At 37.5% G+C, this 115,955-nt stretch overlaps 2 protein-coding genes across 2 annotated transcripts; one reads left to right on the top strand and one right to left on the bottom strand.

Moving 5' to 3' along the window:
* Positions 1-3,215: 3,215 nt before the first annotated feature.
* Positions 3,216-76,322, top strand: LOC140227109 (uncharacterized). Its single transcript, XM_072307540.1, has 4 exons — positions 3,216-3,319; positions 58,773-61,095; positions 74,693-74,768; positions 76,146-76,322. The coding sequence occupies exons 1-4, from the start codon at positions 3,265-3,267 to the stop codon at positions 76,320-76,322; spliced, it is 2,631 nt and encodes an 876-aa protein (XP_072163641.1). The 5' UTR covers positions 3,216-3,264.
* A 16,796-nt stretch (positions 76,323-93,118) lies between these two features.
* LOC140227110 (derlin-2-like) lies at positions 93,119-108,452 on the bottom strand. Its single transcript, XM_072307542.1, has 7 exons — positions 108,322-108,452; positions 104,678-104,811; positions 104,017-104,082; positions 103,203-103,370; positions 101,488-101,683; positions 96,182-96,272; positions 93,119-95,190 (listed from the first exon to the last, which is right to left on the bottom strand). The coding sequence occupies exons 2-7, from the start codon at positions 104,768-104,770 to the stop codon at positions 95,040-95,042; spliced, it is 765 nt and encodes a 254-aa protein (XP_072163643.1). The 5' UTR covers positions 104,771-104,811; positions 108,322-108,452; the 3' UTR covers positions 93,119-95,039.
* Positions 108,453-115,955: the final 7,503 nt, after the last annotated feature.

Below are 115,955 nucleotides of genomic sequence, written 5' to 3' on the forward strand. Positions count from 1 at the left end.
ATTGCCTGGCAGCGTTTCAAGTGAATTACTAAAAAGCGTGAACTATAATAGTCTTTGGCAAATTGGAAATAATTCATTTGCCCGCATCCATTGTGTAACATGTTTTAACTCTTTGTTGATAATTTGTAAAAGAATTTCGGGTTCTCTGAGGAAATAAGCAAGAATGCGGAGTCATCGGCAAATAAAATAAAAGAGAGCGTAGCAGAAAATCTATGAATATCATTAATATAATAATAGATAAAGGGGGCTAATAAACTACCTTGCGGTACACCACAATGAAGATCACGCATCGCAGATATACACTATTATCGATATAGAGACAAACTATTGCCTGTTCTCTACTTAGGTAACTCCTGAATCACTCAAAGTCCTTTCCGCGGAAGACGTAATGCTGTAACTTATAGAGCAATATTTCGTGATTATTTGTGTCATAGGCCTTGGAGAATTCAAGAAATATACCAGTCATATGTGAAAAAAAAATGCTGAGGTTGTTACCTTTTCTATAAATGCAAGTAAAGCATGGGTAATATTATTATGTTTACGTCGAAATCCAAACTGAAAATCAACCAAAGAACCAGAATGATTAAAACATTATTGTTCGGAAATAGCTTACTTTATTTTACAATATCGATTGCTTAAACTTATGTAAGTATGATAGATAATATAGTGTGAACGCCATGTGTGTGAATGTTAAGTCATGTGCACAATATTGTTTGTCTGTAGGTGTGTTTGTAAGTATTTCGTGAGAATGATATGTCTCTGTTTTCCGCATCGTGATATTCATACATCACCATAGTTATAGAAATGAGACAAATGCATTCAAAGCATGAAATAATTTACTATCCGATAATTTTCGATGTAAGCCAATGTGAAAATATGACGTGATATTGGTAGGAAATAAATCTCCATCTTTATACGCAGAAGCATGTCAGAGAAAATTAATTTGTTTTGTTATAGATTGGCTGTTTCCATATTTATGATATTTTGTTGCTAGGATAATGATAAAAATGTGTGTTACTTAATTTAATGTATCTAGTTGAGGAAAAGAATATTGACAATATTCTACACGTTGGCTCATTGTACAGTAGATGGTACTTGCGGTTAAGATATCTATTCAGATTCTATAGTTCAAAATAAGAGGTTGATGAGAATATCATTAATATTCGTTTTCCCGTGAACATGAAGTGTATGGAATTAATGAATTAATGAATGAATTAAAGTTAATTCTTAAGAAAAATAATTAACAACACATAGCATCATTCTCATTCCGGATTAGGAGTCATACTTAGGACGAAAAGACGATATCTGTAGCATGGTTAGGGACCCGCGGCATCAACAACTCGGCATTATAACGAATGTATACTCGAACCAAAGGAATCGTAGACATAGACAGAGTTGTTGAGGGTCACATACCGTACAGGCTTTGCTTTTCAGTGGGACCCTCCATTTCCATTCTCATCATTGTACTATGGGGGTGTATACCTTATCAAAAAAAAAAAAATTAAATGCAATTATGTTGTTACTCATGATCACACGTATTTTGTTCATTTACGTTTTTGAAATCATTACAAATATGTTCTGTTAATGCAATGTATATAATTTTCCCTGTCTATTTAATGGAAATGAAAAATAAAGTTGAATTGAATTGAATTGAATAGACATAGGAAAGTAAACAGTGTTTATCAAAGTTTCTTTTACGAAAAAGGAGAACAGTGGTTTTAGAACATTACATGAAACAGTATTTTTGTAGTGTAAAGAATCGTTGTGTCATATAGTCAGGCATTTGTGTGTGTGTGTTTGTGGCACTACAATTCCCATGTGGCGTTCTTTTTAAAATAATCTAATTTATTCGATTTTTGTTTTATTAGAGTTTGATCAATTTGTGTTTGTGACATAGAGTGATAAATCTTCATATTGCTTTGAGTAGTTTGAACCTCTATTTCTCCTCTCTCTTCTGAATCAGAGCGCCCATTCTTTTACTCAGAGAAGCATATATTAATATACGTATGCAAATACTTTTTATTCCACAATTTTAACCAAAAATGAAAACAGTCCAAATATTTTTCTTTCTTTTTGCTGAGGTAACTTGGAAATTGTACAAGTTGTGTTTTTTTTTTCAAGTTCCCTTCATATTCCTTGCAATTTAGGCCAAATATTTCAATTTGGAGTAACTTCACGAATGTCAAAATATCAGTTGTATATTATTTTTGGTATGTATATAAGGGATATATGTGCAAGTATGTATACGTACATGTTTTCATAATGTTTGATTTCATGTGCGTATTTTGCACTCTTACTTTATCATGTTAACTCCAATATGCATTTTCACCTGCTTGTACAAATTATTATTTTCACTTTGTAATAAGTTTGTATTATTCTGGACATGGAGAATAAATGAAATGAAATGAAATAAATGTCCCAGTGAAACCAAAAACAAAAAGAAACAAGGGAAGAAAAGAAGAAATGAAGGAAGAAAAGCTAAGATTTGATTTGCTCGTGGCTCCACGTACTTACCAAACAAATCAACAAATAAACAAACAAACAACATAATGGATATTCAAACCATACAAGGCAGCTTCAACATCATCATGCTCACAACTGTTTTTTTTTTTTTTTTTTTTTTTTATTTGTGTGTGTGTGTTTCTGGGTGGGTATGGGTCTCTGGTGAGAGTGAGTCTGCGTTTATGAGTGTTCTTAACTTTCACATTTTTTTTTAATAACCAGTGTATATTATACAAATATTTAGTTTCAAAATTCATGCTGACAACTGGAAACAATCCTGTATTCCTAAGCTTTACTTCATGCAGATGTTGACCCACCAACTCAATTCTGATTGGCTAGTTCTGATGAAATATAGGTTATCGAAGGATGTAAGGACGCGATATGCTTCTCCATTTTCTACTTTCCCCTCCTCCTACTCGTCGTCATGGTGCATGCAGCCACTTTTATACAGGAACAGGTTGCACGCACTGTACCCTGGTATGATAGGCATTATCATTCATACGTTTAGCACACTCCTGACGCGGCCGACATGCGTTTGCTCGAAGTGACGGCATACAATATTTAGCACACCCGGAACTACCCACGTTAAAAACACCGAGTTTGCTCCATTCATTCCTGTACTGCAGAAGCCGAGCGGACCTCTCCCCCGACAGTCGCCCGTGCCGTGCTCGTCTAGTCTCGGGCTCATAAACCAAGGACAGGTGACAGGCGTCGCGAGCTGCCCCCTACTCAGCAGATTTCGGCCCCGATTTTGGTCGAAAAATGGCGCAGCCGGGGTCATCAGAAGAGCAGACATTAAAAGCTGAGCAAGCTACAAGTGAGTACTTCGATTTTTTGGGCACTTTACAGTATATCACTCTATACTTTAACAAGAATACAGATTTTTGGATTTGTTTTGCTGTGTTGAAGATGTGATTTGTGTTTGCGCGATTGAGCCGCCCCTATCCGTATCACGCGGCTCCTTCCGTGATCTGTCATGCAGTGAGGTGGGGATCTTTATTCCCCAAAGTGGGTCATATTTCTTTGTTCATACGTCAAGAACTTATCGAATGACAGCTCCCCGTCGCTCTCTGCGGGGGAAATGCAATACCCAGAAGAGAGGGAGAGGTTTATTTCTCGGCCAGAGATCCTTCAAACCCACCAGAGCAGAACACATTTGTAAGAGAAGAAGGGGGATAGAATTTTGTTTCAATCCTGTTTTCTAACTGCAGTGCACAGTGACATTAGCCATTTGATTTCAGCACTGATCTGGGTAAAAACAAGATGAAGGGGGGACATGAGGACAAGCTATTTTTACCAAGCATGTTAGGGGTTAAGGGTCCTTGTGCTCTATCCTAAGCTGAAGAAGTGTTTTGTAGGTCTTCATGATGTTATGACAGAGGAGTTGTCCTGAAAATCTATTGTACATATTCAGACTGCTGCCTTGATCGTGGTAAGCAGGCAAGACAAGCAAGTGTCTGTATATCACCTGTGCCACATATCAGAGAAATGTGAACAGTCAGTTGGCTTGAGAGAGCAGGAAGAGGGCAGGGACGACATGCTGTGAGTTTTTAACCTTGACCTAACATGCAAATCACAAACCTCCATTACTATTCTTTTGGGGGATATAGAAAAAAATAATCTGTGTGCCTCCCTTTTCAAGTAAGAGGAAATGTTGAATATGATGATCTGCATCCTATGGCACATATCTGCCCCTGTTTATCCTACTATGAGGTGACACTTACAAATGTGGAGAAAATGCAATCGGTTTATGATATAAAATTTATCAATTCTATTCAGGAGAGGCAAGATCAGTGTCAACAACTGAGTGAGGTCCTTTTGGTAACCATTTCTCTATCAAGGGTTGCATTTATAGTAGTCATAAAGCTTGCCAAGTGGACTTGAATAGCACAAGTAGACACTAATTTGTAAAGTCAAAATGCTATTGTGCCGTAGGTACTCCTGTAACCATAATGTAGCCTATTTGTACAAGCCATCGGTAACACAGAAGTACTTTCTTATCAAAGTGTAATAACAAGTCTTTAGTAAGAGCCTCTATCTTTGTTATTTTGCTGTTACCAGTTTGATTGTAGAACTTTAGTTTGTTGACAAATTTATCATGGAATACTACAAATATGGTGTTCCGTACTAATAAATTTCAAAAGTATATATTTGGTTTAGTTCAGACAGAAAAATCTATATTAAACTCAAGTGAAACTTAAATTTTGTTAAAGAAACCCAACCCACACTCAGTTACAGTGACAATATACAAAGAGCCTCCAGTCACATAATACTATGCAAGTTGATATTATTTCAAAACGCAGACTGTTTACAAAGTGGTAGGCACATTCAGAGAGAGACAAGACTTCACCATCAATACAAGATGTGAGAAAAAAAAAATTATCACAGAACTATACTAGAGCTCTAATACTAGAGCTCTGCTAAACTTAGCAGGACTTGAATGCTAGTACTGCCAATGTGTATTTCACAAGATAGGGTATGAGAATGACTGATTTAGCTCTTGGACTTCCTTTTCTCTTCCCTCCCTGGCATTTTCTCTACAAGTTTTGCTGACTCTCATCTGCTGAATCCACAGAGCGTGAGTTTCAGAAGAGGGGGGAAAAATGTTGAGGGCAGAAAGAAGAAATCTGTTAACATATGACCCTGTGCATTATCATTCAGTTTTCGTAGTGTCTCTGAATACTTGCTGCTTCTGGGTCGGAATGGGCCCCCAAGACATGGCAGGGGGCGGGATAATGGATATCTCATTCCCTGAAAGCACAAATTCTTCATGGTGACCTCCCCTTTTGTTCTAGAGTCAGGGGGCATTTTAACCTCCTGGTGTGTGTGTGTGTGTGGGGGGGGGGGGTAGGGGGATGGGGTGGGTATGGCATGTCTCAGAGGGGAGGGGCAAAGATACATAGGTTAAGGGTTTGTCGGAATGGTAAGTTGATGTGAACTTGTGCACACCCTCCTTTAATTGGTTCAAGTTTTTGCATTTTCTTTTCTTCTCAAAAGGATTGTACTCTCAGAAAAAAGGCTAAACAGTGACTCCTTTCTGATTGAATAGAGTGTTCCTTGTTTTTACATTGTCTACTAAATCAACTCCTTGCCTGCATGGATAGAGATTGGCCATTCAGAGAAAGCAGAAATGATATGTACACTTGTACATCTAATAATAATCCTAAAGGTTTACAGAGTATGTCCTGCCAAAGTTTGGTACCTAATCATTGGTTGATATGGATGCAAATGTTGGTATTCCTGGGTATCGTCATTATATCATAAGCAGAGCTATATTTGTATTTATACAATTTTCCAATAAATTTGTCATGAAGTACCAAGACATGGCCACGAAATTATAATTAAACAGAAATGCCAGGAAATTAATCAACTGCTCTTTGTTATTGTACAAAATCTCCTCGAGGTTGATACACTTAGAATAATGCTGCTTACTGCATTATTGCAATATACCTTTAAGCCATGCAGAGTCAGCCATCTCTAACCAGATGAGCACAACATGTTACAAAGTTCATACCTCAGGGGAGAACATTACCTGGATGCTATGCTACTGCCATGAACTCACTCGCAGTTTTTAAAGGTGAAGACAGTGAAACAGAGAGGGGGTAAAATCTGGTCTTGTAACAATGGGCATGGCCTGCAGGCAGAAGAACAGAGGGAGTGACAGGCATTTTCCAGGAGAGGAAAGGATATGATTATTGAACACTTTGCCCTTTTCAACATCTTTCTTGAATCAACATCCATATAAAGTATGTGCTGCCAGTGTGAGAGTCTAGACAGAGAAGTCTGATGATTATGTGATAACGTTATCCCTTCTGAAGTTTACATTCCTCTCTACCCCCACTCTTGGTCTGGCGTGTCTTTACCCTTCTCCCACCCCTTCCCTTTCCAAGTGAAGAAGTTGAGGAGAGAAATGTAGGGTACAGCAAACCAGCTGTGATGGCACCCCAGGCTGATCATAATTTGAGCTGTTTTTCGACTTGACCTTTTCCTTGAGACACGACCCCAGCGAGATTTCACCCTTGCCATACCAGGGGGCCCAGGCTCCTGTCAAGGACACGCCTCAAATAACTACCAAAAGAGAAGAAAAAGGAGGGATATCCTCAAATAAAGGAAAGGGCAAAAAGCAGGTTTTCTGAGTACAAAAAGTTTAGTAATAAAGTTGCATCCTCCTCAAGGCTCCAAAATGAGCGACTTTCAATCAGTATCATCTTGTTGAGCAAACATTTCCTGTTTTGGTTAGTAAGGAGATAGCTATAAGATGAATCCATGTCAGTGATAATAGCCTGTAATGGTTTTCAGTCTGGTAGTCCCTGAAGAGACTGAAGTGTAATGTTCATCATGTAGGCCAGTGCATCGGCTACATACTGGTTGGCTATGAACAGTTCCAGATTAGATTATATGGTACATTATCCAATTATTCCATAGAATCTGTGTGTATGTTTAAAGTTGCAGACATTATTATTGATCACAGGATGTGTGCTTTAGAGGGAAATTTCACTCCTTATAAAAGTTGACTTTACTGAACAAGATTTCAGCTGTTGTTTCAACTCTTTGCCTCAGTGCCCCTCTGGTCGTGATGCGGTTCCAGTTGGTTAATGAGTGCAGAAATTGCTAGTGTAACAAACCAGTGTGACCAAGAAACTTACTTTTACATTGAAATTATGAACACCAATTTAAGAAGCCATAAATGAAATTGTAAGTCCAATATCAGTAGGTGAAACTCTGTGCTCTGCATTAGCCAGATTTTTAATTCCTTGAATCATGTGAGACATTGTATCATAATCTAATTAAATAGTAAGCTTAAGAGAAACCACAAAAAGAAATGGAACAAAAAGAGAATTACATGCTAGGGAAAGAATCTGCATTATGATAAACTGACAGCTACAATAAGATGAAATGAGGTAATGTGAAGAGGCCATATACTCCTAACTGAAAGGATCTCATCAGTAAGTGATTGAAAGCAAATGAACATGTGCCAGGCTTCAGGTTATTTTAGTTTAAAGTCAATCTGACAGCAGGATGTGGCAAAACTTCTTAAATGCTCTTTTCAACTGAAAGCTTTATATTCTTTTGATTTGATCGAAATGAGCAGTAAAGTTTACTTCTATAATTGTAAAAGGAATGATAATGGAAATGTTTTGTCTGAAGAGGTAGCATTTTGTCATTTGAGAAGAACCAATTAATTTCAGTCCACTTGATATTTCCATCCCAAGTAAAATGTTGGTTTCACTCCCTGCCTTTAACTTATCATTTATGGTGATGTCTAGAGAAATCATGTTTAAGTGACATCCTTACCCTTATTCCCCATACAAGGCAGGATATTATAAATATGTTTCTTCCACTTCCCTGAATTGGTATTCTGGCAAGGCCAGTAGGGTCTTATGCTTTTAAAACATTGTTTTTCTCATCATTAGTCATTTCATTTGCCTGATAAGGAGTTTTAGTTGCCCTGCGAAAGCATTCGAGTGCTTTTATTTTTAGCACCCTGTAAGGTGTTTGTTATGTTTACAAGGAGATCAATTTCAGTCAGTGTCAATCACATGACCTGGACCAACTCTGTATACCGGTACTTGCTTGTGACATCATCTCATATCCATGCAGTGTAAAGGTTACAGGCTAATTGGACTTGACCAGCTCAGAGACATAATTTTTTATTTTATTTGTTATTTTTTTTTTTGCTAACAGAATATCATACATGTATTTGAAAACACATTACCTTTAAAGGGCTGCAGTCTCAGGAAATGTTTTGTGTATAAACATGTTTTAAGTGAGTCATGCTAACATGTGATGATGAGAACATTTCTTGCCATGCATGTTTTGCCGCTGATGTTAAAGTAAACAGAATATCGAAAATGACAGATATGATAATGTGGAAGTGATGATGGTGTTGATGTGGGGCTCATATGAAGTTGATTTTTTAGACAAATCTGATTCTTGTAATCCCAACCATGCTATGAAGAGGGCAATGAAAGTCTTTTCACCATCCTGTCAGCACCAGTGAAAATAAATGGTAGAGGGTGGACTGATAGTCCAGGCAGATGGACAGAGAAAGAGATGGATAGATAGATAGGTAGATAGATAGATAGATAGATATATGGATTGATTGATAGATAGCTAGATGAATAGATAGATAGATAGATAGATAGATAGATAGATAGATAGATAGATAGATAGATAGAGAGATTGAGAGAGAGGAAGAGAGAAACAATGAAAGCTGAAGTAGATGCAGGCTGCAAAGAAGTGCTGCTTTCCACATTTCACCTTACCGATGGGACATTGCTGATGACAAATTGAAAATAGTACTGTGGACTGACATCATAGGGGAAATCCCCAGGCATGACTGCTTTTTTGGCAGCAAGTGAAATGTGTAACTTTCCTTAAAGGGATAGTGTTCCTCTTTATATCCAAAAGATATGGCAAAATATCCAGGGGCCTCTCTGTTTTAAGCAATATGATTTGCCACACATATAATCTCATTGCATGTCAACTGAGCATAAATATTTTTGTTTCAAAATGTGCTAAAAATAATGAACATTGTGCTCAGATTGGGTCTGCTGCTGTGCATTTGCTCAAATCTCACTTATAAATCATCACAAGCCTGTTGCGTGTAATAAGAAATGGCCGAGTGTCTTTGTGATATTCTCCTTCATTGTGGTAGCTTTTGCATAGTAGATTTTGAATGGAGTCACTGCATTGCAAGTGAACTAACTCTACCACCTCCCTCTGAAATCTTTTGGCTCGCTCATTAACGAAAACCACACAGATTTCTTGCGGGATCCAACAATTTCTGGGAAAAGCAGGAAATGTCTAACCCTCCAGCTTGAAATGGAACTAATGCTATCATGTTTCTAACTTAAGCTTTGTATGTCATTGGTTTTCTATATCTAGAAACATGGCAGCACTGTTCTACTTGCTTCCTTTTAACTGAAAGATTTCATCTTTGTCAGCTTATAGCAATGCTAGTTTCCTTTTTAATTCCAGTTACAGATAACAGAAAAAGAAGAAAAATGAATGTGATGACAATTTTTTTATTTTTGTTCTCATTGTTTAGCCCAGATCAATACTAATGCTATTCTTGCAACATTTATCAATACAAAATCATGTATCTGATATCAAAATAGATGTGAAGACTGGCACTTACATGAGTAATTTTTTTTTCTTGTGTAGTGTGTGTATACACTTGTTCTGAATTGCCCAAAGTGACTGAAGAAACAGATCTAATGCACTATGCCCCTTTCTTCTTTTGTGTGTGTTGTTGAATGAGGGGAAAATGTTACGAATGGTAGACTGGTAAGGTTGTAAGCTCTGAGATTTACTCATAACCAATGAACAGCCTTTATGCTCAGTATTATTATTGTTATGATAATTATTCTTGCATGGTGTTTCCACTTGTTCAAACATTATGAGTTAAGTAGTATCATAGCCTATTTGAAGGTTAGAGAAGAGATGAAAGAAATTGAACCAAAAAAGAAAAGAAAAAAGGGACTATAGAATTGTTGTAAGGGGAAATCAGCTGTGAAGGCCAAGGACACAGAACGCCACCAAGGGTGAAGAGCAAAACAGGCATTTTGGCAGACAATAGCTGTGTCTAGTCAAGTCACAACTGGTATCACACAGGTCGGGTCAAGGTTAACCCCACAGTTCCTGTTCAAGCCCACGAAGTGTGTGTGTGTGTGTGTGTGTGTGTGTATATTTATGGTTCAAAATTAATGATTCAGGAACATTTACCCTTGCTCAGTTGTAAAAGTTGTACAGCCCATGTCTGCAGGTCCAAATTTTGGAAAACAACTGCTACCACCAATATAAAAAGAATGAAAAAAGTATATACTTCTGAAAACATATGATACTTATTGTCTCTTCTGTGATCACATAGAAAAATATATGACTGATGATGTTTTCTTGAAGAGTAACCCTAATTTTATTTGAATGCAGAATGACTGAATAGTAACTGTCCAGAAATCTGTACGAATGTTTAGATTTCCTTGTAACATTAATATCATTTCTTTCAAAGTTGTCAAAACTTGTGGGATTTATAATCAATTTCTATTTTTATCAGGACTAAATTTGGCATATTTGTTAGTTACTTCCAGTCATATAATTTTCTCCATCCACTATATCCACATTCAAAATGCTTTCCACAGTCAGAGATTGAGAGTAAAGCATAGTTCCTCAGAAAAGTTCACTTTTGTTTTAATGTTATTATAGGTATTTACCTGAAACCTTGTTATAGGTAATAAAGGTTGAAACATTCTCTTGTTCCATTTCTCAATGACCATCCCTTTTACCATGAATTAGAATGAAAAGACAGAACAATGAAGTTGAATTGGCAAAAAATTCATGCAGTGTGAACTCCTATGAAATTTTCCTAAATCTAACAATAAAATCTTGAAAAAAACTTGAACTTTTGTTGTGTGTCATGTGGGTTTCCCTTCTTCCGCTGTGAAACATACCATGATTTTGTTCAAAAACACAATTTTTTGGCATGAAGTTTTTGTGAATGGGAGCCAACGGCCTTAATTCGCAGCATGAAATTTCGCGAGTTGCCTCGAACATTCAATGCATATAGTGTAAACAAGATCTTTAGCTTGCATTGTAATTTCGTGAAACCCGGCTCTCGCGAAATTCGCAAAATTAAAATGCAAGTGAACATTCCTTGTTATACAGTATTTAAAACATGGAGTGGTGAGGTCTGAGTACACCCAGAGAGAGAGAGAGAGAGAAGGGGGGCGGGGGGGGGGGGGGGGTGGGGGAGGGAGAGGGAGTCTCTCTGGGAACAAACGCTCTCTGGAGTATTTCCCCCTTAACAAAAGGAATGTGATTTTCACAAATATAATCAGAACTGGGACAAACACGGTTGCATGGTAGGGACAAGGATGTCCAGTCATCCGTGGATCACAGACCAGGGCTAACAAAGGGTGCTGGAGTCAGGGGGTTGGATTGGGGAGGCTGCTGTCAGGTCACACCCTTCTTCATTGACTTTTGTGACATTTTCCCAAGGAGTGACTCCCATTCTCTCTTTCACGGCAGATTTTATTTGTTTTTCTTTGTAAAATATTTGTTTACCATTTGTAAATTTTAATCACTGCAGTTTCTTTCTAAAATCAAAGAAACGGGAGGGGATACATGGCAGGGTGCTCCTTAACTTTATTTTACCACTTGCCCAGTCGGGCAAGCAAATTTTCAAATTTGCTGCAAAACACTTGCCCGAATATTGATTTTACTTGCCCGAAAAGAAAGTCCAAAATATAGGGAAATAATACAGAAAATCATGTGTAACTCAAGGGCTTAATAAATCACAATCATTTGAATAAACAGCACACAATGATTCGCATGCAGACCGCTTAAAACACAATGGAGTAACAAAGGTGGGGTGATTAAAAGCCATTATCATTGGGCTTCTGTATGGTGGACTTTGTGGGTTTGTTGGGGGAAATAATCATGAAGGTGAAAAAAAGGTGGCTTCAAAACTTTTTACTTGCCCGATTCGGGCAAGCATTTGTCCTCATTGTTCAAAAACACTTGCCCAATTTTGACTTTCACTTGCCCTGGGCAATTTGGCAAGTGCTTATGTAGCACCCTGTATGGCTGCAGTTACAATTGAGGTACCTAGAATGGTATTATATATTAATATGCTGGTGTCTATTATGAAATTTAATGTCATACAGCTAGGCAAAATTTGCAATGTAATTCTTTACTAAAGGTTTACCATGTAGGAAGCCATAAGCTTGCTTTAGTGTTTTCTGGTGTGAAATGTAGGATTTCCTGTCTTGGTGCGGTGTGTTAACCCATTGAAAACGGACTGATTTTGCAACAACACGCATTTCCCGTAGACAACTGCCCGAGTATACTTGGGACTCGTCCTCAACAGGTTAATGTAGTATTTGATCAAAGAAGTGCAAATAGGTTTTTAAGAGTTTGTGACTTTGGATGTCCATGTGAGACTTATAACCTACTTTTTAAGTCATGGTACACTTGTCCTTTCAGACAACAAGGGTAAGATCTACTCTCCATCACAAATCAGTCACTTTCTAAAGCTGAAAGAAAAAACTTAAAGAGAACAAGCAAAAGTTTTTAATGTTACATAACAAAACATGGATAAACGCTTTCCATTACAAAGTTATCTGTGTTGTATAATGTGATATATGTTTCAAATTATGTAAGTATTTAAGAAGCATGCACAGCAAATGTATTTTTTGAAGTGTACTGGTAGGGCTCTCCAAGTTATGTTGTGATGATGATGTGTATGTTCATATAAGTTTGTGTTTGTGTGTTTTACCTGTCTAGGGTATACATGTGCACACTGTTGAGAAAAAAAAAAATAAGAGTAGGATAATCTTGTTGGTCCAAAGTCTCCAAAGTAAATGAGTATCTAAATATAGGACAATACAAATCTGCTAAGCTTGTTTCTCATCTGGGTGAATTTGAAAATCAGTTAAGATATTGGTAATTTTGTGTTAAAAAAATTGGGCTACTATAACAAGACACTCACTTCTATACAGATATCTTGAGTGGCCCTTGGCAGTTTGTTAGCATTTGCTGATTTTATTGCATATTGAAATGAATAGTAAGATGAAATATATATTTGCTTTGAGAAGTATGCATGTCTGTGCATGAATTATTAGTGATCAAAGCATATCATCATAATGATGAAAGCCCATCACATTATGCACTGATTTAAACCATGGACAAATTCCAAGTTTGAGTAACAGTTGGTGTATTTGTAAGAGATTTGTTGCATTTGCTTGTGAATGATCTAAAGTTTAGATCAAGATACAACTTGGGCCTTGTACAGGGTGCAGGAGGATCATGGAACTGAGATCATCATCGTAGAGAGCATGGAGCAATGTAGCATGCACTTTGCTGGCAGTTTGAATCAGTACAATTGTATGAAAATAATAAAAGATATCTGGCATATTTTCAGTGTTTTTCACCTTTGTGTCAGTCCGTAAAATATGCATAACTCATTTTTTTAAATCAAACATATTATTATTATTATTATTATTACTATTATTATTGTCATTATTATTATTATTATTATTATTATTATTATTATTATTATTATTATTATTATTATTATTATTATTATTATTATTATTATCATTATTATTATTATTATTGTCATTATCATTTTTGTTATTATTATTTTTTTTATTATTATTATTATCAAAAGTAGTAGTAGAAGTAGTATGATTATAGATATTATATTTCTTGTCATTATCATTATCATGCACTTAGAGGTACTCTACATTGTATGACAAGAACACAGTATTTCAATATAAAGTCTGCATACTAGAGGGTGATAGATGTATGAATGTGATTATGGAGAAAGATGTGTTTTCATATTTTTATTCATTTATTTTTTATTTTTTTTCAGCAGATCTGTAGAGTGAACTAGCAGATTTAACAGAGGTAGGATAGTACAAAAGATGTTCATTATCGTGGTAGTAACTGAAAGAATAAAGATTGTCTGTTGTCTCACAAAGCGAGGTTGGATGTCTGTGAATTTAAAGGCCATTTTAGTAAGTTTGCAGTATCAAGGTGAAATATGATGGAGTTACACACATAGATGTGAGTACCAGTATTCTGAAGAGAACATGATGAGAAGAAATGAGAATGAGATGAGAAGAAATATGAAGAAGTTGCACAGATAGATCCAAGTATTCTGAAGACAACGTGATGAGAAGGATTTAGGGATGTAGTGCGCAATGAGCGATTAATCTTTGTCATCACAGGGTTTGATGGATAACCTGTTGTTCCCAGATCATCCAGTGCCAGTGGGTCTGGGTGCGACCCAACCCCCTCTTCTGTTTGCCCTAGCCCCTGCCCCCTAGTTACTCAGTAACCAGAGGTCATAAAACTACAGCAACACATCCCCCTTTCTTTGATTAAAGGGTGAAGTGCACCCTGCTGGAAAGTTAAGGAAAATGTAAGAGAACAACAATAAACTAAAGAGATGTTTACAGCTTTCTCATGTGATGTAATGTCTGTGAAAAATGTACTGTAGAAGATTTTAGCCTGCTGTTTATCATCATTGACCACTATTATTCTGTAGTGTCTACATCATTTTCTATTGAGCTATAAATAGATGTCAAAGACACTTATTGCCCTGAATGTAAAATTTCCAGCATATTTTAATTATTTTAAAAAGTTATTGTTTTCTTTTTAATCTGTACTTCTAAGATAACAACTTTTCTGACATGTAAAGCAACTATGATATAAGTCTTTTGTCATTTAAAGACCAGTACATGTAGGCAAAAGAACAAATTTTGTGATGAAATGATGTCACTTGATAACTGGCTGCATGCACTGTATGATTTACACCTAAGTTAGCATATAGCTCATTTACCACAATAACAGTGATGATAGTAAAACAAAAGTAAAACTGTTACCAGCCATCACACAGTGTACAAAAGGGAACTCCCAAGCTATCCACACCACCAATCTAGATGTTGCCAAAATTTTTCTGAAAAAATAGATCCTGTCCCAGATGTTTTTTTTTGAATGACTCAGTTTTACTGCACATGGTCTTAATCCCTTCATGATTATCATCTACAAAGTCTGTAGATTTTCAAGGCTAGTCTATGGTAATCTGTGTTGCCCTACTACATACTGGACAATGTTTTAGTTATTTGATTCCTTGGCATATCTTTTGTAATGATGGTTCTTGGGCAATCTTTTTATCCCAGAGTGATCAGAGAACATCAATTCCCATTTCACCAACCATTCTAGTGCTGTAAGAGTATAGGTAGGTGAGAGGCACATTAAGTCTACAGAGAAATATTATTTTCAGAATGTGTTCTTCAGCAATGCCGCTTGAATATGCATTTGTGGCCCAAGGGGGAGTTTTCAAGACTTATTGTAATCGCATCATATGGGTCATTCTAACCAAAGGTCAAGTACTCCGTGGATCTATGAAAATAGATATCTGCAGTAGTCCATGCCCTCTTCTTAGAGTGTTCCTTATAGATTTACCCCTTCCTGGATTTGAATTTGATGCTGGTTATTGAGTAACTATTTGCCAGTCCAACAGTGTATGCCTCCTGAATTAAGAGACTTTGTGATAAGGGACAATCCTCTGTTTCCTTAAAGCAGTGCTCTACATGTTTTTAATCCTCAAATTTTCAAGTAGTTTACTTCACAGAATGTGGATGCATTTGTGTGGCGTGATAATAGTAAGTTACAAAGAGCAAAGGCCAAGGTACTTGTCTTAAACTAGAAAAAGTGACCTATTAAAGTGAGATCTGCTGAAGAAATTGAAGTTTTCTTTTTTCTTTTATAACAATAATGAAAAGAGAGCTCTGGGGATTTGAGAGAAATTTGAATTAAATGAAGAAATTGACAACCTACTGAATATGATGCAAGATGATGTCCTTTAGCATTATCAAAGCCACTTGTGACAGTAGTCATTCAAATTATAGCTATGTCATCAAGATTACTATTTTGAAATAAGCTTTGGGCGAATATCAAATTCATTCAGTATGGCTCCAATATGAATGATCCAGTTCTGCTGAAATTTTCACAGCTATGCTACTCTTATGTATACAACAACCTGTATAATCCCATCAACTTTCTCTGTGGGAGAAACTCTTTTTAGAGGCACATATCCTGTTGAAACAAAATTTTGATGACACAATGTGATAACAATTTAAATGTGGCCAGCTTGCAGAAAACAAATGCCATTGCTTACCAATCAATCATAATACTCCCTTCCGTGACTGTGGGAAAACAAAGAAAATCATGGTCAAAACTACATTTCTGTAGAAAGGAATAGCAGATGGCTAGAAGTGACTGACATGAGCCATAATAACATTGTGTCTATTTTTACCCTTGTCATAAGTGCCATGCTACCTGTAGTCATATGAGTAAAGTGCCATTGTGCCTATCAAGGTACACTGTACTAATATAAAAAAAAAAAAGTTAAGTCTTGAGTTCAAGTCTTGGTCATCAGCATCGCATTTTGATCAGATGTCTTGTTATGCATTGTACCAAAGTTGTGCACTTGTCAGTGGCGGATCAAGATGGGGGCACACCAGGTGCGCGCCCCCTCTTTATTTTGGTTAAAACAACAGAAATAAAAAGAAAAAATGGGGGCGGCATGTGTGCCCCCCTTTAATTTTGGTAAGGCGCCTCCCCTTTACGGAATTCCTGGATCCGCCCCTGCTTGTTGCATCACAGCGTATATGAATGGATTGTTAGTTGGAATACAGTTGATGAAACATTTCTTACCTGCCATTTCATATACTTCTCTTATGGTTATGACTGAATTATTTGAGTAGACAAGAAGTCCACAGAGATGTTGTGTTAAATGACTACCTGCTGCAACTAACAATATGATGATTGTTACTAATGAGATCATGATAGTTTGTAGACATCAGTGAATGCTAGAACAACTTTATAAGCAATGTCGAGGGAATACTCCTGCTTGATGTCTTCTATAATACAGTGCATTAGTGTGTAGAACTCTTTGACATTGGAGGTGAATAGAAATGGGGGGAGAAGGAAATCTATGGGTGGCTTTCACAATAACTTGGCTGGTTTACTTTGTTCTATGCATCCCCAAAGCCTTTGTCCTTTATCTCATGGTGGTTGAGCACCTGTAATATAAAAGGGGGTGTACAAAATGGTGTTCTCTCTGTCTCAGCCTTGAATATACAAGCAGACTGCTCCCCATGCCAGATCCAGAATGTTTAATTGCTTTATTTTGAATCTTTTCTTTTTGTGAAAATTTCTTCTTGTATGTGAATTTATTGACAAAGATAAAGGCAGAAATATTCATCCTTGAATCATGCCCTTAAAGAAAAATACCACCAACAACAGAAAGAGAGAATGAGAAAGAAAGAAAGAGTTGGAGATGTGTTGAGAGAAAATGAAGACATTAGGAATGTCTGACTGCAGATTACAGTGATCATCCTAGAATGATTAGAACATTCTTTAGACTGGGGTAGATGGACTGGAAGAAATGAATGGCTGGAGGTGTGTTTGTGTGTTTGTGTGTTTGTGTGTGTGTGTGTGGGGGGGGGGGGGGATAGGGGTTCATGATAGGATTGACCCCCCCCCCCCCCCATTCATGATCAAGGGATCTTGATGGATATGACTCCATTTGGATGTCCTGATCCTGATCTAATGTAATACTCTTGTGGCAATTTCTGATCTTCCTATAAGTATCTAACAAATAAAACTTCACACTAGAATTCAAGAAAAGACTAAATGATAGTCATTTTGGCAGCCTCGATAATTTGTGATCAGTAAAAAGAAACTTCCACCTCTAGTAAAGCTGCTTTTAATTGAGAGGAAGGCAAGAATTACATACATAAACACTTTTTTTCTTGTTGTGAGAATAGGTAATTGGCCACATGGTATTAAGTAATCCCAGTCATTAATCTTCTTGTATTTGTGACTAACCTCCAAAGAGATAGTATCATGTCCTTGCTCTGACATATTGACATTTTCTTGGTTCACTGCAGTCAAATATTTTGCTGTGGTCGAATAGTAGATTATTTCAGTTGATAACAATGTTATCAGAGCATAAAGATATATACGGGTACAGTATATTCATAATGTAGATATATGTGCATGTCTGTGCATGTGTGTCTGTGTGTCTGTCTGTCTGTCTGTGTGCATGTACGTGTGTATGTGTATGAACATACATATAGCTAGGGCTAGGTAGCAAACTACAAGTAGATAGAGAGAAAAGATTGAGAGAGAGAGAGAGAGAAAGAGAGAGAGAGACATTACTGTGTTTGGTTAGACCTATAGTAAATGGACACCCAGTCAAGCTTTGTTCCTGTGTGACGTGTATATATATTTTCAAGCATGACCTCACCACACGTATCCGATTCATGCTATTGCTATTGCTGTTGGAATGAGAACAAGGCTGCACAGATGCATTTTGATGAAGAGGATGTCAGAGACATTTTTCTTGGAAGAAAAAGGGTCCTACAATGTAGCTATCCTGGCCTTCATATCATCTGTTTGAAAATTTGAAGTCAGTTTCCATTTTCACTCTACTTGGTAGCATACAGGATGGCCAGAAGCTCCAGAAAGGAGTGAGTTAATTAAGGAGATGTTGGCTTCAGATAATTTCTGATTGGCTCAATAATATGCAAGCTCAAGGTGGTCCACAGGGGTGTCACAGTGCTGCGGTGACATGCAAATATTTTTTGTGCAATATCCTATGAGATGCACAACATTCTAAGCACTGTGCCAAAATTTACAACACGCTGAATTTAAGAACTTGTTAATGAGTCTGACATTTCTGTAAACATGTTAAGATATTTCCATAAGTGAAAAACAAAAAGTAAGAAATAGGCCTATAATACCGGTAGAATAGGGTAGAGGTAGCATCATGCAGAAAGCATCTAGAACCAAGTAACTTGACCATGCCAGTATTAAAGGGACCTAGCACTTCACACTCATGGTGTGGGCTATGTGCACATACATTCAAACATAATATCAAGATTTTTTGTTTTTTCCATGAAACATGCTAAACCTCAAGTTGTGAACCACCCTGTAAATTGTTCATATAACAAGCTATTGAAAGCATGTTGGACAAGATGACTATAACCACCTGTAACTCTGCAAATATTGAAGAAAGAATGAGGAGTAAGAGGAGTACCTAGTTTTTGTCAGTGATCAAAGTGACTTTTCTGCCATTCTTCTACACATGTTCAAAAGAAGTCACCTTAAAGGATAGCAACATTTGTTATTTTTCTTTTACAATAAAGCTGTATCACATATCTCAGAATGTGAAAGTGAAAGATGTATTTGATCAGACATTTTCTTGTTCAGTCATCAGTTGCTCTGTGATGCAGACTGTCTAATGATTATATGTGAATAACATAGTCATAATATGGTGGAGACAAAATGGAGATATAACAATGAGGTTTTCATTTAACATCTGTTCTTTTTAATCCCACAATCCTAAAACATACATAGTTTGGTCAATAACCTACAACAAGCATAGACACTGCTGGGATTCACTGGGAGGCACACAGGCACCATTCCCAGTGCACACCTACACATATCCCCTTATCGAGCTGACTGAATTGGAATAGGGTTGTTGGAAAAACTGTGGTGTGATGCAAGGTCGGACTGGGATGGGTTAAGGGACCGAGGCAAAGAGGAAGGGACCACATCCGCTCCTACTGATCCCCACATGCCAACGCGATGGCCCTCTGAACTGTGCTGTATTTCCTGGTCTAGGACTGGGGCACAAGGATCTTAATGGTGCATTGTTATCAGCAAGATAACAACATTGAATCTCAGATGGGTGTGTGTTTCGTATGTGTGCGTTGTTGTTCGTGTGTGTATTCTCAATGAAAATAGAAACTGATGGAAGGCCACTTCTACCGGGGGACAAGAGATGGGTTTACGTGCATGCCGTGCCAAGAGCATATTTTTTTCCATTGTTGTGCATGCGTGTTTGCAAAAGGAAATATGGCCCCGAAATCTGGGGAGGAAGTAGCAGAAATCCCTTCCTGGATTGTGCTCGTCCATGCTGGCAACAGCCAGTGTCACGAGTTTAGAGGAAGGGACGGCCATATTGAAGTCAGAGAGGGTGTATGTGAACTCTTGGCTTGGGTTGTCTTAAGCTACCTTCCCCTTCTACTATCTCTCCTGCAGTGCAAGTCGTGAGGTAGTGAGATATTGTATTCTTTTACCAAACCTTGCCATACAAGCACACATCCTCAGCCACAAAGAAGAGACACAGAGACCAGAAGATAAAATACCTTATGTCCTATCCAAAGACATGATTTACACCCACTAGTAACTAAAGTAGTGGTATACATGTTATATATATATGTAGTAAGATTTTCTTACAGATTCCTTGTGTAAATAAATGGAATTTACAAGCAACTAACCAAAACTACATACTACAATGAAAAAGTTAAGGAAATTTGGCAAATACAGAAAGAAGGTCTGCCTTCAGGAATATTGAAATCATCTAGATTTAGATGTGTAATGTGATGTATCTGGAGCGATGCAGACAGAACCTGAAATATTTGTAAAGATTTTACGAAGTGTTAATCACTGTCATTGGTATATTGTAAGGAAATATAAATTGTTTTTGCCTTTTCTATTCTGAAATTAGCCTTACATTTTTTACATTTTAAATTTTTTTTAGGATTTCTATTTATCTAAACTGGAATAGTTCAGTCCTCTGCAGATTCACTAAACGACCTTATAGAAAGTCTGTTGACCAACATTTCATAATTAACGATAGAAGATTGGTGTAATTTGCTCTGAGATTAGAATATCACTTTGCTTGAAATGAGGGAACTTGGTAATATTTTTATTTCCTCACATAGCCTCTAACCAAATTATTTTACTAGTCTGTGAAAACTTTTGGTTGGCTGTAACATAAAATGCAGAAATTTGCAATTATTAGAAGCACTTCTTATGTGATATAATAATTTTCATGTTTTATTATCATTATTATTATTATTTATTTATTTATCTATTTTTTTTTTTTTTGGGGGGGGGGGAGGGGACATTGACATTATTAAAAAAAAAGATGTTGGTCTGACAAATTCAAATATTTTACTTATGTTTATACCGGAAAGTTGACTGTCATCATTGTAATGAATTACAAGTATTTATAAGACTTTGCAGGAGTCATTACCAAAATGGAGGGAGCAACCTGTTATATGAGCTTGAATTTTCCATGTTATCACTGTACTTACATTAAAAAGGTGACATGATTTTGAAAAAAAAAGGGGACAGCACACAGTTAGGACAGCACATATTGTGGGAGACCTCCACGGAATGGGAGAAGGTATTATCTGGGTACTGTCATGAGATGTATCCTCAATGTCTCTCTCTACTCTTGTCTCAGTTCAGACTTGAGTGATGATTAGATAACCTGAGATAGCTTCCCCAATTTTTCAAGATTTGGCTCCAGCAATAGGGACATGGAGTGCACTTTCAATACACAATACAGAGCATCTTGAAGTTTATTAGACAATGAGGATGGCTTGAAAAGTTTATCTGTGTTGGTAAAGTCAAGAGCTAAGGTGAAAGTGCAATGGTTACTGTGAATTTAATCGCATGTTAGCTTCAGAAAGCAACTGTTGGATATAAGATGTATAAGCAGAACTTTGAAACCTGGGAAGATCAAGATTATTACCATGAAATTTTTACCATGAAATAGGAATGTGTGGTACAAAATACTTCCAAAATGTGTCAGTGCATCATGTTTATACAAAAAGTGTGAAAAAAATGATGTTAGAATGCAACATCTATCAGTTTTGAATGAGTGGGTGCTGCAGGAAGTAAAATTGCTGAAATTAATGAGTTTATTGTGAGGATGTGAAATGTTGCATGATGTCCCATCAACAATACAATATAAAAGTCTCCCTGATTTGTGATTTAGTTTAGTCTATTGAGATACATTTAATACACACATTCTCCTCATTCTTACCATGATGTTTCATGTCAAGAATGTTGGCAGCCTGGTTTTAGTTATTAGAAGATTATTGTGTGATTAATTATAAAGGGGGATGCTTCCCTGGGGGGGGGGGGGGGGTGGAGGGGGTCACATTGAGTATCAGGATTAAGATGCATGCACCCATGACTACTGATCTTATTTCTCATGGAATTATGTGAATGTCAATGCCGTTGTTGAAATGCATTGAGACAAGCAGAAAGCAGAAATGAAGCAAATGAGAGGGACTTTGTTGAAACAATTACTGAAACCAAATGCCTGCTTTATCAAGATAAAGCTTGTATTACAGGCTCTTGAAGGAGGGGATGCCAAGGCATGGGAGGACATGTTTCTACCCTTCGTAGAGGGGTTTCACACTTACAAAAGAGCTTGTTTTTAAGATTATGTTTCAGGAGAATGCTTTGAAATGTGCATTGTGTGTGGCATTCTGACACAAAAATCAGTCGTCTAGCCAACAGCATTCTGCATATGACTTTTCATGCCACACCCCATGACCTGTCATTTGTAATCAAGCAACTCTGTATGTTATATGATTACATTGGAGAGTAGGGATCTACATACAAGTAATGTGGCAAAGTTGAAACAAGATCATGCTGAGCTCCATATTCATGCATTCATGTATTAGAAGTCATCCCATAGATATCATGAAAATACACTTTGAATTGAGCATAACATGTTTAGTAAACACCTCTGAACTGTCACTGGTCAAGCCAGATTTATATAAATGTGCTTTTGAGATATATGATATAAATTTGCATTAAATAATTACCCGGTACTTGATAAACATGAAACTTTTACATGAACATGTAAACTTGCAAATTAGTTCTTCGTAAGTCTGAGAGCCATCCCTAACACAATTTGTTTTATGTTATGGTCTACCTTTGCTGCTAGCATTTGTCCTGTGGGAAGTATTAGATATATAATCAAGTCTCACACTGTTTATACAAGTTGATGTCAAAATATCCTTTCAAGACAAAATGATGGGATGACAGAGTTCATATAGTGATAAATTTACCAGTAAGAAGAGATCAGTGATCGAAGCATGGGACGATTCTATTACACATTGTTTGTTTTTGTCTTTTTTTCCCCAGATGCAGAGAATTTTCTGCAAAAACTATAAACTGCAGTGTTAGGATCTTAGGATTAAAAGAGTATTCTAGATAAGTTGTATTTATACAAGAAAAGAAATGTGCAGTGCACTCATAACAAATTTTTACCATTTACTTATTTGTGAGCAGGTAACCATGGTTATATTGCCAACTTCTACAAATGCCCATGGATACCACACATAATGCAGACTAGGTTTGTACATGTATTTATGCAGACTCCATTTCTTTATCAACGTTTGATATATATTTAATGTGACTTACCAGTATCTCTTGCATTTTCTTATCGCTTTAGCTTCAAACAAAGTTCTAGTCGTCCTATCCTTGACTTCAAGGTGGATTCAAGGTGGTATTGAATTTTGACCATTTCCTTATTTGTGAGCAGGTAGCCTTGGTTACTGTATGTTGCTAACTCTGACAACTATGCCCATACCACACGATGCTGGCTGGGTTCATACATGCAGACTGTTCCATTTCTTTATCAACATTTGATATCTCTTTAATGTGACTTACCAGTATCTGTTGCATTTTCTTATCGCTTTAGCTTCAGACAAAGTTCCAGTGTGGCTGTCCTTGATTTCAAGGTGGATTCGTTCACAGAAACAGCAGAGCATGTTTAATTTCAGTCCCACTTGCCTGTGATATTTGTAGTGACTGATGATATTATTTTGATTTCACTCCATCCCCCCCCCCAAGATACCACAGACATCTTCCAGTTTCTTTAGGATTTAAAATTATGTCCGATGAAGTAGATGATATTTTGAGACACCATGATTTTAAGAGGAAAGTACATTACAATCATGCTGTTGAACTAGCCTCTTTCAAAACATAAATTGTGTGGAAACAAAGAATAAACAAACTATCTTAGCACTAAAATGCTCAGGTAAACACAAGGAGTCAAATCAGTTTTTGAACATCTTACACTCTACATTCTCCTTTGGGCATACCTCAGGGCATACCTGGCCACAACTTTGCTGTTTGTGTTCTCACATATCAACCATTGATAATTGAGTTGATCTGATTATACTTCTCAGTTAATTGAAAGTTTGAATTATAGCTTTCTCTTTGTTCACCAAAAATGTGGCAGTTTTGAATATCAGTTCTCATTTCTCATTTCTTTATGCATAGATCAGTGGGTAACTTTCCTATATCTTACTACCAAAGCTAAAGGGATTGTAAACCTAATTCCACAGTTTACTAATTTCTTTCTTTTTCTTCAACCACCATGATGCAGTTTTTTGTTAAAGGGACTGTACAGTACTGGGTGAGGTGGGAATTCATGTTTTGAACATTCCTAAGTGAGATAATGAGAAACCTCTTATGAAATATGAAAGAGCATGTAATTCTAAGAAGGATTCAACGTTTATTTGATGAAAATTGGTTTTCAAATGGCTGAGATATCCAAAAAAGTGATAATAATAAAAAGCAACAGGCCACGCCTTTTATTAGTATCTCTTTGTTTCACCTTGTTTTTGGATATCTCAGCCATTTCAAAACCGATTTTCATCAAAAATAAACTTTTGATATCCCTTATAATTGCATGCATTTTAACATCTCATTGAGTGGTTTCTGAATATCTTGCAAAACGTTAAAAGCTAAATCCTCACCTCGACCAGAACTATACACACCCTTTAATCTGTGTCCTTACTGGCAGTGTTGCCAATCTTATCCCATAGCTTTTCACTGCATTTGAGGTTTTATTTTTTTTTTCTAAGTCAAACATGCTGATACTGAAGATGTTAAGATATCATACAGCTAATTGTTAAGTAAGACAACCATGTCCTTCATACATACACTCACTTAGGGGGTAATTACGTCTTTAACCCATTGAGGACAGTTTGATTCATTGAGGACAGTTTGATTTTGCTACAACATGCATTTCCCATAGACACCTGTCCAAGTATACTTGGGACTCATCCTCAACGGGTTAATAGGCATTACTACTGTTGTCTAACTTTGATTTTCAATGAATAAGGGCACATACAAATCATTATATGAGATAGACATTTATATAAATGTAGACTGCTTGTCTTTGTGAAATTCAAAGCTTTCAAAAAGAACAGAAAACATTCACTTTTCTCTAACAGCACAAATAAAGCTGTGTGTCTCAACCTCTTGCTTGGTTCCATAGAACATACATTGTATTTCTGCATGCATAGAGCATGATCTCATTCTTGTTTTCTTCATTTATTGCACATTTAGATTAATTTGTTGCAGGATAACTTTGGGTTTTACAAGTGGAGGTTACTTATTCAAAATGAGTTTATGCTATATATAGGAATTATCTGCAGAATATTTATGTAGCCTTGCTACAAATTAAAGACCAATAATGATTTACTTTATAATACCCTGTGATACTACTTGAGTGTTCAAGAATCACAATAAAATGTTACTGTAAAAATGTACAAACCTCAAAACAGAGATATCCATATTTTACCCCACAAATCAGTTGCTTTGCATCAATGAAATACTACTCTTTAAGTGGAATAGAGATAATAAAGATGGGATTCAGTGTGGATTAATGGAATCATTTCTTGTGAGTGAGTGTGTGTGTGTGTGTGTGTGTGTGTGTGTGTGTTTCTGTGTTTCTCTGTCATAGAGATAGAAAAGATGTGTTGAAAAGAAAGAAACTGACTGCCGTCAGAGGGGCGTGCAGCAGTTAGCCAGTGGATCTCTTCCGTCTGTAGAAACTAGATAGTGGTATCAATAGGCGTGCAGCTTGAAACCAGGACATCCTCCAAACGTTTACGAGAAAGGGGAAAAAATGGAGAAAGAGAAAGAGATACAGAGGGGGAGAAAGGAAGAGGAAGGGAGATAGAGGGAGAGAGAGAGAGAGTTGAACTGGCTTATTTTTCACCGGAAGCAGGAAGGGTCTGGTTCTCTGGTAGGCAGCTGAGTGACTGGGGAGGCTTCCTGGATGCTGCGTTGTAGCAGATCCCGTCTCAGATAGCTTGACTCCAAACCCCAGACTTACTGAATAATGGATATCTCGCCATTGCATTTCCATTTGTATGTGTGTATGTATTTGTGTGTCTGTGTGTCTGTCATGTAAAGGGAAAGAAGTAGAGAGGGTTTTTTTAGGGCGTTTCGTAGTTTACAAGTGAAGACAGCACACCATGGTAACAATTTTTGAGAAGAAATATCTTTGGGATGAGGCAGCTCAACAGTCAGTGATAAACAGTATGTGATGGTCAAATCAACACTCACATCTTCTTAGAGATCCTGACAAAGAAGACTGGCTTGGCAAAACTCATACAGCTGTCCTCAGAGGTGAAGCCATGTAAGTATGGGTAGGCATTATCAAAGCACACCATTTTTCATGTTCAGTTAATGGTGGTATATTATTTTTCACCTTCAGTGGAAAATCTTAAAGGGAAGATAAACCCCAAGAACAATGTGGATTGAGTGAAAGCAGCAACATTAGTAGAACACATCAGTGAAAGTTTGAAGAAAATCAGACAATCGATGCAAAAGTTATGAATTTTTAAAGTTTTGGTGTTGGAACCGCTGGATGAGGAGACTACTAGAGGTTATGACGTATGAGTGGACTACAATATCAAGAAAATATAAAGAAAATTTTACAAAAATCCATTTTTCATGAAAATTACAAATTCCATCAACTTGATATTGACATATGTTAAGAATAGCAATTATTCCCCCTGCTTTCTGAAAGCGGTTGGTCCACTGCTCTTTCATAATTCTAGAAAAGTGAATTTTTATTGAATATCCTTTATATTTTCTTTGTATTGTTGTCCACTCATACGTCATATCCTCTAGTAGTCTCCTCATCCAGCGGTTCCAACACCAAAACTTTAAAAATTCATAACTTTTGCATCGATTGTCCGATTTTTCTCAAACTTTCACTGATGTGTTCTACTAATGTTGCTGCTTTCACTCAATCCACATTGCTCTTTGGGTTTACCTTCCCTTTAAGGCCGGAAAAACTTGAGGCTGGTGTAAATCAAGCAGTACAAAGGACCAAGCTGAATTAAAAAGAAAGTGATAAAATCGGCCAAAACTTTATGTAGTATGCTTTCATACAGTACCCCCCACTTAATCAGGATGGGTTGGAAGACAACCCCCCCCCCCCCCCCTTTTAAGCCGGACTTTCCCTTAACCACATGAAACCCAGCGTGAGGGCATTACACTAACCATGCACTGTTATTAAACTCTCAGATATCTGTGGCAAAAAGCACACTTGTGCTACGGCACTCAGAAACAAAACAATGATGATAAAAATAATGACAGAGCACACTCATGGTTTGAGGCAGTGCATCTCTGCAACAAATCTTCAATCTTTTGATCTGCAAAGTAGCCCATGTTTGGAGTTTACAGTAGGCCTACAGTACATAAAGTCACAGTGCCTCCGATCCTGCCAGTGCCAAGAAATAAACAGCATTGCTAACTAAAGTGTGTTTCCCTTACATCATGCAAGTGATGGCTTTTACACCATGACACTTAGTGATGAACATATTTCTCTCATATTCTATTTTCAATCATATTTCCTTCTTGCTCTGTCTGTCACACACACACACACGTGTTCACACATATGCACACAACATTCACATGCAAACAGAAGGAGAGGGTGAACCGCATGTAGGGAAAGTGACTCCATATTCTTACTGAAGTAGGGGTAAGTGCATGTATGAGTAGAAGCTGACGACGCTCAACATGACCCCCTGCACTACATCCTACTGCCTAAAACCAATTGTTTAGACTGTAATCAGTACAATCTATCCGGGATTGGTTAAAGAATGACCTTTCCTGTAAGGAAGTGAAATCTTGTGATAATTTTTGAGAATTTTGTTGTAATTTTCAGACAAGAATTTATTTAATTTATCGAAGTGCTTCAGCCAAGATATATATCCTTATTAAGTGGTTTGTGGTTAGGATTAAGCAATGGAGTTAACACTTAAAGAGTTTGCTACAATGATTTTTTTTTTCACTGTTCCTTCTAAAGCAGTTCCAAATAATATCTGGCAAGCACTGTACTACAAAGATGGTTTAAGTGATGCACCTTTATCTGTGATAAGTGAATTGAAACAGTGGCAAAATGTGACATAAGTCAAAGCAACAGACAACTTTCTTGTGAAATTGAGCATAGGATATCTTGTGTGTCATCCTCAGGAATCATCCAGATAGTGTTGAATATCTTTGGAAAAAAATGTAAAATGATGATATTACATGCATAAAATAAATGAGGATTACACTGCGACCACACTATGATTATGTGACCCAAACTGGTCTGTCGAGACGCCCACTTTGGTAGCACAAGTTTATTGGTCTGTTGCTGTTGTTCCTATGAATTTATGCAATAGTTTTCTATATGTTGGGTATTTTCATTGGTAAAGTATATGAATGGTTATGGGGGTGTATTATATTATGTACTGGAAACTTGTATCTTTCACATAAAAAAGTTGGTTGAGCAAGTGGTCAATGTTTATTTTTTTCATACCATACCAGCTGCTAGAAAAATGGGAATTGAGTCATTTTAAGTTAATATTTCATCATTTGCTATGGCATGCTTTTCACTTGCTTGGGCCACTTGTCAACTTCCATAGCTGCATTGCTGGAATGGGTACAATTTCACATACTGTGAATTGTTACATTGCTGTATGCAGCTTATATCCTCAGTAGATATGAAATTTTTGACAAAGTATAATGCACTTGCCATGCTAGACAAAACAAAACTAACTTGTCCCACTATCAGAGATATGCTGCAGATGTCCTGGCATTCATTTGTACAGTCTTCCAGTATCTAGTATGCTTCTGAACATATTTTGCAGAACCAGATATGAATATAGAAAAAACAATGACAACAACCATCTAATTGTGTTGTGAATTATGTTGTAGGGCCTACCTGTAGGTGATTTTGATGGGATACTGCTTTGATGTTTAATGTCCACATTATGGGTAGCAAGCTTACAAAGTCCATGTGAGTTATAGCCTAGTCATAAAATAGGCTTCCCCATGGGGGAGGGGAGGCAAAACACTTGTAGATGTAACCTTTGTCCTATATATATATATATATATATATATATATATATATATATATATATATATGCATTGTAATTGATAAAAGATTGCCAGAAATTTGAATTGGACCAATCCGTATTGATCAATAAGCACCCTAGAAAGTAGATAACCATTGTATAACCACCAGCAGAATTCATGATTTCAATTGTGATGTGATGATTGAAGAAAGAATTGGTGAACTTCGTTTGCATCTCTGTGCAGTTATGTCACAATATTTTTTTTTTCTTTGGTATCATAAATCTCTTGGGCCGCAGAATGTCTTCCTTGACATTCTGACGTAGCACAAGTATAACTCAGAGCTTTACTTTTTTTCTTTTTTTTTCAGTTTTATCAAGTGCAGTTAAAACAAAAAGAGGTGAGTTCCAGAGATGATAGTCTAACTATGATCATGATGTAAGGATAGCATGACCAGCTAGCTGTACATTTCATGTTGACCCACAATATGTAGAAGTAGAAATAAGATGACAAATACGGATATTTTTTTTTCTGTGGTGAGCATTCTCATTGCAAAATATCATGTATCATGTAAAGTACTTGCAAAGTTAGAGAAAGTATTGTACTTTTGAGTAGCATTTGGTACAGTTGGTGTAGTAATAGCAGAGGAAATGGCCTTTGTATTAATTTATTTTTTTTACAACATATACTTTCATAATGTTTGTATGAAAGTACTTCCTCTGACAGTGAAGTGGGGCAGCTAAGAGATCAAACAGAATTTTCAGTGGCCTTAATCAGAGTGTAGTTGCATGAAGAAACTGATGGAAGTAATGAATACTTCACCTTATTCAAGTTTTTGTATCTCATTGAAAAAGACAAAGAAAAAAGAAATCTGTAGGAAAGGTGGCATGACTACCTGTGACTTATTACTAATCAACTGTGACATTGTTATTTACTTTACCCAAAGCAGTTGTGCTAGTTATGGGTTGCAGTAAGTCAAACAGTTGTGATATACATGTAGCCCACAGAATGGTGACACTGGGTGCATGTTGAAGCAAGTTTAGGAAAAATAGAAATAATTGCATGGACAATTTATTTGTAGTTTTTTTTTTCTTATGTACATGAATGCACTGCATACGTGGAAAATATTCTCAATCACTTTGTCTTTCACTTTCTCATGTCCTTTGGCAGGAGCAAGTTTCACTATTGTGCAGGATGTATTCCTGGTTGATTTAGATGAGTCATGCCTGTTACCATGGGTATGCCTAGCTGTTGCATGTATTTTTGTAGCCAGCCTTGTTCTTCCTGCCCCCCCCCCCCCCACACGCATTAACCATACATAGGTTGCCATGCCTGTCTATCAGTTGCTGTTCTCCAATATTCACCTCCGCTTTTCATAACTAGTATCCAACACAGACCACACACAAGCAACAAGATACAAGATGCAAGTAACTTATCGTAGCCTTTATTCTCATCATATTATCACACAAAAAAGAAAATTCCTTTGGCAAATGGAGCACTGACCATTGACTCTGATAAATGAGTCTGCGTATTTGTATCGATATGATTCTATTGATTTCCATTAAATTCAGATTTTATTCTCAATATCACATGAATTCTTCCAAATAGAATAATTACAAGAAGTCAATGTAATATAAAATTATGAACAGACATGTTAGAGCAGTAAAAGAAAAATAAGCAATTACACAACTTAGATGTAACTTAGATAACCTGAATGTATCCCTGGAAAAGAATAGACATCAAAGGATATAGTATTCCTTGTAGAACCAGTATAGGCACCATATGCCTGTCATCTGACATTATCAGAAGTCGTTTGAACTATGAATGCTTTTGCCTGGACAGTTGGATGTTGTGATGATGGTTCAAGTTAACCCCTTGTTTCAGTTTGCCATAGATAAGGAGCATTAAAGCAAACAAAATATTATAAATTTTAGTGAAATCTAAGATCACATAAGAATGTTAAGGGATTGTGAAACATCTCACATGTTTTCACAAAATAATGATATATGTTACAACCACATAAGCAAATCAAATCGTGTTATGATGCAGTCATCTCTCAAGCCAAACATTGAATTGTACACATATATATTTTTTTTTTCTAATTTCCTTCTTTAAAAAAAAAAAATGGCAGTGGTAATGTCTTGTATCCTTTTCATCAAAATACTGTGTTTTGTAACACTCCAGTGATAACAGCTTTCAAGTTGATAGGGTACATTATTCTAGTTGCTGAATCATTAACCAAAATTATATCTATCTATTTCTTTTGTCAATATTTTGCACTTTATATTTATCCAGATTGCCAAAAGATGGCAGGTTAGGGAGACAGCTTGAGTCTTCTTTAAATAGTTTTGTTGTGAACATGTGCTTTCTTACTAGTTAAACTTTGGGCAATGCCAGTAGAAAGAAAGCTGCCTGAATAAAATGGAATATGAAAACTGACAGTGGTTACAAGCTTAATAAGTAATAAAGTATATTTGATGATAATCATTATACTACTAGTAATAGTTATGATACAATTATAATGATAATGGAAGTACTGTTCAATCATATGAATATTAATTAGAAATAGTGCTGATGGAAACAATAAAAATAAGACAGGCAATCAGACAGACACTTCCCTGTGAATTTGCTCAAAGTTCTGTTCATATGGATTGTTGGCTATTCTCCAGAAAGACAAGAGGCCAGCTATCTGTAATAGGACATTAGACATGTCATGGCAGGGCAACGGACCCATACCTTCAGCTTCCGGGGCTAGGCTGATGTGCTAGGAGAACACAGAACTAGAATCCATAAATCCCAGGCCCCTTGTCTGCTTCACTAGGAGTCCCCATTTCCACCAGCTATGGTGTACCAAGGAAAAACACTTTTCGCACCCAGTCTCTTATCTTACCATGCCAGCAGATGCATGCAACCAAACACCCTAAGTGAGTTTTTAACAATGTCTAAATGAATTTCTTAAGCAAGAAACTTCCCCCTCCACCAGCTATTTCATATTCAAGGAAGAGATTGGATGGAAAAAAGAGGAGAATAGTGAAAAGTGGACCAGTGTTTTGATATGAACCTCCTAGGTGATCTGATTTCATACGGAGAGGTGCGTGTATTTCCAGCGATCCGGTAATGAGAGGGCAAGAAAGAGGCACTGATTTTCTAAGCGCAATATTTGTTTGCCAAGTTTACTCAAGCTTGAATGAACAGATGAAAAAAGAGAAGGGGCAAAGAAGTTTATATAAATATGTAATAATGTGTGTGCATGTGTGTGTGTGTGTGTTTGTGTTCTTGCATGTGTGTGTCTGTATGTGTATGTCTGTGTGTTTTCTTTCTTCAAATTCATCCCGGGGAAGGGAGAAGAGGCGTGACCAAGAGATGACAAGGAGTGTTGGATTTCCCAGTCCCGTATGAAACCAGAGTGTGCATCCTGGCCACAGCAGCGAGAGTAAGGATTCAGAAATGCAGGGGGTGACATGGATATTATACATTAAAAAGAAAATCTTTGGTCTTGCTCTCAGCTCTCATATTTGTTTAGTTTACTCTGCTCAAGGAGAGGGAAGTCATGGGTGAATTTCAAAGGAAGCTTTTTGTACTTTGCCTACTTGTGTCATAGGTGACTGTTTTCTCCTCCACTCGGGCTGCATAAACAGAGTTTTCACTTGATTTTTTTTTTTCTGTTGGTTGGGGGGGGGGGGGGTCATCAAGAGGTTTCTGTTTCCAACACGTATCTTTCATTTCCAATTCATAGAAAACACCTGGGTGCCATTTTCAGAATCATAACCATATTGCCGGTCAGCTTTGTATGTATCTAGTAATACCAGGATCGCTGTTCCAGGAGCAAACCTTAAATATCATTGATGTGGGTATCTTTGAATGTAATCCTGTTTGGCCAAGTGCAGACATACCAGTGACTTGCCAGACCATCATTTCGTAAATTGTTCAGGGACTTAGTGACATAAGGATTTTCTTAACTATAAAACTGGTCACAGTTGCACAGTAAATAACAAACAAGTCATGCATGGGACATTAAGCTAGTATAGTATAGGTTTTGTGTAAATATTTAATAGAGTGCAAAAACAAATTTGCAGTGAAAAGTTACTAAGTTGACAGATGGATTAGTCAAAATGATAAGACTGTAACTACATGAATATATGGGATAAATGGCGAGTCAAGCTATTAAACTCTTTTCCTGTTAGCATGCATGTACAACTTAGAATGCTGTATGAATTCTATCTGAAGTGCTTGTCAGTGAGATCCGTTTGGTCTTCTCAGAGGCAGTTTCCATGTGGATTCAGTTTATAGGCTTTTTTGAAATTAATGTATCAGTATCTACTCAAGACAGCATTTTTTTTTTCTCATGAGGGAGTCATTTGCCACTCTTTCAGAGGAAGGTTTACCTTTCACCTGGTTTAATACCTATTGTTAACATTAATTTGGAATTCCATTTTTGTCATTATTTTAGGAAGAGCTATTCACCTTTTCCTTTTTGTCCCCATTTTCTGGGCAAACCCTGTCTTTGTGTTTACACAGGTATTTGTATTTTTCTCGAGAATGCAAAGTAAAGTTGGATTTAATGGTAAGCTTTGACTCCACATTTGTCATAAATGGACATCTCAGATTGTTTTAATCCATTCAGAAATCTGAATCAATGATTTAAGTCCTTGTTTGAGTTGTAGGGCCTACTGGTTGTTTCTCACTGAGAATTTGTCTGTATGTATGGCAGCGGTGCACAAGATCCACCAAATTTCTGCCAAATCTGCCATTTATATTCTAAAATCCACTGTGACGTGAAACACATCCCATCAAAGCTGGTGCAGAATGCCTTGATGGTTTCTGTGTGGTGTAATGCACAATGTGTGCAAGTAACTTCCTGAAAGCTAGTGGTTTTGCATACATGAATCTTGATTAGCAAGTGTTATCGCACTGTCTTGCATGACTGCATTTGAAAAGTCATTGAAAAATGCTGAGTGGTTATTGCATTCTAGCTGATCACAACATTACCAAGAAGGTTAAATGATAAAGTCTCCTTAATCATAAATATGTATTCAATAAATGCTGGAACATTCTTGAAATTCAGTGAAATCTGAGAAACTACATATGTAATAATGTTAAATCAAAACAACATTTTTAAAGGTTTTACTTAATTTCATGTGCTGCCTGTCCAGATAGGAAATCTGCAACATCTGGGATGTCAGAATGCTGCCACAATATTACAGAAATGATTAGGATTTCACTAATGTTCACTTTCTATGAGTAACGTTTTCTTGACTTGTCAAGGCAACTATTATTCTCCATGCCCTATGGAGAAGCCACCGGAAAATGATTTTTTTTTTTTTCCTGAACATTTTGTGATACGTTAAACTTTCTGCTTCAACAAAAGGTTGGAATTTTTCACTTAATTGATGGCCTATGATTGTTTGTTCTTTTCATAACTCAACAAGACCTTGATTGAATGTATTCCACTGGAGCGGCAAGACATACAGTAAATGCAAGACAGTTCACACAGTTACGCCTGTTGGCAGAGAAGAAAACACAGTAAAAGGTCTCGGCCATGATGTCAAGATGTTGTGAAACTGTTTCATGGTGAATGTTGTCCTTGCCCTTTACCCTTTTAAATGCTTGAGTTATCTAGTATGTATAAATCCACTCTGGGACCATCCACAGTATGTGGTTGTGGGATAGCAAAGAAAGAAAAAGTGAAAGAAAAATGTGTGCATCTCACACTAAAAGAGCTGTTTCATGTCTGATCTTTTCAATAAAGTTTGATAAGTGAAAAACATTTATAATAATCCAGCACCATATGTGTTGGGCTATTGGGTATCTAGAACCTTCTTTGAAAGTACACAATATCATATTTGTATTGCTTTCAATGTTACAGTCAGAGAATGGTGCAACAAATTTCCACACTGGCAACCCTTCAGAAAGCAAGAATGTTGATATCAAAAGTTTTTTTTTTTTTCTAAACGTCATAGAATCTTTTCATTTACCCAGACTAGTCACTAGTACCCTGGCTATTTGTTTCCTCCATTTTTCCATCACTGTTAGTCTTTGGCTTATTGCAAAAATGCAAATCAAAGAAGGAATAATTGTTGTAAAATCTGCATACAAGTGCATGTTTTCCTAATGATTGCTATAAGGATCTGAGAGTGTTTGAAAAGTCCTTGATAGTTTAAATGATATCTGTAATGGGTATCTCATTTGCTTCAATGTTTTGATCTTTTATGAGGTTTACAGAAGCCAAGGAAATAAAATCTTAGCTGAATTGTGATTAAAAGACAAGGTTCCATTGTGTACGTCTTGTCATTAGAATGTGCATCAGTGTATTATATTGAGGAAGAGATCATGCTTGGCGTGGTTTTAGACTGTGTGAAAACTGGGTGAATCTCACACCTGCCTAATGTTTTTGCATGCATCGGGATGCTGCACAGCACAAGATGATCCAGTATACATACTGCCGCCCTCGCACGGGAGTGGAGCTATTTTCCTGGGGATGCCTAATTGTATATTTGACAGAAATGATACCGATACGAATATTCTCTTCGCAAACTATCAATGTTTGATAACCCGTCGAGGTATGATAGCGTGTCCAGGCGACACATCTGCGGAATGGCGGTAACATAAGACTGACGTCGCTCCACTCGGTTGTAACACACACTGGAGTAAAGTGTTTGTTCGACGTGTCGAACATCGATACTAACGATCTGGAAAACTTCAAAAAAATTTGTCCAGCGCATTGGGAATGGCAGTGAAATGCAAGCTGGGGGTCTACAGAACAAAATAAGGTAACGTAGGGATCGTTTCTCGACCGGTGTAAGCCATTTTTTCCCCTCTTTTGCTGGCTTGTCAAAAAGTTGTGGAAAAAGAGACTTTTTAAAGCTGTGTTTGTTTCAAGTTTTTCTGTTGTGCTCCCCTTCCGGTTCAGGCTGAAATGTAGGTCTGCCATAGAGTGGAACATGGAAGAGAGTTTGATTTGTTTTTCACGCTCATCTGTGGGGCGCTTCTCATTGTGGACTCCCAAAAGTTCTGTTTGAGGAGAGGTAAGTGCGCATTGAAATGGTAGATGGCCGTTTTGGACTCTGGTTTCTTGTTTTCGTGCCAACTTGTGGTTTCTCCCTCTCCTTCCCCTTGTCGTTCTCAGTCACTCTCCCTGTCTAATTCCTTGGGAGAGAGGGAGAGAGGTGGACACGAAATACAGTCACTTAGCCGTTGAGACACGGCCGTCTGAAACCCCATCTTGCCAAAACACCTCCATCTTGATGAGACGGGGCACACATCGCGGGGAAAACGGACCCTGCTTACGGGCTCGGGTTTCGGTGGCTAATCAACTCGACTGGCGATTGTTTCGTGTAACCCACACCGACTCCCACAACATTGGTTCTAACTCGACACCGGCCAAACTCTCCGCTGTCAGTCCGCTTGTGCTCCTCTACTAACCCTGTAAAGATTTTAGTCTCTAGAAATGAGGCTGGCCCTCTTGTCATCGACAGTGCTACTGTTGCAGGTCAAGCAGAAGACTCCAGCATCAGTGGCTCTGATACAAGGCTGTGAGTGCTATCCCCCTTCCCCCTTCCTCCTTCTCTTGCCCCATGTAGACCCTGTATAGCACCCATATCCCTTCAATCACCTCATCCGTTGCTGGCTGGATATCTTATCCATTGCCTTAGACGGTAATGCATAATTCTTGGTTGGCTCTCTTAATCTGATAGGTGATACCAAAGGTTGGCAGGGTGTGCTCCTGCAGGGAGCTGACTGTCCTATCTAATGTGGCCTGCTAGTGATGGCACACTGGCCACTTCTATGACCCTGGTCAATCTTGTTGAATTTTTGTTGTTACACAGTAATGATTAATTTCAAATTTATGTCCCACATAAGTGTGGTCAGGAATCAAAGTTTATTCGTTGATGAATTGTCAGTCTCGTATGAAATGTTCCCTTGCCCTGCCCTGTCTCTATCTGTCCAAGAATCTTTTAGAACCACATTTCTGCCACAAATGCGTTTAGTTACTCTCAAGAGAGAATCATGACATAATGCTTCCCATGTGAACAGGTTGAATGGATTTTCCCCACAGCAATAAGTTAACAATCTGTGGACTACCACCATAGATGTTAAAAATTGTGCACAAGCAAGTTGCCATGGTAACTGAAGAGTTGTACATTGGCAGTAGTTGATCCTCGAAGAACCAGAATTGACTCATGATATGGAAGTAAATAAAAGTAGATATACATGGGATTGCTGCATGGATGAAACCACATCTCAGTGACAACAATGAATGCAAGGATCCCAAAGATGACACAATGACTGACATACATGTATGATAGTAATCATGGAATGCCCTAAATATGGTGTAGAAAGAAAATGTTATTTGCTGCAATATGTGTATGGTTAGAATTCCAGTTCGAGTATGATTGAGCTATAGCGATTAAAAGTAAGGAAGGGAGAAGCAACTACAACTTTGTGGAATGCTGTCAAGTGGAAGGAATGTTTTTCTTGCTTTGCTTGAGGTAAATGCTAACTCTTTTCATGCGTTTGACTTTTTAGCCAACTTGTTCATTCGGGTTCCCTTTCCCAGAGCAGCTGTAGGGGCAAAAGAGGAAGGAGAATGGCTGTGATCTCAAACTTGCCATGTCACCAGTACAAACAACTTCCAAGGCCCTGTGCACCCCAGCATGATTGCCCCTGAAAGGGACCACGTCACACCCTTGCTTGGTCCCTACTCTGCCTGATCAAATTCATCTTTTCTTTTTTGTGACTTGTCATTTTTTCTTTTTCTTTTTTCAGGGGGGGGGGGAACTGCTTTCCATTTGATTTTTATTCACATGGTCGCATTCTTAGTGTGTACACAGTAATAGAGATATGATAGAATGATAGAGAGTGTGACTGTGGGAGAGGGAGAGAGAAGGAGAGAGATAGGGAGAGGGAGAGGGAGACTAATAGTGGAGGGAAAACAAAGAGATTCACTGCCCCCACACTTTTATGGCTGGTTGTTTCTTTAGGGTGTGGCTTTTTGCCGTGTACTTGGAGAAAGGGATGAACTTTGACTCCCTCTGGGGCTCTGAGAAAGGTACATATTTGCCAAACAAGACCCTATTACCATGACAGGCCTCACCAGAGTTTGTATCACACCATGATGATATTAGAGATTATTTATCTTTTTCCCCCTTTTCATTTTTTTTACCCCACTTCTGCATGGCTAAGGCTGCATGGCTAAGGAGGGGTTTTATGGAATGTTGGATATGCTCATAAAGTAGAAAGAGGGGGCTGTATTGTTTGAACAAGGGGCTGTGGCATATCCACACAAAACAATCAGATAGTGTTTCTGTCATACGTGCTGTATGAAGGAAAAGAATTTAGGTGTTTTTTTTTCATACACGAAATGTATGAAATGCGTGAGAGCAAGAGAGGGTAAAAAAAAGGGAACAGAAAAAAAAAAAGGTAGGAGAGGGGGAGTGAAAAGAATAGCAAGAGAGAGAGAGGGAGAGAGAAAGAAAATCATAATTGTAAAAGTGATCCTTTGGTTGGGCGCATGTCTTTAGCCATGCATGTTTGTTGTGAGCAGAGTGGGAGGGTGAAGGGGGCGGTAGTGCCCTGTAGAGAAGGGATGGGCAGGGCAGGCTGCATAATTCACTGCCTGTGGAGACCCAAGCTTGTGTGTTGTGGGTGAGGCAGTGGTATCAAATTTTTGCAAAATATGCCTTGTCTGCCATGTCCGGAGGTCTTGACTCGCATGTCTGCATTTGTTTGCACCAAGATTAGGCAAACACCCATGAAAGTTAGAATTTCTGTTTGCTAATCTGCCACACTTACCTGCATTTTAGGGAGAAATTGGATACACAGGTAACTAAATACACAGTGTAAACTATACTGCACAGCAGTTGTGAATATTGTGAGAAATATGAAAATCAGCCCCTTATTGTTATTAGATATTCATAAGTACACACTCACATGCAAAGTTTGAATTTGCTCATGGAAATATTTCACATAGATCTTCATTATACTAAAAGTATGTCTTTCACAGAAAACTTTTGTGCAAGCCTAGAAAGCAACTTAAGGCACAAATATTCAAAAGCATTTTTTTTGGCCCGATTTGCTCACAGTGTTTTAAATCCAGCTTACATTCATATCGCAGCACTTATATCATTAGAAAAACTTATTGATTAATAAACAAGTGTGCAGATAAACAGACCATGCTTTGGAACATAATACTGTAATTTTCAATCAAGTAGAACTTCCATAACATTATGGTCTTCTGTCTGCATTTATTCATATGACTTGTCAGTATTTAGTGTACTGTTCCTTAGAGTATTCAGATTTAGATTTTGATATCTTTCACTGCTATTGATGACATATATAATTATCCTTGACAGAATGATTTTGCAATGTCCCTTTAGTATAGTATTGACTGCAGTGAAAGGCATAAAGTGACAGTTTAATTCTATGTTGGTATGCAAATGTGCTCTAAGCGTACCAACATCAGAGGCCAATTGATTAATCTATGCTGATATGCCAAGCTTTCACTTCCTCTGTAAAATAAATTGTTCAGTTTCAAATGCTGAAATACTGTAGTAATATTTGTATAGTCTTTTCATTAACACAACTTGAACTGAATTACTATTGTTTAATGTATCAAGATATCGGTTATATAAAGCTAAGTCATAAAGTACACATCTGTAGAAAATGTTTTTTAGAGATGCAGTGACAAATTTCTGCAGACAAAATGATAAACCTTGCTGTTCTGTCATCTGAGCTTGCAGACACCCAGTCATCACTGTTGTGGCAGTAGATTTTTCAAGAATTGTTCCACAATACACATTTTCAATTAAGTCACTATGCATTTACAACATTCTGACTGCTTTCTGCTAGCTGTCTGGTGTGTTACGCTTCCTGTCACTCTCTTGGATATCAGCTCCGTTTTATTGAAATGAATGAGAATAGAACACATCCCCTGAAAAAAGATTGAGAGGATATAACACTGGAAAGGAGACAAATCTGAAAAGTATATGACTTTCACATTCTGTTGGAGCTTTCTGTCAGAGCTTTCAGTCAAACTGCAAAATCTCTTACTGAAGCACATCCTCAGCAATCTTTTAAATCAGAATTGGAATAAATGATGTACACCTCTGACAGTGCTTTATGACAAGTAATACTTGTACTCCTAACCAAAAAGGGCAGTTCCCTTGGCACATCGCAGCAAGCAAGTGAACAGGAGTGAGAGAGAGAGAGAAAAATAAAAGACTGATTTGTCTTAATCGTTTAAAATTAGGCCAATCAAGAGTATTTGTGAATTGATGGGGATGAGGAGGGGAGAGCAATGGTGAGGGAAAAGAAGAAGAGGATTGCAAAAATCGAGTAGAATGTCCTAATTATATTTTTTGGGCCCACTTGGCCCAAATACATACGCGTCTGACAGAGCGAAGTGGGTCGAGCTTCGGAAAACATTGGCCAGGTTGGGTGGGCGGAGGGCAGGCTTTAAAAGATTGTCAGAGGATTAAATAGCGGTGCATGGAGTGGCTTGTGAAGTGTGAGGTCTATTTTGATTGAAGAGCTCCGAGATGTCCCTTTTCACTCCCCACCTCTTCTTCTCTGTCCTTCCCTGCCAATGAGAATGTTTGTTAGTTGATTTTTGGGAGAGGGGGGAGCAGTTTAAGTGTGGTGCTGTCAGTGGTAGAAGGGTATATGACAGAAAATAGCTTTGGTTATGTTTTCTTACCTTCTGCTTCTTCTGTGCTTAAAGAAAATGTATAGTATATTACTTGACTATCTGGATGGAGAAAAGTTACAAGGTTACTCCAATAAGGCAGGAGAGAGTGACAGAGTAAAAATAATCTCTTTTCATAAACATTGTTAATAGTATAATCTATTGATAAACTTTGAACAGACAAAAAAAAATCCCATGTTCTTCCCTCTTTCCTTTGTGAACGAAGAGTAACAATGTATTCTATTATCAATCATTTTCTTACAAAACCGGGTTCATGAATGTTTACAAAATATTAACTGCCAGTGTCAAATCGATTTATATAATCTTTTATTAATATCTGTCAATTAGTGCTTGTGTGATTTGTTACCTATAAAGAAAAACAAAGACAATCTGCCTAGAACCAGTGTAAAATTAATATATAGATCTCTGTTTGATATCATATTGCTGGCATTATGCGTGTGTTTGCAGTTTAGAAAAATGTGAAATGGTTGTTATAATGGGTCAGTGTGTTTCTTGAGAGAGGCTTGTCTTTAAAACTAGGATGATTGATGTTGCGATGTGATGTGAGGGAGGGAGGGAGGGAGGAAAGGAAAGAGAAAGAAAGCAAGGAGGGGGAAAGACATCCTTGTAGGCTGATATATGCCATTAGGATCACTTACCACAAGTGGAAAGATCAAACTTGCCGTTTGGTATGGAAATTGTTGAAAGAAAACACTCTGCCAATTTGGCTGTGCATGACATTTTTCTAATGGATTTCTAATCACACAGCCCCCTTTCTGGGGATAATGTTTGTATTTTGGGTAGCTAGAGATGGGAGAATGAAGGAGGATCTGTTGTATGTTTGGGGCTGTGTATCTAAGACAGCTTTCACATTTTAGCTTGTGATATCAAACATCCTTCTGCAATCATGAGTATTGAGCAATGTCCCCCAAATGCACTGATTTTCATGAGAGATTTATTTGTTATTAAATGAAAAGGAAATTTTGCTAATGTTAGTTCCACAGACGAATTGAAGAAAACATATTCACAATTCAGTCCACTGACTATTTAGATTTACACCACAATGGTGCTCCTATAAGGAAGTTCTAATTGTCTGCAATGCATTGAATTATGTCAAGTAAATTAGATATATTTTTTCCTATATTTGTCCATGCATCCTTACAGTGATACTGAGAGTTCAAGCAAAATGATTATGCAATTCATTGACTATACTGCTTTTCTCTGCATTTTCAGCTCGTGAAAAATGGTAGCAAGAATTCAATTTCAAACAATCTGTTAAAAACGCACTTATGTGTTCAAATAAGGCTTTGAGTGATTATGGAAATCTGTTAGCAAAACTTAAGTGACTTGAAATGTTGACAAAATACAACATTTCAGAATCAATCAAATGTGCTGTATTGCCCAACCCTAAATAAACAGTTTGATTTTTTTTTTTTTATTGTGTAGAGGTGTGTGTGCGTGTGATAGCAAGTTTTATTTAAGAATTGAATGGGCCGTGTTCATTTGTGAAACATGTCTTAATGTTGTGGTTTGCACATATGCTCATCTTCTGCTTTGCAAATATGCCAGGAAAGGGGGGGGGGGGGGCATAATTTGTCTTGTTTGGCTGCTTTGTTACACCGGCTGTGCAAATTATAAGTGTATTGTTTCTGATGATTCTTGCCAGTCATGCAGTCAGTGTTTACTCTTGGCCAAGGAACCAGAAAGCTGTAAGATCAGAACAACAGAGAGAAACAACCATAGACTGGTGTAGAGATGTTCTTTTTCTTTCTGCGTGATTAGCATTTGCTGCTTACCTATCTATATCCTGCTAAGATGATAAAATATGATCTCACTGAGCTGTCTAGGAATACAATAGTGTGCAGCTATTTGATTATGAACAAACTCTAGCCTGGCTTCACATCCTGTTTTCTCTAATTCTTTTTCACGTTCATCAGTGATTGTTCTTGGAGATAGCTGCCAAGTCATAGAAGGAGTTTTTTTTTTTCTTTCTATTTTGACATATCGTTTTGTAAAATTGTTCAAAGTTTGATTGCATTTTGAATAATTTTTTACTCTAGCATAGTTTGAAATGGCCCTATTGCAGGATGTGCAAATCATAACTGATTCATCAAATTACTTGATTTGTTAAATAGGTTCAACTCTCCAGCAATTTGTGCTCCACATTTCTAGTTTTGGACTGTCAAACATGATTCTGTTTGATTCTTTGAATGAAATTCAATTGCTAGTTTGAAAAACAACTTTATGGTTTGTGCGCAAGGTAAGTAACTCTCAAATCTAGTACAAAATCTTTGATATGCCATTGGTACACTGTTTATAGTGAAGCAAAATTCTTTGCTGAAGTACAAACTTTACTATGAATGAATCGATGTATTCAAGAGATTAAATCAACATGTGACAGCATCTACCAAGATTCAGGAGAGAACTGAAAGAGTCTAATATTTTGAAATCATATTGAGAAGTAGCGTGGAGTTCTGTTGATACAGGTGCTTTGTAATGTGTAATCATGTCTGCATGAAATGTTGTAATGTGAAAATTTCATAGAAACGAAATTACATACAATACAAACCAAGCATCATTTACGGGACAATCAAACTGGCCTAGGGAGAGATGGGTGATAGAGGGAAGTTTGTAGAAATAGGCTATATAAATTGGTAAAATTTTAGATTCAGGATTCAAGATACATACTTTATCAATGTCTGACTCTGATGATTGATACAGAAAATTGCCTTTCCTGGCCAAAGAAAGGAAAAGTGGCATACTGACAAAACCACTGTACAAATAAAAAATGATACAAGTCACATACACATAATTACACATATTTGTACACATTATATAGTACATTTACACAGGGCTCTCCAAACTAACTTTTTTCTCTAAGACCGCCAAAATCTTTGAATATGAAATTTTAGTGGCCCGATAAAGATGTCTTATGGCCTGAAATTAAAGGAAATTATATGAAAATTCATTGTGAATTCTAGCTGCACAATTGGACCATCAAAATGTAGCCTGTTTGGAAATTTGGTAGCCCAACATAAGTTTGTAGTGCTCCTGGGCCACTGCTAATGTTGTGCCCTGGTAATCATTAATATACATAAATTAGTAATATAAAAGTATATCTATTGATAAAGTATCTGCACTGAATGTACTGACTAAAATGGGATAGACTGAGTAGAAGAGAGATATGGCAGTGATTGGATGAATAGGCAGTGCACTGAGAGATAATTGACAGAGAGAAGTAACTCACGTAGGAGGTGATTTAGGGCAAAAAGGGACTGAAATTTCCCACTGGACCACATAGTGACACCCCTGCCTTGTGCACACATTGCAAAGTACAAGTAACGCACTGAATGGCATGCCTAAAAAAAAAAAAAAAAAAAAGGTACACACACGGACATGCTGTAGCTTCAATGAACCGCAGGCCATTTTACATGCAACAGTCATTTCTCCCATGTGGAGCCAAGGTAAAATCAAGGTTGGGGCCACTTCGTGCTTTTATTTGTGCACCTTGGCAACGGAGCTAACCCATGCTATCGAGGCTGAAGACTGGGGCAGACTCTTTCAGCATCTGTGGATTTGAGGTCATGACTTCAGAGATTGGACAGGTAGTTCATTAGAGACTATTTTATTAATGAGAAATGGGTATGTAGAATGGGACAGAGGACAGGCTTGACCCAGTGTTTTTGAAGGGCAATTTGCTGTAGCATTTTGTGATAAAAAACAGAAAATTAGCAGCAAGAAAGCTACCCATAGGTGTGATAACCCCATTGTGTTAGGCCCACTGCTTACTACATGATCCAAACAGTGACAGGACTGTGCAGGCAAGGTAGGTCATGTGTCCAGTCGCATGACTCAACACTGCACACTGTGCAATCAGATGACACAGCTAGGCTTAAGACTGCACTGTTGTCAGTACATAATAGTATACTGTAGCGTGATTGGCTGAAAGTTCTAAAACCCATTGTGAAAATTTGACATGTCAAAACTCTACGACTGGCACAACGGGATACTAGCAAGGCTGGTGATGTCACACTTCCGGTCTTTAGGTCGTATGACCGGTGAATTATGGCAAAGTGGTAAAGTGTGCAGTGGGCTTAGTCTCACCAGTTTTTATTGCAGGGCATTGATATCAGGATGGGAATATGAGCTTGAATTTTCTGGGTATTTTCATCCTTCAGAATATAAATTTTGTTGCACTTTCAGTAAATGTGTTGCATGCCTCCCAGTCACCTGCATAACTTTTCATGTGAAGGGTAACTGTGTTTGGCATGTTGTTTTTATTGCCATTGTGTACATGTGAGACTGGATGGGGGCATATTGATAGCTGGTTGCGTGGTTCGACTTGAAGTCCATTTTCAGTAATAGAAATGGAGTATTTCCCCCCCCCCCCTGAAATTACCACATATGTGTGCCTTTGTCCTACCTTTGCTGGTATCTTGTGGTTACTGTAAAACACTATATTTTCACGTCGTGAAATTTTCGCGAATCGGAGCGGACAGCCTTTTTTGCGGCATGAAATTTTTGTGAGCTGGCTAATTTCACGAAATTCGCAAAATTAAAATGCATGCGAACAACGTAAAGAAAGTATTTCAGGAAAATTCAACATATGTTTACATTTCTCACATATAAGAGCACTTGACTTGCCCTTTTCAAACAGCATGGGAAGTAATATTACCTTTTCAGGAAATGTGTACTTTTCCCTTCCAAAATGATATTTTGTGGAATTCTCTAAGTTATATGTTCTTTCATTTTGTTCCATGCATGTAATATCACAAACTGTAGTACTGTAGTCTTCTCATCCAGTGATGCCAGCACTGAAACTGTTAAAGTTCATAACTTTTGAACAGATTGTCTGATTTACCTCAAACTCTCACTGATGTATTCTGCTAATATTCCTGCGTTCACCCAAACGGCAGCTATATCAAGGTGAAATTGTTCTTTAAGTGTCAGATTGATATTCAATTCAGCCTTGTAAAATGATTCTTGTGCAATGGATACCACTGTTAATTCCAAATATAGACATGCTGTATAACATGATTATCAATTTGTTAGGAGCATGTGGAACCCTCATTAGTGAAACAAATTATGTCCATATAGGGCCATATTCAGCAATGCAGTTGTCCATAGTGATCAATAAATGTTATTTTATATCTTCTGGATTTTGTGTAGGCTGTTATTGTATAGGGCTACAGATGAATGTAAATAATGACGTTTCTGTGTTTTAACCCCCAGTTTGTATAGTGTGAAGAAGGACAATCAGGCAATTTTGAAGTAAAACATATTTTTCAAACTTGAAATAAGAAGAATTTTGTGCTTTATTCATAGATTAAATAGTTTACAATTAACAATAAGTTCAAAGTAATTTTTGATAGAGTGTCTTTTTCTCATTTCTGTTCTGCAGAATTTGTGAAAAATCAGTAATATATTATGGCATATACCATGCATTTGTGAATTTTGTCATGCCGTTTTATTCTGAGCATCATCTAGGCAGTGTTAATATATTTTTTTATGCTGTCTGTATCTCTCTTTTATATGAAGTATGTCGTCCAAAATGCCGTTAATGCTCTTTGTCAAATCTTTTCTTGCCAGATAACCATCAGCATTATGTGGCAGTGACTGGTCATCTAAGACCCAGAGAAATCACCTCACTATTTCAACACCTAAGATCAGATTATTGTTCATCTGCATAATTCAGTATTGAGTGGTCATGTAAGACCCGGAGAAATATTATCTCTTCTGCTGCATCCCCTGCAGTCAGATTATTCTATTTCATTTTATTGGCATCTCTTTTTACCTCTCTGTTTGATATCTTCTTCTTGTATTTCTGTTGGTGCCCCCACTTTTCCATCATTCCCCATCCCATTCCAGTCACTTCTCCCGACCCCTTGTTGGAGTGGAGATGTGTATCTTAAATCTCAAAATAGTTTTATCTGCTGAAGGTGCTGTGGTTTGTTCGGAAAAGCAGCAACAGTTCTTGCTTTAGTTCCCAATGTTTCTGAGTTGGGTATCTCTCTGTACCCTTCCATTACTTCTTACTGACCATGTTTGCGTCTATGTGTATGGATTTGTTTTGTTTTGTTTTTTTTTTTTAATCTGCTCCATGTAAGCAGTTTTCCATGTCCCCATGCAGGTAAAAGGCCTGTTTGACAAGTGACTGATTGAACAGTAAAACTGCCTGCATGATCTTACTGTCAAGAAAGATTTTGAAGATGAATTCTAAAATGGTAAAAGAAAAGCTGCAATGTCAGTGTTATGGTTTCATACCTTCATATAGTTATTTGTTGTAACTTGGCCAAAAATGAAGAATCCACACACTGCATTCATGCATAGCAGACACTGGTATTGTAGAGAATAAATTATAATGCTTGACTTAAGTATTAAAAGGGTATAATGGGTCAGTTAAACTCTGTTCATGACAAATATATTTTTTGAACAATGATTCTGCCAAAGTAAAAGACACTTAAATATTAAATATGAATATATATTTTTCTATTTACTGTGTTGCTGAGTGTTTTTTTCTGCAAACTTTAGAACACAAGACAGATTTATGAACTTTTAATAGGATTCATTTCTAATGTGTACAGTATAATTTCCATTGTAAGTGTAAGCATAAATGGTCATCATTGTAGAATTGAAAGTTTGCCATCTAAAGATATATTATACAGATAATATTTATGTGTATCTTTGTGCAAGTCTAAAAAGACTTTTTTGTTGAAGTGAAGCCTCTGTTTGAGCCCCTTACTTGCATTGTAACCATTATAAAGCAATATAGCCAATGGTCTTCAAAGCATTTGAAGGCAGAACTAATGAACCGCATCTTTCCCCTGTGACCATTGCTTGTAAATTTATCATTCTGGTGAATGCAGTGATTCCCCCTCACTCTCCTGCCCCACCTCCTCTGGACATCGGTCTGCCCCAGAATGCTCCCCCTTCCTCTCTTTCCTCTTTCTTTCTCCCCTTCCTTCTGTTTCCAACATGGCGAAAAAGACAATTTAGTAGCCGGGTATCATGTGTGCCACACCTGACACCCCATCCCCCATACCCCCACGGTCCCACCAGGGCGATCAAGTCTCAAGCCGTGCGCTCATTACGCCATAGCGCCATCGTGGCCGCTGTCTTAACTTACACGAACATTTCCTAGATCTTGGCAAATTACAGGGAACTCTATAGGCCCCGGCTAACCAGTGGTCCAGGCTGAGGGGTAACCCTGCCTGTGTTTACTTGCAAAAAAGGGAGAAGAAAAGAATCCTATCTCCTTCCTTTCACAGGTATTCTTTATATTTTCTCTTTGCTTCTTCTCTTTGGAATATCTATGTTATCTGTCACTCTCTCTTTTTTCTTACTCTCTTTCCCTCAGCAAAGCACTTTTCATTTTGACTTTCTGCTTTTAAAGGAAAAGTAATGAGTCTTGCTTTAGGCTTATTTTGGATACTGTCTTCTTTGGTCTGGTCAGAAATGTGATTTGATATACAGTGGATTTATCGATATTTGCTCCTGGTGTACTTTTGATGGAAAAGGTGTAAGTGCACATGGGATAGAAGTGATAAAGTTTGTAGCATATTTATGTATCTTGTACCCCATTATATATACTACCCTCTTTAATACTGTATACGCCAAATATTTCATGAGGTTTTTATTTTCGCAAATTTTGCGAGTCAGGTGCTATTCGCGAAATTAAAGACACGTGAAAAAATTGACTCTGATCTTGATATGAATGTGACGTATTGGTATGCACATTTCTCTGTTCACTTCAGAACTCAACATTCGCGAATTTAACCACTCTCGAAATCGTCGGTAGGTCCCGATGGCGTATACAGTATAGAAGTTTGGTTGTCAGAATTGATATACCCCTCCCCCCTTCACCATGACTGGTAAGCTTTTCAGTGAACTGTAGAATTTACGGACTGTTCTAATGCTGTTATCATCATTATTTTATGTGTGTTAAATGTGCCTCTAATCATTGTGTACTATAAGAGTTTGTTTTTGTCTGAATGAGAAAGGATATGATTTGATGTTTTAAAGCAGGACAAAAATTAGTCAAAAGTTGAAGTTTTGCATCTGGTGTGCATTTCTAGGCTGTTTAATGAGCAACGAACACAGCTAACCATGAAATTCACATAATTGCATTGTATTGAAGATGCTCTGCAAGTCGTAAATCATTTGCTGCCTTGAGTGGGAAAGTTCTGAGGAAATATCATCTATAGAAACGTTTATAACTGTAGTTTCGCCTGTTTTTCAGATCTCATTTTGTGAAATATATTTCTGCTTTTCAAGAGTTTGTGGACACTCAAAAAATATGGATGGAAATGCCATATTTTCAAGTAACACCTTGTGTTGTGAAACTATTGATATCTGCTTCTACAGCAGAGAGAAAGAAATTCATACCAGATAAAAGATGTCAAAGGTGTAATTTTAGTGGCGCGCCTCTCCCTTGGTTGACTTTCTGCTGTAAGAACAGGGCGCATGGATAGAAATATCTTCTTCAGAACCTCTTGAAGTATCAATGAGATATGAAGGACACACTGAGAGGGAGGGAAAAAAATTAGGGGGAGATGTGAGGCACGAAGAGAAGAAAATAGTGTCCAATCCAGTCAACGACCTCCAAAATCTGTGTGGAGCTTGATGGTGGTTTGTTGTAAGTCGAGCATGGAACGTGATTATGTTAGCCCGGAAAGCCGACCCGATCGCAGCATCAAATACTCGTTCGCTCTCCCAGACCTCTGTAATGAGGAAGGGAACACTAAACTCCATCCCACTGCAACAGATATTGTAAAATTTCTTCATCATTTCCAAAAACGTTGAGGAGAGAGAGAGACAGAAAAAGAGAAGGACAGAGACAGGAAATATAAAAAAAGGGTCTTCATCATCTCTATATGCTCTTCCTCTCATCCTCGTTAATGTTTCAAGTCGAAGTCGACTTGAATGCGCAGCCAGGGCAAGGGATAGGCTCCCTTGAGGGGGGAAGGGAGAAGACGCCCGGATCCCATCACCTAAATCAGTTGCGGGGGAAAAGTCACCGATAGTCGAATTTGTTCATAAATAAAAGGAAAAACGATATGCACAACCCAACTGCGACTACCCATCCCTTGTGTCCTGTGTCATGTAATTGCCTATGCCAAGGAAGGAATCGTTCCCCGAAGGGTATCGCATGATCCCGTGTGGACTCGCCAGGGGCCGGGCATTGACTTATCACTGGAGATGGGGAAGGAAGAGAAAAAAAGCCTTCCCTGCATCGCAAGAAATATCCACTGTCATCCCCTGCACTGGGCGTGAGACCATAATTGAGAAATGTGAAATTGATTGATCATATCTTTGTGAAAAGCAGAGTTGAAAAACTGATAGTTATTTTCACTCAGAAATGAATGTATTAATGACTTTTCTGAAACAAGTGAATCAAATTATATGCCAAAGATACTTTGGAAAGTCTTCCAAAACTCCATTTCGGAACCGACAGGTTGAGAGGTTAGGGTACCCCTCAACTCAACGTGGGCTGCAATTTCAGTCCCAGTATCATTATCAATAATTACATTTCTGTTGATTTCTGCGTGATGAGCGGGTTTCCCCATCATTCCATCTCTTCTCACTGGCATTGATTCGATCGCATCAAGACGTGGTATGATTCCTTGATTTCATAAGTCCCACCGGACATTACCAGATTAACTTGTCAATTTTAATTTTGGAAATCAAATGGATTTATATCTGCATTATGTAAAGAAATACTGGTATAAGTGTTGCAATTAAGGGATATTACGTGTAATTTTGCAGTATCAGTGGATGCATCATGATATGTAGTAAAAAAGTTGTGGCTGCTTTCAAATTTTCCATCTTTTGTAAGAGCTGACAAGGTGTTGACAACCCATGCAAGTGTAATTCTAACTTGAGCTCTGAACAGAATGTGAGAAATTGAGTCATTTAGTTTCTATCTCCTATTGAATATAACACTGAAGAAAAATTGCCTAATCCTGTTGCCCCCTAAGCAAATTGCAGTGTCATGTTTGGGAATTATCTGCGCAAGGAAGCTTTTGTCTCAGCTTATTAATTTTTTTCATGGATAGTAGTTTAGCAGCAGTTTGAATTTGTGCTTGAAATTACGGTAGCAAAGACATATTTTGCTGGCTCTTAATTTTCAGAAAGTCAGAATTGGTGGTGTGTCTTACATAGATTTGAGTGAAAGCATTCCTGCCTACCTCTGTAATTCAAAAGGCTTTTGTTTTCATGGCGGAATCTATCTGTAAACATATTTTCCTTGCTATAAAATCTTAGATCCCTAGGCTGTCATATTCTGCCATCTATCAGATTCAATACTCTGAAAATTGATCAACCTGTCAGCGAAGAAAATTTTACTGTTCAGTTGAAAAGGACAGTTGGAATTAGATTATTGCCAGTAAATTATTAGAGGTACAACCATGAAACTGCAGATGATATGAATTGTGTTCTAAATCATCTTTTAATTCCTAAGTGGCATTACTCTGACAAACAGTGATATCAATGTGATGAGAAAGTAAATTGAGAATGTCACCAAGAAAAATTTGGTGTTCAGTGTATGCAGTGAAATAATGGCAGTGCAGCCTGGAAAATGTCACTATATTTGTAATTGCACAAACTTCATGCAAGCTGCAACCATTACGGCTGTCAGTAAGTCATCTAGTGCTGCATAGTCACGTGACTGTGTCATTACTCTGTACAAGTGCATGTTTATTTTGTGTTGGAATGTCACCAAATTTACATTTTCGTGAAGGAGACATCTTTATCCAGAATCTTCCCAGTGCATATAGAGATATATGTCTGTACATTTCTATAGAGAACAGTACAGAAATTAATAGCAACATTCATACTTCATATTCTGGTTCTGTTATTTTTGTACACAAAAAGAAAGAAAATTTGCAACAGCATTACAGTAATATCAATATGATTTTTTTTTTTAAAGGTTTAAGAAGCACGATCTTTACTCATCACTTGACTTTACAACCAATCTCTAGGAACTCTAGCTTGTATCCAATTTTTCACAAACTTCCTCTTTTCTGTATCACTTAAAGTTTTTATGTCCCCTTTACAATCACGAAAACAAGATCCCATTTCATTAAGCTGATATATCATAGAGGTAGATAACTACGTACACGTATGTCTTGAGGTTGGTAATTCAAACTGTCCTCAGTATACAGTATAATAAAACTGGAAACTTCCTTATGATTGAAGGGGAAGCAATATCATACATTTCCAGTGAATTCATTTGGACCCTGAAAAAATTCCAGTCATTATTCATTGTACAAAAGGGGAGCGTATTCTTGAGTGACATGGGATTAATTTTTCGTTTTTGTTTTAAATCTTAAAGGTCCTGTTTACCTTTGGGAGCAGTGATTTATTTCTTTAAAGATATCACATTTGATGCATATGTGTAGCTCTGTTGTATCACATCCTACCATTCAACATTTTTGCAATATAGCCTAAAATATGAGGAGATATCACTATTTTTTACATTAAACTGTAACTGTAGACAGTTTAGTCTGAAACATTTTTATTACAACTATTGTTCACATTTTGTGCATTTAACAATACTTAACATCAATTATACCGATTCAAATTTTTACAGTGGTTGTTTCTATCCCTAACTCTCATTTTAGAACCATTTTAAAGCACAAATGCTGGCTTGTTGTTTCTTCTGCAAATGGTAAATCATGCCTTTAACTCTGGGGTGTATTACTGTAAGATTTCATACTTGATGTTGGGAGATATTATACTTCAACCATGCAAAATGGATATATGACCGTTAAGTTAGCTATTATGTTCAAAGATTATTGACCATGAATGCTAAATGCCCTTCCCTATTTTTGAGAAATCATGTGCTCTGTTTGAGACCCTATACATCAAGGTGAACTTGCTCTGTATATAGTGTTTGAAAACCAACTTGCCCCTCCCAAGATGTCACTTTCATTTATGAGGGTCTTGCATGCATCATGCATCATGAAAGATATGTTGTGAAGTTAAAGCTGAATATACATTTATACACCTGGGTTGAGAGGGACATGTTGGGTAAAAGCTTCTTGTCCAAGGCACTGGGTTGGAATCGAACTCAGGCCCTCTGTTTGGGAGTCAAGACTCTTATCCACTATACCACAGTGCCCCCATGATATGAAATGGCATCAGGTAAAAAAGTGGCTCAAAGTGCCCCTTGTCTACAGGCTGTTGCTGAATGTGAAAGGTTACTAATTTACTGTGGTATTCCAGTCTATTGATATTTCTTGATGGACCAAGTAACAAGCAATTCCATGCAACTGTACATACTCAATTCATCCAATACTTAGATTTCAGTTTGCAATCTGTATGCATTAGTTGTTGTAATGTAGGGGGAGCCTGATGGTGGGTATCTCCTTTGCTTGGAGACTAGGTGGCAACCTGGTCGGGACTTGAGTCTCCCTGGTCTTGAAGTGGTTGCAGAGATGTTACTGCAATGTCTCCTGGAGACTAGCCTGGTCTCTGGGGAGTCTGGAGAGGATCCAACATTTTATGGAGACTTTTTCCAGTCTTCAACTGTTCTCGGAGATTTCTCCTGAGTCACAGCCAAGTCGAAGAGACTAATCTTGTCCTTGAGGTCTCTGAGACATTGCTGATACCTTGCAGAGACCCATTTGTGACCAACCAGAGATGTCACGGAGATGTCTCCATGACTGTGAAAACATCTTGGAGATGTCTCCACAACTTCCAGACGAATAAGTTATCACTTTTGGAGACATCTTAGAAGTCGCCGTGGGGTCGTCTTCTTGATGAGAGTGCAAGCCATTCTTTTTTTCTTTTTCTTTTTTTTTTGAGTCGCACGAGTCACGGTGACATCTCCTCCAATGAGATAGGCCCTTAAAGGACAAGTTCACCTTCATTAACATGAGGATTGAGAGAATGTAGCAATATTAGTAGAACACATCGTTGAAAGTTCGAGGAAAATCAGACAATCCGTTCAAAAGTTATGAATTTTTAAAGTTTTTGTGCAGTCACCGCTGGATGAGAAGACTACTGCAGTGTATGATGTCACATGCGTACAACAATATAAGGAAAATATAAAGAGAATTTCACAACATTTCATCTTTTGAAAAAAGTACACATTCCTTTGACTCGTTACTGACATATGTTATGGGTAATATCATTCCCATTTCCTTAAGAAAGAGGCAAGTCAAGTGCTCTTCTATTATGTGAAAAAAAGTGAAAATATGTTGAATTTTCTTTACATTTTCTTTGTACAGTTGTACTCATATGACATCATGAGCCTTAGTAGTCTCCTCATCCAGCGGTTCCAACACAAAAATTTTAAAAATTCATAACTTTTGCATCGATTGTCCAATTTTCCTCAAACTTTCACTGATGTGTTCTACTGATATTGCTGCATTCTCTCAATCCTTATGTTTATGAATGTGAACTTGTCCTTTAAGCAAGCTTTCTTGTGTCAGTAAAGGCCTTTATAAGAAAGGTATGCATGAAGTTTGACAGTGAACTGCTCTATTTACCAGTCTACATTGTGGGAAAATGAAGAGTTGCTACAACATCATGGTGATTATTTTACTGTATACTGTATACGCCGAATATTTCGCGAGGTTTTTATTTTCGCGAGTCAGCTACTATTCGCGAAATTAAAAACACGCAAAAATATTGACTCTGATCATGATATGAATGCGACGTACGCTTACACATTTCTCCGTTTTGTACAGGACTCCACGATCGCGAATTTAACCACTTGCGAAATCGTCGGGAAGTCTCGATTCGCGAAAATTTAGACTCGCGACATATATGGCGTATACAGTACACCATATATTTAGTAAGTCTACCAGTACTTCTTCGTGAATCAGAACTTTCCGACAGTTTTGTGAGTAGTTACATTCACAATCGTGGAGTACAGCAATGGCTTGAGAAATTGGTATCATTCACTTATTTTCAGTTTTTCAGGAAGAAATGTGTGCATCCAATCACATAGTAGGTGTGTCAAGACTTTGACCTGCTAAACTGTATTATCATGCACCTTGTTTTGAGTGTGCAAATTGCATTCATGTCATGATTAGACTTAATGTCTTTATGTGTTAGTCATGGATAGCACCTGACTTACAAGATTTATGAAAATGAATACCTCATTAGATATTTGGTGTATACAGTGTACCTAAGGTACCTCTTTATGAAAGTCATTTCTAATCATCCATTTGAACCATTTCATTTTTCAAGTCTTCATTTTTTAGAAAAATAGAGAGAAATTGATGGATTTTTTCTATTGATGAGATAACAAACTAGCAGCTACATATACTTGCATTAAGGAGAACCTTTATCAACTCAATTCTAGTGCAGAGCTAGAGACCTGCCTGCCTTGATCTGGGAGAGAGGGGGTGAAAATCATCTGCCAGTTTAAATTTCAGGTGGTGTTTGTTCATTTAGGTATCAAGACTAGCCTATTGCACAGTGTGAAGAGAGCTTGACATGCCCAGCATACTTGCTGTGTAGGTTAGGTATCCGATTCCACCTTCAATTTATCATACCTGAAATACCAAGTGGTAAATTTCGCTTGTTGTTGACAGGCCATAGCTGATTCCATGCAGTTGACGAGAAACATGAGAAAGAAAAAGAGAAAGATGAAAAAAGAAGAAATGAACATATTCATACTGACAGGCAGACAAAGGAGAAACAAAGCTTAGTTTGGAGAGATGGAGATAGATCAAGACAGTAACTGCTGCAAAATTAGAAAGTATTGAATTAACTTGTAAAATGTTGGGGTTAAATGGAGGGAGTGGTATAGTATACTGTATAATTGCTCAAGCTTTATTTAGCCTATCATTATTTAGATGTTCACCTAAGTTAATGTCTGCCAGAGCTAAGACCCCAATATCTATGTTTTCTTTTCCTAGTGATTAGGATAGATGTGTAATCACTTTTTCCTTGAATACTGTTGGCTTGTATAATATCTTTATTTCACTGTAATACACTTAACTGTTGAGCAGTTTGTTCAATTTATTATGCTCAAATAGTTTGTTTTCAGAATACTGTAAAAAAAGTTGCATTTAACCATCTTTAAGTGAAAAGAAAAATCCTGTGATAAATAAGAGTGAGATCACTGAACACAAGAGTAAAAGTTTCATTAAAATTAGATTGAAATTAAGAGAGGCATAAATTTGATAGTTTTTTTTTTCATGATTTCCCAGAATTGGAATAGGGTGAAAAAAGGCCAAAAATCCCTCACAGACCGATAACGTTGTCAGCTCATGACAATGCCCTCCAAGACAGTTTGATAAAAGTCACAGTATACTGTAAAATCAGAAACATTTGTGGCATGAAACTTTCACGAATTGGGGCTGATGGCCTTTTTCACATCATGAAACTTTGGCAAATTGCCACTGGCATTCAGTGCATCATGTTGATGAAACTATTCACATGCATTTTACTTTTGCACTTCCTTACGTTTTTTACATGCAATTTTGTTTATTTTTTGCAATCCCCTTTTGTTGCAAATTTAAGAACAAGAAGTAATAAAAAATTGTTCTAGAGTTTTAACTATTCAGCACTTCAACCTTTGTGAAGGAGTTACCACTTCTACTTGACGGACATATCTGAGATTGAGTACACAATGCCTTGCCAAATATCTCTGTCCATCAACAGTGTGAATGAGAGCGGGTCAAATTAATGGCTGAGATAGTTGGTAAAATGTTAATATTGAAAAAAAAAACAGCTTAAAGCTTAAATATTATACAAAAAAGAGTGCTTTAGTATTGTTATGCATGAGTAAATGGGGTAGTTAAGACAGTATTTCTTTGTCTAATATACATACGTGATTGACTAAAATAATTTCTGCAAAAAGAAAAAAAAAACAGTTAAGTATTAAAATTCTGTATTTTTTTTTTCATTTGTTTCTGATGGGAATGACACCTTTACATTTCCAGTTGTTTGACTTTATTCTTCTGATCAAAGTCAACCTGAACATTATTTTCAGGAAATATTAAAGGGTATCAAAGCAGTGGAAATGAACACAATGATATTATGAGAGAATCTAAGAAAGCTATATCAGGTTAGAAGATGAGTTTCCATATGTGTATGAATTGGTATTGTCATCTGGCAGATCAGGTCTAATAATGGATTTTGTTTCTATTGATATACCCTTTAGACAGAGGTTGACAGAAAAGTTGAAGATAGGCAGATAGTTTGAGAAAGATTTGTACACAAGGTTCTTACAGTTTATCTTGTCATGTAGTGATTGATGCACAGACCAGTGATTTCTGTTGTCAAGATATCAAATATGTAAGGATGTCGGTCAACATCTGAATCAAATACAATTGTTCCAACATGGTTCTGAATTCTGGTTTCCAGTTTGACCCAAATAGACATGTCCCAGAGTAAAGAACAATCCTTGAGTGACAAAGAATGTCATTCAGAAGGAAGAAATGAATGACATCTGGTCATCAAATGACCCTAATTAATTAAATTAGTGGATATTATAACTTTAAAGTCATCAGCACAGTTGTTTCAAGACTGTTTATGGCATGTATGCTGTGTAATACATACGTATGTCTCATATGTCTTAAGGGAAACATAATGTTAATAAATTTGTCTGCCAGCTAATGACATAGAAAATGAAACTAAATTACTCGTTGAATCGACCAATTACTGGAAATGACTTGCAGCAAAGAATTCAGCAGCCTCTCTAGTCACTCCAGGTCAAAGGTCATACTGACAGGGTCTAGGTTGCAGATGGCTCTTTTTGTGAGCAATATTTTGTTCAGTGAATTGTAGCATGTCAGTGAATCTCAGGTTGCTTTCTTATATGTTGGTTAAGTGAACAAAGTTGGATCCTGATATTTAAAGACAGGAGGTAAAAAAAAAGAGTAATATGAACTTTTTCTGCATTAACTTGATTCAACCAATTCATCAACAGTGTGGCATATGCTGTGGAATTGATTTAGAATTGGATGTAATATGACATTATTTGTAGGCTCTCCATTAAAAGGTGAATCATGTGCAGCATCTCTTCATCACAGATTTTGATATCTGATTTCATGATCTGCACACTTGCCCTCTAAATAGTTATTAGCTGCCCCCAAGCATTCTGGTATCTTCATATAGATATTGTCAAGGTTGCTACTTTGATGGCCCCATGTTTGCATCATTGTCTTGATGTGCAGTCATGTGACTTCTATGGGGTTTCAAAGTGCCACAGTGAATCTGGAGGAGCCTTGGGGCAGTAGAATGATTCTTGAAGTGTCCAGACCTGCTTGTTCCATACAATAACAACTAAAGATTGCACAACTATCACAACCATATCAGAAGCCCCAAGGGATGTGAGCTTCGCCCAGTGTGAGATTGCAATTCTGGTTGCAGTAGACAGAAAGACCTTTTTAACATCCCGCATGTCAGCTCTCTGCCGAGAAAGCGAGGGAAAGAGAGACTCATCATTTCCCTCATTTTTCCCCATTCTGGAGAGCCTCTTTGCTGCTGAATGTGACACTGCGACAGGCTATCATCCAGAGGGGCTTGCCAGAATATTGCCTCCTTCTGAAATGTTACTTTTTGAGCAAGATTATATTGTGACATGCCACTTAGGTGTCAGGGCAGATGGGAGGCAGGGTGTTTGATGCCAACAATTGATATAAATTTGAGCTGAATTTTTCACCTGTGGCCATGCAATGAAGCAGTAGATGCATTTGTTTTCCCATGTCTCTATGTGCTACCGGTAACTTGCAAACTGACAGTTGCAGATTCTTGAGATGGCTTGCAAACAGATGACAGTGTATCACATTTTATTCAGCTTTAGTGAAAATAATAAATTCAGGTTTTAGGATGGAGTAGTTTCTAGAGTGGCAGGACATTTTTGAGGATTTGAGTTCAATACTATATCATGATCAAAATAACACAGCTGCAAGGTAATTTATCTAAGCAAATTTACATATAGATAACAACACATTTATGATTGCTAAAATAATACGACATTCTCATCAGAAAGATACCATACAAGATCATGTAACATTTTGAAGTATGCAGTTGTTTCTTTCTTCTCAAGTCTTATTGTGGTTTGTTTTCTGTGTTCTTGCAGACATTAAAGATGATGACAAAGATGGAGGTGCATCTTCGTCATCGTCAACCATGGGTGACTCCGGCAGCATACTAGATGACTTCAGGAAGTGCATTGAGGGTTTCGATCCTGCAGATGCCGCTGTGCTGAAGATGCAGGCAGTGCAACAAGCTAGTACTGAAATAGCAGGACTTGCCAATGGGAGTGAGAAAGGACATACGGGTACGCAACCAGAGAAGATGCCAAAGGTTCTTGAATACTTGAAACTGAAAGAGAATGGTTGTAGAGACTTGGAGGGGAGAAAGTTTCTGAGCAGGGTGGGACCAAATGAGGATGACGCAGCCATGTTCAAAGAGGTGAGAAGATATAATATTGTTGATGGGACGATAATGCACTGTCGAGAGCTGGAGACAGAGGGCGCTGATGGGAGTCAGGATGACGAGGATGATGAAGACAAGATGTACGATGAGGAGGAGACGGGATCAGAAAGCAGCCCCAGCCAACCAATGGATGGAGAGGCAGGGGAGAATTTCTATCCATGCAAGGTGTGCAAGAAGCGTTACATTTCCAAGTCCAGTTTGAGAAAGCACATATGTCGAGTTGGAGCAGAGAATGAAGACAAGGGCCTTGCTGATGCTGAGAGGAAACAAGGGGATGAAGCTGTTGTTCCTGGCCATGCTTCCATCCCACTTCAGATACCTATCCCCATTCCTGTTGACTTGATGAGAGACACTGGTAGCACTGATAGTGAAGTCTTGGACATGAGGTATCAGATCCCTGCCACCCAGCCACTTGAGAATGGTCACACCATCATCAGTCCAGTGACTGGCAGCCTGCTACCCTCCAACGGAGAGTTCTTTACTCTGACAGGCGAAGCACTGGTCATAAATGAGAATGGCAGTCTTGTCACAGAAATCCATGCCTGTCCAATTTGCAATATGACATTCCAGCATGCAAGCCAGCTGATGAGGCACAGGAGAACCCACAGCAATGAGCGGCCTTTTGAGTGTGCTGAGTGTCACCAGGCCTTCAGGCGCAAGTGCCACCTGAAGAGGCACTGGCAGCGTATCCACAGTGGAGAGAAACCATTCAAGTGTGGCATTTGTGGTAAAGCCTTCAGTGATAGAGATCACCAAAGGCAGCATGAGACTATCCATGGCCCCGAGACGTATCCTTGCCTGAAGTGCCGTAGTGTGTTTCCCACTGAAGCATATTTAGTAGCTCATGTTGCGGAGCATCCTGACTGCAAAGCTGCCTTTGCAAAGGGTGAGGATGGTTCACCCAAGAGGGTTAGAGGTAAGCGCAAGGGGACACCCGGCTCCTATAGATGTGGCCTTTGTGGGGATTTCTTCAAGAAGTTACGTCAAATCCAGACGCATCAACGTGTGCGGCACCATGATGTCTTTGAGAAGAAGTACAAATGCAATATTTGTGGAAAAGGATTTGACTTGATATCTGACTTAACACATCATCGCCACACACATGCTGCTCGGGGAAGTAAATATGATGTGGATAAGGAATCAGAGAGACCAACGACATTAAAGCAGATGCTCACCAATGGAGCAGAAAAGAATGGTCAAAACAAGCAAGAGCTTATGGGTATGCTGCAAATGCTGGAGCGCCGCATCCAACAACAACAAAAACAGGTGCGCAAGATGGAGAACCAGCAGGACCGAATTACCCAGGAACTCATTGATGGTACAACTCCTTCAACACACAACAACTCAGCAACGCCTGAATCAATCCTCAACAACAGCAAGTTGCGCACTCTTCTAGAGAGGCGGCCACTCAGTGAACTGACAGTACTAAAGAGAGAATGTGACCTACAGCAAGGTGGTCCTGACCCTAAGATGCTGAGAGCCAACAGAATGGTTCTAGACCTATCCAACCCAAAGATTCTCAAGACACCCACATCACTGGCACCTCAACAGAGGCCTGGCACTCCTGGCCAATCAGAAATCACCCACATTGGGGAAGCAGCACCTGAAGAAGCTAGCATACTTCAGTCATCTGCCATCATGGACCTGATGACAGGAAACCGGCACAAGTGTGAGGAGTGTGGCCTCTCCTTCTTGCTCTACTCAGACTTCAGAGCCCATCGCAAGAGGCATGAACGAGCGCGGCTGGCCATGGGCAAGGAAGATGTCGTAGGGGGCACAACGACTGACATTGTGTGTGGAAACCCGGAGGGAGACCGCTCCCTCTGTAGAGACTGCTGCAACCAGAATGATCCCACGGGGTCTAAACCTGCCCTGATGATGCACCATAAGCATGATGATGAAGCTGGAAGCCAGCCAAGTAAATTAGGAAGCAAAATGTGGAATGGCAAGCATAACTCTTCAGGGTAAGGCCAGCAGTAAGAATCATTTTTTATTTCATTTTCATGTTTTTATTAAAGAAAGATGGTAGTGGGTTTTGAAATGTACCTATTTCATCATGATGAAATGTAAACTTGATAAAGTTTTTCATTCTACAAACTTTGATTTTCTTGCATAATGTAAGCTTAGGACACATAGGAATCATTATTTATTTTTTTGCATTCTTAATGTGGGATGGTAATGAAGGGCGATGAAGCATGAAGTTTTCCCATTATTCCATACATTGGCTTGTGTCTCTTGCATCGCAGGCCTTGACTTGCATTCACTCTAATCCATGATAGTCTCGCTCCACTGTCAACTATTCTTGGATGCGTCAGCAACATAAAACCCACAATCATTTATCACTGTTGTTCAAAGGCATTGGAAAGGCAGGTATCCATTTGTGAACCTGTCAAAGCCAACTCACCTCTTCCCACTCCCTCAATAAAGCACATGTTAAGAGAGGAAGAGAGACAAAAGAGAGAAAGAAACAGATAGAGAGAAAGAAGGAATCTTCTTACAGTATCTCTTGCCCAGCATTAAAACAGGAAACTGTCGCAGATCAGTAAGGAATCTCTTGTTTGTCGCCCAGCTGTAGCTTTTTCGGACGCAAGCCAAGATCTCATGTCCAAGGTTTTGCCATAAAGATCAGCTCATCTTCCAAAAGTGGCATTAGTGCACGGCCGCTCTGTCGGGCGGTATCATTTGAGCAGCATTTCAAATAATATCTTAACAGACATTTAAGCAGGGGCTGGAAGGAAACTAGCTTTGATGAGAAAATGCAGAAACTTTTTGCATTCCCCTTGGAAAAGTATTTGGGAAAAGTTTAGATTATTGGGGAGAAACTTTGCATGTGTGTGTAAGGATTTGTGGAATATGTATAAAATGTGGATGGTAATGTATGTTATACTTCAGTATGAATATGGTCAGTCGTATCTTGTTAAATCAAGTTATCAGATGCTTCCCAATTAGGTGTACGTAGACGATTAGATTTGAGAAACGTCTTTTAATTGCTGTAAATATGTTATCTGATTTACATATCTCACATTTCAGTCATTCGTTTTCATATACAGACATGCAACAGCCTTTCTGTATAAAAATTAATAACACTTGTATGCTTTGCAGTCAATTAAACATCTTGTGTTTAGCTCATTGCCAAACTGCAAAGACTGAGATGAAAAAAGAGGAAGTTTGTGAGACTCCTATTTATTTCAATATGGCCCATCGATATTGTTAAGCACTATACTGCCCCTTCCCTGAACCCCCTCCTTTATTAGTGCCTCCCTTCCAACCTCTTAATCTGGCAACCAGAAGAAAGAGCAAATTTCAGGGTGGACAACAATGACCGTACACTGAAATAGGTCAGTTGGCAATTATTTATGCTCATCCGACACGTTTGATAGTCTGTGTTGGATTATGTCGTCTCATCTGGAGGGAAAGCCGATCAGGAGCCTTCAATATAGCTGCGATTAAAATGGGGATTTCATGTAAGCGATAGGGCTCAAAACGGGATGATTTTACCTGGAGTTGCCATGGAGGGTCAGAGTGGATTGATTTTCGTGTGGACGAGAAGAACATAATCACTAAGGGTTATTGACTGGTGGATTGAAGAAATATAGTTAAAAATGCATTGACATAAAAAAAAGACAGACAGAGAGACGCGTTGATGAGAACCAAAGAAGAAGAAGAAAAAAAAAAAGAGAGAGATGGAAGGAACAGGGAGCGGGAGGTGAACAGAGCCTTATCACGTTAACATGTATCCCATTTGTTTTCTGACAACGAAGGACAGCCAGAAGATTATTGTATCAGGGAAAAGAGTGCTGGGTTGTCATGATTGGCTTACAATTTGTAGGCATTTGGAAAGTTTGCAAAGATCTACCGGTGGTTATTGCGTAGTGCATATCATGAGAGTTTGGGGCCAGTCACCTGGGATACATACTTGCTGTATAACACTGGCCAAGCATTCAGTATCCACCCCTCAGTCCCACAGGAACCGATTCTCAAAATTTGAGCTTATAGATGAGAATTTCTACCAAGATGATATATATTAGTCTTACCAATGATTACAAGTGGGCAATGCATTTTCTGAGAATTTTCATCAAGATAATCGGCCAAGAAACATAGCCATGGCCTTGGTGATTGAGGAGAAAATTAAAGTACTTGTGTCAAATTGCATGCCTGTTCATAGAACAACACTATTTGCAATATCCTTTCAAGAAGGAATCCTCCATGTTGTCTGTAGTTCAAGAGGAAGAAAGGACAGAAAAAAAAATCAGCAAAATATGAGAATGAAATCCACTGTTGAACCTATGCTTCTGGTCATGTGCCTGTGACATGCATCTATATCTTAGCTCTTATCATACTTTTTCTCATATATTTTTATTTATTTTATAAATACTTTTTCCCTTATTTTAGGGATCTACTCAAGTATGTCAGGGATAGGATGTTCTGAAATATCTTTTAGGCCTAAAATATTTTTTTCTTGAACTCTAGTAATGTGGTAATTTTTATCAACAAAGTGAGGAGTACAGAAGTATTAAAGAGAAAAGCATTAAAGAGAAAAAAGAGAAAGACTGGAGAAATTTGTTCTGTATGAAATCAGAGAAATTGAAATCAAATGGAGATAAGCAAAATATCTATTGAATTCCAGATGTAGTTATAACATTTTCAATTCAATGAGACTTGTATAAGAACTATGTGACCTTGATTGTACATACAGAGAAATCTGTTGTTACTCTGTCCTCAGACTGCCAAAATATGTTTATTCAAATTTACACAAACTTTTTGCTGTATTATGACTGTATCAATAACTGATGAATGATTTCTTAGGATACATCCTCTAGCATCAAGATATGTTGGACATCTTCACATGGAACTGTCTTGCATGACCACTGTGTACTTGGAAGATCTGGGGCATTTCAGCAAATGTTTTGTCAGTGATTTCACAAACAAATTCTCTCTCAGCCAATCAGATACAAGGATTTTGATAGTTTAAAACACTTGTCAGTGACTGACAAGTTTCATGAAACACTCCCCTGATATTTTATTTTTTATTTTCTGTTTACTGTCAAGGTTTTAATCAGTATTTATTGAGTGGGAATACATGGACTTACCAACATTACCTGATCTTGTCATCCCTATATCAGTACATTCATCATTAATGAGGTCATGTGTGTCTGAGAGTTAATGTAGCTCATGGTGGTGGTGTGTGAGTCAGGCTGAGAAAAAGTTAGCTGTTCAAGGTAATAGTACTAAATCCATTACTATAGGAGCAATGAGAATTGTATTATGCACGTAAGTGTTTGTATGTGTAATTAGGAATAGAAGCAATTAGTTTTATTGGAGATGACCATAAATCTACATTGCTGCAATGTATTCATTACATAGCATTGTGAATCATAGATGAGTAAAGTCTGACCTATACACTTAATATCTATCTGCCTGCTAGCATTGCTGCATGTTATGTCATGTGCACATCTTTTTTTTTTCTCAATGTTGTCCTCACTGTCAATGTCTTTATTAAGATTAACCTTGATGCATTTCTGCTTTCCACTAACAGCAGATATCAAACATTTTTGTTTGAATTCATGTTTTGTCACATTGTTAGCAGTCCACCAAAAGGTTTTATTATTACCCTCCTACTAGTACCCTGTCAGATTTTTTTTTTTTTTTTTGGGGGGGGGGGGGGGAGAGGGGGAAGGGGGAGGGGTATTAAATGACTTATCATTACCTCAGCCACTAACATGTATGTGTGTGTGTGCATTTGCTCTTTTCACATCAAGTACATGATTGTATGCATCTCTCTCATGAACATCATTGCTATTTTGTCATCATCAGCCTCCTCCTTATCATGATAGTCATCATTGTTATTCATAGCCTTGTCTTTACACATAGTAATCCACCATCGATAAGTTTTACCTCGTGAATCAGACCTGGTGATTAATACTGTAGTCGTCATGGCTTCCATGACTCACTCTCGATGTATAGGAAAGAGAGGGCATGAGGGAAAAAAAACAACAACCTAAACACAACAAACAGCTATATGCTTTAGGAAGGGAAGAAACGGAGAAGGGAAAAGGTGACAGATAAGAAAGTAAATCTAGCTTATACCTTTTTGGACCTCTCCGTGAAATGAATACTCATCCTCTTGGTAAACTCAGTCACCCTTCTCTCCCCTCCCTCTTTTTTCCTCTCTCTCTCTCTCTCTCTCTCTTTATCTCCATCTCCTTTCTCTCTGTCTTACCTTCCTTTGCTTTTATAAATTTGTCAGAATTTCAGCCCATTTCTGTTTTGTCTTTATCTAGATTTGTCCATCTTTTGACTTACTGAAAAAAAAGGGAGCAAAGAGAGCATTTTAAAAAAGAGAATCACAGCCTTGATAAGTCTTGCTATGTTCATTTTTTGACATCATCGGTTCTTTCTGCCACTCTCAAACCTGCATCATGTACCTGTCCCTTTTTTCTGTAGTTTTTCCTAACTCTATCTTCCTGACTACCGATTCCCTTCATATACTCATTTTGTCTGCATGTTTTCTTCTCTTGGTTTATAAGAGTGGCACTCTCACTTACCCTTATGAAAGATGATGTATTTTATTATATGATATTATGATATAATATATATGATATTTCATCTAATAAATCAATTTTTTCATTCTTCTCTGGATGCTAATATCCACTTTTTTAGCATGATCATTCTTATTCAATCTTTTTTTTTTTTATTGTCATACCTGAATATTCGTTATCATGTTCTTTCTTATTGCGTGTCTCTATTTCTGACTGAACATTGTATGTCTCATAAGTTCAATATATACATTTTGTAGAATACAATGTGAATATAAAGGATGTGATGTGTATGTTCGTGTGTGAGTGTGTGTGTTTGTGTGCACTGGTGCTGTCACCTCCCTCCTCCATTCCTCCCGCCCTCTTTCCATTTATCTTTCCATATGCATCCATCCCTCTTTTCATCCCTCCCACCCTCCCTCCATCCCTCCCTCCAACCCTCCCTCAATCCCTAACTCCATCCCTCCCTCCCTCCATCCTTCCCTCAATCCCTCCATCCATCCATCCCTCTATCCCTCTCTTCCTCCCACCCTCCCTCCATCCCTTCCTCACTCCATCCATCCCCTCCATCCATTCCTCCCTCCCTCCAACCCTCCCTCAATCCCTAACTCCATCCCTCCCTCCATCCCTCCCTCAATCCTTCCCTCAATCCCTCCATCCATCTATCCCTCCATCCCTCTCTTCCTCCCTCCTTCCCCTCCCTCCATCCCTTCCTCCATCCCTCCCTCATCCCTCCCTCCTTCCCTCCGTCCATCCTTCCTTCTCTTCATCCCTTCCTGCTTCTCTTTCTCTCCCCTTCACTGTGTTAGATGATTAATACATGCACTCGCATAAACAAGATTGCGTTTAAAACATTAGCTGGAGCCTGGGTGAAGGCTTGTCAGAAATCAGATCTGGGGCTGGCGAGATCAGTTTCCCTTTCCAATATGATGAAAGTTATCAAGTTGCCTGCTCAGGTCCGCTTTGCTAATATGCTATTTGAAGGCTTGCGTTTCAGCGCACAGTAGAAACGAATGATGAAGGACCAGGTGAAAATGTGTATACATATATATGATACATATATATATATATATATATATATATATATATATATATATATATATATATATATATACACTCACATACAATTGTATATATACATATATGTGATATTGACACATATTAACTTTTTGAACAGACACAAAGAAGTGCTTAGTGAGAATGATATATAGTCAAAGTGTGATGAGAGGGGGAAGGATCCATCTGTCTAAAATATAAAATAGGATTTTTATATGTTTGGTTCCAAGGGCAAGACAAGCATTATGTAACGTGTAATCATGTGAATTTCAGCTAGTCATTTTATTTATATAAATAAAACCTTTGATGTTACAGGTCATGTCAAACTTTATGATGAAAAAAAAAAATGGAGATTCAAAACTTTTCCTGAATGTTTTATCTGAGAAACTTGCATACACCTTAGTCATACACCGCCAGCTTAATATTCTATATACAGAAATTATGGATATTCTTATATTTGTATATACTGAACTGTTGTCATGTTTGGATTATTATTTTGGTGATACATGTATTTGGCAAGATTTTCAGACAAGATAGTCAAATACTGGTATGTATTTTAAAAGCAATCTATTGCTTTATGTTATGCCATCATGTACGCTCTTTTTATGAAATTCTGACTTCCTCTAAGAAAGAAACCAGTGTCTCTGCTTCATAGTTAATAGGCTTTTATTTTTCCAAATAGTAGATTTACCTTTTGATGCATCTAAACATCTGCTTACAATTTGACTTGCTTTATATTTATAAAAACAGGTTAACTTTGTCAAATGCTCAAAACCTGAAGTCAGCAACGATAGAAGTCACCAACTTTCAGGATTTCTGATGAAACCAGAATATCTAGTTGCATTATGTCAATGCCCATTGTTATCATAATGAAAAACACCTTTAGTTTTATGCTTGTAGTGTGTGCCTGCCTTTTCAGAGGTTTTTAACAGAGAGACTTACAGGTTTCTTTCAGAGCTCAGAGTTGTTTCCTGATAGTGGCAATCCTCCCTCTCGGTCTACTTCCATGTTGTATTTTTGTCATCCATATCAAACACCTTGGATCATTGGCCTATTGTGTAGTTGGCAGATGTAGCATTGGTGTGAACGAGGGGAAAGAATAAAACATGCCGCTTCTTTTTAACATACAACATGTAATGCTCCAGAACATCTTTAGAATTCTTCCATTCTTTTTTCGAACGCAGCCAGTGCAGATCATGATAATAGGACCAGTTAAGTATGTTTGTTCTAGAAGTACCTGGATGTACTTTTTGATGTTGAAAACAGTTTTCTCTCCACCTCACCAAACCCCTTTTGATGCTCTCACTTGATGTGATTTTGAGACTTCTATGTCTGTGCCCTCGTTACTAAATATAGCTCTCTAAACTCTTTGGAATGACACAAAATCAAGATCATAGAGTCAAATTTGCTTTTGTAATCACCATGAATTAAAGACCACCTCTAAAGCTATGGCCTATGAGCATTTTGGGGGGCTCCTTTTTGTTAAAGATTATTTCATTTAGATCACAGTCTCTACTGCAAATGTATTAGGTATGAAGTGTAAGCTTCAATACATACAATATTTGATGTAGTTATCACACACTGAATATTTTGTTTGGAAATTTCACCGAATTTAGGCAGGAATTCACCTTGTAGGATTTCAGTTGATGCAGAATACATTGTAGTTTTTGTATCAGAGTTCAGTGATGTTTTCTCATAAGAGTATGCCTGGTATGCTAGTTTCCAAGTATAAACAAAGTTGTTGATAAACACTGCAGGGACCAATCCCCAATGTTTGGCACAGTTCAGTCCTCTCAATTCAGTATTTCTGTATTTTATGGCAGTATTGATTAATTGTTCCATATCAATTGTGGTAGTTGGTTTACCTTATATTTTCTTAGGCTTTAGAAAGAAGCCTTCTAAGAACCCATGATAATACAATGAGCAAGAAGAACTTCCCATGTCTTCAAGAACAGAGGGATTTAAGATGATGTCAAAACAGGCACATAATGTTATAGGGCCTGTAGGACTGCACTTATTGTTTGTGATGCTGAGCTAGGTTGTTGTGTGAGTTTAACAGAGGAAGTTGATTTAAGTGATTCATAAAGTCTGACTGTAGCATTACTGTATAAAACAGAATTTGTGAAGCACCTTGACACTTACAATGATACATTACAAAGCATTGCAGCATACACCATCCATTCATTATGCATTACACATTAGATGAATGCAGAAAGACACCATACTGGTAGAATAGACATTCATAGAGAATCACAACTTATTGTAATTGAAAGTGATAATGCTTCTTAAAGTTGTGTGTCCCTTTTGAAACCCTGAAGATTAGATTCCTTTCATATAAGCTGATATATTGTAGAGGTGTAAAATATACCTCTCCTCAGAATGATAAAATGAGAAATTTCTTTGTTATGGAGATACTGATGTATCACCATGAGATTTCATACACTATGTTCAGAAATACTATTTTTCAACCTCGCAAAATTCTGTGATGTTTGCAGAAGGGGTATTATGATCTTTATATATGACATGTCCATTTGCGTGAAGTATCAACATGGAGGGATAACATATAAAGAAATCAGTGATCATCTGTAGACTTTGATGTTCTGAGGACTCAAAGAAAGGGTTGTGATGAGGAGCCAGTGTGAAGACAATGAGTGGCATAGAGAGAAAAGGTCAGATAAAAACTTGGTGCCTGGTTATGAAAGCATGTAAAACTGCATGATCATAGACCTCCACTTAATGCACTACTTGGAAGTGGGGGAGCTATACTTTGAGATACAGGATATGAGACAAGCTGCATTGTTTTGTGACTTCTGTATGTAGACAATGACGATTGTCAGACCAAGCATGCCGTCTTGATAGTGTGCATACTACCATATATTTGTTCAAGTATTCTTTGTGTAGAACCAGCAGCAAGAAGATAACAGAACAGTGTTTGCCTTTTATATGATTTTTTTTTTCTTCCTGTGTTTTGTTGTTGGCATCTTGAATCACAATATAGCCAACAAGGAAATGGCTGTCAGTGATGAGTTGTTATGTCATGTATGATACAAGTCTAGGCCCATCTTGTGCATTTACTGCCCTCTGTTGCCCTTTTCCTGACTACACCACTGCCCCTAGTTGACCCAGTCGTTGCTTCCTCATAGGACTTCCTGCCAGTGCAGGGTACATATTCCATTCCGCCTAATTCCTCCAGAGAGAATGTGGCCTGTACGATCCAAGATACCCTACCTGAAACCTGAATCCCACTGATAAGAGGCAAAAGAGTGGCAGCTCCATTAATCGTCCATTGCTCAATTGAGTTATCAAAAAGGAGAAATTATCTGCATTTTTCAGACAGTGTCTATATAAGTCGCATTCACACAGATAAAAAAAAAGTGAAATAACAATCACAATCCAAATACCAAGATTGTTTGCCCAGGTTCAGATGGACAGAAATATCCTACGAATTGCTGATCCCAATAATTCGTCAACCAAGCCATTCGCGCCCGAAATCGACCAAAATGCTAATATTGTTCAATTATGTGTTTTGAATAATGAGATAAGAAATCTTTGCTCCAACTTTCTCACACTTGCTGCAGTGCTGGATATTGTACTATTTTTCAAATAATTACTGTAATTCAGAAATAATTGCATGATTTCTGGGGATTTGGATGGCAATGCTGATCATGCTATTAGGTGGGATCTTTATGCCCACACAGGCAAAGATTTCAAAAGTTGACTCCCACTTATTTACGTCAGTGTGAATCCCACTAAATTACGGTTTGCTCTTCATCAGTCATTGATGTAATCTGATCACATGATTTCCAATGATAGTTTACCTTCCTCTTATCATCCATGTAGCTGCTCTCTCTTGTCTGACACTTGATGTAAAAAAAGAAGTTACCAATAAGAATTCATTGGAGGCAGAAACACTCTCCACCTTTCTGTATTCATTCATAATTGGGCAGTGAAATGTTCACATATATTACTTTATTTCCTCAAATGCTTCCACTTTCAGTCATAAAGACCAAAATTTTCATTATCTGACATCAATGCAACTTTAATGATCATGAATGTAATGTAACCGGATGTAGCAGGATCACAAGAATAAGGTTGGAAGTCAAGCTTCATTGAGTTCGTTCTTAAGGAATGTCTTCAAAGCTATAAATGTAGCTTCTTATTAGAAGTAGTTTTTTTTTGTTTTCAATTCAATTCAATTCTGAGATATTTTGGCAGGTCTTTTTGTGAGATATGTTTGATTGTAGCTAAAACGCAGCAATAGATGATTCTGTGTTGGATATATTGGAAGAATATTACACAATCTACACCATAAGGAAGTGAATCTATACCACTCCACCTACATCTACAAGGTGATTGTATTTTGAATAAAACATAAGTCAAGCAAACTAACAGGTAGAAGTTTCACTACATTTTAACATAGAATAAGACTCCTGTGAAATGTTGAGTCTTTAATTCTTTTGAAAAGTTTCAGTGGTCACAAGATCTATAATTGTCATTAAAATTTGTTTTCCAAGAAACTGCTTAGAAGACATTATGTTGCTGTGATTGCACTGTGTACTGTGTGCTCTCTTTCTCCAAGATAGGAAGTGTGTTGTATCAACAAAACATGAGTAACCAGATGGATTGCCAGGGTTGTATGGACCATTATCCCATTGAGGATGAGCTGATTTTGCTATACTGAAACACACAATTCCCATAGACATCTGGCCACCTATACTTGAGGTAGTCTTCAATGGGTTAAAGGTCATGGTATGAGTATTCTCATGACCACCAACTATGAGTTGGGTATTGTGGGGACTAGGATGTGTGATAACACGTTTAGAATTATATGCATGTTTTTCTTCATTTGATACCACCTCAGGAAACGTCCAAGTCTCATTAGACCCTTCAACAGGGAAAACTTAGTACAAATCAGGTAAAAGCAAATCAGCAGAGATGAATTCACCCCACGGAGAAAGTTATTTGTTATCTGAGCTTGAAAGCGCAGAAACAATCTCATTTTATCAGTCAAAATGCTGGTGTGCAGATCAATGTTCTTTTGTGGAACCTTTCCTGGAAAATTTAAAGCTTGTTTCTTGTGACTTTAATTTATTTTTGTTTCTGTATCTATCTACATAATATATGGATGTAACTGTCAGACTTTTGAACAAATTTGATAAGTGATATATCGTATGAATTTTCCTTCTCTTGTATTGTTGCATTTGATTAATATACCTGGTGACTTTATCTTTGGGGTGAATTTTCCTTAGCAGGCTTGTTGAATGAGGTGTAATTATTTGAGGTACCATAGTTAGATGTAGTATGAACCTGTCTTGATTCATTGTTTGATGTATCACTGTCTTCCTGACCAGACCTTGTGATCTTCTGTTCTTTCTTGCTTGCAAAGGTCATTGTCTAAAACAATGAAAGACAAACATGCATGAGCTTTAGAAGTATTTGATCAATTAATCAATTAATTGATCCTTAACTCCTTTAGTTTCTTTTTGAACTATCTTTTGTGGCATTATGATATTTGTGTGGTGTTATTGTTGTTATATTTTGTTTGATGTGTTAAAGGTTTGAACTGCAATGATTGCAAAATGTATCATGTTTTTAAACAATTTTGTAGATCATTAGTCATCATTTGAAAAATGTCCATTCTGTCTTAATGTCCACAATACTGCTGATTCAATTGCTTCCACTATTACTGCCATTACTTCTACAACTATAGCACGTAATAGTAGGTCATGTCACCACAATAATATTTTACTATAGTACCGCGACTACATATTCCAGTTACATTACCTTGAGACACCTTAAAGATCATACATGGTTTGTCTTTCATTCCACAATCATTTCAAAAAGCAGCATCTGATACATACTGTACAATAAGATTACAGGCAATGCTTGCACTGAATTTCTTGGATGTGACAATTTAGGTTGTCAATCTACTGTTCTTGTAGTGAGTGAAAAATAATTGTCCCTACATTGTCTTGCCCCATGCATCCTTAACCTTGCAAGCTGAATGTATGCCCCATTCACATACTAGTAGTGCTCTGCCCTCTTGAAGTGAACCCGGCTCATGAGCATGCCAAGTTCATAAAACTGAAACAGCTCATGGGTGCACTCTGTTCTCAGAATTGGGAGAGTTCTTGGACCAAGAACAGTGCTTGACTTCCCAGGAAACATAAGAGTGAACCCTTTCAGATATGAATGTGCGCGTTGCCCTACCTAATACATACAATTGTATGTGATGTATGCTGATGTAATACCTCATGGCTACAGTGACTATGGCCTGTTTTAGCATCAGCTGACATCACCCTATCAGCTTGGTTGTATGAAAGGATAATTTCATGATTTTTATTTAAATACTACCTGGTGTTGTTGGAGATTTTCGTTTCCTTTGTTGTAATTGGTAGCTTATAGTGTTTAGATGCAAGAGGTAAAAATTGTGCATGTTCTCTTTGTAAGTTGCTTGTTTCCTGTGTGGCTATTTGATGGAATGTTCTCTGTTTAGAGAAGCTTGGGATACTGTGGCACATGGTACACTATTCCTGTCTCAGAATGTATTTTCACCATGCATTCATGGCAGTAAAGTCAGACAAGACCCAAACCTAGTGACCATTATTTTGACAAGTCCTCACAAATTTTTTCCTTTGATTAGAAAAAAAAAAAAGATTGCAGATGACCCTCAATTAATGTTGGTACTATATAGCATTAATTGCTTCTTAACAGTTTTAATGCTATTGTTTATATTCAGGACTCGACACTATTTTTTTTTTTGGTTGTTGTTTTTTTTTTTGGCATGTTTGGGCCACTGAAATCTTTAAGTTTGGAATTTTGGTGGCTTGAAAAAAAAACAACAATCCATTTCGAAACTGAGTTTCTTGATAGGGCCACCAAAAGATAACCTGTTTGGAAATTTGTGGACCTAACATCAATTTTTAGTGGCCCTGGGCGAAGGGGCCACCGCTAATGTCGACCCCTGTTATATAACGGGCGAATCCAGGAATTCCTTAAAGGGGAGGCGCCTTTACCAAATTAAAGGGGGCACACATGCCCCCGCATTGTTTTTCTTTTTTTATTTCTCTTGTTTTAACAAGAAATAAAGAGGGGGCGCGCGCCCGGTGTGCCCCCCTCTGGATCTGCCAAGCTGTATTAGATATTGTTCTACAAAATACAGAGATCAACTAACCCATTATACACAATATTCAGCCAGTTCTCTAGGATTTAATTCATGTCTGTAAAATTTTGCACCAGACATTTTATTAAGTTACTTTTGTAACTTCATGAGAATTTAGACCATAAAAGAAAATGAAAGAAGGAAATCTTATTTTCTTTTGATTTCAGTAGAGGAATCTGTGAACATTGAAAACAAGGTTTGGTGACTAACATTTTAAGTGTTTTTTTTTTCATTGTTTTCATGCTTGAGTGAAGTATGCAGCTGTGACTGATTTCAGCTGAAGTCCCTGATAAGTTTGGGTTTTATGCTGATGAATGAATGAAGAAATAATCAGAACCACAAAATCTGTACTTCATGGATCTTTGCATCTCTTTAAAAGAAAAGACTGAATTTCTGGTTTTAAAAAATCGTGAAGTAGTACGAAGTAAAATTTAGAAGTTGCAGAGAAATTGTACAGAAAGAATTCTTTAATGAAAGGATTATCATAAACACTTGAGCATAGTTAAACATATGTGGGCCAAAATATGACCATCTGAGCCCCAGCAAACAATCTAATATTATCATGGACAATGGAAGTGGGGTATGTTAGCAAAGCAATGCTGTGGTTAAATGTTTATGTAATTATATGTTGGTCATTGGAATTCTGTGGGAATGGGAAGGGCTTGAATTTCATAGAAGTTTGGTGCATACATGTATCGCTGCATAGAATTTCATTGCTCTATGATATTGTATTGTGCAACTGGGTTTTCCCTCCATTATGTGAGACATAGTGAAATACATTGTTGTCTTTTTTTTCTCACCTCCCAGGAGGCACTGCGAAAGGAAGTCTGAGGAAGGAGAAGACTGCTCTCAATGTACACTACTCAGGGATCAACTTAGCAAGGTGTGTATCGGGAGAGAGCAGGGATACACTGAAAACTTTTGCATGATCACATCCTGTTGCACAGCTGCATGTTTAAGGGATGAAATCAAGAGAGGAGATCCACCGTTCAAAATTTGATATTTAGGACCTCTGACTGATTTTCATGCTAGAATACAAAGCCAACTTTCTACAACCCCCTCCCCCCCCCCCCCAATATTTGTACTTATTCACTATATGGGTGGTTATGCATACATTCCCTTTTCTTTTTAGTGAAGACAAGTATCCCAAGAGTCTTTTTTTGTTGTTTTTTCTGCATAAATGAAACAGAAATGTTTCAACTTTTTACCCTACCTTTGATGAGCAAGAATAGAAATGGAGGAAAGTTTGTAAGAGGTTGGGTGAAAAGAAGGGAGAAGTCCAAAAGTAACTCAAATATATCAAATCACAAGTGTGCTTTTCTCCCAGGCTGACCATCGGTCAGTGCTGGGCTCTTCAGACCCCAGCCACTGCCCTCTGTCCCTCCCCCATCTCAAATGCAATTTGGTGAAGCAAAGCAGGTATGAAATCTAATCATGGCAAAATATGGGCCAAAGATTACACTGGGGTGCTGTCTTTCACCCACCCCATTTCCAGATGCCTCGTGAGGTGGGATGGTTTCTTCTTCTCTCTTTTTTTGTTTGTTTGTATGCTGGTGAGTTTGTCTCACTTTCATGACATGCATTATACATAGAGGTATCGCTGTGGTTTTTTCTGTTTTGAGGAAGTGAGCATGTCCCTTGGGATTTTACATTTAGCCTGACAACTTAAGTAGATTGCAATTTCTGTTTCTTTGGGAGAGAATTTGTCTGGCTTGCTTGGAAACACTGGAGAGATATGTTGAATTGAAGACATCATGATGATTTCAGGGAAATTTTGTTGCAAGAAAATGCAAAATGTATTTCTCTGTGAAGAGTGAGATTCTGATGCATTTACAATATTGCTTGTAAATCTTTGAATGCTTTTCCAGTTCGTGTGAAAACTGCAGCAAGTTTACACCTTCAGCATTGTATTCTGAATGCAGTTAGTGGTGAGCAGTGAGTAATATTCGTACAGAGCAAGATTTAAAAGAAATAAGGCAGTGACATGTTAATGTATTTGTGTACCATCAGTTGAATATTACAGATATCAAGAGGACATGAATCAACATCTTGGATGATTTATTAAGTCTCAAACATTAATGATGTTCTTTGACTACCTGATTTCATGGTTTTCACTCATCTTGTCTTAGATTAGTCAACTTGAATGGAAAATGTTTCTACCACTACTGTTTGACTTCCTTTTTCTCTTCTTTCTTCTTTGCTTCTTCTTGTCATGTGTTTGATGTTGGTCACTCCCGTGTCCCCGTCTGACCATTCACAGGAGCGAGAGGAGAAGGGTGTGCTGAAGGAGGAGGTGGACCGTCTCCGAGAGGCGCTGGTCAACTTTGCCAAGATGGCCTCTACCCATCCAACCTTGAGTACCAGCTTTGGCCAAGAGCTGTCCGCCCTATTTGCCCGAACGGTCACCATCAAGCAAGAGATCCAAGAATTAGTTTGACCTCCCCCGCACCAAGCCTGACTGTTGCCATTTTTTTGTTTTCTTTTAAATGCCAGAGCTTTGTTAGGTAAGGTTTTTCAATGGTGTTCTCCCTCACTTGTATTGACAGAATGGGAGTTTTTGGAATACCAGATCAACGGCTTATGTCTTCTTTAGAAATAATGAATGACAGTGTGTGCTCACATGTGTGATGGCTTTAATTGTAGTCAAAACTAAACCAAAGGAGTCTACTGTTCATACAAGGTAGGCATATATTTTATCAGATTCACAATGTAATGTACGAATTAGCAGTTAAGGTACTTGGATAGGTACTAGTAGTATGTAACTAATGATATATCAAACTATTGATAGATTGATCACACAGATTGCTAAGACAGTCATGCAATCTCAGTGAAAGTAAAACTAAAATGATTTTGTTTTAATGATATAGAATACCAGGGAATTTTCCTTTGAAGATTCTTTCCTCTGCAAGTTGACTCCAAATGTAATATAGAGATCAAATGGTGGTAATATACACCAGTGGCAGCCCCATCAGTATAATCTACCCTTACATCAATACTTTACCTTATCATCATCATCTGTATCATCACTTTCAATTAATATCAAACACCAATTCACAACCTTGTTACCATCATTGTCATTCTCCTCATCCTGAACCGCTTTACTGTCACCTCCATCATCATCATCATCATCATCATCATCATCATCATCATCATCATCACCTCATATGCTGCCATTAAATAAAGAGTAAGTCGTATACTAGTTTTTCTGCTAAGATTCTGCAGCAAACTGCATCATATTGAGGTAAAGTGTTAGTATACATAGAATCATTTCCCCTTTCTAGTCTGAAATCGCCATACACTTTGTACAAGGCTTACCAGGGAACAGTAGTCATTGGGTTGATATGTGCTTTCCAAGCTGACACAAAGAACTAGGTTGAATATTTGGTCATCAAATTCTCAGTACATTTTTTTTAAACCAGCTATTCATGTCTTTTGTATACAAAAAGAATGCAAAGCAAAGTAATTTATCTTTGTGGACTCATGTGTTTAAAGTACAAATTTCAGTCCAGGAGAAAGCTAAAGAACAAAGAAAGCACTGAAATAAAACCAAAGTTACAGGCTTTTCAGTACTTTAAAGATCATTGTACTAATGACAGATTTCCATGTAACATTTAAGTTCTGACTTGAAACATTCTCTAGAATGAATACATTTCTTCCTTTTTTTTTCTTTTGCTAAATTCCTTCACTTTTGTACATTTGTAATTTTATTTTTCATCTTACTGTGTAGTGTGAACAGAAGAGAGAGAATACAGGCGAGGTAAATTCAGTACTAGAGTTCATGATGAAATATACTTACCAGATTTATATCAATTGGCAAGTGGTAAGTGACTGATGTATTATCTAAATGTTTACAGTTTAAATCCTTGCCAAGACAACCACAAAACATTTTATGGTAGTCTTGTGTATTTGTTTATTGCAAAAACAGAAATATCAATGTGAAGTAATGCACTTGATCCCTGATTTTGTTTTTTATTTTGACTGGTTGTGTAATGCATGCACTTGTTAATGGTTAAACAGTGGTAGAAGTGCTACAGGTGCGTGCAGTTTTCTCTGATCTTCGTCCGCTGGCTGGTTCTGTATGCTTTCTAGTCATTTCCTCTACATGGAATGTGACCCAACATACTGAAGTCACGGCTTCTCGTGTGTGCAACAGAATGTGCAACTTTGTGGTCAGGAGGGTCCCACTGATAATGCCAATGACCAGAGTTTTTAAGTCTGAGCCAAAATGTTGTAAGCTGTGATATGTCTGTGTGCAAGCAAAACCACTCATGGTCACTCAGGGGTGACTGCTCTGCAATTAGCTTGAAGTACGGGGAGCTGGTCTGATGAATGTATTGTACATCATACCCAGATAAGGAATGTACATAGGATGAAATTAACACAGTGATGTGTAGCATGACTGACCTGGACCTATTTTTTGGAGAGAAATGCATGTGTTAGATTTTCACAGTGATTGTACTTACTTATATAGAAACAATAAACTTGCTTGCCAACAGTTTTTTTTTTTAGGTGTAACTAGTGGTTACCATGATAACTGCAATTATTGTTTGTTGAAATGGCTGTAAAATGCTAAAATTTGTCTTCATCAAGTCTTCTTGAGATTCAAGACTTCTAATGTGGTTTGTTACATTTACACCACCGTCTATTTTTCTGTGATTGCAGACAAAGCCTAAAAATGCATAAAAAGGAATATCTACCTAGAAAGAGAACGATTCCTCTCAACTAGGCTAAGAAGTAGAGCATTCAGCAATTTGAAGAACAGAAATGAAGCCCTATTAAGAATCATTCTCTACAGATAGATGCCAGCATTCAGGGATCATTTATGTACTCACATTGGTATTTCCTTTTTCGAAACCAAAAAAAAAAAAAAAAGAATTGCTATGAAATGGAAGAAATTTTGATTTTATATCATTCCTCAAATGTACAGTAAATTACATTGATGTATGCTAACAGGTGATCTGTTAAATTTCGCTTATTTTTTTACATTGTCCATTTGTTTTTTATACTTTGAAATTTGATATGTAAATGATAATGTGATGAATAGTTTGTACTGTGTATGCATTGTTAGTGTTGTAGTTGTGTGAATTCCATACCTTGTACTTTGCTCTATGTGGTTGGTATATAATCTTTATTATATAATAATTGTCTTATCTCTTCATTCAGAGACTTATGATTTTTTTTATTGTATATGTGATCTTATATGTTGCCCTGTGTCATTTTCTTTGCAATAGTGATGTAGTAGATCCTATTTCCCCAAATAGTTTGAGGCAAAGTTGTGCCATTGTTGATGGTGCATTGATAGAGTCTATGTTGTCATATATATGTTTCAGATAGTGAGGAATAATGAAAGAAGTTTAAATAGTCCACCTGTTTCATCTCTCCATCTTGAAGGATGTTGGATGTTGTCATGCTATGTGATTTATGTCAAGCGCTGTGGACCAAAAACCAGACTCTGACCATGTCATCTGTCACACAAATGCTTTCCTTCATTTCATGTGGCTTAAAATATCAGTACCAAGGTAGAATACTTGAAACTTCAGTACAGCTAGAATATTGTATATTTTATTTGCCAGTTTGTTCAAATGATGCCTGGAGCAAATTTGTAGCTTGCCATCAACTGTCACACAGCTCAGAGTCTTTATCAATTAGAGTAAGGAACTTTTTTTTTTCTCTCTCTCTTTGAGTCGCTTACCTGTACTTAACAAAAAGTTAGACAGTACTGATTTTGTGTTATGAAGTTTGTGTGGCCATTGTTCGATAGTTCTCACGATTATGGTTCTTGATGTTTTTATGATGGGCAAACAATTCCTGCGAGAGGGGCAGATATGCCAGTCTGTTAAGATGCAATCTTGCCACCAGCAGCACACAAGGACTGCCTTTTTCCTTTACACATATTTTGTCACAAGACATCAGCCATCTGCACTGGGCCTTAAATGAGGGGCATGCTTAACATACATTTTGCAGTGCTTTTCCAACATGTCATTTCTCAGAGTTTGATTCCCACTTATATCAACGAAAACATGGTTGAGTACTGAACATTAATTCAACCACAGAATATCGGATATACATGGCTATGACTCACTAGTGGTTGACTGCATGGTGCTGTACTATGAGATATCCTCTATGATGTAGATGTATGATCCATCCAAAAACAAAGATACAAAACCTGCAAGAGTTTACGTCAGTGTGGGTGTATGGCTGTAAACGAGATGTTTGCTAGTTCAGAGTGATCCCATGCCATTATTTGCCTATTAATGTAATCTTGCATAAGAATTTACCACAATATAGACATTCTTGGGGCAAATTATTAGATTTTGTGATAATCTCCCTTGCACCCCACTTGACCCTCCCTTTACACTAAAGAGATTTCTAATTCTGGTGACTAGATATCTACTTCTAGTGAGTAGACAGATGACATCAGTTAAGTACTATAAAATGTTGAAAAATAGCATATTTAAACCAACATGTGCAAGATAAAATGGGAAATGCAGGCATATGTTTACACTTGTGGCCAAATGGTGATTTGTCATCATTTATTACTACTCAGCATGATAGATTTTAGACTTGAAGTGTTATGAAATATATTCACGCTGTGTTGTTTAATTTAAGGTAATGTCTGCCAGTGGATACCTGTCCCTATTTGCAGAATATGATCTTCCTTTATCGTAAAAATTACAAGGGAACTAACTTCTTCATGTCTGGAGTACAAATGGCTTATAGGTATAAATGATATATTATGCAAACATTGGAAATTTTGTGTGTGGAAGGTAAGCTGAATATTTGATCATGAACTATTGCAACAAATTTAGTGTGTATGTTGCCTGCAGCAGCTCAGACATAAACATATTCAGTCTGAGTTATATAGTCTTTTGAAGAGGGATAAGATAGAAGGATGGATTAAAATTTCCTCCATCTGAATCGAAGGTATTTTTGCTCTGAGGAAACTACTGAGGTATCTTAAAGACATCTGCTAGGTGACATTTGTACTGTTGGGCATTTCTTTCACAAAAGTCTGAGCCTTTTTCTTGCCTGACCAGTGTTATTTGTAATTGCTGTTACTTTCCTCTAATGCTAGGAGAAACATTGCCATGTGGAAGAAATAGTGTTTAAGTATCATGTCTTGCATTTTAACAAATATAAATCTCAAGCAGTTAATGCAGTCATGTGATACATATGTGATGAACTCCAATTTTGAATTGTCCTATATGCCAGTCACATTAAATCATATTCATATTTGTACATTATCATGTGCAACTGGCAGAATCGTGGTGGTGTAACTGTAGATGATGTACAATGTACAGTATACTTGATTTCTGTAATGTCAAGTCAAACATAATTTAGTTTCATTCTTGCTTTGAGATGTGCTCCTTATCATGTGTTTGCAATAGATATGTACTTACATGTCTATTAATATTAGAGTGACTTGTGTGTAAATAGCATAATGCCTCATAGGCACAGTAGCCATTCTAGATATGCCGTCTGTGGCTGGTTATAGTAGTGTCTCCAGTTCAAGGTGGTAGATACAGGAAGCATGAAGTCAAGATTCCATCTTCAACTGGCAAGTGCCTGCAGAACAATCGTGCAGTGAGTTCTTTGTCAAACTGTTCCTAGGTTTGAGAATAGCCAATTATACTGTCCATTTATAGTATTGGGTGCCCCAATATGCCATCTAGATTTTACAGGAATTCTAAGGAGTTACGTGCACACACGTAAATCAAGACTTTCATGAACAAATGTCAGTTTAATCATGTATCTGAATTGACAGCCCAAGTCTATATTATGTACGAGTGATGTGAAATCTTAAAGTGCGCAACAACCAACTCTTTGTGAAAAATGGATGAGGAAGGTATGATTTTTTTTTTTGGTCCCTGTGTGGATTTTAGTGTACTTTTCAGCGTAGAAGTAACAACCTCTCACATACACACCACTCAGAATGAAACTAGCTGATGTAGTGATATTTATTAGGTTCTGTATCAAGTGACAGTGATGGCAAGGGCTTCATATTTCAAGTCTCATAACATTAGCCATAACTTGCTTCCCTCTCTAGAAGAATATCGATATCATTCAATTTATGTGATGTGAGAATTGAGTCACATGCCGAAAAATGTTTTTGTTTTTTTTCTTTTGTTACCACTTAACTTTGACTTTCCTTCGAAACTCCAAGAAAGTTTTATTGTTCTCCTAAAAAATGTATCAATCCTTCTGAAAATTAATCCCTTTCACACATATTTTAAATCTTTAATGAAAATCTTTCAGAGGGAGTAGGAGATTTGGAAAGATTTCCAATAGTTCTGTCACTTTTTTTTTTCTCAGCAGTAGTTTAGAAAAAATGTTACTCAATGTCTTAGACTCTCCCTACAGTATTCAAGACTGTGATGACCAACTTCATGCTTAAAGCATCACCTGTATACACAATTCCTAGCCTTTAGATAATATGATGTCATTCCAGCAAACTTAGCTTCAGTTATTTCTTAAAACTATTCCAAGGACAAGGTGTTTTCAACTTTTTGATGTGTGTGCAACACTGGAAATTATCTACTTTACAGCATCATGATGATGCTCACAAATTAGATTGGAAAGCGTGGAACAAGATCATCGTGATGAAAATTCAACAGCAATTTAATACTGACATGCAGTATCGATGATGTTGGTTTAAATAGTCTATTTATAGCTTGATCAAAGCTTAGATTTTTGTGGCTTCACCACTCATGCAGGGTAATGACTGTGAGAACAAAATCAACCATGGCTAACCCATCTCCTGTTGGTTATATATTTGCAATATATGCATCATGCCAGACTGTGTGATGCTTTATCTCTTGCAATAGTAAACAACTTTGCGACTTGTCAAACTTGGCATCGTCTTCACATTTTTGCTATCTAATCTTACAGGATTGCGTGTATCATTTTAGCTGCAAAGCCAGGATTGGAGTGTAAGGAATAAAGGTGCAACAGAAAAAAGAGACCTTACTTTTGTGGTAGGGTCTATGCTTTGATCATAGCTAAACCAGTAATGCCAATTTGTTGGTGATTCCGGATGTCTCAAAAATTTGTTCCAAGAATGCCTTGATATATGTTTCCTACCTACTTTGCATTGAATTATTTTAGGATACAGCATTCACTGGCGGGCTAGAAAACCAATTGTGGGTAGGATTAACTCCCACCCCCCCCCCCCCAAAAAAAAAAAAAAAAAAAAATGAAGTGATACATTATTAGATAACTCATCAAGTGATCCAACTTTAATAATTCAAAAATGCAATTTCTTAGATGCTGAAAGTTATGGACTGTTCAGAATACCCTTTGCACTGCAAACAGACATTCCAAATGACAGCTATAAAGTCCTGATCCTTTAAAACAGGCAACTCTCAATATGCATGCATGCAAGAGAACCTACCTATATCTATGCATGGACTATATTCACATTTTCGAAGAGCTCACAGTTCGTTGCAGAAGTAACTGGAAGGCCAAGTTTAGCTCCACCTCACCAAACATGTCTAAGTGGTTAAAGTGTTTCAACAACAATTTAATGTTCATCCAGACTAATGCAAAACTCAATAGGCGCAGAGCTGCAAAGTCTCTGTGATTCTGCTGGAGGTCCCCTGAAAACAAAAGTGTTGCTTGATGTTCTGACAAGAGAATATAATAGCCTTCCTGATCTAAAATTATTTTTGCCTGTTGAGATACATGTAATACAAGAGTAATTCCCGAAGTAATTTGTAGAATTTCCTTGATTTTGATGTGTGAATGTTTGTGTCCAGTTTGAAGACACATTTGGACCATTATTGGCAAATTTTGGGTTTTGAAATCTGATTCCATTTTGTGACATGAGATGCACACAAAAATTGTCTGATCAGCATGAAGTATATTTTGATATGCATTCTTAAAGGAATTGTTTGGGCTGTCTGAAATAACTCATAGTTCTTGTAAACTGCATGTTCTCTGCTCATAAGGTCACATATACCAGTGTCACAAATTGAAAGCAAAATGAAATGGTTTTCTGGAGAATTCTGACAAAAGACAATATATAGAACATTCCCAGCCCATTTCACCCTGTGAGTGAAGATTTCAAATGAAGTCATTGTTATATTCATAAAAAATGTATAGCCTCCAGTGCAGAGAGGCAATGGAATACTGAAAAGAAGCTGACTCTCTACTGTATCAGGAAAGCTCAGGTTGAAAGCATGGCACAACATTTAAATTATCACATCATCCAAACAATGTAATTTGTATGGAGATGCCTGAAGCTGCAATGAGCAAATAAAAAAAGTGTAAGAAACATTCTGTGTGCTATACATGTAGGTGTTCAGTAAAAAGAGTAAGTAATCAATGCATGCTTTTCTGATACACTTTTGATCTTCAGACAATATTTGACAAAAAGAGTAAAGCTTTCTGAAAAAAGGGTCCTGAAGTATAAATCATTAGGTGTTGTATCTGTTGGTATGTGATATGCAAGTTCAATTTATTTATTAATTTTTTCTTTTAAATGACAAATTTTGGCAATGACCGCAGGTTGTAGAATTACCAGGAAAGAGATTCTGACCATCATCAGAGTCTTGTAAATGCCAAGTGTCAGTAATGGTGAGGGGGGGGGGGGGGGGGGGGGGGGGGTTAAATGCATTTTGGAGTAAGGACAGTGGTATTGTTAGGCAGAGATGAAACCTCAAAAAAAGAATGTTACATTGCCTGCTCCTTCATTTTATTATTGCATTACTATTTTAATTCATCCAACTAACAAATTTGATTGAATAATTTTGCTTGAATTATGAATATTTGTAGAAGATATTGCAAAAAAGAAAAACAAACCAAAAAACAAGATATTGTATCTCCAATTTCATTGCCTGCTTCCCTTGCTTCCTAAATATGTTTTATGCTTCTCCAACTGAGATATATATTTAGTTTTGAAACATGTAAATGGTAATGGCTATAATGCAATATTCAGGGATACATGGGTTTTTCCATTGTTTTTGTTGTTGTGTGTCCTTTTTTGTACAGAGAGATGTAATGCAACTGTGCATATTTTTGCCAGCTCGATATTTCGCTATATGTGTCTTTATTAGTTATGAAATAAGAAATATATGTATGTACTTAAATTCCAGTTGCATGAAAATTAGATGTATAGAGAGATTAAACTCAGAGTGCTCTATGCGCATGTACTGCAATGTTTTTGTTTGGTAGAAATAGCTTTCCAAATGAAACTTGATCTTCAGCTGCTGAAATGTCTTGTACTGTTCTGCAAAGAAATGTATCACTATAGAAAAGCAATGCGTGTATATCATCTCGTTACATAGAAATATTGTAGAATTATGTCATAAACACCTATATGTAGAACTATTGTGCACATATACAAACATATGAATATATATAAAATATGATATATTACATGTCAGTCTACTGCAAAAATTCCAGCTATATATATTATATGATATATGTATACATATATATAGTTCTGTATACTGTTTCATCTACTTTTTGTAAGGTGACTGATGAAATTTGCTATAGATTGTAACTACACCTCATTTTTGTATACGTTTTTTATACTCGTAGTGTGCATATGGTTTTTTGAAAACATTCTCTTGGAGTATCTTTTTGTTTTTACTATTTCTCTTTTGCAATGTTAACTTCTGTTTGCCGGTTATTTATTTACATGTATGTCTCATAATCTCTAATAGTACGCAAACAAACACAGCAGTTACAAAAAGATATTAGGTCACACAATATACTGAATTACTACTACAATTCATCTCTATTACCATTTTGTTGTAGCTTAAGCTCAGTGCTCAGATACATATTATATATATAATTATATATATATTATATATATATATATATATTACAAGAAAGTACCAATGATTTAATAAAAAGTACTGTACCAGAAATGGAAATCTGTGGATGTCCTGGTATCTTTTCTACCTGTTTCTGAGTGTCAGTGTCTGGGTCTGAATGTTGTATTTATGACAAAAACTTTGCTTCATAGTCATAAAGAATTGGGTTTGTTATTCCTTACCATGACACGAGTGTGACAGCTGCATTAACTCAATGCCAGTGTGTACAAAACACATAGACATATATATAGAAGAAATGTACACAATTAGATTGATGTTGGCCTTGTGATGAAGAATCTGTAAAGGTAGAAATCCTTTCTTCCATGTCATTATGGAAGATGAAAACACATACTTGTAGCATTCTGCTTGAAATGGTACAGCAAATACCAAAATTACGTCATCTTTATCAAGTCATTCTAGAGTTGTGATGATTGAGTAGAAAATAGTGAAACTGAGTTGCATCATGTAGAACTGCCATTACAAAGTCTGATGCTGTAAGTTGATCTTTTTTTTTTTTTTTGGCTGACATCATGCCAACTTACTTTGTACATTAGCTTACTTTTTGGTGTGTGGATATTAGCAATTATATTTGTATGAGCGTGAGTATAAAATGTGGGAGTAAACATATTCTTTCTGCGTGGTTATTAGATGAGGAGGAAAGAAGAGGAGAGGAGCAGCGTGCATGCTGGATCAGATGTGTGAATCTGATACCCAAGATTCTGAAGGTCACAGTCGTTGGAGGCAAGTCTCCTTTGTAGGACAGACAGACTCCTAACACTTCTTAATACCATACACTCTCTTAAAAGAGAAGGAATACTGTACAAAGGATAGCTTGAAGATTTTGTTTGCAATACCTAATTATAATATAGCTGCGCAATTTATAGCTCAACAGCGATTTGTTTTTGTAGGTAAATATATAGTCTTAAGTTAATACACGCAGACTACACTGAATTAGTCAGCGGCATACTGGCAAGGCAAATTTGTGCTGAAGTTGAAGCACACTTTCGAGACCAAAATATTGAAAGTGTCCATTTTGCATTATGCAGGTCAAGTGAATTCTCTTGTCCCGACAGATTTAACTTACAAGAGTTGACTGCATATCATAAATCATCAACATTTACTGATATTGGTTAATAAAGGGACTGTACAGTACTGGTTGAGGTGAGGATTCAGATTAATAATATTTTTTTTTTTTTTTTGTGAGATAATGAGAAACCTCTTATGAAATATGAAAAGAGCATGTAATTTTAAGAAGGATTCAACATTTATTTGATGAAAATTGGCCTTGAAATGGCTGAGATATCCCCAAAAGCGATCCTAATAAAATTGACAGGCCACGCCTTTTATTGGGATCTCTTTGTTTTACCTTGTTTTTAGATATCTTGGTCATTTCAAAATCAATTTTCATCAAATAAACTTTTGATTCCCCTTAGAATTGTATGCTCCTTAACATTTCATAGAGTGGTTTCTAATTAATATCTCACAAAACGTTACAAGCTGAATCCTCACTTCAACAAGTTACAGTCCCCTTTAGACTGGTCATCTTGAATTCGCCATGTGTTATTCAGATGAGGTAGATCAATGGTTTGAGCCATATTTCAAAAAGTTTACTTTCATACTTGTTTAGAAACAACACATCAAAGTACAGTCAAACCTGTCTACAATGGCTGCTCAAGGAAACACATTATGTGGTGGTTATAGTCAAGTTCTTTGCAAAAGCCACCGTGGCAGATATTTTCAATGTTTCATGTGATTACATGTACATCATGATATACTTCAATATGTACATTACACTGCACTTGTACATATGTCGATATTTGTATACCTTTTCTATTCTCATAGTGGGCATTTTTGGGAAACATTCTTTTGTATCTTTTTCTTTAACTTTTCTCTTTTGAAATGTTAACTTCTGTTTGCTGATTACATTGTATATGTCTACTTGTATGTCTCAATCTCTCATAGTATGCAAACCAATACAGCATTTACCAGAAGCTATTACATCACACAATATACTGATACTGAAGTATACATATGTATATATATATATATATATATATATATATATATATATATATATATATATATATATATATATATATATATATATATATATATATATATATATATATATACATACATATATATATATATATACATACATATATATATATATATATATATATATATATATATATATATATATATATATATATATAAAGTATTTGTTTTCTTAACATAATAGAGAGCTTGTAGTTGAAATGCTGAAGAGAAAAACAAATTGTTGTGTCAGCTTTGAAAATAGCAGAATGACAGAAACACTACAGCAATGCATGATTTTATATGATGGAACTAGTTTTTAAAAACAGGGTGGAAAATTCACATGACATACTTTATTTTTTAAGAGCTATATTCTATCTGTGGCTTTTTCAAGAAATACTTCAATTCATAACATTCACTAAGAAAGAATGCAAGTAAATGAATATTGTATCACTACGTTTGTGAGACAAGAAGCCCCAATTTATTTTGACTCATACATATATTTCATGTTACTATGCCCTGGATGTGCTCCTCTGGACCTGCACATCCCATCTCCAGTGTCTGCTTGGTGTGTGGATGGGGAAAATTCAGAGATATGAAAGACAAAAACTGTTCACAATGACTTGAAATGCAACACTGCAAGAGGCAAGATTGCAGAAGTGACAGCACAAAATGTCCAAAATAGATACAGCACACACACAAAAACTAATGCATAAGATGGTTCCAACCTTTTTTTTTGGTTTGTTTTTTGTTCATAAAGCCATAATATTTGACATTGCAGATTTGTTAGACCAGCACATGAAATGACAGGCGCACACCATGCAAGACAACAACTCGTTAAACTAGAGACTAGAAATGTCACCATGGTGACTGGTATGCCTCTGACATATTGCATGGTTCTTCCAATAGGTCTAGAGTATGTCTTGACAATGTAAGACAACATTTTCACATAACTGGCAAATAACTGAAATGGCATGTTTGTCACAAATGTGTTGAGTGTTTACTTTCCTGGAACTAGGTTTCATTTGGATGGATGGATGGCTGAATTTTGAAAGAGAGCAAGTATTTGGAAATTTCATCATTTTAACTTGACCATCCAACCTCACCGTTTAACCCCATGGCTCACAACTTTTCAAATACATGTAGTCAGTAACTGGTAACATACATTTTCATGACAACACTTTGAGCTACTTTAAAAATATGGGGAAAATGTGACATTTTTAACATATTCATCTGACCTTTGATTCCAGGGCCAAAATCTTTCCCTATAGAATCATTGTGCAGTAATGCATGTATATACAATTATAACGAAATTCCGGTTACAATGAAGTAAAAATTCAGGCCACAACATTATCCGCTCTTTGTTTTCTATCATTTATATGTTTTCTATTGTTTATTTGTTCGGATATAAAGAGATTTAGGTATAACAAAAGAAAACTGCCGGTCCCGAGGACTTTGTTATAATGGGTGTCCACTGTACCTAGTTTAAGTTTATGCATGGAGTAATCTCCAAGATACGGAGAAAAAGTGTAATTTCAGCAATAAATAGTAGAATTTTGGCATTTTAACCCGACCTTTGACCCAACGACTCCAAAATTCCCAAGAGAATCATTGTCACTATCCCCAATGTGAACACTGCCAACAGCTGGGTAAATACCATATGAAATCATACCAGTTAGGCAAAATTTTGGTAAATTTTATGACAGTCGTGCTTATCACTGGCCTTTCCAGGGAAAATGACCCCTAGAAGAAGCTCCTCTGACTTTGAAACCCAAATCAAATGAAGCATTTAGAATATATATACTTCTGTCAGTCCTATGATTAGAAAGACATGAAAAGAAAAATTTTTGGTAAATTTATAGTATAAACATTAAAATGGAATACAGTTTGACCTCGATTATCCGGCCATGTTGGGACCGGCGCTCATCCGGATAAGCAAATTGGCCGGATATGGGAGACACAATGTTAATGTATATAGCTGCCGTCCAAGCTGCTGTCCCAGTGCACTACTGGCAGCTGGCATGGGCAGGTAGCGTACCCTGCAACGGTGGTGTAATCTATGCTAGCCTGCACAAAATTGTAGTCCCTTCTTCACAAAAATTAAGTATATCTTTATGTGAAAATCATACATGTTTTACCTCATTAGATATTGAGAAACCTATCATGCACATCTTATGAAATTAGTGAAATAGATCCATGAAAGTCACTGTTTTTTATCAATTTTTGGATGAAAAAAAAAGTCCTTCACTGCGTGAATGCGTCAGGATAATAGAGATTTCCGGATAAAAGGATGTTGGATAATCGAGGTCGAACTGTATATCAACTGCCACTAAGTGACTTTAATTATGTTGTCTTCAACACAAAGAAATGATTACTATTGTGCCTTTCCCAGCACATTCCCAAATAAAACAAATTATTCTCTCTCTGAGAAAAAATACTGTATATGCTGTTATTTTAGCATACAGATATTTTCGCAAATTAAGGTCATAGACATTTTTGCGAGATGTTGTTTTTGCGTAATGATACAGATACTATCTTAAATGCATTGTTACCCTAGCGCATGGCGACATTTTTGTGTGTTGTTAAATTCGCAATTACCACATAACTTTAAATCTAAAGCCCTGTTTTAACAGACTTTACCACGATGACAATGTCTGGATCAGGACCAGCGCCATGTTTTTAAAAGGGGGGGGGGGGGGGTGGCCCGGTTTAAATTTTCTGGTAAAACTTTTAAGGGTTAATTGGCTCGAAAGCAAAAATGAACAAAGCTTGACCACAGTTTGTTTTTTAGCTTAACCACATTTTTTGGAGGGGTACCATTTCAACAGACATGCACAGAAAACCTCCGGGTAGGTTTCCACGGAAAGCGTCCACTGATGTGACCACCCCACCCACTGGCCAGTGCCGTGTGTCTGTAAACAAAACGTGGTTACAATCACTGATCTCTACTACACAGAGATCAGGTGTTACAATCCATGCACTTGATCAACATGTGGTATGTCAATCATTCTCTGTCCTCAGTTTAGCGCATGCATGCTGAGCGTATCAAAGGAATACTGTGGTTGCATTTTAATAGAAAGGTTGAAGGGGTATTGCAGTCATGTCTGGATAATGTCACAGTAATTACCCTAGCTGGCTAGGGTAGAATTTGGCAAAAGTTACTGTGACAATATCTGAGCAACATTTTAACAGGCAGGGTAAAAAAAGATTACCCGGACACTATCCAGACTGTGTGGTAACTCTAGTTTGAAAGGCTCTGTTAAAACAGGGCTGACGGTGAATTCATGAGCATGGAAATACAACAACCCCTGACTGATGTCTCACACTTTACTGCTGGATGAGTTTTATGAATTCAGCAGCCTGCTTTCAAACGCAGACCTTATGAAAAGGAAAGTCTAAGGTACATTAACACATCCAGTGTAGTGACACTAACTGATCTGCATGGGTACCTGTGGAAGGCATTATAATTGAGTCAGAATGTATGTACACTCCATTGTTATCATGGCCTCTTATATGCCATCCACATCATTATACACGAGCCAGTTCATTGTAAATAACATTCCATTCATACTACACTTTGTCAAGTTTCATACCCCTTCAAGTCACAAACATTCCTGGTGGTCTGAAAATACCAGACACTGTTAATGCCGATTCATTTTATTCAGGTCTAAGTGGTAGCAAATTAACCATCTAATGTTCTTATTCTATCCTCATCCTCATGAAAAACACTTTTTTAAAGAAACTACTATCTCACTCCTCCATGCTATGCTGTTAAGTTAACAGTGTATGTTGCCATAACTCCTTGTGTGTCATAGCGCAAACCCCTTGGCCCGAATTTACGAAGGTGGTACAAATGAAACCATGGTTTAAACCATGGACAAAAACCATGGAGCACCAAGTGTCGCACGGAATATTTCGTTACGAAATTGGTCATTTCGTCGACAAAATGACCATTTCGTTAACGAAATTATCATTTATTGGACAAAATGTTCATTTAGTTACAAAATGTTGTCATTACGTTACAAAATAATCATTTCACCGACGAAATGACCAAATGCGTAACAAAATATTCCGTGCGACACTTGGAGCTCCATGGTTTTTGTCCATGGTTTAAACCATGGTTTCACTTGTACCACCTTCGTGAATTCGGGCCCTTGTGTGCTACATTATTCTGAGACTGCAATGAATGAGTGCTGCTGGAAAACATTGTTTTTCAGAGCCATGTAACTTTTTACAAAAGCATTTATGCCAGAAATGCAGTACAGCAAAGTTGTATAGAAAATAGCAAGCTTTCCTGTGATGTAATTTTATGACATTTGAGGCTATTGCTATGATGCTTTAAATGTACTGTGGTATACTGGGATTTATCAGTCCATTTGTGCACAATTGTGCATTTGAGCAAAATATGTAAATTTGGCAAGCTGTCCATGGAGTTAGAATTGCGAAACATGTCACACAAGGAGTTAATGGAAAGATCATTTTGGCTTCTTCACATGTGAGCTCTTTGGATTCACATCTGGAATCCCTGTTTGATTTCAAATTAGGATATTTGTACACTTTGAGGATCACATCAGATTTTCTGTGACCTTTGTAAGACTTCATAGCATATATCAATCTGAAAATTTCTTGTAATTTCACAAACAAGGAGCATGTTAGTTAACAAAATTTCTACAGATAATAATGCACACCACTGAGTTACTCCTGTGTATGGAGCACTCATGTTTACACTGGAATGTTTGTAGAGTAAATCTTACATGCTGACACCATACAATGATTAAAATATGTCCTATAGTTATGTTGTAAGATACAGATGACTGCTATTTCTTTGGTATATCCCAGATGAAATGTAATGGTTTGGCCACCGCCATATACAATATATTTCACACATCTTTGTTGGTATAAAATATGGTACTATATGCATTTGGATATTACAATTGTACTTGTGCAATTTTAGCTCAAAATTTTCCAGAGTTTAGTAGTGACTAAAACTTGACTTTGCTTTTCTTTTCTTTGAGTACTTGAGAGGCATTTCCTTGGTTTGTTAAAATTAAGCTGTGCTATTACTAGAGGATGTTGAGACTATAAGGCACATATTATTACAATGTGATACTCAACTAAAGTCGCATTCCACACCCGAGTTCTAATCAAACAAGATCATCACGTTAATATGAAACGAGAGTTTCTCACTCCAACCATTTATGAAGTGGGTAAGTCATAATATGAATCAAATTAATTCAGAAGTACATGTAGATAATGAATTTTTAATGTGTTACAAAACACCTGGAAGCATTCATAGCAGAAAATATTATTCACTGTTAAATGTAGAAGTGCCTCTGCAAATTTCTCTCAATTTGTTGTTTTTGTTTTCATTAAAAAAAAACAAAAAAACAGAGCCATTACTTGAGCAAATCATTAATTGCAAACTGACATTCCAAAGGAGCAGTTGACTTGACACATTGGGAATCAAAACAACTCCCAGATTAAATGGATAGAGTAATGAATGGGGAATTAAAAATCCTGCATGTCTTAGAGATTTAATGAAAACATACATTAGGCGGTTTTCGCATCCTCAGCACGGATGTAGAATTTGCGGTCCGTGTGCAAAAATCGACACGTTACTATAGTAACAGAGGGCAGCCTGCCGTAGCGTAGAAATCTGGAACGGGTCTTGCCCAGATTTATGTCGGTTGCAACGAGGCCGGACACAGAATCAACAACCAATCAGCGCGCTTGTAGAAACCACCCACGCGCACGCATGATTGAATCACACGTTCATTGCAAGCCTCTATATTCAGATCCGGGTTCCGTCGTCTCTAACCGGGTGGTTTGGCCTTATAATCTGACACAATGGATTCGACCAATTTTCAGAGCTCTATAAGTATGGGTATTATTAAAATGAAAATGTTATACCGTAATATAAATTTGAATGAATTTAAGTAACTATGAGGAGCTTAACAACATCGAAGAACAAGGCTCGCCGCTCGTGAGTCGTGAGATGTGCATTGTGAATCGTTTGCATGCAAGCTGCAGCTGAAGCTGCATGGATGCAAATTTGTGTTAACTCCTTGGGCAGTCTACGTACGTCCGCGTTCAGCGAAACCACTTCGTAAGGAGTGTTCTTTGAGCACGGCGGACATAGCAAGAGATCGCTCCCACGTCGTTGAAACCTCCGTACGTCGCTGAGCGAAAACACGCTGATAAAGGTGAAGTGACGTCCCTGTATAATTCATAATTTTTCTCCCTTATGTTCTTCAGTCTGCAGCTGGCCTACCATCATTTATTCCATTGGTACTTACAATGTCTAATAAAGCAAAGAGTGAAAAAAACTTAATATATATCCCATCCCTCGCGATACACTCTTCTCAGCTTGTAATGTCTATACTCACTTCAGAGAAACCAGTAGACATGATTCAATTTTTACTTTCACAGGCATTTCAAAAATTTCTCAAAGATTCTTGAGAATAAGAGGCAGCATCACAAAGATATCCATGATTGTTGTCATGTAAATACTATAATTCCTCTTTTTTTCTATACTTGCACAAATTGTGTACTGCTGCTATGGGTGAGAAATATTGCAAATCCCATCTGCACTCTTGTACAAGGTACATTGTACTTGTATGTTCATTTGCATATCATCATCATCATCATCATCATCCAAGTTTCCTCCCTTAAAGGGAGCTCTGTTACTTTCACAGCTGATGGTATGTTATTACACACTAGCTGATAAATACGAAAGCGATGTTTAATTCTTTTTCAATTCTCTCTTTCCAAACCCCTCCCCAAAAGTATATAAATGAAAAATAATCACAAAAGAGTATCCAAATAATGACATATTTTGATCATTATCTGCACCACTGTTTTGAAACTGGTGCAGAGATAGAGTGCTACACCTGTTGGACCAGGTTTTCTCATGTCAGTGACACAAATTCACATGTCAACTTGGAACTTCACCTTTGGTGTACAATGTACTACTACAGTCCCACTTGGTCAGATATTTCCCTCACAGCTAGCCATGCACTGCCTAAGCCTGTGCCACTTTCTCTACTTTTTCCTTTTCTGTCTGTTGCAGAAAGAAACATCTTGTAAAGTCCATGTACCACTGTGATTGTTCTCAGTCTGTGGATACATCCTGTCACCAATTTTTGGTGAAGTGCCAGTCATCCATCACTGTGTTCTTCAGAAGGAGAGTAGCCAGTATCTTATAGGGACAGATCCTGGTCTAGGTTCCACCTTCGTTGTCATATTCAGCATCCATCTGTTGCTGTCATGGTCTTGTCATCTTCTCCCGACCAAGGACTTCAGTCTTGACCCTGGTTCTGGTTCTGGTTCTGCTCGCCCTCTTCCCCTTGTGTTTCCTGGTCTCCACCCCACTCGTAGCCCCCCGGGCGCTCCTCTTCGGGTAGAGGGTTATAGCTGGGGTCTTCAGGTGGGGTGTCCAATAACGTATTCCTGCAGAAAATCCATCAAAATTATTACTTGTCATTTCTGTGGTCATACAGAACTGATACCCTCACAGGGTGTGAGTTATACTTCAGTAATGATCAACTAATGAGAATAAAGAGTTGAACACTTTGTGGAAAATACAATGAGCTAACTACCTGACTGTTCATAAGAGACAGAGAGAGGCAGGTGGGACACTCTTCATTTATATCTCTCTACATTTCACCTGAAAATTTTACTTGTAACTGTAAAGCACATGTTCACCATGATATAAGTGGATTGAAAGAATGCAGCAATATCAGGTAGAACACATCAGTGAAACTTTGAGGAAAATTGGACAATCTGTTTTTAATGAATTTTTGAAGTTTCAGGGCCACCATCTCTGGATGAGAAGACTACTGTAGCTTGTGATGTCACATGCGTAGAACAATATATAAAATATCAAGAAAATTAAACACCTTTTCACTTTTCTCGCATGATAAAAGAGCACTTGACTTGCCTCTTTCAGAAGGCAGGGGAATAATATTACCCTTAACATACATCAGTAAAAACTTGAGGGAATGTGTACTTTTTTTTTTTCTCAAAATATGACATTTTGTGGAATTTTCTTTATATTTTCCTGATATTATTCTACACATGTGACACCATAAACTGCAGTTGTCCTCTCATCCAGCAGTGACTGCGCAGAAACTTTAATAATTCTTAATATTTTAGCCGACTGTCCAATTTTCCTCAAACTTTCACTAATGTGTTGTATTGATATCTCTGAATTCACTCCATCCGGTATATCACGGTGAAATTTTCCTTTTAAGTTAAAATGGTGCTTCTTCTGCAATAGGTGTACAATATAAACACAAAGGAAACATGACACGTTATTGAAAATGCCACTTCTGATAAAGATTATTACTTTTTTCTTTTTTTTTAACAGTCATTTACTTTTCACTATCCGACATCCACAATCACATGCTTTTTTCTTCCATATTTTCATGAGGAGACTTACAATATGCTTGGTGTCTTGAGCATCTTGAAACCTCCCCTCTGACTAGGAAACACATCCTCCAAGAAGAAGTATATATGGCCAACAATCATTCCTAGTGACACAGGGGAAATCAGAGAAAGGTCAGTTAGTCGAGAAACAATATATATAAACAGTCCTCACTTCTATTGCACGATTTATGTTCCAAATGTAACCGCCCAGCGCAACACCCACAAAAAGTCTCAGATTATGATTTTCTGTAATGGACCAAAATATGTCATTTCGATTGACCTGCTACATTTTTTTTTTCATGTTTGTCTTTAATATCTGGGAGAGTAATCTTTTCTCTTCCAACTATCAAAAATTTGCTTTAAAATAAAACCGAAATCAAGATATCAGCCGTTTTTCTGCACCATAGTTCTTTTGGTAGGTGCTGCTTTCATTGAGAAATGGAATATATTTTTATTGATACTTCTGCACAGCACACCTGAGGTACCCTAATTAGGTGATACGCTATCAGCGTATCACCTATTGTGATTGTCAAAATCTCTCTTTATTTCTTTTTTTTATTCTTCTTTCTTTCTGCCACATATTGTGTCGTGAATATCTCAACATTGACAGGACGGAATAACATGAAATTTTCAGTCAACATATCTCATGACAATATCTAGCCACAATAACATTTTCATGACAATAACATATCTCTGACGTCATCTAGGCGCCATTTTGTGATTTTCGGACAATGTCACATGATCGTACATAACTTCATAACTAAATGTCATTTCCGTATCATTTTCGGTGGACATAAAGTTCAGGTCACGCTTGATCTTCCTTTTCTATGCTAATTACCCAAGTCATCATTACGCGCGCTACGTGCATCAAAATTTTAAAATGCTCAAACGACTTCCCAATGGGAAATCTCGAAGTTTCAGACAATTTTAAAGATAATAAAAAGTTTTGGTACCTCAAAAGTTTCCCTGAATTTCCTTGTCTTGGTTTGTGTTTCATGGTAAAGTACGTTGTCTGTGAGAATTACTCGCCCCAAAGTGCTCTCATGTCTTAGTAATCATGCAATAATGGTTTTGTACCAGAGCCGTCGCCGTACAGCGTCGATAAATATTGTACGAAACCACTGACTGCGACCAGCAGCGTGCAGCCCATTGTACGAATAGCTAACTGCGACCAGCAGCCCCATACGCATAGCGCAATGGGGCTTCGCATTGTAACATTCAGGATCATGACAGAATTAGTATCGCGGGTAAATGTCAATTTAAAATCCCAAAATTTCTTCGATTTGAAGACTTACCAATTAAGTTGAAGTATTGAAAACAGGCTTCGAACAACGTTTGGTTCTGCCAGTTGTTCGGTTCTGCCAATAGTCCCTTTCTTTTCGAATTGATGACTGAATGTGACACGGTCGAGAGGACCTTGGGAGAGCTACATACACCATGGACCGATGCATACACTGACTACTACGGCCAGCGCATGCGCACACAAACATCTTATCCGTTGATATGGGATTTGAAATTTGTGCGCATGTGATGTGTTCGCATGCACTGGCTGTAGTATTCAGTGTACATGGTGTATGTAGCTCTCCCAAGGTCCTCTCGGCCGAGTCACATTCAGTCATCAATTCGAACAGAAAGGGACTATAGGCAGAACCAAACGTTGCCCGAAGCCTGTTTTCAATACTTCACCTTAATTGGTAAGTCTTCAAATTGAAGAATTTTTGGGATTTTAAGTTAACATTTATCCCGCAATACTAAATCTGTCATGATCCTGAATGCTACAATGCGAAGCCCGATTACGCTATGCGTATGGGACTGCTGGTCGCTATGCGAATGGGGCTGCTGGTCGCAGTTAATTGCATGATTACTAAGACATGAGAGCACTTTGGGGCGAGTAAGTCTCACAGTGTTAGTTATATGAAAGGTACTTTAACCTGAAACACAAACTAAGACAAGGAAATTTTTGAGGTACCAAAACTTTTTATTATCTTTAAGCGTTTCAAAAAATTCCTCCGTCCGCGCATTTTCGCGCAAGCAACATGAATTTGACTGATTTGGATTCCTGATACATTAAATAACAATATCCATTGATTTCCGATCGATTTTGACCTATAACAAAGGAATGCACTGGCGTCAAAGTTGAAATTCCGCGCGCCCGTCTATGTGCAAATATAGTGAAAAAACATGTCTTTGTTTATTTAGCCATAGCTCTTTAAAACGTCCGTTGACCCTATGTTTTTACTGCATATTACAAAAGCATATGAATTGTAAATAACATTTCAAGTATCAATATTTCCATAAAAGCTCTATGACGTCATCATATCATCTGAAATAAAAAAAGTGGAATTAATGTTGAGGTACTGTTTCTGACATTCATTTGCTCGTATCTCTGTTGTTTAAGCTCAATATTATCCCAAATTCAGATATGTTGTACTTTGAACATTTGCCTTTCAAGTCCATGTCATGGTTTTGAAATTTGATGATGTCATCCTACTTTAAATTCTGATTAAAGGTAAAGACCCAAAATCAGACAAGTTTACGAGTTATGTCTATGAAAGGTGATTTTTTTTTTAAAACCATGCATTGACTTGATAACGTTCAAGCACCTTTACCTCAGCTGATTTTGCTCCATTTCCTCTGAAACTGAAGTATGTTGTAGCAGAGAAAATAAGCTGCAGTAATCATGCATTTTATTTTTTCAAATCTCCTCATCAGGTTGACAATTTTGCAGCTTAAAATTGAAAAGGAGAATGGAATGTGGACGAAACGATTCCGACTCATCTTTCACATACAAGCTTACGTTCCTCATATTTTCTCGAGACGTATGGCTGAGAGGTTAAAGGCGACGTCTCAGAGATGTGAAGTTGCACACGTGCGGGTTCAAACCCCACAAGAGCACGAAACAAAATACTTCTATCTTTTACTTTTTTTTTCTCCAATGGAGTATTACACCTTCGTCCATGTAGGAATCACGTTCGCATGTAATCGCACCTATATGCACACACACACACACACACACACACACACAATATCCCTTTGTTTTGTGTTGGAGACCACATTGCTTCGACTGCTGCAAAATTTTGCAGGCTGAGTTTGTCAAACTGATCATAGTATATAATGACGACGACTGATATGTTGTACTTTGAACAATTGTCTTTCAAGTCCATGCCATTATTTAGTAATTTGATGACGTCATCACACTAAAAATTGTGATTAAAGGCAAGGTATCAAAATCAGCCGATTTTACGTGTTATGTCTACGGGACGTATTTTTCCCCAGTTGCCAGAAACGGCATAGCGCCATCAGTCGTTACACGGCTGCACTGCCGTCTAGCAATACAATACATGTTCACGCGGCCAAGTTTGTTGAGCGGGCATTGACTTTTTCCCCCTGTTATATCTATACATTGTTTTTTTGTTTTATCATTTCCGTGGATGTTCCATGGCCGAGTGGTTAGAGTAACGGTTTGGCATGCACGCATTTGAGGGATCGATGCTCGCAGGAAACTTTTGTTTTTGATTATCTTTTTAACTCTTTTTAGATAGCTTTTCATATTCACATTTTTTTCGTTGTCGACCACGGATGACCGGTATCTATTATCAACCCAGCGTATCACCAACTCGTCTTCAGTGACGAGTTTCATGTCTCGTCTTTGAATTGTCTTTTCTCCTTTTTTTTTTTTTTTTTTTTTAATGAAACTCGCCCTCCTAACTCTCTCTTTTTCAATCACTTTTTGAATGGGTTAGGATGATTCAATTTTTACAAGTCATATAACATGGCAATGCAATTCCGCTACTCTTAAGAATTTGTCCTGCACAACTTTATATCACAGTCACCATGTGTGCCAAATTTCTCTTGAATCGCTTAAAGGGGAATTCCGGACTGATGAACAGTTAGTCTGAAAAGACAGAGTAAATTATTCAAGCACAACAGCTGAAATTTGATTAAAATTTGATTTAATGTAAGGAGGTTATGAAATATTAAAGATTTGCTAATTTTTGCAACACAGTTCTTGAACAGTGGATATGAATATATGCAAATAAGTGAGCTGATGATGTCATCACCACACGATTTTCTACTAATTGTAGTGATTAATCTAATTTGATCAAATTTTTGCTGTTATGCTTGTAAAATTCCATTCTTTTATTTCAGACTAACTTTTGATTTTGACTGGTCTGGAATTCCCCTTTCAAAACTGGAGAAGAAGTTCCATCTGCAAGGCTTTAACCTGATTTTCTTTTCTTTTATTTATTTATTTTTTATTTATTTATTTTTTTTGGGGGGGGGGTATCATGGTGCACTGTTACCATGGCAATATACTGTCCAGTGCAGTACTCTAAAAAATGTGTCTTGTACAATTTGCATCTAATTTTTCATGTGTGCCAATGCTCTTGTGAAAAGCTGAAGAACTTGAGAAGGTGCTTGATATGCAAGCGTTTTACCTGATTTTGAGGGCCATAATGTGTTGGTACCACGGCAGCACACTACCTGCTACTATTGAAAAATGTGTCTTGCACATCTACCTATGATAGCCATCACACACATGCAAAATTTAGGTTATTCGTTTAAAACATGAGGGAGTAGTTCAATCCTTCAAAATTTCACAACAGACCGACCGACATAACTGACCTAACCACCCAACTGACCCCCTGCCTGACCACCCGAACTCAGGAGTGATTCCTATGTACCCCAATACACACTACATGTGGGCAGGGGTACAATAAAAATGCAGTTTTTACAAGAGATGTCAGCATTTCATTGATGTTACCTAGAGGCATATGCTATAACCTGGTAAATTCCCTGGCTCACGATAACAGTTGCGCAATCACTCCATCAAACATTACTTCACAAACAAGTTATAATTAGCTGTGCAGAAGGGTGTGCCACTGACTCAAAATGAAATCTGTAAAAGACCAACTCACAGGCAAGAGGAATTGCTGAAACTGTATGAAAATTAATGTCAATACATCCTACAGTTAAACACAAGCTGAAAAGAAGAGAATAATACATTACTGTCAAACAACTTTAAATGGTACCAAATTTTGTACGCAGCACACATCTCCTTCAGGACTTTGGATTTAGTAACATGATAACTCTATTCTTAGTGCTTATCATAAAACTGAAACATTGTTTCCTAGGAGACTGTTGATGTAGGGATGCACTTTCCCACAATACCATGTGCAGGTGGTAATAGCATGGTTTCTATGGGTAGATATTTACGTGTTGGTGTTTGAAACAAAATGCCTATTCTAAGTTTGAAGAGTTGGGAGTATTTATCTGAACTTTACACTAAGCATTCAGTCAGCTGACTTTATTTCTTACCTATTAAGTCTACAATGATTGAGTTGCCTAGTAACACGGAGAATCCGAGGAGGACCCATGGGAGGTAAGGGGCGGGGAAATTCATGAGGCCGAAGAAGTTCATCCTGATGTACGGGTTCCTCCGGCTCCACACATATACAAGCATGATGGTGAAGGCCTGACCAAGGAAGACCAGGTTTACAAAGAGAGCAATGATCTGAGAGGACATAAAGGGTTAAGGATATTTCATGGTTCTGTGGCTTCAAACAAATGCAGGTGTTGACTTTAGACTGTCTCTTATGTACATATTTACTAAAATGAGTTATAAACATGCATTTTTTACTTGAATCTAGCATTATTTGAAAAGTCTGAATAACAGAAATAGGAAAAACTAGAAATGTCGCTAAGGCGACTGGTATGCCTCCGCCATAATGCATGATTCTCCTAATAGGTCTATAGTACATGTGGACAATGTGTGATTATATTTTCACAAAATTGGCAAAATATTAAAATGACAAGTTTGTCACAAATGTGTTGAATGTTCACCTTCCTTGACCTAGGTTTAATTGGATGAATAGGAGAGCATGTATTAGGGGATTTAAGGACTTTAAAATGACTTTGCCCATTCATAAGTTTATGCATTGAGTAATTTTCAAGGTATGGAGAAAAAGTGCAATTTCTGTATTGAAAAGTACATTGTTACCATTTCATCTGGCCTTTGACTCTAAAATTCATAGGATAATCACTGTCAGGCAGAACACGCATGTAGAAAGTTTCAAGATAACTTGAGCCACTTCTGAGATATGGAGGAAAAAGTTAGTTCAGCACTTTCCCTTGATCTTTAACCTTTTGACCTTTGAGGCAAAAAAAAAAAAAAAAAAAAAGGAAAAAAAAGTTTCCAGAGAATCTCCATTAGATTATACATGCATACACCAAGTGTAAAAAAAAATAATAATCCTGCTGGCATTGCATAAATATGAGGGAAATAGTAAAATGTTGAAGTTTTGCCCTTGACCTTTGACCCCTAAATTCTCTAGATAATCACTGCCAGTCAGTACATGTATATATACTATGTTCCATGAAGATACCCTGAACAATTTCTAAGTTAGGGAGCAAAAAGTGAAGTTTTGATATTGTTACTTGACCTTTTGACCTTTGACTTCATGACCCCAAATGTTCACCAGAGAATCTTAATTGGGTAATTTATACATTAAGTTTTAAGAAAATATCTTCGGCATTGCATAGATATGGTGGAAATAGTGAAATTTTACGTATTTGACCTTGACCTTTTGACCTTTGACCTTGAGCATGTGCACCCAAAAGTTGATAGGCACAACTTCACCCCCTAATACACATACATGCCAAGTTTCATTAGGATACCTCAAAAGGTTTTTTAGTTACGCTGTCCACAAAATTCATTACGGACGGAAGGACGGACGGAAGGACGGACGGACGGACGGACGGACAACCCGAAAACATAATGCCTCCGGCACCACTTCGTGGCGGAGGCATAAAAATAAAGAGGACAAAATTAATCCACTGAACTTTAAATTCCCAACAAAGTTTGTTTGCTAAGGCCGAAAGAGATTCCACTACTAAACTTGGAACCTGGTGCTGTGCCAGCATACATGTGAAAGCAACGGATGTTCCCTGAAAAACAGAGAAGCTTGTATTTCTGACATGAGGAAGTATCTATCATATTTCAGTGACCTCAGTGCAGGGGAAAGAAAGGATACGGTCATGAGTGACCCGCCAAAGAGGAACATGAAGAAGAAATCTGCTGTGCGACCCCGAAATGACCCCTCCTCCAGCATGCGACAGTACCGGTAGGTGAAGATCATGTTGAAAAGGAAGTTGAACCCGATTGTCCCAAAATACATAAAGTTTGTAATGAGCCTCCAGACCTGGAAATGAAGGCAGAAAGGCAAAGGAATTATTACCTTGAATTTCAAGCAAGCATTCAATATGGTACAGTGTATCATATGATATCTTTCTTACATAAATGATACACAAGGAACACATATCTTAAAATATAGTGTAATTTACTCCAGCACAGGCCAGTGGGACTCGGTAGTAATCAGCTTTAGTTTTAGGTCAGATGAATATGAACTTGTGACTGATAGTGACCTAGTTTAGAAAGAAACATGTATATCATCAATCATCACTATCAGGTTATTGAATACACGAGTCACATGTTGGGATCACTGGTTAGAATGAGTAATATGACAATCTTCACTGAAAAAAAAAAAATGGAGTAAAACAGCAACAAATTAGTCAGTGAACCTGTATAAAATGTCACTTCAAGGAACAGATTTTCTAGTAAATGATTATGGAACATTTATCTGCGATCATACAAATTTGTACATAGTTTTAAAATCAGCGTACACTGATGGGAGAACCTTCTGCAATTGGTACTGCTATAAAGTTGTTATTGACTCTGAGGAACATTTTATTCATTAGATATATTTCCCATTATCAGCCGTAATTAATCATTCTTCTTTCCTTACACTTACATGTACATATAATACCAATCAATTATTATGAAAATACCTCAAAATGGTTGAATATCAGGTCTGGGTTGAAATACAGTTGAAAAGGTGATAGAATTTCCAGTTGCTGCAAGAAAGTTGATACAGGGAAACACAGTTCAGGCAAAAAGTGCATTTATGCATACTGTATATACTTTATATACTTGTAAACCCAATGAAATGTTGGGATAATGGAATGACTATGAGCATGAATAAAAAAATTTAAAACAATCTATTCCTACCAGTTTCATTTACAAAACAACACACAAATGGGAATAAACAGAACTGTCCCTCGTTTGCCCAACAAAACTCAGTAGCATTGTGGATTGCAGCTGTAATGCCAGTTATTGTCATTAGAATAGTCAGGTACAAAATGTGACCTAAAAAAAAAGCCAAAACAAAACAAAAACAAAACACACACACACACATTATTTTCTTCACCATCAGCAACTTGTTGCCTGTGGGTGCATGGGTGGCTGATTTAAAAGTAATTTCATCTTTTCTTTTGCAGACCCAGCTGATGCTAACAATGTTCCTGCAGTTCTGCTTACATACACTTGTATGTTCACTGTGTTTTCAGCTTTTCTTATAAATTCATATATTTTAGCATAGTGCAGAATTCTTGATAAATTTCTCCTTCAAATTGTGTTCTAATTTGTATGATGAGACTTGATATCCCTTACCACTGCTGCAGTCGTGAGTACACAGGATGTGGCATACAGTCTGGTGATGGGAGGAGTCTGCATGTACTCCTGTTGAAAGGTTTGGAATGCCATGATACAAGAGACTCTGCTTTCCTCACACCAAGAATTGCAACCTAATGAAAAACAGATATATGAAAAGAAAGACAGAAAACTCATCTATAGGCATATTGTGCTACAATTATATATCAGTACAGGAGGTTTACTTGTATGAGGATAATTTGTGCAATTGTGGCAAGTTTCTGCACTTCTGCTTACATCGTACATAATATCACACCTCTAAATCTCACTGTTGAGTAACAGCAATACTTGCAGTAATAATGCTTTCTAAAACTACAACTGTAGGTGCAGTTGTTTGATAACCAAGATTGGTGATTAATTAAAATGCATGGAACATAATTTGTGTCATCACAATCAGATGGTGTACAACCATTACGTCAATTGTTACAGTGTCACATTTCCACTTCTAGAATGGGTGGAGAGCCTATTCTCAGGCCCTGATGTGAATAAACAATATGTCGTAAATCAAACATATCTAGGTAACTTACAGTAGACTTGTTTTAGTTAAGTAAAGGAATGCAACACGGGTTCTCAATCTTTAATATTATTGTCTATAATAGACTTTTCTATAAAGATTTTGCTATGTCACAATGCTATACCAGTACACTGTATGTGGAATGTGGTCCTGTATTACATTTTATTGTTTTTCAAAGCAACTTGAAAATTGCATACATGTATTTTGGTCCAGGTCCTAATAACTTGCATGGAGTACATGTAGGGTATAAAATGCCTTCAAATTCATTCAATTCAGACCTAATCAGTGTAGACATACGTCTTATAAAGCATATAGAAAGTATCAAGTATGACATGGTACCACAGGAGCAAGAATAGGCAGGTATCCTATACTGAACAGTATCCCATTACCGAACCCATACATTAAAAGCCTGTAGAATGCTTTTTATACGCATGGGACTACACACTGTTATTTCACAGCGGTCACAGGGGAAACCAAATGGGAAAATAGCTAAAATGCGGCAACAAAACATAAGTACCGGTAAATACAATTAATTCAATTCATACTATTACACTTTCAAAATAACGAAAATAAAATGTTCGTTAACCAGCGTTAATCACACTGACTGAAAATACAATGTATGAATTTTCCCATTAAATATTAGAGGCGCATGTTCAGTAATACAATATCATTTGCGTCAGTAAAAAGAGGCAGCTTTTGTGGAAGGGTCATTTCAAATGCGGATTTTGTGAATACATGGCTTATTTTTCAAGGAATACTGTTACAGCTAATAATATGATCAACATTTCAATTAGGCCTAGACCCTTATAACTGGCAGATTTACTCTAGCCGATTTAATTCAGAATGAAGCCTGCTGGGAGCAACTGAATAAAAATTGTTCGGTAATAGGATACCTTTCCATGCAATTTCCCCATCTCTTTTGTGTGTGTGTGTGTGTGGGTGGGTGGGTGGGGGGCATGCAAGATCAAAGTTAAAAGAGTCCGCTGACTTCACATTTGACATTCTCCAACGCTACTCCAGAGACTTACAATGTACACGGCATGTAACTTGTTAGGCCTAGATTCTATGTCATTTCCAGGCGGTTCTGTGCTTTGTGCAATCCTAGTAACTAACAAGTTACAGAATAACAACAAAAATCCTACACAATAATGCCACATGGAGTGTAGTGTACTGTAGGATCTGTAGTGACCTCGTTTGCACTTTTGTATTGTTATTACGTGGATCACTACTGGGTCACTGACCGCAGGCTATTGAACCAGGAGCTGACCTACTTGCCTTGTTTACATTGCTGGTGTTACGCGCGTGGTAGACGCGCGCGGTGATAGTATTCTTCGCGTGCCATTCGCGAGTATCAACATTCATCGTTTTATGTGTTCGCCACACCTTCATTAAAACTGTGGACCAATCAGTTTTTAGCATATTTTTACGTAACTGCGACCAGCCCCAACGTGCAGCGTTGGGGCTGCGCCGTTTTCGCATTCAGATCTTAATGTTGTACAAAACGGGTGCCGTTGCGGCGCTATATTTCCTTAATTTTTCAACAAAAACTACTAGGAATACTTACATGGGTCGATTAAACCTAAATGATTCAAATCGGCGACTTTTTGATGCATTTCGTTGCTTATGATGCAGAAAATGTTGTCTTATATAAGGCGAATTGTCTTCAGCTCGCCGATGCTCACTAACGTTGCATGCTAGCCTTTGGCAAGGCCCTCTCGCTGTAACGGACGAGCGAACGGACGAGCGAAGCGAGTCGCGCTACCTTACTCGGCTGGGCTCTCTACACCACGCAGCGAGAGGGCCTTGACAAAAGGCTACGTATTACTCGCTACATGCGCAGATGCTTACTAATGGATATACACGTTCAAAATGGTAGCACGGCTCTCCCACTAGGGAAGGCCGCTTACTCCTAAAAAAATGTGGAAAATTTTGCAGTTTCCAGATAAATTCGTGAAAAGAACCAAGGCAATGGGGTAATGTGTATTTCATTTTTTATTGTCACTGTGTTTATGATAGAAATTTACCCGTGATTTACTCGTGAAGTCGCCGTATGTGGCAATAGGGAGTTGTTCGTGGTTCTCACTTTAGCGAAACTGCGGGGTAGCCGCCAGGACCCCGCCGCATAGCGGCGCGGTCTCCGGGGCTAATTTTTACGTTAACCAATTAACGTTGTTTCCTGCTGTGGTCACCGATTGTCGAGGTCGCGATCTCGTCATTTTAGGATATCCATTACTCTACTCTTAGAGCTCAGTCTCGTACACATATGTCTGAAGTCGCGTTATCTAGGAGTTTAGTCATTGTATCTATATTTTCGGGAACCTGTTTACTTTCCTCTTTCGTGGATGTTTTATTGGATATCACACAAGTGGATCTAGTGTTTTGGAATATTCATTGGATTACCTTCATTTTCTCTACGCGAAAGGAAACGTGTTATTCTTCTTTGTTTTTACCGGGAGTGAGCAATAACTCTGGACATAACCCTCGCGGTTATATTCGGCTAACGCGTGTCGACACTAACTAGTTAGCATCACGACGCTCGCTAATCCAGCGGTGACGCCTATCGCCCGGGATCTTCAGTAGATGGTTCTAGCTGTCCTCCGATCCTTCGTCCGTGTCGTCATAGCAGTCCTGCCTACTCACAGTCGTCTAGTTAGAACCGCCACGGTGAGTAGAGTAACTCTTGACACTAACTCAATATAATCACCCATTACTCTACAGATCTTTAACTTCATTACTCTCTAACATTAATGTTACAGCGCCCCGCGCGGGGGTTAGAAGTCATGAGTCGTTCCTACAAACTGTTAGCACTAGGATGTCTAACTTGTTACTACTTTTTGCAAATCTGGCACAAATTAATACAGATCTAGAGGTCTAATTAGATAAATTCCAAAAGTCAAAACATTTTGTAAAAATACTGGAAGTATGATTCAATGCAATGCCATGGCCAATGTGATGTACAATACTGGCCCACTGCACCCATGGCCATGCATGGGGTGGTAGCGACGCGACTGGGCTGTGTATTCATAGTTACTCTAACCTAGCGTTAGGCATTTCATGGACTTGAAAGTCAGAAATGAAAGAAACAACCCACCTCTGGCGAATGTCGAGAAGTAGACCACCTTTTAATAGCCGGACTAAAAAAGGGACCGAGACGGCCGACAGAGCTAGCTAGAGAAGCAGAAGACTTCCTGCCTGTGTGGCTGAGGCAATAACCTGTGCATGCTTTACTGGCTGTAGTATTGTGTATTAAATGCTGAAAGTACACGTCAGACGTTGCATACGTCAGACTACTAGTAGTACTGAGTACCGTAGTTGGCAGCCAGACGACTCGACCCTCGTATAACCCAATCCTAGATAATCAAAAATGCGAACCGGACTCCGGACAGCTCGACCAGGTCGAGATGTCCTGACAGGGCCGGGTATAAATCAGAGTCATCAGACAACTCTGCCCTTCACAGTTTATAATTGTTATTATCTTTATTATAGGAGCCATTCTCTTTCCTTTTTTTTTTGTAAATGCTTTTGAAATTTAGATGTGTGTTGTCATATAAATGTTTTACGCAGTTTTCAAGCAATTCGGGTCGTAATAGTGTGAAAAGCGTGCTGAAGTTGTTTATTGTTTGTTTGCAAGTGTGTGTCTGTGTGTATGTGTGCGTGGATTTTTGTTGTTTCTTTGTTGTTGTTATTGTTGTTTGGTGTTTTGTTTTGTTTTGTTTTGTTTTGTTTTGTTTTGTTTTTTTTTTTGGGGGGGGGGGGGGGGGGGTCGTTACACCGGGACTGAACTTTGGACGTGGAGTGGGTGAATGCAGTATGGTATAGGCCTATAACCCCAACACGCACTTACACACAATTTCAATTCAATTTCAATTTCAATTTCAATCTGTATTTTCACAAACCATTCACATGCAATACAAACGTATGTTACGGTCTTAAAGTGCAACCAGGGAGGTATTTCGTGAAGGAACTTGTCGGATAAAACGTCCGACAAGTCAATCATATCAGACAAGTTCAGAGAAATCAGCCAATGAGACTAAAGAATTACTCAAAACTTGTCGGATAGAAAAAACTTGTCGGATAGAAGAGACTTGTCAGATATGGTCCCATAGTTTTGGTTGTGACCCAATTTTAGGTTTCTAACATTATTTGGTGAGATAATGAGAAACCTCTTATGAAATATGAAAGAGCATGTAATTCTATGAGGAATTCAATGTTTATTTGATGAAAATTGGTTTTGAAATAGCTGAGATATCAAAAAAGAGCGATTCTAATAAAGTGTAGGACCCACACTTCATTACGATCGCTTTGTTTTACTTTGTTTTTGGATGTTTCAGTCATTCCAAACCCGATTTTCATCAAATAAACTTTGAATTCCTCTTAAAATGGTATGCTCTGTACTTTATCATAAGTGTTTTCTTGGTATCTTGCCCAATTCTCATCTCCACCAATACTGTATCAGCCCTTTAATAACTCGATGCCTAGGCTTCTGAAAATGTGTCAGAGCAGGGCGGTGAGAGGCTCTTGATGGCTATAGCCCTGAGAGCGGAGCGGCCGCGCAGCCTTTTCGTTGTGCCCAGGTACTACCATGGAGCTACCAAAAGCAGCTCCATGGTACTACGAAGCTTTCTAGGGGCCATTTTTGACAACCTAAAAAAAAAAAAAAAATACTACGTACGTACGCAGTATTATTACGTACGTACGTATTATTATTACGTACGTACGTAGTATTTATTGCGTACGTACGCAGTATTATTACGTACGTACGTAGTATTTATTGCGTACGTACGCAGTATTATTACGTACGTACGTAGTATTTATTACGTACGTATGTATTGTTTATTACGTACGTACGCAGTATTTGAGTAATGGCGGCAGACAGGGCAGAGAGAGACAGACTCGTACGTTTGTACTTCGATATAGGTTTCAGCCAAAATGAAATATTATACAGTGAAACCCCGTTATAACGAGGCCCGTGGGACCGGCGATATTACCTCGTTATAACCGGTACCTCGTTATAACCGTATGCATATAAACAAAGGAAAACATAAGCACGACGTCATACCCGTCAATCAAACTCAAGAACATCCTTTGGGTTGTTACTACACAATTATGGATCGTTATTGTTGAGACAATAAAGGGAAATTGTTTGTGAATTGATACATAAAAAAGACTGAAAAAAGTAGGTGTTGAAATGCGTTAATTCTTTATTTTTCTTCCAAAAATCTCTTCGCATAATCCTAGTTGCACATTATGTTCCTGAGAAGAAGGTGTACTCGGCAGGATCATATTCGTGATTCTTTCTACACCTATCTCTTCCTCTTGTATCGAACCATTCCACAAGATGAATGCTTTTTCGTTTGTGAAATACAGTGTACAGTGTAAACTGTCAATGAGCAATTTCGGCTGTAATCCTATACAATGTACAGTAAGTATATTTATCTGTGAATCTAGTTCTCAGTGGGCTTCCAGACTTCTTCCTCTTTTTTTCTTCTCCTTTTGTATTTATGATGCTTCAATTAATCTTAGTATTGATGTTATTTTTCCAGAGGGGCCCACATTCTACAAGCTCTGTCTTTTTAGTGGGTCTCTCCATTTTTCGCACTTTAAGCAAAGTTATACATGTACCTTATTTCGATCACTTCTGGGTTTTTTTTACTACAATGTATAATAAGGTCCTCCTCAGCTGTTTCACATTCTTTTCGATACATAATGTTTTGTTTACCTTATTCTCTGTTGTCAAAAGAAGTGTAACTTATATGTTTTGTCGAAAAATGAAATAAACTTTGAATTGAATTGAATTGAATTGAATGTATGATCGTTGCGCCCGAAGGGATTATGCGTTCTTTATTTTCTTCCGAAAATCTCTTCGCGTTTTGTACACCCGTTCTTGAAAAATATGCGACAATGTTGAATTTGGAAGGTTGTGATCCTTTTTACGCAAGTCTGTACCTCGTGGACCATTCTGAAAGAAAGAAAAATCTTCATTGTGAAATGCAGTGGTAAATGATAATGAATAAACCCAGATTTATTCAAACTGTTAAATGCGTTTATTTCTTTCTCTGAACACCAACTCATTTAAATCGATTAACATGTAATGCGCTATTCAACTATTTTCATACGGTACTGTCACCCGGCGGGATCGCGATGATTTCATTAATTATTTCGGCATTAATCATGCACACTCATTATTATTTATATTATGTTTTGTTACATGGTAATGAACAATCCCAGATCTATTCAAACTGTTAAATGCGTTTGTTTCTTTTTCTAAACACCGATTCAAGTATAGATTAACATGCGTTATTCAACTATTTTTACGCTATAAGGAGATCGCTATGATTTCATTACTAATTTCGGCTTTAATCATCAACACTAGTTACTAGCCAGCAAAGCAACTGGAAGTCGGAACTAAAAATGGAAAGGATAATTATAATGATGAGTTGCACACGCATTCCAATATTATTTTCCATTTTGGCCACGAGTGTCGCTACATGAAAAGTTCTTGAATGCGTTATTTTTTTTCTCTCGTTGCACTGTGGTCTGACCTTATTATCACGCACGTGTATCTCGCGAAAAACAAAATCAAATGATTTTATTCAATAACTAAATAGGAACATCGGATGGTATAGGGGCTATTTCTGTGTCTTATCGCGTGGTTTAGAAGAAAACATGAACTACTCTGCAAAAAGGAGGGACATGGATAGCGTGAATTTGGTTTTCAATTTGGTTTGTCGCGTGTTTGAAAGCGCCAAGTCAAGAAATGGAACTTCGCGAAGTGATGGAATGATTATGATTATGTTATGTGGTTTAGAAGAAACATGGAAGGAACGGTACTCCCGTTATTCGTCACTGATAATGGGCGGTAAAGAAGGATAACGGCGGGACTGAAACACGTTTGTTTCCAAGTCTTCCCGCTTCAGATGGTACGATGTACATGATTATAGAGATGGAGACAGGACGGGCACTAACTGTGCAGTGTGTTATTGCGTTCTACACAGACTAATGTAAAACGGGGATAGCGTGAATTCGCTTTTCAATGTTTCGTTCGTCGCGTGTTTGAAAGCGGCAGGTCAAGAAATGGAATCTCGTTGTATATATCCGATCAAATTGCTTATGTTTTTCTTTATCTTGATGCACCGAAAATGTCCTCGTTATAACCGGAATCTCGTTATAACCGAACTCGTTATAACCGATTCGTTTTGCCATATTAGGTTTACACTTGTATGACTCTTTTTACACTTCAGCTACTCCTAAATAAATACAGTTTTCGCTAAAACATCGATCTGTTTTTTATATTGTCGCCCCGAAACGGCAAAATATTTTCCATTGTATTTTTAAATTGTGAAGGGATGCATGTGATCCCCCGTCCCAGTCATCATCTTGGGATCTAGAAACCAATGCATATTCTCATTATGAAACTATATCAATTGATAATGAGATTACCACTTACATCTTCGTAGCAGAAAATACAGGAAAGAAACTATGCAACACTTTCGCACCTAAAATAGATCTGTTACAGCACAAAATGGGCATATCGGTATTTATTATCATAATGAGGTGACGATCTATTCAAATAGGAACGAAAATAATAAGGAATAACAATTACAGGAACAATTAAAAATGAATTCAAATTCATTATGATCAAATACAACAATTATTATTCCAACTATCGTGAGACCTGGAGGATGATTGTACACACCACCCCCCCCCCCCTTACCTGAAATTCTTGGGGATGCACCCCCCATCCCCCCGCTGTCCGTATACGCCCCTGGAAACTGTAATATTTTGAGAGCAGTCTCAACTTGTGACTTCATGAAATATGCTCTGGTGTATACATTTCATGTACTATATGAATCCCCCCTCCCCCGGGGGTGGGAAGAAGTATGTCTCACTGAGGCCTGTATCGATAGGGCATCCGCGTTCATGAAGACGAGTAACAGGATTGTTCTAACCCGGGAATCTTGTTTATCGGGGAGTGGCTATAGAGGGGATACCACCACCTCCCCCTCAAAATTGTCGGCAAATGCTTCAACCTCTACTCCCCCACCCCCCCCCCAAAAAAAAAAAGGGGGGGGGGGAAGGGATAAGAAAAAAAAAAAGGAAGGGAAGGAAAACAAAAACAGAAAAGGAAAGAAATGCATTTTTTTGAGGGGGGGGGGGGGGCGCGGGCTCACTCGCTTGGCTAGTTCACATTGAAAAGTAACTATTCTGGTTAAAAAAAAAAAAAAAAACAAAAAAAACAAAAAAAAAACCGCAGGATGTGAGTGTATCCATTGGGAATTTGGGTCTTCTCCAGGAATAAATAAATACTACGTAATAATAATAATAATAATAATAATAATAATAATAATAATAATAAGGTCTTATTTACCCAGGGAAGCCTCTTCAGTGTTGTCACTGCTCTACCAGAGGGCCCTGCCATTATTATTACCCTAGCGTTGCCAGGTACCCATTTATACACCTGGGTCGAGAGGGACATGGTGGGTAAAACATCTTGTCCAAGGACGTAAGCGCTGGGCGGAACTCGAACTCGGGTCCTCCGATTGGGAGTCGAGAGTCTTATCCACTATGCCACAGTATTGCGTACGTACCTAATAAATACTACGTACGTACGTAATAAATACTACGTACGTACGTAATAATACTGCGTACGTACGTAATAAATAATACGTACGTACGCCATAATACTGCGTACGTACGTATTATCATTACGTACGTACGTAGTATTTTTTTTTTAGGTTGTCTAAAATGGCCCTTAGAAAGCTTCGTAATACGGAACCTCTTTGGTTGTGCCCAGCATCTCAGCTCCCATGGGAGAGAGGCTCAATGCCAGTGGTTCTTGTATTAGTCTTGGCGCAGACTCCTTTACAACCAACAAGGGTTTGTGCCCGCAAACAAAACAAGTCATCAACAGGCGCGTTCATTTCAGTTCAATTCAGTTTAATTAATTTGTTCTTCACGGTGATATAAATGAAATCTTTAACGAATATAAACTACATAAAGGAAAAGGAACTTACTTATTAATTACAAGTATTGAAGAACGTAGGGGTTGACTAGAATGCAATACCTTGATGTGTACTCCTCAGAGTGTAACATTTCAAAAGAAAATAGATTGAAGGGTAACTGGAGAAAGGAAGAGAAAGAAAACAAAATTCAAAATTGCTGTTTTGCACAAAGAACTACAAGGAATGAAAACAATTACTACACAACGCAGCACAACACAGACACACGACCACGGACAACACTACGACAAGATGCCTACTTCAGATAGATTAAAGGGGCATTCCAGACGATTTTCATAATTTCACATCATGTAGTACATAAATCGACAGCTACATGTATAGATTCGTGGAATTTATTGTGGTCCTTGAGCAGAGAAACCAATAAACTGAACATCTTAAACAAATTACACTGAACAGTGTTGATGACATCAGAGCCTCACATATTTCAGAAATGTAGCAGTATAATTCCATTACAATGCTGCTTGCTCGACAAGTTCACCTGTGAAGACTCTATGCATGCCTTCTTCTTTTGTTCTGCTTCCTTGAGCTTCAACTCGTACATTCTTATGGTGAGGCTGCCATGTCATCATCCTTGTTCATTGCAATTTGTTATGAATTTTGAAAACACTCTCATTCCTCATCCCAATCACTATAAATTCTGAAACTCTGTACTAAGTTTAACTAATTTATAGTTGTTCAAATGTAAAAGTTTGAAAATCATCCGGAGGTCCCCTTTAAGGGGATGCAGACATACATGAGCTATAGGTTCAATACGTAAAAAAAAAACCAATATCAAGAGCAAGAGAAAAATCAACAATAAAGAGAAAAATTACGATTTTTTCATATTGTTTTTCTTGTTTGTAAGATTTATTTCCTTCAATATTTTCATATATGAATGAAAATTATTTTCTGCGAAATCTATGAAAATATCATATTACAATGTACATGATTTAAAGGAGAAATAATAAGTGTGTACATTAATTCTATTACCAAATTATATTGCATTATCAAATGTGCAGATAATTATCTAAGAAATTATGGATTTTTTCCCCTCTATACCTTAATATAGAACAAAAAATAATAGAGCTAGGCAAATGCTGTGAAGACATGGTTAAGTTGGATGTTTCATGTTAGATTATGGCGGTATCCAGGCGTGTCCTGGTAGGGGGGTGCGGAATTTCCACATTTTCAGCATCTTCCTGTAAAAGATGATTATGACAATAACATGTACATTTCCACCAAATAGCATCCCTTGGGTAATAGAATTCAACTTTGTTTTAAGGGGCACCACGTCCAAAGGCCTCAACATAAGGGACTCTTTGAACAAAATACATGCAAATCTTCTTCAGAACCATAAGTAGCAGAGCTGATGCAATGCTTATTAGAAAGTGAATGTGTGAATGTATTTTCTTTTTTAATTGTATTGGGCGGGTGAGAGGATGCCGAAGGAGGGGGGGGGGGGGGAGGAGGAGGCGTAATGTTCGTATTTTCAACATCTTCTTGAAAAATCTCTTAAATTTTTACTTGACAAGGCAGGTAGCATCCCCAAAGTAATTCAACAGCTAACATATTGCTACATAAACACTGTCACGGTTTTGCTGGTGTGTAAGTAATCAATAATCCCATTATGGGCTTTAGTTTTCACATTTTTTTTTTCCTTTAACACATTCCTGGTTGTTTTACATCCCAAGATGAGAAAGGTCCTCTATGGTTTTAACTTTGAAAT

Source organism: Diadema setosum, chromosome 4 (genome assembly GCF_964275005.1).
Source record: "Diadema setosum chromosome 4, eeDiaSeto1, whole genome shotgun sequence".
Lineage (NCBI taxonomy): Eukaryota > Metazoa > Echinodermata > Echinoidea > Diadematoida > Diadematidae > Diadema > Diadema setosum.

Excerpts from the sequence above, each read along its gene's own strand:
- LOC140227109 (XM_072307540.1), top strand. The coding sequence starts at position 3,265 with ATGGCGCAGCCGGGGTCATCAGAAGAGCAGACATTAAAAGCTGAGCAA. Across the intron at positions 3,320-58,772 it reads AAAAGCTGAGCAAGCTACAA|ACATTAAAGATGATGACAAA; the intron begins GTGAGTACTTCG and ends GTGTTCTTGCAG. Across the intron at positions 61,096-74,692 it reads GGCAAGCATAACTCTTCAGG|GAGGCACTGCGAAAGGAAGT; the intron begins GTAAGGCCAGCA and ends CTCACCTCCCAG.
- LOC140227110 (XM_072307542.1), bottom strand. The coding sequence starts at position 104,770 with ATGGCATTCCAAACCTTTCAACAGGAGTACATGCAGACTCCTCCCATC. Across the intron at positions 103,371-104,016 it reads TGATATTCAACCATTTTGAG|GTCTGGAGGCTCATTACAAA; the intron begins GTATTTTCATAA and ends CTTCATTTCCAG. Across the intron at positions 95,191-96,181 it reads CTCAAGACACCAAGCATATT|GAATACGTTATTGGACACCC; the intron begins GTAAGTCTCCTC and ends GATTTTCTGCAG.